The sequence below is a fragment of the Diospyros lotus genome, chromosome 4 (assembly GCF_014633365.1).
Source record: "Diospyros lotus cultivar Yz01 chromosome 4, ASM1463336v1, whole genome shotgun sequence".
Taxonomy (NCBI): Eukaryota; Viridiplantae; Streptophyta; class Magnoliopsida; order Ericales; family Ebenaceae; genus Diospyros; species Diospyros lotus.
In genome coordinates, this window is record NC_068341.1 from 7,766,165 (window position 1) to 7,876,464 (window position 110,300).

Sequence of the window (110,300 nt, forward strand, 5' to 3'; positions counted from 1 at the left end):
ATCTTTCTAAATGACAATAAAAAGATTTTATTCATACAATAAAAGAAAAAAAAGATCTTTTTTGAGTTACCAATACTTTTAAGATTTTTGTAACGGCCAATTTTTGTTTTTAAAGTAATGATTATGAATAATTTATCTAGATGGAAAGGTTACAAGTTTTGAGCCAACTAAAACAAAAAAGTTCAATTCATATTATTTGTAGCCAATATTGGGGTTAAGAAACAAAAGAGCTAAATCATTCTTGTTGGGTAGTTTTGCCCATCTCTTAATAATTTGCTCGATTTATATTTTGTTATTGGAGAACTGTTCTATATTATTAGTCCTTTTGAAGTGCAATTGTATAGTAGTTGGATTGGCTTTTGCTCTTCTTACTTGTGTTTCTTTTGTTTAAGATTTGTTCTTATTTATCTTTGTTGTAGGTATTTCATATTTTGATTCCATGGCATGCAACCTTTTAGATTCTTATTCTTGGCAGTATCACACACACAAACACACTATATATATATATATATTCTCATAGATAACTTTAACAAATATCCTACGTATATTTGTTGTATTAGTTTGTACAGTTAGTGTGGTTAGATTAGTAGTAATAGTTAGAGCAAGTGGTCGTTGTCTCATTGTATTTAAACTCACATGTTAGCATTTTTCATAAAATGAAAGAATTGAGGTATTTTTTTCACCTTCGTTCAATATGGTATTAGAGCAATCATGAAACCTTAGATTTCTTCGTCGATTACCGATGTCATGAGCCCTAGGTTTCATTTTTCGCTTGCTTTTCTTTCATCTATTTCGATGCCATGTTATGATTCTTTTCCAACAATGGTGAGTCTTGCAAGTCTCCTTTGTTTGGAGATTTGCATTTTTTTTTTTTTGCTTGCAAATCTCCTTTGTCTAGAGATTTGCAATCGATTATCTCATCTGGCGATTGCAAATCTTGCGATCTCCTTTGTTCTTTCTATCATTTTTATTTCTTTTGCACAAATCGTTCGTCAATATTTGTTCTATGATGATGGAAAATCGTGATATGTCCTATTCCTCGTGAAGGCTCAACTCTGCCATTGATAATGGATCTAGTTTGTATTATCTTCATTATTCCGATAGTCCTAGACTTCTTTTGATATCTCAACCATTGACGGGAGAAAATTATGCTTCATAGAGCCACGTGATAACGATAACTCTATGTGTGAGAACAAACTAGGGTTTGTAAATGGTTTTATTTCACGACCTCCAGGTGATGATCCTAACCTTCTTTATGCTTGGATTTAGAATAACAACATGGTTATGTCTTGGATTTAATTTGAATTCAATATCTAAGGAAATATCTGCAAGTTTAATTTTCTTTGAATCTGCCTATAGTATCTAAATTGATCTTAAGGAAAGATATCAACAAAGATACCTGTGTTATATAAGATATACTCCACTCGAGGATGATTGGCAGGGGTAGACTTCTTGAAGGTTTGTACATATTTGAAGCTGGTGAATCTGATAGTAGATAAAACATATACTTCTACCACTACGTTTCCTAGCAAAACAAATAGGAATAAATGGCATAAGAGACTTGGGCATTTGTCTTTTGGCAAGTTGAATAAATTGACTGATGTATTGAATTTTGTTCCTAATTATAAAGCCACATATTGTGTTCCCTGTTCAGTGTGCCCCTTAACTATAAACAGAGACAATTGTCTTTTGTTTCAAATAATCATTTATCTAAATGTGCTTTTGATCTACTTCATTATGATGTTTGGGGTCCCTATCATCTCCCTACTTATGTTGGTCATCGGTATTTCCTCACATTGGTTGATGATTGTACACGTTTCACTTGAATTTTTCTAATTATGAGACAAAAATTAGATGTTAGAAATATTATCCCCAAATTTTTTTCTCCAGTTGAGACACAATTTAATATGGTGGTCAAGAGGTTTCAATTTGATAATGCCCTTGAATTGTTGTTTAAGGATTACATTGCCTTTAAAGGAATGGTTCACCAATTTTCTTGTGTTGAAAGGCTTGAACAAAACTCAGTAATTGAGCGAAAACACCAACATCTTCTTAACGTGGCTAGGGTTTTGTTATTCCAATTTCGAGTTCCTCTAAAATTTTGAGGAGAATGCATTCTCACGACTGCATTTTTGATAAATAGGACTCCAACACCTATATTACAACATCAATCCCCTTATCATCTGTTATATTGTGCTTCTGTTGATTACAATTTCTTAAGAGTGTTTGGGAATTTATGTTTTACTTCAACTCTACACGCTCATAGAACAAAGTTCCAACTTAGAGCCACTACCTATGTGTTTATTGGATATCCTTCCGTCATGAAAGGGTACAATTCGTATGACATTACAAATAAAACCATTTTTGTTTCTCAGGATGTTGTATTTCTGTTTCCATTCCATTCTGTTACTGCCTCTAATGAAGTGATAGATCAATTCCCTGACTCAGTTTTGCCTAAGTCAGCTTCTGATATTTCTTGCCATCATTTTCCTTCCCTTGACCTACCTATTGAATCCTGTGATTTAACTCATGTACCTGCAGATTTGTCCAATCCTAACCTTTGTTCATTTGATATACCTTTGATTTTTGTCCATAGGTCTACTAGAGTCATCAGACCACCATTTTATCTTAGAGAGATTTTCATCGCAATCTTTTATTCAATTTGCCTTTTCCTGTTGATCAGACAAAGTATCCTTTACATGATTTCCTTACCTATGATCATCTTTCTTCTTGTCATAAGAATTTGCTTATGCAAGTATCTTCCATGTTTGAACCTCAATATTACCATCAAGTTGTCAAATATCCTTATTGGAAGGATGTTATGGGTGTTGAGTTAGATGCCATGCATCAAAACAATATCTGGTTTGTTACTTCCCTTCCTCATGACAAATATTCCATTGGGTATAAATGAGTTTACAAGGTGAAATATAAGTCTGATGGTACTATAGAGCGATACAAAGCTCATTTGGTGGCAAAAGGGTACACACAACAAGAAGGCCTGGATTTTCTTGATACTTTATCCCCAATTGCAAAATTGGTTACTATCAAGGTATTACTAGCCCTAGCTTCCGTTCATCCTTGGTCTCTTAATTGTCCAACTTGATGTCAATAACGCTTTTCTTAATAGTGATCTTTTGAAGAGGTGTATATGGATCTACTTGGTTATCAGCCCCAGAGTTGTGCTCTTGGATAGGGGGATATGTTAGTTTGTAAACTTCATAAATCAATTTATGGATTAAAACAAGCATCAAAGCAGTGGTTTTCTAAATTTTTTGTTGTTCTTATTCAGCGTAGTTTTCTTCAGTTAAAGTCAGATTACCCACTATTTACTAAAGGGACTGATAATAATTTTGTGGCACTAATTCTGGTCTATGTCGATGACATCATTATTATGGGACCTAATGTAGTTGTTATTGCTTCACTTAAGGCTTTTCTTCATAGTCAGTTTAAGTTTAAAGATCTTAGCTGATTAAGGTACTTTTTTGGTCTAGAGATATCACAATCTTCCAAAGGTATTTTTTTCTCCCAGAGGCACTATACTTTATAATTACTTGAAGATGCTGGGTTTTTGGCTTGTAAGCCTACTTTTGTGCCAATTAATGATACCTAATTCCATGTTAAGCTTCTCTGAGGAAGACTTACTTGAAGATTCATTTGTCTATAAGAGGTTGGTTTGTCGACTTCTTTACTTAACTATTTCTCGGCTTGACATCACCTTTGTCGTTCACAAGTTGAGTTAATTTGTTTATCAACCATGACAACCTCACCTTGATGCAACTCACCATCTTTTGTAATACCTCAAAGTTGCTCCTGGTCTATTTTTCTCATCCTCATATTCTCTTCATTTCACTACAAGAAAACAGTGTATTAGAGACGAATTTTGAGACGAATTTCCGGTTTGAGACGGATTTTGGTCCGTCGGCAAAATGCCCTCGGTAAATTTGAGACGGATTTTTTCCATCTCTAATTAAGACGGATTTTTAGACGGATTTTTTCCGTCTCTAATTGAGACGGATTTTCAGACGGAATTTTCCGTCTCTAATTGAGACGGATTTTTAGACGAAATTTTTCGTCTCTAATTGAGACGGATTTTTCTGTCTCAAAATTCAGACGGATTTAGAGATAGGTTTTAGACGAATATTAAGACGGATTTAGTGACGGAAAAATCCGTCTCAAATTTAAAAAAAAATTAAAAAAATAAAATAAAATTTTATCGCATTTTGAGACGAATTTTAGAAACAAAGAAAATCTGTCTCTAAATCAGCCTCAAATTTAAATATAATTAAAAAAATATTTTTTTTAAAAAAAAAATTTAAAATTCAACCTGATAACAATTACAAATAACATATCATACATAAAGATAACATGCATACAAATAATGTCCACAAATCCATAATCGTCTACAATTCCATATTACATATCCATACAAATAATGGATCATGCTAATGATCCGAAGGGTTCTGGGGCGACGAAGATGAAGAACGATGATGTAGTCTATCTTCAATAGCCGAGATTCGCTAGTTGAAGGGTTCTATTGCTACCCGAACAGCTTCTTCTATCTGATCTGATAGTGAGACGGACGACGATGGCTGTGGCGGTGGTTGTGGTGTCGGTACATAGTAAGAACCGAGGATTATATGTGCCTCTGACCCCATTCCATAAACACGACCCTTTTTCTTACCGCCCGCAACCTCCAACCATAAGGATCTATCGTCAATAGCTGGGTGCGAAGGCTGGCCAGCTTCACTATCTTCTGAATGGCCAACAACCGATGACTGTGATGATGCCTCGTGTTGTCGCGTTTGAAAGTTAGCCTACAAGCATCATGGATACATGTATGAAATACATTATACTATAAAAAGGCCAATTAAGCATAATAAAATAATATAAAGACACAAGTAATGTATACTTACATAAGTATCCTTGGACCTCCTATCAACGAATCCGGAATTGTCTTTCCTTCTATGTGTCGCGAAGAACAACTCAGCTTGTGTAGGTGGGCGACCAAATTGTCTTTACTACAAAGAAAAAAAGAAAGTGTTAATGTAAAAATTATTATATCTTAAAAATTCATAAAATAAAATATAATATTAAACATTAAATATTACCAATCTCTTTTTATGCTCAGACATGGGTATGGAACCACATGTATGCATACTATCTCCTACGTCTGAAACCCTATTTTTCTTTCCTTTTTCAGACTTATCCTTGAATTCTGCAGAATTCCAATACTCTTTTAGGGCTTCAAATACAGAAAGCGACATCCATGAGGGTTTTTTATTCAAATCCTTTCTGACACGAAATAAAATATCGGTCATACGATCGGAAGCCGTCTTTTCAAAATTAGCCCTAATTTGATGCTCCAAAGCACTATCCCAAGACTAATTTTTCTGTAATGTTAAGACAAAATAAAAGTTTAAAAAAATCAATTATATATCAAAATGCAAGGGTTTTTCATAGCAAACATGTATAACTCATATAATACACATGGTAAAAAATATTCTTTATATTTATATTTATTGACTATCTAATTATCTAATCAGCATTGAACATGTAATAGATGTGCATGTCATTAGGCACGTGAAAACAAAATAGCAAAATAAAGTAATAAAACATCACGCTTAACAGCTATTGAATTACAAACTCACCAATAAATAGGTTATGCATTGCTAGTTGGACCAAAGAGGATGAGAATGGCGGTTCGGTCGTGGTCGGTCAGAATAAAGAGGAAGATGAAATGTGGGTAGGTCGCAACTCATGGGTTATTGATCGGAGCAAAAAAGATGGAGAAATGTGGGTCAGTCGCGAGTTGTCAGTTGAAGTAAAGAGGAAGTGGAAGGATGGATTGGTTGCGGGTTGTCAATCAAAGAAGATGAATGATGGGTTGGTTGTAGAGATGGCCCGCGGGCCGGGCCAAATCGGCCAGCTTAAAAACGGGCTAGCAGATTGCTGGCCCTAGCCCGGCCCTACACGGGCCCACCCAATTTTTTTTTTGGATACCATTTTTGGCCCAGAGGCAGGCGACGTGAGCGAGAGAAGGCGAAGGGCAAGACTGAGAGCGAGGGGCACAGGCAACAGAGGGCAAGCGAGGGCGAGGGCGAGGGCGAGGGCGAGACAGAGGGCGAGAGAGGGTGACAGCGAGGGGCGAGGGGCGAGGGGCGTGGGCGAGGGCGAGGGCGAGGGCGAGGGTGAAGGCGAGGGTTGTTGGAATGTATGCCCTAAAGACACGTTTTGTTTAATTTATGGTAATGATGTTTCTTTTAGTCAGTTTATGGCACATATATTATTTGCATTTAATTGTTGGAAAAGTGTCCATGCTATTAAGTAAGTGATTCATGTGATGGGTCGTTCTTCACAGTTAGGCATGAATCATGGGTACTTAATAAGCAAGAAAATATTACTCTTGATCTTTTGATAGAACTGAGCATTCTATCATGATAAGATCATTGTGCAATAGATCCTAATAAAGGATGGCTTGCCTTAGCCAGTAAACAGTCCGTTTATTCTGATTGTACAAGCGCATTTGGAATGCGTAGAGTGGACCTGTGATAGAAGCTAATGACAAAGTACTAATTATCATGGAGCTGGTCTATCACTGCTACTACGTGGACGAGTACTCTAATACTTGAGTATTAGTTGGTGGTTTAGTGAACCTAGAGCTATATTCTTAGATTTACTGTAGGTGAGGTCTATCAAAGATCAATAACCTTTTTTGAGTTGGGAGTATGGTTTCTAATTAGCTAAGACAGACTAATACAAGATAGTTTCTGTGATTCACCCCCTTGTGATTGTCCAAGAATAATCAAATAATCCAGGGCCCTGGGAACATGACTTAAGAGTGTGTGCTTCTGGGTAGCTCCCAGTGATAAACAAGTACATTCGAGTAGTCACAGATTATTGGACTAGTGATCTAAGGATGGTAGAAATCATTTAGAGAGGTGTTAGTACATTATTCCTTTCTAAATGATGGGTGTTACGTAGAGGGGTATTTTCGTCATTACACTAGTAGGTCAAAGACATTGCATATGCAAAATTATTCGTGGGGTCAGTGTTACCATATGGTGATAGTTGGAACACTTAGAATGACAAAATATAGCTACTAGGTAGCAGGGATATTTTGGTCATTTTAGTAGCCGTGAATAATGTCTTTTGGTCCCCGGGGTAGCTCGATATAACTCATGTATTATTTAATACATTTGGCTTGTTGGGTGAATTACATTGAGAGAGAATTATTTTATTCAGAATGGTCCATAATTAATTGGGCTAGAATAAAATAATAGTTCATTAGTTTTTAATTAATTAATTGGGCTAACCCAATTAAAAAATTAATTAAATGAACTTGGCCCACTAGGGTTTGGCCCACTAGGGTTTTAACCCTAGGGTTCTCCCTATATATATTCTCTCCTTGGTTGTTTTTCATCAAAAAAAGGTTTTTTTTTAGTCTTCTTCACCAAAAGAGAGGCCACGAGTTTGAGTCATACCTTTGGAAGATCAAGAGAACGTTCAAGTTTTGATGCGAAGGAGCCGAAGGATTGCAGGACAACCGTCATCTCCACCACGAGAAGAAGCTCCCGCTCATCCTCCTCCTATCGCTTCATTCCATCCGGTAATCCGAAGGAAAAGTAAGTTTCCTAGATTCTAATCAATACGAGGAAAGTTTTTATTTAAAAACGCTTCCGTTGCATGCCATGTATCCTCGTGATGATCCTTCAAGGGTGAGGGCGGGGGCAAGGGCGAGACAGAGCGGCGCGGGCGAGGGCGAGGGCGAGAGCGAGGGGCGCGGGCGAGGTCGAGGCAGAGGGTGAGGGTGAGAGACGAGGCTGAGGGGGGCGAGGGGGGGTTTGTGGCCGATTAGTGGGCCAAGCGGGCCGGGCTAAATCCGCCCGGCCTTAAATGGGCTAGCAAAATGCTGGCCCTAGCTCGGTCCCGGGCCAGCCCGTCGGGCTGGGCCCATTTTGCCATCTCTAATTGGTTGCGACTCTAGGGTCTTCGGTTGGAGCAAAGATGAAGGGTTGGGATGGGTCTAGATTGCGACAGCTAAAGGGAGACATGGTTCTTTTGTTTGGGTAGACAAGAGACGGGAGACAGGAGTAAAAACAATGATCAAAAGTAAAGAGAAAAGTGGAATGGAGGATTGGTTTGGTCAATTTTCTTCCATTCTTCATTTTTTTTTCTTCTTCTTTTTAGCTCATATTGCTTGTAACTATCAATTGTTGACGGGAGACTTAGTTTTTCCATTTGGATCAACAAGAGACGGGACTAAAGACAATGGCCGAAGGTGGAGGGAAAGGTGGAATGAAGGATTGATTTGGTCTATTCTTAATTCTTTTGTTCTCCTTTTCTTTTGTTTTTTGTTTCTATCTCATCTTACATGTAACTTATGCATTATTTTAAATTAAATTTGATAATCAATAGATATAAATTATAAAGATTAAAGTATTCAAATATGTCATATTTGAAATTCAGAAAAGTGATAAGCTTTTCTTAAAAGTTCCAGGAAGAAAAATGAGTTTGGCCTATAATAAAACATATGTACATATATGTACGATATGTACATCATCGTTAATGTGTATATACATGCATGTATTTATATATGTATATATAAGTACATATAGATACACATATATATTACAATTATATATGCATGTATATATAACATGTGTGTATGTATATGTATATGCATACACATATACATACACATGAATGTATGAGTATATATATGTACTATACATATGCATCTGCATACAGGGTCGGCCCTGGGCATAGGCTGCCGCCTAGGGCCCATGCCCATTTTCAACCAGCGGGGGCCATGCCCATTTTAATTTTCAGATTTTAAATTAATTAACAAAATAAAATTAATTAAAAATAATAAATTTAAAAAGAAAAGATACGTTAGGGGCCATGCTTATTTTAAATCATTGTAAATTTTTAATTAATCTCAATCTCTCATCCTTTTTTATCAATAATTAATCTCATGGGTATCAATATAATTTTTAATTAATCTCAATTTTTCATCTTCCTTTATTAATAATCAATTACATTCCTATATTTCTGGTAGTAGCACCCATCCCCTCACAACTATTCTATGCATTTTTAATTAATCTCAATCTCCCCCTTATATGATTGTATTATAACTATTTTCATGCATTTGGTAGTGGTCGCGACTCCATCTTTCTCAATTTCACTCCTTCTCAATTTTTTATCCATCCATTATCACTGCATCTGCTATCAATTTGCATAGGTGTAGGTCTCAATCCAATTGATTTCATAATTATGCATTCACTTTAATAATTCTATTTTCATCCTCATCATCCCGTTGTGTGATTTATCAGTTATGTCTTTTGATTTTTTTTATTAGCCCTTAAATTACCAATTAATTTTGTGTATATATTTCAATATTTGTGATTTCTCTGTTATTAGTGAATATTGAGACGGATTTTGAGACAGATTTCCGATTTGAGACGGATTTTGAGACGGATTTTGGTCCGTCGGTAAAATGCCCTCGGTAAATTTGAGACGGATTTTTTCCGTCTCTAATTGAGACGGATTTTCAGACGGATTTTTTCCGTCTCTAATTGAGACAGATTTTTAGACAAATTTTTTCCGTGTCTAATTGAGACGGATTTTCAGACGATCTCTAATTGAGACGGAATTTTTCGTCTCTAATTGAGACGGATTTTTGAGAGGGATTTTTCCATCTCAAAATTCAGACAGATTTAGAGATGGGTTTCAGACGAATATTAAGACAGATTTAGAGACGAAAATATTCGTCTCAAAATCCTTCTCAAATTTTAAAAAAAATTAAAAAATTAAAATAAAATTTTATCGCATTTTGAGATGGATTTTAGAAACAAAGAAAATCTATCTCTAAATCCGTCTCAAATTTAGATATAATTAAAAAAAATAATTTTTTTTAAAAAAATTTAAAATTCAACCTGATAACAATTACAAATAACATATCATACATAAAAATAACATGCATACAAATAATGTCTACAAATCCATATTCGTCTACAATTCCATATTACATATCCATACAAATAATGGATATGCTAATGATCCGAAGGGTTCTGGGGCGACGAAGATGAAGAACGATGATGTAGTCTATCTTCAATAGCCGAGATTCGCTGGTTGAAGGGTTCTATTGCTACCCGAACAGCTTCTTGTATCTGATCTGATAGTGAGACGGATGATGGTGGTTGTGGTTGTGGTGTCGGTACATAGTAAGAACCGGGGATTATATGTGCCTCTGACCCTATTCCATAAACACGACCATTTTTCTTACCGCCCGCAACCTCCAACCATAAGGATCTATTGTCAATAGCTGGGTGCGAAGGTTAGCCAGCTTCACTATCTTCTGAATGGCCAACAGCTGATGACTGTGATGATGCCTCGTGTTGTTGCGTCTGAAAGTTAGCCTGCAAGCATCATGGATTCATGTATGAAATACATTATACTATAAAAAGGCCAATTAAGCATAATAAAATAATATAAAGACACAAGTAATGTATATTTACATAAGTATCCTCAGACCTCCTATCAACGAATCCAGAATTGTCTTTCCTTCTATGTGTCGCGAGGAATAACTCAGCTTGTGTAAGTGGGCGACCAAATTGTCTTGACTACAAAGAAAAAAGAAAGTGTTAATGCAAAAATTATTATATCTTAAAAATTTATAAAATAAAATATAATATTAAACATTAAATATTACCAATCTCTTTTTATGCTCAGACATGGGTACGGAACCACATGTATGCATACTACCTCCTACGTCTGAAGCCCTATTTTTCTTTCCTTTTTCAGACTTATCCTTGAATTCTGCAGAATTCCAATACTCTTTTAGGGCTTCAAATACAGAAAGTGGCATCCATGAGGGTTTTTTATTCAAATCCTTTCTGACACGAAATAAAATATTAGTCATACGATCGGAAGCCGTCTTTTCAAAATTAGCCCTAATTTGATGCTCCAAAGCACTATCCCAAGACCAATTTTTCTGTAATGTTAAGACAAAATAAAAGTTTAAAAAAATCAATTATATATCAAAATGCAAGGGTTTTTCATAGCAAACATGTATAACTCATATAATACACATGGTAAAAAATATTCTTGTCTGCACTTGTGGGACATTTATTTCTAAGCATTTTTATTCTCGAGACTTTAGGTTAAATACATATACTAAGAAAAACCTTTTCTAAGCAATAATAGCAGAGTTAGACATGCATAAATGGATACTATAATTAAAAAAATACAAGGATACAGATAATAAAAAAACATTTAAATAATCGACATGAGTATTGTTTTATTATGAATATGGATCAAATTTTACCAAACTATCTCCATACCATTCACTTGATTATAAGCCATAGGTAATTTAAATTTAGACATTACTAAAGCAAACCATCAACCATAGATATACTAAAGAAACACATTACCTTAAACTCGCCATACCACATCTCCCTAACAACAGGATATGTCTTCTTCCAACTCGGGTGTGGCCCCTCAAACTTACTTTGAATAATTCGAGAAATATCTCATTTGCACAAATTATTATCAAACCTGTTAAAACACACATTAATTTGTAAAGTAATGTGTTAAAATGAAAATTTCTTTGTTTAAGTTAAAATTGATTAGTAAGATAAGGGATACTTACGAAAAACCCAATGGACATATCATCAGACGATTATAAAGGGTGGCAGTGGGTGTGGATGAACCCCCGACTTCAGTAGGCGTGGAAGAAGGCCCATCATAGTTGGGGTGGGGTGTTTGTGGGTTAGGGGAATCAAATCTCATATCAGTGGACGGAGATGAATGTCCCCCCTGCAAAAACATATAATTGTGAAGGATTTAACATGCAAAGTAATGAATAAGTTAAAGATAGAGTGTACCAATGTGGTACTCCCCATCAGTGTCTTTGAACTGACGACAACGCATAGATTGACCATATGATGATCTATGTGCCATATTCTGCCATACAAGACAAAGAACAGTTAATAGACATGTGATGAAAACTTTTAAATACTTTCAAAATAAAATATGATTTATCATGTACAAGAATGGTTTATATTATATTTATGATCTCGTGTTTAAAATTGTGTTTCTGAACTAATAGAAATATTACAATTCAACATCTTATAAGAAAAAAACATCCCACAAAAATATTACAATTCAATATATGCAACATCATCAATTCTCAATGCATTAAATACTTCATAAAATCACAACAAAATTCATCTCATATATCTCAACAAGTCATTATATTATAATTTCATTGAACAAAAAATATCATTTTAGTGATATTATAACAAAAAATATATTAATAACAGATAAATGAAACTAGAACATGCAAATGAAGAAGTGACAGTAACATATTCTATGTAAACTATTCTCATATAATGTTTAGTCCTTCGATTTCAATAACTTTATAAATAGTCTTAGTGCGTCGCCCCTTCAACCAAAGCATTCCTTTTACATTTAACAAAAAGTATTTTTTGATTATTTGACTACATAATTTGTGCGTATGTTTACTGACAAGTTAAAAACTCCATTCAAAGTTGGAAAAAACACAAATGCTACTATACTAGTATTTGAACATTTAACAACCTCCCCCCCCCCCCCCAAAAAAAAAAAAAGATTAGAAAAGTTTCCAATGTTTGGAAATATATATAAAAAAAAAAAAACTAATTTCCAAGTGTTTGACTACAGCTACATAGTTGATTATGAGTTCCTTTTGCCTTAACCAAAAACCAAAAAAACAAAAAAGAAACCACCATTTTCATATGTAACTAAAACTCTTGATTATTCCAAACAAAGTTTTCAAAAAGCTACCCAACTCATGATACACACACACACACTAATTGCTGTTAAAATTTTATGAAGTAACAAATCAGAATGTTTGTTCAGGACCACCCAAACAAACCCAATTAATTACTTTAATAGATTTATATATTTAAAGAAAAATAGATTGAATTGATCAGTTCACCAATTTGATGAGCTAATCTTTATTTTATTTCATCACAATATTTTTCATACTATTTATTTTAATTTTAATCTATTTTATTTCATTACTAGATGTCTCCCAAACAATACATTGAGATTTACAATATAAATTATTTTAACTCTCTAATTAACTTACATTTGAAAATACATATTAAATTACCGAAACATCAACAACGAACAAAGATTGAGATCGATTACTAATTTATAGAAAGTTAGGTAACAAAGAATCCCTTTTCTAAAGATATAATTCAATAATTTCAAATTAATTCATAAAAACAACATAAAAATGAGTCACTTCAACCAAATTATCTAGATGAAAGAATGTTTGTACATATACATACATACATTAAATATACATACATACATACATTTTAAACCAAATTATACACACAAAAATTTAATTCCAGCAAACACACAAAATCAAAATATAAACAGTATTCCAGCAAACATTAATATACATACAACAATTTGTATACATATAGTATTCCAGCAAACATACATACAGGGTACATACATTTAATATACATAAATGAGCAGTGAACACCATCATTTCTGGCATAAATACATACATACACAGAAATATATGTATGTAAACACACACAAAATACATACACATATACCAGAAAGTGGCGTTGGCAGGGGCGACGGGGACGGTGAGGGCAGCGACGACGAGCAACAGAGGCCGAGGGAGAAGGTGAGGGCAGCGACGGTGAGTGGCGAGGCTGAGGGCGGCGACGGCAAGCACAGGTGAGCGACGAAGCTGAGGGCGACTAGGCTTTACGGCGATGAGCAACTGCGGCCAGCGAAGGAGCGGCGAGGGCGATGAAGGCGAGGGCGTCTATGGCGAGTGGTGAGGGACACAGAGAGGGGCTTGGCAGGGAAGATGGGTTTGCAGGAGGGAGGGAAGATGGAAATTTTTTTTTTGGGGGGGAGGGAGGGGATTTCGAGGGGTAAATCATACCAAAGGTCACAAAACTTTTGTGTCCTTTTCAATTTGGTCACTAAACTTTAATTCTTTGCAAAGTGATAACAAAACTTTAAAATGTTTTGCAATATGGTCACTAAAGTGATTTTTGGATAATTTTTCACCAAAATTGCTGACATGGCAATGGTCACATCATCGTCACGTCAGCGCCACATCATCGCCACGTCAGCAATTTCAGCTAGAAATCATCAAAAAATCACTTTAGTGACCACATTACAAAATATTTTAAATTTTTGTTATCACTTTGTATGAAATTGAAGTTTAGTGACCAAATTGAAAAGAACACCAAAATTTTGTGACATTTAGTGTGATTTATCCGAATTTCGAGATTGACAAGGGGAGGGAAGGGGTTTGCAGGTGCATGGGAAATAAGAGAGAAGAGGGGGAGAGAAGAGGTGATGGGTTTGTAGGTAGGCTTTTATATTTTATATTTTTTTGTTATTTTTTAATTAATTAATTATTAATTAAATTTGAATATTTTTTAAAGTGTTTTTTTATAAAAAAATTATAAGAAATATTATATTTTAAAATTTTAACAAAATATCAATACATATTTTATATTAAAAAAAAATTTATTATTTTGAGAGTACCAGTGAGGGTAATAGGCTTGCAGGGGAGGGGGATGTGCTTGCCTGGGAGAGAAAAAATTTTCGGGGGCGGGGGGTTTGGGTGTGGTTCATAATTTAATACATATTTTAAATTATGAAAATATTTTATTATTTTATTAATATTTTTTTATATATCTAAAATTTATTATAAAAATACTGTAATAAAATTAAAAAAAATATTCATATGCGCACATTTTGCCTTTCATGTTTTATAAGAAATAAAATTTGATGGTTTATTATTTGTATTTATAAAATATTTATAAATTAAATAAATATTTATAAATTATAAAAATTAAAATGACGTAATTTTATAATTTAAGTATAACATTATAAATACATTGATACTCATACATATATAACATTTCTAATTATGTGTGGATAATTTATAAACAATTACTCACATATTTGTAACATTTGAAAAGCGTATTTTTTAAGATAATAATAATAATAATATTAATAATTTTATATGTTAAAAGGTAACATATTTAAAATATTATATATTGATATGTTATCTATTTATAAACTTATAACTTATTTATAGGCTTATTTAAAAATTACAATTTTTTAAATTTATTTTTTAAGTACACTATTCATATTATTATGAATAATAATTAAATATATGTGTTTGTTCTACTAATTGGATATAAATAAAAAGAATAATAATAGTATCAAAATTAACTGTCTAACTTGTTTGTTGAATTAATAAAAAATTAAAATATCAAAATACATTATTACATAAATGTACAAGCTGATTATGTTTGATATATATAAAGTATACTATTAATTCAAAATCTTAATACAACATTCAAAGTATATTGATATAAGATCAAAATATAAACACATGCACCTGAGGAAAAAAATATTAGAATAATTTTAAATTATAAAAATATTATATTAGGATAATAATATACTTATAAAGTCAATCAATTAATTAAAATGCTATACTAAAAGAATAATATATACGTGCTATACTAGTATACAAATTGATATGAATAATTGAGAAATTTCATGAAATTAAGATCAATAATTTATATAATTAAATTAATGGCTCAAATAAATCTGTTAAGTAACTAATTATAATCTTGTTGTACGGAAAAAATATAGTTATCGTTCTATTTTCTAACGAATTATTTACTTTTTCTATTTCAATGACTAATAAGATTATTAAATAAATTATAATTAGATTTAAATCGTTCCAATAGAATAAATCAACGAGTAGAGTGCTAGCCTAGCCTAATTAAATTGTTATGTAATCCTTTAATTCTATAATGTATAATATTTAATGATATTAGTTAAATATATTCAATATGAATTAAGTATTTATAATTAAAAAATTATTTTATTATTTTAGATATTAATTAAAATAAACATATATTAGTAATGTACCTCGACCATATGAATTTCATTTACTTATTGTTTAAGATTACTTCGAAACCAAATTTTTCTGAAAGAATTTTTAAAAGAAAATTGATTAAACAAACAGAAATTAAAAATTATTATTAACTAATAAAAGGTCTTATTTTTAGTGTTAACTGTGTAATATGTCAAGATTTTAAATTTTGATGTATTTTTCTTGGTTTCATCCTTTTACTTTAAGAATACTATTTATATTTAATATATTAATGTCATTCTATCATATAATTGAGTAAGACAAGTATATAATCAATTGAAACATTCTATTAATGATATACTGATATTATTTAATAATATCAAGTTTGATTCTTTTATATTAAATAATATCTTTATAAAATTATGGATCATTTTATTAATGTATTTATAAACAAATATATTCAAACTTATGAATTGTTTTCTTAATGTGGTTATAAAAAAATATATTTAAAATTATGTATAATTTGATGAGTAATCAAGATCATGCATGTTCGATATATACTGCATAGATATTAATTTATAGGAAAATGTACAGTCTCATTATGTTTGTTTGATATATATGTATTGTTAATCTTACTTTAAAATGTTATTTCAAAATTCAAAGTAAATACTAAAAACATATGCATGTAGTTTAAAAATAGAAACATATGCATGTAATTTAAAAATAGAAACATATGTATGTGAAGTGCTACTAAACTATAGTGGACGAAAAAATAAAAAACTAGTATTTCATATTTTTAAGCAAATGATTAATTAATTATGCCAAAACTCAAAGTTATTGAGTGAAATGACAAATATTAATTAATATATGCTAAATAAATACTTATGTAAAATTTAAAAAAATTATCATTAACTACTAAATCTATGTTAGAAATAGTTTTAAGTTTAAATATTATTAACAATAGATTATTTATTTTATATGTAAAATATATACAAATTATCTTTCAAACAATTACTTTATTTATTGAGTTTTATAATATTAAAATATAATTTTTTTTTACATTTAATAAATATTACCGATAGTTAACTATTGCATAGTTAATATATTTTTTATTTTTTTATACACATAAATATAAATTAATATTTTGGGTTCATCTTAACTTAATATATTTATATCAATTATTTATTTTTTTGTTTATATTTAATTTTTTAACTTAATATATTTTTAATCTTAATATATATATTAAATTTGTTATATATTTTGGAGTTTTTTAGTTTTGTAGTTTCTTTTATTTTGTCACTTAACATATTTTTTATATATTTTTAATTAGAGATGGATTTAGAGAGGGGAAAAAATCCGTCTCTAATTTGAGACGGATTAATATTCGTTTCTAAGTCCGTTTCTAATTTGACACGGTTAAATCCGTCTCAAAATCCATCTCTAATTTGAGACTGATTTTGAGATGGAAAAAAATTCTTCTTTAATTAGAGACGGATTTTAATCTGTCTCTAAATATGTCTCAAATTTGAGACGAATTTTTTTCCGTCTCAAAATTCGTCTCAAATTAGAGACGGATTTTTCCCCATCTCAAAATCCATCTCAAAATAATCCGTCTCAGAAAAAATTCGTCTCAAAAATCTGTCTCTAAATTGTTGTTTTCTTGTAGTGTTTTCAAGCATTTTTTGATACTGATTGGGGATCTTGTTTAGAGTACCAAAAATCAACTACTGGTTTTTGTATTTTTCTTAGAGATTCTTTGGTATCATGGAAGGCTAAGAGGCAAAGTATAGTCTCACATTCTTCAGTTGAGGTTGAGTATAGAGCCTTTGCGTCTACTGTCGGTGAGTTAGTTTGGATTACTCAGTTACTATCAAATTTCAAGATTGTTTCTTCATCCCCTGCTTGATTATTTTGTGATAATTAAGTCGTTGTTCATATTGCTATTAACTCAATTTTTCATGAACGTACGAAGCACAGTGAGCTGAACTACCATTTTGTTCGGGACAAGATTTCTGATGATTTTATTAAACTTCTTCCCATATGAATGTAGCATTAGTTGACAAATACATTAACTAAGCTTCTACCGGTAGCGAAGGTTATCTCTTTTGTTATCTAAGATGGTAGTTCTTGATATCCACAGTCTATGTCTAGAGGGAGAGTAACAAATATCCTACGTGTATCTGTTGTATTGGTTTATTAATTTGTACGGTTAGTGTGGTTAGGTTAGTAGTAATATAATTAGAGCAGGTGTCATTGTCTATTTAAACACCACATGTTAGCCTTTTTGATAAAATGAAGGTATTCTTTTCACCTTCGTTCATTAATAACTTTAGAATGGAAGAAGCATAGAACATTTGACTGTATTTACGGAGGCACAACTAAGGGGTCTTGCTCCCTGCAAAGAATGCCAATGGTCCAACTATGGCGGCATTGACGTAGGTGGCTGGCTCAGAATGGCTATAGTCGGTGCGATCGTCGGAGTAGCCATCGCTCTCGTTTGGGCCGCCGACTATGGCTCCGACCAAAACGTTCGGGTTGGGGTTCAGAGAGTAGAAGAAGGGATGAAAACCACCCTCGCAACCGAAGGACTCCGAGTGGGCCCTCACCGAGGGCAATGAGGATCCCCTATGGTGAATTCTCTGCGGATAGTGTGTTCCAAATCCAACCATGTAGGACAGCTTCAAAGGGTTTACCCCTAAAATGTAGTCCACCTGACTCTTGGCTAGGGTCCTAAGGGTAGAGGAGGACACGGGCAAATTCCCACAGCTGAAGGTGTGCTTTGAGGATGCCATGTACTTGGCATAGGTTGTAAGCAAGAAGGTTATGGATGTCACATATTGCAGATTGCTTTCGCTTAGCTTGAACATTAATCCTCCTGCATGAGCAGCACACGTCCGTTACTAATAATAATATCGACACAAATTACATAAACTATATAAGTATATATATATATATATATATAGAACTTAATTAGCATTTATAACAAATAATAATAATAAGAATTAAGAATCACGTACGTACGTACCCTGTGTATATCGTGTACTTGAAGAAGGAGAGTTGGGAAGGATTCGGCACATGAAATCTTCTGCTTGATGGCTGAAGGGTTCAAAATTCTTGTCGTTGTCCACCAGATTTCTCTGTGTAAAGAATAATAATAAAAGATTTAAAATTATAATTAATGCAAGAAGCTTCCTATATGAAAAATCATCAGTGGCGTCGAGTCGATGATGCTCTGTTTAACTTACCCTTGCTAGGAGCACACTGGCACCTGCATACTTGTTGTCCCAACTAAATATATCTGGTGCATCGTTGGCTCCTAAAGATTTTATGAAATTGAAATAATAAACGTCGTTTGTTGCTCTGAAAAGCCACGCAGCTCCCCACACCAACTCATCCTGCAGATAGAGAGAGATGATTAAAAGTAAGAGACACGTGTAAATGCCTTCACCCTTAAACCCGACATGTCACATGCCCCCAAAAACAAAAAGAAAAGCTTCTCATCATCGAAGAAGACTCGGGCTTGAGACTTTTTCTTGACCTATAACCTACATGTGATGGATTGTGCATACCTTATACCCAGAATAGGAGCAATAAAATGGGCAAGCCGCAGGGCCGAGTGAGTCACTATAGGCGCCTCTATATTGAATGGCAAATTGCATGACATTTTTGGCAGTCCGCAATAAAGTTTTTGAGTACTTGGGATCAATCTTGCGGAAGACCATGGAGGCGGCGGCGAGGGCGGCGGCGGTCTCCCCGGCGACGTCGGAGCCCGGATTACTTGCAGAGACAAAGTAGACGGACCGGACGGTGTCCATGTCCTCCGGCCGTTCCCAACACTTGTGATCGTCATTCGGGTCGCCGACGCCGACGTAGAGCTTTCCGGGAGTGGCGGTGGCGCATTTCAGAAGGTAGTCGGTGGCCCATCGGATGGCGGCTCTTGCGTTTCCCAACTCGCTGCCCATCTTCTTTCCATACTCCAGTGCCCCCCATGACAGCATGGTAGTGGTGAAGGCCATCGGAAAGTTGAATTTTACATTGTCTCCGGCGTCGTAGTATCCTCCCGTTAGGTCCACCTGCCTCACATAATCCACATTTTAATCACATACATAAAACCAAAAGAAAATGATTTTGGGTTTTCGATTTTCATTTTTCGAATGCAGTTCTTCACTTTTCTTTTTATTGGATTAATTAACGAGTCAAATCAAACAGATTGATAATAAAATAGAACAAATTAAGACGTAAAAATTGACAAAACGATACGTACTTGGGCTAATCTGCCATCCGATAGGCCGGAACTGGACCTCCAAGTGATCTGCTGCTGCTGCTGGCCCCTGGGCACCGTCCCTGATCTCTGGCCCTGGAAGAACAAAATGGACTTCGCCAAGGCTTCTCTGTAGTTAATGGGGTTGGCTTGCCCATGAGTTGCCAGCATCACCAGGGCAAGGGCAAGGGCAAGGAAAGCTGCCCATCTCAAAGCCATTGATTTTATGCTTAACTAAAAGACTAGCTTGCTGCTTGTATCAATGGCCAGCTAGTATTTGGGAGGTGACTAATTTGCATTAGCGTATGAGCTTTATATAGGGCTCGTGGGATCCAATTCTCCGCGACGCTAAATTAGGCTTTTTGATCACCCAATTAGTTTCTTTGGTAATAATTAACTTAGCCACTTTGTTTACTCTAGTCTAATTATTTAAATCAGGGTTTATCTCCTAGGTTTGCATGTATGTATATTTTTTAAATTCATGTCTAGACATGCTTGATTTACACATTAAATTAAAGGGTTTCGCAATTTTAATTAATAATATATTGCTCTCTCTATATCGATCTATGGTGACCTCATATTTCTCTTAAATTTAGTTAATCTCATATTCTAATGCGACATTATTTATAAGATGTCATTAATTTTTCACTTAAATCTATTAATTTTATATAGCATATGAGCACCTAAATTTAAGTGGATCAAAAATCTAATTTATAACCGAAATTCACAAGATTCACCAACTATATATATATATATATATCCAAACCATCACTCAATAATAAATAAATTGTTGAGACAAAAGGGGAATGTAGAAAGAAATACATCGTTCATTCAATGAATAGACCAAGAAGAGTCCTGCCCCTATTTATATGTCCTGTCTAACATACTAACTGTACACACAAAATATAAACAAATGACATAAAAAATACACTCATTGCATTTAATATGAATACCTGCTATATTGAACAAAGAATATTAATTAATTAATTAATTATTGCCGTGCGCCTTGGTCCACTTTTATATAATGGATTGGGAGGAGCTCTATGATAATGTGTTTTTGTCTACCGGAGATTCTGCTGTAAAAAGGCGGCGACCAAACCAGAAGAATGAAAGCATGACGGAAAAACAGGAAAAGTAACGGCCATTTGTTCCGAAATCATGCTTTTGAGTAGAATGGGCGCGATTGGCGGGCGTCGAGGGCGCTGCAGCATGCCTCGGATTGAGCTGAGAAATCGGTGCCCATCAAAAGCTAAACATAAATTATTCAGAAGAATGATGGATTTGATGAATCGCATGTCGAAAGAGCGGGGGGAGTGGGGTTTGGGTTGGTTTGAATTCAGTTAATTGAGACTCCTTTTTAGGAGGGAGATATTATTAGTTGCTTAATTTAATTTATTTTTTATTCTATTCCCCTGCTTTAGGACCAAGACTTTGACTTCCACAAATACTCATTAATAATGCATGTATATTCCACACCCATTTTACTTCTTCCTGCATGCTATATATATTTTATTTTGGACACAGGTAGTGTGTTCTGTGTCTTTAAATAAAAAATAAAATATTTTAAATTAAAATTTATTAAGTATCAATGGGTAGTTGTAACTTAGTTTTTACATTATTTTAAGGTAAAATTTAAATGACACCTTCAGTAAAAACTCATTTTAAAGTGCATATGCATGCTGTTAGAAACCCAAAAAATGGGTTGAACTTTTCACTTGAAAAATTGATTATAACTTTGCAACCAAACATTTAGAATTTTTAACGGACTTTCAATATCAGAAGTCAAGTAAAAAGCTCATAAATCAAACAAGTCCTAAATGGCTTAAAGCATAGACTGTCTGAACACAATTTACCCTTTTATCTTTTATTTCTTTCATTTTTATTTTTAAATTAATTAATGAAAAAATTGTAAAACTAAGATTTTTCACTTAGAAGTACTAGTGATCAATATATATATATATATTTAAGATCTCTTATTAATATGAGCCCAACAATATATAATGGGTTTAGGTTAATTAATTAACTTTGTAACACTACTATAGTCTAATTTATGAGATGAACTAGCAAATATATCTAGCAAAATAATGGGTTTAGGTTAACTTTGTAACCTTGACATTAACAATACTATTTCTGGTACCATTCTCTGTTGCGTTTTGTATCCTACTTCAATACTGATCATGAGCCAGTATTACTATTGTTTGGTTGCTCTGAAAATCCAAGTTACCCATTAGAATTCAGACTAGATAAAATAGCCTAATGTTAGGTTGCATATATATATATATATATGTACGGGTCTCTCCAGTCAATGGCATGATTGTAGGCTTTAAATCAGGTCGAACGATTGGGTTGAAAGTTATTCCCTATCAAAAGTTTCATTGCAGATGGCTTATATATTAATTGTTTTCTTGACTTGAAGCCGCCAGCCTCAGTTACAAGATTCAATCCCGCCAAGTATAACCCTTAATTTTGTGTAACGCTAAAGTATAGGGGCTCACCAAAAGTCAAGAAAGTTAGGTGATTATATATATGAATTTTAATTCTTAGAAAAGATAAATGAAAAGTTGTGAGACAATATATCAAGATTATATTGGTGTTGAATATTTGAAAGATATGGCCACTAAAGGAAGGGTCTTTTTGATAGTTTGTAATTCAGTTGATCGACGGTTTATTTCCGTAACAATATCATTATTCAAAATAAAAAAAGAAAGAAAGAAAGAAAAAAAAATCTTGTCTTAGGGTATGCATGCAGTGGATGCATTTTAGGTTACGTACGAAAGCTTTCTGGTTCATGCGTACAGCTTCCAATTAATTAATTATGGTCAACTCGCTTAATTAATTAATCCGCCACATATATATACTTAATATGCATTTATAGCAAACGCATGTTGGCTTGAACATAATTATTTTTTCCATTAGGCCCCCCCGGGGGGTGGTTCAAATGCTCATTTTTCACTTCAAATGGTTTACAGCTTCCAATTAATTATGGTGATCAACTCGCTTAATTAATCCACCACATATATACTTAATATGCATTTATAGCAAACGCATGTTGGCTTGAACATAATTATTTTTTCCATTAGGCCCCCCCGGGGGGTGGTTCAAATGCTCATTTTTCACTTCAAATGGTTTACAGCTTCCAATTAATTATGGTGATCAACTCGCTTAATTAATCCACCACATATATACTTAATATGCATTTATAGCAAACGCATGTTGGCTTGAACATAATTATTTTTTCCATTAGGCCCCCCCGGGGGGTGGTTCAAATGCTCATTTTTCACTTCAAATGGTTTATTTGCTTAATTATAATATCATTGAATTTGTTTTTACACATAATTTCATGCATGCTTCTACGTACCCGGTCCCCTTTGCTCATTCATGTACTCTTATACCATGTCTGTTTCATTTTTCTTTCTTATTTGAACAATATTTTGACAAGTTATATATATATAATAATATCACAAACAATCACAGTTTCAATCTCATTTTTATATACAGTCTACCGAAAAGATTTTTGATATATTACTTGGCCATATGAATTCGTAACTCATTTTTCAACTAAAGCTGTGAGTGGTATTAATTAAGGTGAAAAGAATATAAACTATTTTTAACTTAACACTTTTAAGTAAAAGTTAATATATAGTGTTACATAATTATATCATACAACAATGAGTGACAACACAGGCAAGGCTTCAAACTTTAATTATTTTCCTCGCTAATGGGTTCTTTTTTCCCCTATATTATGCAAATTTGGTGGGGTGTTCTCTATTTTGATTTGTTAAAAGTATGTTGCATGTATCCAGTTTTCACAAATTTACTGCAGCTTTGAGCTATGTATCTATGGATGATATATATATATATATATATATATTGTTGTTAAGGATGGTTTAGGGTGCAGATAACTCATCCTTCATAACAAGTATGAAGTTATCATCTAATGAGAAGTTTTATTAGAAAACTTTGTGATATATCTTTCTTCTCATCTAATAAAAATTTTCACTTTCTTTAAAAAAAAAAAAAGAGCAAATTTTATTGTTATTTTTCTATCTCAAATTCTTTGAAGCATATTATCAAGATAAGGAATTGCCGGGTTGATCTTAACTCTTGATCATTTAGCACCCCTCTTGTTGATATATATGTAGGGGCGGATCCTTATTAGGTCTTTTAAAAGTTTGGATTTGATCTATATTTATAGAGGAAGGCATAAAAATACCCCTTTACTTTACTAAAAATGTGGTATTCCGAACTTTCAAAACATCTTATTAGACATTTCTACTCTAAAAAAGAGAAACTATTAAATACTCGTTAGATATTGATTAAGGATAATTTGAAAGCATGAAATGCACGTGAAGAAATCTCATGGACTTGATTAACGAGAGAGCACCATGTGTAACGTGGCAAAAGGCTATAAAAATTTAAGAGAAATTTAAATTCCATTAAATTTTTTTATGTCTTCTCAACTTCCTTTCTATCTCTCCGACATTTCCTTTCTCTTCGACATCTCCTCAACTCCATCTTTCTTTCTAGCGACATCTATATTTAGCTTCCTCTCTCTCTCCGACATCTTCCCAACTCCTCATTTCTCTCCAATTGTGTCTTCTCTTTCTTTTCGACATCTCTTTAGCTCCATCTTTCTCTTTGGTGGCGTCTTTTCAATTCTTCTCTCTCTCCGATTGTGTATTCCCTTTGTGAATTTGGAATTTAAAAGGTCACTACTCCATGCTTAATTAATGAATGGCCAAGCAAATGCAAAACTCAAATGGGAGAGTTACTTCAAACACCATAACCATTTCATTTCAACCATAATTCTATGTATAAGTATTTAAATTTGCAGAAGAAAAAAATAAAAAATCCTATAGTTTGTAGAAAAAAAAAAACTCAAGATCCAAACCCACTGAAAACAAAATCATCAATTAAGCAATTATTCAAGGCACAATCGCCGGACCCCTGCAAACCTCAACCTCTTTCCTCGATTCTTGTGTAGTCTCATTAATGGTTGCCATTAGTGGCTTTTGAATTGACTATCACTCGATACTCTTATCTAGTTTTGATGATTTTTTTTTTTTAATAATCCAAGTATCGGTGATTACGCTCCTCTAATCCTGGTCCTATAACCCCCCCCCCCCCAAGAACCACAGGCAGGTAAATCCGGGTCTAATCTCAATATCTGGTTTTGATTCTTAATTTGATGGATGTTAATTAATCGTGGCTAGGCTTCTGTTTTCATGTCTAGAACCTCGCTGCATTTGTCATTATTTGATTCCGAGGACGAGAGAGAAGATGATTCTTCACAAAAAACATTAGAGAGAGAAAGAAAGGAGATGTTAGAGAATACGCAACCGAAAAGAGAGGAGTTGAGAAGATGCCGTTTAGAGAGATGGGGGGTGTCCTTACTAAACACGTTCACTAGCGTGTGCTCTTACATAACTTGTTGATTGAGAAAAAATATATTTAATAGTTTCATTTTTTTAGATTAAAGATGTTTAATGGGATGTTTTGACAGTTCGGGATGCTATACGATGTTTTTGGTAAAGTACAGTAGTATTTTTATGTCTTCCCCCATTTTTTATAAGGTTTAGACTTTTAAGATTTCGTCCAGGTCCATTTAGATCTGATTCAAATTCATTAAAATTTAAATCTACCAAATTTATATATAAATGGATTTATGATGGAAATAAAAGGTATGTAACACTTTCCCTCTACTATCTTAAGCTTTTCAATTAGTTGGGTATTCAATAATTCAACAACCTAGTATCATGTCCAAACTGGTCTAGTTTTCATGTGTTTCTGCAGGTTGTAAAATTGGCAAATTTTTCTACTTAATTATCAGAAGAAAGAAAAGAGGGGGGGGGGGGGGGGGGGGTTGTTGTTGTTAATTTTTGCTTTGTATATATGCATTGTATGTATAAATGATTAACCAAAATGGACTTGCTACATCCACATTAATCGTTAAAACAAGTTTAATCAAATTTTCAAATTACAGACAGATTCAAGATGCATCAAACAAATTTCCAAGAGTTCCCAAAATATGTTTTAAGTTTGCTAATATGACAGACAAATTAGATATGACTCCTCTCTGAGAATATCAATGGACCATTCACTAGTAAGCTGGTCAATGACCCAGGAAAACCAATGCACTTCCCAGCCAAAAACCTTTTCTGGTCAGAAGTATTCTCTTACAAAGCAAGAGAACAGAGAAATCAGTATACAATCAGTTTATGCTTTATATGTCAATACTTTTGGTGCACATACATGAAAAGGAATGGTGTCTCCAGAGAGGAGGTAAGCCAACAAGAGCTTGGAAAGACTTAAATGTGGTAACTGTTCAAATAGTGATAAAGAGGAAATCAAGGCACAAACGCAATCACCAGAACATCAAGTTGCTTTGCAAGAGATCGAAACAGTTCTTTTCAGACCCTCCTCTTGCATGCGAGCATCATTATATATCATCATAAGCTCGAACAAATTAACAAGGGCAGGACATGCGAAACCAAGTGCTCCTGAGTAGCTAGCCTGCAACAATTGCAAAACATTTGATATCGTGGCCAAGTACAGAAGAGGATAAGTAATAACAGGACAAAACGATAACCTTTAAAAAAAAAAAAAAAAGCAAAGAAAAACCAAAGCGAAAGAAAGAAAATTATGGTAATGAGAACAGAAAAGAAGCTGAAAATACCCATGCAATCTTGACTACAATTAACAGAACCCTGAAGATTCCAGAACCTAGAATGAACACAAGCATCACATGCTATTACACAGCTTGCTGATTGAGCAAAAAACTACTTAATAGTTTTACTTTTTTGGAGTAGAGGTGGCTAATGGAATTAATGTTTTAAAAGTTTGGAGTGCCATACAATGTTTTTGGTAAAGTATAGGGATATTTTTATGCTTTCGCCCATATTTATAAGGTTTAGATTCTTAGGATTCAGTCTAGATCCATTTAGATCTGATTCCAATTCATTAAAATTTAAATATACCAAATTTATATATAAATGGATTTGGATCAATTACAAATGGATTAGATAAATATTTATTGTAAAATAAAAATATATTTTTTTAAATTTTAATATTTAATTACCACATTTTTAAAATTATTTTATTCTAACATATATTTGTTCAAATATTTATGCATATGTATATACATACAGTGCTTGCATACATGTACATAATACATATATATACATACAAATATATCTACACACATATATATATATGCATAGGTATATATAGATACATAAATATGTATGTATATAAAAATGGCAAACCCATATTTTCTCCTCTCAACTTTATGTGAAAAACCTATTATCTCCTTGAACTTTAAATTTAATTAATTAAATACTTAATTTTTATAATTTATATCTATTGACTATCTAATTATCTAATCAGTATTGAACATGTAATAAATGTGCATGTCATTAGGCACGTGAAAACAAAATAGCAAAATAAAGTAATAAAACATCACGCTTAACAGCTATTGAATTACAAACTCACCAATAAATAGGTTATGCATTGCTAGTTGGACCAAAGAGGACGAGAATGGTGGTTCGGTCGTGGTCGGTCAGAATAGAGAGGAAGATGAAAGGTGGGTAGGTCGCAACTCATGGGTTATTGATCGGAGCAAAAAAGATGGAGAAATGTAGGTTAGTCGCGAGTTGTTAGTTGAAACAAAGAGGAAATGGAAGGATGGATTGACTGCGGGTTGTCAATCAAAGAAGATGAATGATGGGTTGGTTGCGACTCTAGGGTCTTCGGTTGGAGCAAAGATAAAGGGTTGGGATGGGTCTAGATTGCGACAGCTAAAGGGAGACATGGTTCTTTCGTTTGGGTAGACAAGAGACGGGAGACCGGAGTAAAGACAATGATCGAAAGCAAAGAGAAAAGTGGAATGGATGATTGGTTTGGTCAATTTTCTTCCGTTCTTCATTTTTTTTTCTTGTTCTTTTTAGCTCATATTGCCTGTAACTATCGATTGCTAACGGGAGACTTAGTTTTTCCATTTGGGTCGACAAGAGACGGGACTAAAGACAATGGCCGAAGGTGAAAGGAAAGGCGGAATGAAGGATTGGTTTGGTCTGTTCTTAATTCTTCTGTTCTTTTCTTTTGTTTATTTTTTTTTTCTATCTCATCTTACATGTAACTTTATGTATTATTTTAAATTAAATTAGATAATCAATAGATCTAAATTATAAAGATTAAAGTATTCAAATATGTCATATTTGAAATTCAGAAAAGTGATAAGCTTTTCTTAAAAGTTCCAGGAAGAAAAATGAGTTTGGCCTATAATAAAACATATGTACATATATGTACAATATGTACATCATCGTTAATGTGTATATACATGCATGTATTTATATATGTATATATAAGTACATATAGATACACATATATTACATATGCACGTATATATAACATGTGTGTATGTATATATGTATATGCATACACATATACATATACATGAATGTATGTGCATGCATACATATGTGTATATATATGTACTATACATATGCATCTGCATACATACATACATATATATATGTATGCATGTATATATATATGTAAATACATATATGTTATATAGTAAGGTATATATGTATGTGCATGTTATTTACAGTGTTATGCAATTTAGATATTATTAATATACAAGTGTATGTACATGTATATACATGCAATTATGTATATACATATGCGCATTATTTATATGTACTTATGTTTATATATCTCTATATGTTTGTGTACATATATCTATTTATGTATATTCGTATTTATTTATTTATACTTGTGTATATATATGTGTGTGTGTTTCAAAGGTACAAATGTATTAAGACCAAATCCATGATCTCTAATCTAATTATAAATGAAATTGGATCGAACAGTTAGTTACTGGATCTGGATCTAATGAATCTGGACCATAGACAATCTACTTGTTGGTGTTGGACCGTGCCAATGCAGGCCCGCATAGTGATAACTGAGACCCATGTTTGATGAATTAATCTCTAATTATTTTTGTCTACCTATTATTAATTCAACCACAATATAACAAATTGAGTTAATATAAAGACATTATTATAAGGATTAATAATTGTAATTTTATTATTAGCTTTTCATGGGTTGGCTATGGCTATGGCTATGCTCAACGGATGTCCCTGTCCCTGTCCCTGTCAGCGCCCGTGTCCTCAGTTGCCGCCTTCATCACCAAATGAGACAACCCAGCCATCTGACTAGACTGCATGGAAATCACTTCATTAGTAGAGAGATTTTCCGATAGAATTATTTCATAACCATCGTGATACGGCTCCATCCCTGCTGCCATAAGCTGCCAAACCAGGCTTCCACCGATTGTTCCTCCGCTCTTGACTAATTTGTCAATCATCTCGTACACAGTCCTCATGAACGAGTCCCTTTTATTGGTGCTGTACTTTGGATCTTTACTGGATTTGCCAAATTCTGCTATTATCATGGGCTTTCTTAGCAGCCTTTTTGAGTCTGCCCAATGACTTTCCACCCATTTGTTCATGAATGCCATTTGCGAGTCGTCATCCTTCCCCGACAACCTGTGTGTACAAATTACAAGATTCACAATATGATGAGTTAGTGTTAATGGGGCTTGATAATGACTCACTAGTTTAATTACCATGTATCAGGATAGGCATGTATGGTAGTAAAATCAATTTCGCTGATAATATTGTTAGTAATGAAATCGGTGCCGACTTGGTAACCAGGATTAACTTGCTCCCTATCAGGCGTAGAGTCGCCATAGAAGCCTTCCATGCCTACTTCCAGCAAGTGTTTGTTGTCAAGAGATTTCACGTAAGCTGCCATCTCCTGAACCCAAGCCTGCAATTTTACACGTGTGTAATTAGCAAGGGAAAATGCATTATGAAAATTAATTAGACATGCATGGGTCATAACGTATATCTATATGATTATGACCCAACTATATAATAATCAATTTATTATTATAAGATCAAATTTGCTTCTCACATATATTGTCCTTCCAGAGTAATCGATTTGGCAACGAGGCTCATTTATAAGTTCCCATGCCATGATAGTTGGATCGTCTTTATAAAGTGTTCCTGTTATGGTGTTGCATCTAGTTATAACTCTCTGTAAAAGAAAACATCCACCCAAAATGATTAGAAGAATTGGTTTGGGACCCAAATTGACTATAAACAATTTGCTTGTTTTTATGATGTCTTGATTACCTTCACATGATTCTTGTAATATTTTTTTAGTATTGAATGTGTGTAAAAATCGTCATCACTGTTAATCTGGATTCCTGCATCTCGAGCCCACTTAACATATTGTGCTCGCCCTCCGAAGTCACTGTAATTGTTAACGAAACTCAGAATCAACCGAATCCCATATTTTCTTGCCTCATAAATCACAAAGTCAAGTGCCTACATATAAAAATAGACATTAATTAGTAATTGATGTTAACAAATTAATGATACACACACACATATATATATATTCTAGTTTACAATTGCTATATATGCTATATATATATATATGACAATCAACAAACCACGTGAGACTTGAATATTGAATCAGATAAAATTACAATGATAATGTTCAAAATGATTTATCAGTTGAACCTGGAAAACATATTCATTATAAACACCAGGTGAAATCTGCAATGCTTCATCACCACCATCGCTGAAAGCCCAAGTTCGACATACAGTGAGACCGGCGCCAGCAGCCTCGCGAAACACTTGTGTCACTTTGTCCCTCTCTGTGGGTTGAGCAGCTACGTGCATCATCCAATAAGAGTTGAACCCATTAAAGTAAAAAGGTGACCCATCGAGCAGAAAATGGGTTCCTTTAGTTGTAACAAGCCCTCCATAATTTGTTGGGACTTCCATAGCTTCACAAACTAGGGCAAGCAGAATTAGAAGGATGATCCCAACGGATCCCAAACCATAGCCCACTCCGCTAACTACTCTGGCCATTACGTCTATGGAATATATATGGACATTGAAGTCTGATGGCTCTCTATTTATAACGATTCTAATGTGAGAGAATTTACTTCAAATAGAAAGCCTTGCACCGTATATGGATGTACTTGTAAGGGCATTTTTAATTTGTAGACGTAATACTATATCTCAGTCATGTCAGGTTTACTAAATTTAGCGAAAGATTCCTGCACATTTGCCTTTATTTATGTATGACTATATATGCAAAGTTTATGAGCAAAGATTTATTTTATTTTTTGTTGGGTAACAAAGACTATGATTATCTAGTAACGTAACGTGTTACTTTTACTTGTGTTTAAGAATTAAGTAGCAGGGTGGATAGGGAAATGCACATTTGGGAAAGCTAGAAGAAGACAAAGGTGGGTGGTTGAAGCAGTTTCGGGAATATATTCTTTAATTTATCCGTATACTTCCTTTGGTATCCTCGCCCTCTCGTATGCATGGCACCATGGCATGCGTGCGCGGCTGCACAAGCATTTGCTTTTATGAAGGTGAGTGCTTTTTATTAGGATCCAAGGGTGAATTGCACTGAGACTTTATGCGGTTTGGGTGTGTTTTGTAAAGAGATATTTTTAAATAATTATGCTTTACAGATGTTTAATTTTTTTGCTTAGGAATGGCATCTACCTAGAGACATTTTTAAGTCAACAAAAGGGATGTCTAAGCAAAAAAAAGTAAGCTAGAAGGACCATTAATGAAGACATTTTTAAACTATAAAAGATCTTTATGCACATAACCACAAACCATAAGGGGTCTAATTGCAATTTATCCTAAAATCAATGTTTTAGGGTATGGAATAAGGGATCTCGAGGTTAGAATAAGATTTAAATTAGATTATATTAAATTTGTTTTCATTTTAGATATTTTTTAGAGTTCAAACTCTTGATTAGGTTAGCTAAATTTATCTTTGTCTTGCAATAATAGGAAATTTTAACTTCCAATTTTTCTCAAATTTCTTATTTTTTTTTTTTATTTCATAGGTTTTAGGTTTTGCTATAGTGCTCTAAAAAATTCTTTACACATGACAGCTTCCTATTCAAGTCCTCATAAGTCATAATACTAGTTAAGGGTCCACTCGATGCTCTTGCCCTTGTGGGATCGGTCTTGGACTTGGTGACGTACCATGTTTAGCAATAAATAAATACATAGATAGATAAATAATATTAGTTGAGATCAAAATGTAGAAGAAATATTAGTTTGATAAGATTCTTTAATTTGGTTAGGTATATTTTGTTTCATGTTTTACTTTAGTTAAGTCTGCAATTAACTATATATTTGGATATGTTGAAACAAATTTTGGATGAATGAAAGTATATATTTTTTGCATAGATTTTGTGCTTGTAACGATCACTTGACAAATTTAAAATCAACGGAAGGTATATAAATCAACAAAATCAATGACGTATTCGGGTAAAGAAAAAAAAAAAAAACTTTACCAATAGAAAAGGTTGTTGATATATGGAGGTTTATTCTAATGGCCAATTTGCTAGTATAAGATGGTGACTATATTATAAAGGAATTAATCCATTGAAATAGGCCTTTGTACAGATAGAATTATGGGCTCTCCCGTAGGCCTCGTCATGAGACGGACACAGGTTCATTAGATCCTTGTCTTAAATTGACACTCTATCTTGCTTATATAAACCTTGGGTTATACCAACAAATTAGCTATTCATCTCTATCCACACATACTTCGGCCTAGTTTTGTTCCATATATATATAATGGATTTCTCTATCCACTAAATTAATAACTCTTGAGCCCTTTTTCAACTAAACTAATTTGTTGGGCTTGGGCCTTTATCCACCACACATGTAGACGGGTGCCCAACTGTATTCACGCCTCCTTGTTGCTTACACGTATTGTTGTCATAATCATTGTTTTCAGTCATCGATTTAGTTGCACACTGAAATATCCTTGTAATAACCTTTCCCTCTAGATTAATTACAAGCACCTATTCCTGCAACCTTTCGGTGTTGAGTTTGCAACTTGATCTGTTGACATCCAAACTCACCTGTTGCTATTATATGTTTGAGCTTGATCATTTATTATCTTGCAATGTATTTGAGCTGCTTGTGGAATCTAATTTTTTTATTATTTTAGCCCAATTACATACAGGATCCTTGCTATCTTCGAAATTAGAGTAATTAAGTACCTTTGTTGCGCAAACATTGTATCCTTTTGACCCTCATTGTTAGACAACCATTAATGAAGTCTGATGGAAGGAGATGACACCAGCAATTTTAGGTTTAAACTCCCAAAATACCTTGTAGCATTTCTGTATCTTTTTCCTGCATTTTCTGCAGTGTTTGCATTTCAATTTCTGCATTTCTGTAGTTCCAATTTCTGCACTTCATTTTATGCATTTCTGCATTCTTTTTCTGCATTTTTATACTGGTAAAGGTCATGCTTTCTACAAATACAACGATCTGTTGGTCTAAGCCTCTATATTGAAGGAAAGGATTGTCTATTTGTGCCTCAAAGTCCATACATATTCCATAAATTTTTCTGGTTTATCTGAATTAATGACAGTTGTACGTACCGATAGTTTTGTTGGCAGTTGGCGCCTTTCAGAGACAAATTTGGGGAGTCAATAAATGCCGTCTTTCTAGTACATTCAAATGGTTTGGCAGTTTGAGAAATAGTTAATCTAAATACAATTTGGCATTGGCATCCTTGAAGAAAATTATTGAAGAAAAACATATGAGAAGAACACAAAGAAAGTATTAGTAATGTGGGTATTGGCAAGTAGTTTTGAGATATCACGGTAAATAATTAAATACTTCTTTAAAATTATTTATTTCATAAGAGAATAAGATATTAATAAATCAAGAGTTGTTTCCTAGCGAATGGAGGTACAAAACATGTCAAGCTTAAAAGTTAAGGAACTTAGTTCCTTCCTCATCTCCATTCTCATATGTTATGCATTCGTCATCACCATCATCAAACGCGACATCCCGGCCATTTGACTCGATTGCCTAGAAATGACTTCATCGGTGGATGGATTTTCCGATAGAATTATTTCATAGCCATCATGATATGGCTCCATTCCTGGTGCCATGAGCTGCCAAACCAGGCTCCCCCCGACTGTCCCTCCGTACTTGGCTAAGTAGTCGATAGTGCCGTACACAGCTTTCATGTACGAGTCCCTTGCATAGATACTGTACCCAGGATCTTTGCTAGACTTGCCGAACTCTGCTACGACCATTGGCTTTCTCAGCGTTTTTCTTGAGTCTGCCCAATGACTTTCCAACCATCTGCGCATGAACGCCATTTGCGTTCGATCATCCTTCCCTGACAACCTATTTACAGTTGACAACATTTGCAAAATGAGTTGAGTTAGATTGATACGGTGGGGGAGGCCTAGCTAGGGCAATAAGGTTGGTGCCATGCACATTCACATAATTCAATTACCATATGTCTGGATAGGCATGTATGGTAGAAAAATCTATATCCTTGATCAGATTATTAGTAATGAAATCGGTGCCGACTTGATAACCAGGATTAAATTGCTTCCTCGCTGGTACGGAGTCACCATAGAAGCCTTCCATACCTACTTCTAGCAAGTGTTTGTTGTCAATGGATTTCACATAACCCGCCATCTCCTGAACCCAAGCCTGCCATTTTACACGTGTAGACATATAAAATTAGTAAGACGAAAGCATGCATTACGAAAATTAATCAAAAGTAGGGGCAGATCATATATAGTTACATACGCACGTATATAAATAAATAAATACAATAATAAGTGAGTGCAATTAGTTGAGATAAGGTCAGAATTTGTTTATCACATTAACTGTCCTTCCAGAGTAATCGGCCTGGCAACGAGGCTCGTTCATGAGCTCCCATGCCATGATTGTTGAGTCATCCCTGTAAACGGTTCTTGTTATGGTGTTGAACCTGGTTATAACTCGCTGCAAAACAAAAGATTCACCCAAATTAATTTGTTAAAGCATTTAATATGATAAATTAACCAAACTTGTATTTACATGGCCATAAATAAATGTATTACTTGATATGGGCAACGCATGCATAATATGTTTTTCAACTTACCTTCACGTGATTCTTGTAATATTGCTTCAACGTCGGATGCGTGTAAAAGTCGTCGTCACTGTTAGTCTGGATACCTGCATTTCGACCCCATTGAGCATATTGTGCTCGTCCTCCAAAATCATTGTAATTGTTAACGAAACTCAAAATCAATCGAATCTCGTACTTTCGTGCCTCAGCAACCACAAAGTCAAGTGCCTACATATATATAAATTTTTTTTATTAATAATTAATGGTGTATGACTTGGAATATGGAATGTAACGCCTAGTATATGCATAAAATAGTGTTAAGAACTATACAAGTGGATATTAGCTAGTTAGACCTTAAAAAGACGCTCATCATAAACGCCAGGTGAAATCTGCAATGCTTCATCACCACCGTCGCTGAAAGCCCATGTCCGACATACAGTGAGGCCAGCTTTGGCAGCGTCATGAAACACTTGTGTTACTTTACTCCTCTCTGAGGGCTGAGCGGCAACATGCATCATCCAGTAGGCGTTGAAGCCATTGAAGTAAAATGGAGACCCATTGAGCACAAAATGGGTTCCCCTAGTTCTAACAAATCCTCCATAATTTGTTTGGTCGTCCGGCCTGGCTTCATAAACGGGGGCGAGCAGAAGGAGGACGATCGCAAAGGAAAAGGATCGCAAATTATTGTAGCCAACTCTGCTAACTTCTCTGGCCATTGATTGATGTTGGGCCAAAGGGAAAAGCTAGCTCGCTAATTTCTTCGATCCAAGAAGAAGAAATCAAGTTGTTGCATGAACATGTGTTTGGCTTTGGCGGGGGATCCATTTATAACATGAGAAAATTTTCTAAAAATAGGAAAACTTGCACTAGACAGATGTACTGATAAGTGGGTCTTTCAATCATCACACGAGATTTGCTAAATTTAGCATGCAGGAGATTCCCATTTATACGTTTTGTTTATTTAATGAATGATCTTGTGAAACGTGGTATATATCTTTATTTATTAAATGTATATATAACGTTAGTACGTTCTCTCGTTATATTTGAGAATTAATTAAATTAACGGGACGTTAGTCTTTCAATCATTGGAATAAGAAGAAGAGAAAGGTGGGTTGTTGAAGCAGTTGAGAGAATATATCATACACATGCAAAGCAACTTTTACAAAGGAACTCTCTAACGTATGACCATGAGCTTCACACAACTCTTTCCTTTATGGCCATCTTTGCCAATAAATCAGTTGAATGAATATATTAATTAGACCCAGTTGATTTGTTGCTCTTTTGTCAAAAAGAAAAAAAAAAAAAAAACAAAGACATAGAAAATTAGACTGAGGATAAATATGCCCGAATTTGACTGAATGTAGGATTATAATGTGTTGACTAATCTTAGCTAGAATATCTCATAAATCCTTTTAAGATTTATTTGAAGACTAGCTAGTATGTGGGCAAGATTAGAAGGCATTTACGTCCGATATATTTTTGAGTAAATTTCACTTGATGTTTGAAAAAAGAATATCAATCATCCCTATATTTTTAAAAATAACACACATCTCCCCTTAGTTTCATAATTAAGGATCACTTTACCTTCTCTAGTTAATACATGGTGTGGTTACTACTATTTTTTTAAAAATTTTGAAAATACCTCTCTTTTCTCTGCATTATAATTAAAAACCATGAGAAAAAAAAAATACAGGGGCGGTAGTCAGTGCCATCGCCTGGCGCCATCGTCGCAGAAATCCTAATTTTATGAGGGTGATGGTTAGTGCTATCGCCTGGTGCCACCATCGTAGGAACCCTAATTTATATGTTCTGGACGGATTGCAAATTTCTTCTAAGTTTTTGAGAGTAACTCAAAAAGTTGTTTTATATTGCATACAATTTGTATTTCTAAAAGATTTATGGGTTCCAAAAGTTATTCCTATCAATTTAGGCATGATTTCTCTTTCAGAACAAGTTCTAGGTTCCCAAAAAGTTGTTCCTATTTATGGGAACAATTTTTGGGGTTTGTTCAGCAACCCAAATGATCTAGAAGTCGTGAATTCTAGATTTCTAAGAATGTTCTTCTTATAGAGAGAAATAGAAAAGGAATGGGAGAGTCATTGATCAAGGAAGAGAGATAGAGGCTTAATTACTACTAACATTGCATTCACTGTTGTCGCTAGGAAGATTGAATTTCTCAAGTTAGGGAGAGGGGAAGAGATGGTGAAAGTAGAGAGGGGAAAGGAAAGGAGAAAAAGAGATTGACGGAGTCTATTAATTTATAGGGTTAAAATAATGGACAAAATCTATGTTCTATTAAGTGCAAGTGTAGTCAATAAAAATATTAGTCTTAACCTGATTAGAATCCCTTAACATGCCTATTTTTGATGCACCAAATAATCACTCTTCTTTTAGGATGAAATTTTTTGACAGAAAAGGTCATTATATTCTTTTTTACCAGTAAATCAACCTTGAGATTTGGAATTTATTATGGAGATGGTATGGGTTGAACTCCTTTTCTCTCCACCTATACCTACATGTTGAGACTATCGTTCTTACACGATTTCTCACTATTCGTATCTTCGATTTTAATAGAAGAGATAAATCATAAGAATATGATAAAATGTATTTTCAAAATATTTTATTTAACTTCTCATTCCAATACTCGTAAGATAACGCGTACATAATGACCGCCAACACACTCAACATATTTCATTACAATAAATTCATATATACTAATTTAATTACTTAATCAATTTGATAAAATGAATATGTACTTAATATAAGGAAAAAGGTGAAAAGTAATAACTCCAAAATTTTAGAAAGTAACAAAGGAATATGACATTAAGGAAAAAAAAAACTGATTTGAACCCTCAATTTTTCGTCTTTGTCAGTTTAGGCCTTGACCGAGAGAAAGTTGATTGGGGGGCCAAACTATTTTGTTTGTTTTTTTTTTTTTTTTCCCACTGTTTGTGGGGGTTTCAAACTCATACCAATTAAATTGAATCCATACAAAAATATACAGTTTCTCTAACTTCTAACTTCTTTCTCCATGTATATCACTAAAAGGTCAATTCATCTTCCATTTTGTTCTGGAGTCAAATAGTCATTAGTTGACAAATAGAAGACTTCAACTGTCTTTTTCCTTTGTCAATTTGAATTGATGAGTAATTGAAAACCCAAATAGAAGTGGTAATCAATAATCAAAAAGACTCAAAAACCAATAATAAAGCAGGAAGGTAAAATTTAAGGAACAGAAGAAAATAAATGATAATAATAATAATACCTATCTCGATAAACTAAATAATATTCTTTAGTTATTACATAGTTGTAGTTTTAGAGTTCGAGATTTGGATTTTGGAAGGATTAGAAACACCAACGAAAGCTAGTTTGGAAAGAACGAGAAAGAGAAAGATGAACCAAGATGAAGAAATAATATAAAGGAATTAGGAAAGATGAAAGAAGAATAGGGAATTAGTTAATAGCAACTTCTTATTTAGGTAAAAAAATTCTCATACTTTACTTTTCTCATCTTTCTAAACATTAAAATGGAGAAAATGATTGCCCGTCATACTTTTGGTTCTGCTCTCATTGTATCTTTAGATAGTATTTGTTAATTAAAATATAAATTAAAAAAAATAAAATATGAAAAGTATTTCAAAATTTTATTATTTTTAATGTGTTTGTTAAACTGATTTGATAATTTTTGAAAAAGAAATTACATGACTTTTTATCTGAATTTTTTTAAATATATTTATCTCTCTCCCTTTAAAATAAACATATCTTGATCCTTACATATAAGAAAAAATAATATTTGTTGTTTTTCAATGCATTTCAAAAAAATTTAACAAACAATTTGATAAAAATCTTGAAATATTTCTCAACTTTATCTTAACCATTCTATATTTTGGTTCGAAAAGTATTCTAATCTTATCTTGATACAACCTTATTTTACTTATTTTAATAAATATTACCTTAGTAGAAAAAACAGTAAAAAATAATAATATTTACACATCTAAGTTGACACTCGTATTAACATTCTATTAATTAATAAAATATCAACATAAATATAAGCTGGATGTACAAATAATATTAGTCATTGAATGTATGCCTACGCATGCCATGTATCCTGGAAATATGTTTGCTATTTTTATATTTAGCAAATTACTCCAAAATTAATAGGAACAATATTCATGAGCTCCGATGAGATACTGACGATATCTAACTATATTGTCTCAATTCCTTTACCAACCCACCTTTCTCTATTAAGCTCTCTCCACATGTTTTTTGCTATTCATTCCCTTCATTAATTGTAATTTTTATAAAATATTTTTATTAGTACAAGTAATTTTATTTAATTTTTATTTTAAAATAGATAAGAAATAACAATTTTTTAAAAAACAATTTGTTACGTTGGATAAAAATTGTGTGCTAGAGGATAAAAGCAATTTTATTATTTCCCAAATCATTTATTTGGCTGATGTGACAATTTAGTGTGGTATCACGTGAATAACTTACAAATTATAAGACAATGCTATTGATATCTTATGGGATACATCATATGTGTTATATAATGTATCATAAATGATAAAAATATTTTTTACACTTCATCGTCTCGTCTCATCACGTCTTATCGCCTTGAATAAGGGGCGAATAGGTAGTTGGTGCTTCATGCTTTGGTTTATTTCATTTAGAAGGAACACAACAACATGTGTTTCCATGATCAAGAGACATCATCTTGTCAGTTGGCTCACCAAATTCAGTACCCAGTGTGGGCTCGCTTGACTACTATCCTATTTAGGCAATTTCTCTAGAGTTATGCTCTTCGTCATGTATGACGACTTCTAAGAGATCAGATTGTTTCTCCCTATTGAAGGATCGCTTGTTTGCTTTGGAGGCTGCTTATTGTGATCTTAGAATCTTATATTTTATTTTAGTTTTTGTTTTCCTCTTACCATTGTATATATCTTTAGTTCTTTTCCTTTTTTTTCTTATTTCTTTTATTGTATTTATATTTTTATTTTATTTTCGGCCCAAATGGTGATTGTTGCTACATCTGTTGTTTTATTCTTGTGTTTAGTTTTGATGATGAAAAATAACAATTAGTTTTGATCCCTAAGTCATAAGTTAAGTTTATGGTTTTCAACAAAAATCAATTTCAAATACTTTATTAAAGTGAAAATCAAATATATAATATTCTTATACATAAATGGAGATTTGCTCAAACATGTATTATGATGAAATCTCCTAAATTATTTTAAAAAATTAGTTTTAAACCGTTGGTTAAATTGAAGTTAAATTTTTTCGAAGGCAAGAGACCATCTGTAATATCCCGAAAGTTGAGAAATAAATAATAAATATTTGGGAATTTAAGAGGAAGTATTTATTTATGTGGTTTGAGGAAAATAAGGAATTAAGGTTAATTAATTAAATTATTTGGTTGATAATTATTAATTAATGTATTTGTGGTAATTATTGAATAGGTGTGGGGTAAAAGGAAATATTAATTTATTTGGGTATTTGAAGAATTAAGGAAAAAAAATGTTTAATTATGTAATTTTGAGGAAAATAGGGATTAGGGTGTGTGTGTAATTAAAGGAACTTGTGGGTGTTAAAATGTAATTTCCGGAGCTGCCGTGGGATCACCTTAAATTTAATTTAGTGTGCATACAGGTTGAAGAGTGCAAGCAGCGCTGGCGGTCGCGCGCGCGTATGGCCAGGCAAGGGACACGGGATCGAGCTGGGCTGGGAGCATGCGCGCGCTGGAGGAATTTTGTTGGATTTTTATCAGCCTCATGCGCCCAAAACGGCGTCGTTTTGAGTCTGAGGCGGTGCTGCGCTGGGCTGCCACGCGACAGCGTCTGGAGCTCCATTTCCTTGCTTTTAATTGCTGATTTTCAGCGAATTCGAGGGTTCATTTCGAGCAATTCCAGAGAGCAAAAATAGGAGAAGAAACAGCGCGCAGCAAGGGAAAAAAATGGAGGAATTTGAGGGAAAACCAAGATTAAACTTGGTTTAAATGGATTTTAATTAATCAAGTAAGTAAAGAATTGTGTGTTAATTATCCTGTATGGTTAGAATTTAATTTTGGGTCCAATTTTATTAATTTAGAGAGTTTAATCTAATTTACAGCGTGTATTAATTTGGTGATGTTTAAGCGTGAAAACGCTATAATCAGCTGAACGAGGCAAGTTCTCCTCTACCCTTGCGATCTATTTCCATTTGGTGAACCCCTTGTCTTCCCTTAATTCTGTTTGGTTTTGCGTATTAATTATATTAATTAGGGATGTTTTGGGCATGATTTAATTTAAAAGAAATATGAGATTTATTGGGATTTTATTTACGGAGTGCCTATGTGAGATTTAGATGGCTAAATTTATTATATTATACGGTTAGATTTAATTAATGTGAGTCTCGGGTTTTATTAATCGTTATTAAACGTTTTACTTCGCAGCAGGAATGCAAGAAATAGAGAAAACGACCGTGTAAAGGCAAGTTTCTAACCCTCTCCTCGTGTTCTTTAATTCCCGTGAGAGACTTCGTAGTTTCTCGTATTTTATCATCTCCCTTACTTTAATTCGGTACCTGGCCTTATTTGTTGAATTATTATTCATTGGGTTTAATTTAAATTAAATCCAGGACTTTTAGAGTTTATTTGTTATGAGTCTACGGGGGTTTGTATCGCCCCCCATTCCTTTGGGAATGATGCTGAACCAGCTTGAGAACTAGGTTCCTAGACGTGCGAGTTTATTTACGATTTTATCGGGTTTATTTACAGTTTGGTTAGAGCTATCGAGCAGTAGGGCAGGGGTCGGTTGTTAGTGACGTTGGGGTAGACTATTGTACGGCATTGATGTGGACCGTCGGGTGGACACTCCTAGTCACTGGCCGTTGACCGATGCCGGGCACTGCTGACTAGCTCTGCCAGTATGTGATTTACTGCACGTTTAGATTTATTATATTGTTGTCCATGATTTGATATGCACATGGGTACAGGATGCATGTTGGGATATTCATTTATTGAGTATGCTTGGACACGGACATGCTAGTTTGGTTAGGTTGCATCCAGCACGGGCATATGCATCGCGTGTGGTTTACTACGTGGGCGGAGCATGGCCTGATGCCTGGATGTATGGGCGCCTTGTATCACGTTGATGCTCATTACGCCATTGCATTGTTATGTGCATTGCATGGTTACCGGTAGTATTTAGTTCTCGGACGGGAGTACCCTTTCGAGGGAGCCTATGGCTCGGCTGTCGGGAGTACCGGCAGGGATACAAGTGTCGGGAGTACCGACATGGACGGGTGACGAGAGTACCGACCCGGGATGGCGCACGATTGGCTGGAGGTATTTGTTACCGTCCAGGGCAGCGACAGGTTGGTATGGGACTTGGGTGCCAGGTGTCCTATGTGGGCCCCAAGGACCGGTATGTGCTTTTATTATGCTATGCTATTGTGTTGTAACGTCTCATGGCTTGTGTGTGCCTGAGGGTTTATTCTGGGGAGAGATTTCTCATTTTGTGTAGGCTTCAGCCTTTCTTTTCTTATGCTTGATGAGTCTCTCGACTCACTTTGTTTTTCCATCATTCCAGGTAGTGGCAGCGTGGGCCATGGCAAGGGAGTCATCTCTTAGCGGCAGAGTCAGTATGGTGTACAGGCAGTCCCGTCAGTCCCGGTCAACTCTGATGGTTGAGTAGAATTTACTCTGTTATTCTTACTATGCCAGGTTATTCCTCGAGTCTTGTGTATGTCGGCACAGGAGTCTGTATTCATTTAATTACCATGTGACCGTTGTGATAGCGGGGTACTCGTAGTGCATGCATGTGTTTAGCTTCGCTTCCGTTGCTCTCATTTTTAAGTATGCATGCCAGGGTGGTTCTTGTCTCGGTGTTTATTACTTTTCTCCTCCCATAAGCGCTCTTGTTCAGGTAGTCCTGGTGGTTGGGGATATCCGGGCGGGGGTGCTTACACCATCTGTCAACTGATTCTAGGAACTTGTCGACCATTTTAGCATTTTTGGACCAATTGTGGACAGTTCATAATAGCTTGTCAACCGATTGCCCTAGCGCTGTTGACCGACAAAATGCTTACTCTTATGAGTGGCCTTCATCTGTCAACAGATTTCTAATCATCTGTCGATTGATATTTTAAAATTGGTCCATCTGTGGACCGATGCTTATACATCTGTGGACCGATGGAATGTCTATCCATCTTGCTTCTAAAGATTGCAAACTATCTGTCGACCAATACTTATGCATCTGTCGACCAACATAATTTATGTTAATGATAGATTGATGTTTTGCCTTTGATAGGTTTTTGATAATGAAAATTAATTGCATTTTGATGATGAAATTATTTTTGTCAATAGTTATTATCTTGATGTTTTAAATTATTTTTATATGATCTATTAAGCACTGAAAATTAAAATTAATTTCATCATGCATTCCAATGTCAAGACTCTTGTGATAAATTTCTTTAAGACATTTGGAACATTATGTTTTTATTAAAAATTGTATCAAAAATACTTTTGATAATTTTGGAGTGGAGAAAAAGTTTTAAAATTAATTTTTGACGATTGTTATAGTAATTTTCAGTTGCTATAGTGTTTTCCAGTAGCTACAATATTTTGCTATAGTATTTTGCTATAACGTTACAGTAACGGTCAACCGATGCTTAGGCATCTGTCAACTAGCAGAATGTGATTTTACATCTGTCAACTGTTTTCTTCATCTGTCGATTGGCTTTTGAATTTTTACTCATCTGTCGACCGATGCCTTGCATTCGTCGACCATTTGTGTAAACACCCAACGACTAGTTTTTTTATTCACTTAAAGTGGCTTTTCCACTACCAAAGGCAAGATTCGTGAATAGTCTCTCAAGGCACTATAAATGTAAGCCAAATGGATAATTCAAATGAACCAAGATGATTGATTTCAAACTTTCAAGTGTTCATTCTTTCAAGAGCTTAATTGTTTTATTTATTCTTCATTTTTCTATCTAAATTAAGGCTTTGTTTATCATTTGTATTATATTATTTAAGTCTTATATTTATATTGAGAGTTCTTGTAACTAAGAGTGTCTACTTTTAAATTCTCTCATTTTTATTATTCTTGATTTTCCTAATAAGATTGATAGAGGGCCTACATTGATTGTAGGAGATTGTATTTCCTAACTTGTCGTTAGAGGGCTTGCTTGTTAAAGTAAGAGATTGTAAATTCCTAGTTTGTTGCTAGAGGGTCTATCTGGAGAGATATGAGATATTTAGTAGATTGGTTGAAAAATCTTTAGTGAAGAGCTAAAGTAGTGAAATAAACTTAGTATAAACTGAACCACTATATATCATTGTCTCTTCTTTGCTTGTGTTTTTCCTTTTATTTCTTGTTCCAAACATTTCAATAATTCTCATTTGCACTAAAATCTTATTTTTCATCAAAAGAATTTTCAAGTTTAATCAATTTTTGTAAAAATAACCCAATTCACCCCTCTTGGATCAATATTAGTGCTGTCGTTATACAAACCTAACATTAGTCCTTGGTTTTCTTTGGTGGTTCAAGGTTTTCCTTGGCCTTCGTTTGTACCCATTTTGGAGCAAACAACATATATAATAGGAAATGTGGCAAATTATTAGTATTCATACAAAAAATAGACTTTGAAACGAATAAAAATAGACTTTGAAACGAATATATGCAATAAATATATGATACGGAATTCTAACCTGCATTTTTTCTTTCAAATTTCTCTGATTGATTTTGTTTTTTAAATTTCATAGCTTTTAGATTTTGCTGGTGCTCTAGAAATTTTTTTAAATGTCACACCTTCATGTTGAAGTCCTCGTAACAATGGACGTAACACTAGATGAGGTTTCTCTCAATGCTTCTACCACAATAGGATCGGTTTTGGACTTTGGTGACGTGTTGTCTTGTACATCATATAGTAAAAAATAAATAAATAAACAAATTTTAATAAATAAAATTTGTTGAGATCAATTATTGAGAAAATTTTAGTTTAAAAATATTCTTTGTTTTTTTCCTGAGGTAAACTTCGTTTAACATTTTACTCCACTTAAAGTCTGCAATTAACTATGTATTCGGATGTTGAAACATTTCAGACGAGAGAAAACATATATTTTTTCACATAGATTTTGAGTTTATAATTAATGACCCCATGAAAAGTTTTAAGATATCAGTGGAAGGTTTATAAATGAGTGAAATCGATAAAGCATTCGAAGAAAGAAAAAAATTTCATCGATAAAAAATATGTGGCAAGCTCTATGGTAATGGCCAATTTCTCTAGTTTAAGAGGGTGACCCCATTTACAAGAGAATCAACCCATTGATATAGGCCTCTGCAGAGACAGAATTAATGGGCTCTCCCACAAGCCTTGTTTTAAACTAAAGGACAGGTTCATTTGTAGATGCCATTTCTTATGCTGTTAGATTGGTTCGGGCGTCACTTGACGCTGTATAGCTTGAGTTAGTCAATATAGATCTCAACTTTAATTGATGATCTAGTATGTTTATACAAATCTTATGTTATATTGACAAAAATATTAAGTGGACGTATCCTTCACCTTATACCTATTCATTTCTATATCGGTATAGGTCGTGCTTTCTACAAATACAACAATATGCTGGTCTAAGCCTCTACATTGAAGAAAAAGGATTGTCTAAATATGCCAAGTCCATAAAGATCCCCTAAATCTTGTTGGTTTATCTGAATTGAAGACAGTTGTACTGATGTTTTGTTAGGTGTTGGTGCAAAGTTATACTTGCCATTCAGTGACAAATTTGGGGAGTCAATAAATGCCGTCTTTCTAGTGCATCCAAATGGTTTGGCATTTTGAGAAATAGTTAATCTAAAAACAATTTGGCATTGGCGTCATTGAAGAAAATTATTGAAGAAAAACATATGAAAAGCACACAAAGAAAGTACTACTAATGTGGGTATCGGCAAGTCGTTTTGAGATGTCATGGTAATAAATAAATACTTCTTTTAATTTATTTATTTTATGAGAGAATAAGATATCAATAAATTAAGAGTTGTTTCCTCGTGAATGGAGGTACAAAATATGCCAAGCTTAAAACTTAAAGAACTTAAGTTCCTTCCTCATCTCCATTCTCATATGTTTATGCATTCGTCATCACCATCATCAAACGCGACATCCCGGCCATTTGACTCGATTGCCTAGAAATGACTTCATCGGTGGATGGATTTTCCGATAGAATTATTTCATAGCCATCATGATATGGCTCCATTCCTGGTGCCATGAGCTGCCAAACCAGGCTCCCCCCGACTGTCCCTCCGTACTTGGCTAAGTAGTCGATAGTGCCGTACACAGCTTTCATGTACGAGTCCCTTGCATAGATACTGTACCCAGGATCTTTGCTAGACTTGCCGAACTCTGCTACGACCATTGGCTTTCTCAGCGTTTTTCTTGAGTCTGCCCAATGACTTTCCAACCATCTGCGCATGAACGCCATTTGCGTTCGATCATCCTTCCCTGACAACCTATTTACAGTTGACAACATTTGCAAAATGAGTTGAGTTAGATTGATACGGTGGGGGAGGCCTAGCTAGGGCAATAAGGTTGGTGCCATGCACATTCACATAATTCAATTACCATATGTCTGGATAGGCATGTATGGTAGAAAAATCTATATCCTTGATCAGATTATTAGTAATGAAATCGGTGCCGACTTGATAACCAGGATTAAATTGCTTCCTCGCTGGTACGGAGTCACCATAGAAGCCTTCCATACCTACTTCTAGCAAGTGTTTGTTGTCAATGGATTTCACATAACCCGCCATCTCCTGAACCCAAGCCTGCCATTTTACACGTGTAGACATATAAAATTAGTAAGACGAAAAGCATGCGTTACCAAAATTAATCAAAAGTAGGGACAGATCATATATACATATTTACAGACGCACGTATATAAATAAATAAATACAATAATAAGTGAGGGCAATTAATTGAGATAAGGTCAGAATTTGTTTCTCACATTAACTGTCCTTCCAGAGTAATCGGCCTGGCAACGAGGCTCGTTCATGAGCTCCCACGCCATGATAGTTGAGTCATCCCTGTAAACGGTTCTTGTTATGGTGTTGAACCTGGTTATAACTCGCTGCAAAACAAAAGATTCACCCAAATTAATTTGTTAAAGCATTTAATATGATAAATTAACCAGACTTGTATTTACATGGCCATAAATAAATGTATTACTTGATATGGGCAACGCATGCATAATATGTTTTTCAACTTACCTTCACGTGATTCTTGTAATATTGCTTCAGCGTCGAATGCGTGTAAAAGTCGTCGTCACTATTAATCTGGATACCTGCATTTCGACCCCACTGAGCATATTGTGCTCGTCCTCCAAAATCATTGTAATTGTTAACGAAACTCAAAATTAATCGAATCCCGTACTTTCGTGCCTCAGCAACCACAAAGTCAAGTGCCTATATATATGTAAAAAGATTTATTAATAATTAATCTTGAATGACTTGGTCACTTGGAATATGGAATGTAACGCCTAGTATATGCATAAAATAGTGTTAAGAACTATACAAGTGGATATTAGCTAGTTAGACCTTAAAAAGACGCTCATCATAAACGCCAGGTGAAATCTGCAATGCTTCATCACCACCATCACTGAAAGCCCAAGTCCGACATACAGTGAGGCCAGCTTTGGCAGCATCATGCAACACTTGTGTTACTTTACTCCTCTCTGAGGGCTGAGCGGCAACATGCATCATCCAGTAGGCGTTGAAGCCATTGAAGTAAAATGGAGACCCATTGAGCACAAAATGGGTTCCCCTAGTTCTAACAAATCCTCCATAATTTGTTTGGTCGTCCGCCCTGGCTTCATAAACGGGGGCGAGCAGAAGGAGGACGATCGCAAAGGAAAAGGATCGCAAATTATTGTAGCCAACTCTGCTAACTTCTCTGGCCATTGATTGATATTTGGCCAAAGGGAAATGCTAGCTCTCTAATTTCTTCGATCCAAGAAGAAGAAATCAAGTTGTTGCATGAACATGTGTTTGGCTTTGAAAGAGGGATCCATTTATAACATGAGAAAATTTTCTATAAATAGGAAAACTTGCACTAGATAGATGTACTGATAAGTGGGTCTTTCAATCATCACGAAAGATTTGCTAAATTTAGCATGCAGGGGGATTCCCATTTATACGTTTTGTTTATTTAATGAATGATCTTGTGAAACGCGGTGTATATCTGTATTTATTATATGTATATATAATGTTAGTACGTACTCTTGCTATATTTTAGAATTAATTAAATTAACGGGACGTTGGTCTTTCAATCATTGGAAGAAGAAGAAGAAGAAGAAGAGAAAGGTGGGTTGTTGAAGCAGTTGGGAGAATATATCGTACACATGCAAAGCAACTTTTACGAAGGAACTCTCTCATTAACGTATAAGCATGAGCTTCACACAACTCTTTCCTTTATGGCCATCTTTGAGAATGAATCAGTTGAAGACTCAGTTTGAATGAATCAATCAGTTTTATGTTTTTCTTTTCTTTCAAATAAACCTTTAGCCATTAGCCTCTTCTGTCTTTGTATTTCCGTTTGGGCTTTCTAGATTTGCAGCTCTTAATTTTGTCAAAAAAAAAAAAACACAGAAAATTAGACTGAGGATAAATATGCCCGAATTTGACTGAAAGTAGGATTATAATGTGTTGACTAATCGTAGTTAGAATATCTCACAAACCCTTTTAAGATTTATTAGAAGACTAGCTAGTGTTGTGGGCAAGATTAGGAGGCATTTAGGTCCCATACATTTTTTAGTAAATTTCACACATTATTCTTGAGGTTTGGAAAAAGAAAAATCAATCATCCTTATATTTTTAAAAATAACATGCATCTCCCCTCAATTTCATAATTACGGATCACTTTAGCTTCTCTCGTTGATACATGATGGTTATTGTTATTTTTTTCAAAATTTTGAAAATACCTCTCTTTTCTTATCTCTATAATTAAAAACAATGAGAAAGCAAAAATAAACGGAGGTGGTGGTCAGTGCCATCACCTAGCGCCACCTTCGTAGGAACCCTAATTTTTAGATTCTGGACGCATCAAGTTTCTTCTAATTAAGTTTTGGGAGTAACCCAAAAAGTTGTTTTATGTTGCATATAATTTGTAGTTCTAAAAGATTTATGGGTTCCAAAAGTTACTCCTATCAATTTGGGCATGATTTCTCTTTTAGAATAGGTTCTAGGTTCCCAAAGGTCGTTTTATTTATGGGAACAATTTTTGGGGTTTGTTCAACAATCTAGACAATCTAGCGTTCGTGATTTTTAAATTTCTAAGAATGTTCTTCTTATAGAGAGAGACATAAGAGGAGGGGGAGAGTCACCGAAAATGATGTGGATCGTGCTGCATTAGCATATCTGGACAAGTATGATGGAAAGAATTCAAAGATGTGGTTGTAGTGATAGGTGTGCGATTTTATGGGCGTAGAGTTCGCATACAGTGTCTGTTTTTAACCCATAATATATGCTTTTGAGGTAGGTTGATGAGCCAGATTGAACTAGCTACTTTGCCGCAACTGCTATCATGGTTTTAGCCATTTTAAATTGCCTTTTATGATTATTTACGCTTTCTTTATTTTATGTTTGGGTTATATTTTTGTTTTGGGTTTATTCCTTAAGACTCAGTCTATTTAGAGTTTGCAGCCATTAGGGCACAGTATTTAAACACTTGTTTTTTATCATTCTAGGGCAACTGCTTTTGATAATTGTAACCCATTAGGGCGTTGTATTTTAAATTGTCAAGTTGATTATTTTGGAAGGACAATTAATGTGAGAAGCAAATAATTAAACCTTACGGTCATGGTTAGTTGATTGATGCATGCTTGGTCAATTTCCATAGTGCATTTTGTTTGGCTAAGTTTAGACAAAATCATATTTATGTCCCTGAACTTTTATATATATAAAATTTTAAATTTTTCGTGATTTTAAATGTATTTCTAAACTTTAGCCAAAAGTATATTTATCCTCCTAAACTATTAACTTTTTTTTTTGTAAAAGCCTATATAAACTTTTTATAGTTCTAAATGTACTCATGAACTTTACAAAATCACTCATTTAAACACTTGACAAGTGAACTAAGGACACATTTTAGGTATTTAAATGAATGATTTTGTATATATAGTTTAATTAGGGGTACATTTGGAAATACAAAAAATTTAGGATTCCACAATAAAAAAATATAAAAATTCAGGGATATAAATATGCTCTAGGCCAAAATTTAAGGGCACATTTAAAACGATGAAAAGTTTAAGATTCTACAAGAAAAAAAAATGTAAAAATCCAAGGACATAAATATGCGTTTAGCCGCTAAGTTTATATTGTTATGTGCACAAAATTGCAGCATTGGGTTAAGGTGATAGCAGCTTATGTGAAATTTATTAACAACAAACTCTTGTTAGAAGTAGGCATGGAAGGCTTCTATAGTGACTCTGTACCCAAAAGGAAACAGACTAATCCAGGTTACTAAGTGGGCAATGATTTCATTACTAGCAATTTTATCAAGAATATATATAGATTTAACTACTATACACGCCTATCCTGATATATAATAATTATTTTATGTTACCAAGGGTGCATGTGCAACTTAGTATTGTTAGCTCCCATCCAATTATAAGTTTAACAGCTCTAAGAAAGTTTTAATTTGAATACAGGTTGTCTGGGCAAGATGACAAATCCCAAATGGCATTTATGGGCAAATGGGTGAAAAGTCATTGGGCAGACTCAAGTAGAAGATTGCTAAAAAAATGGCAGAGTTTGCACTATTAAACACTGTATATAGGACCATTGACTACTTAGTAAAGGCTGGAGGGACAATTGGGGGGAGTCTAGTTTGGCAGCTCATGGCTCCAAGAATGGAGCCATGTCATGATGGCTACGAAATAATTCTATCGGAAAAAAATTCCACTTTATCGAAGTCATTTTCAGGCAGTCAATTAGTCGGATGAATAATTAATTGAATTTTAAAATTTATCCAATCAATTTTTACCATGGCATTTACATCTTCAACTTTGACCTTTTACGGAGATGTCATACCTAATTTTAAGTTCACGGAGTGATTAGATAAATTCTAAGAACTTTCAAAGCTTAGGAGGTTTCTATCGAACTTGCACTATTAATTTGTTTCTTTTTATCTTAACAAAGTGAAGAAGATGAAATTGCTGTCTCATTTTTAGACCATTGGGATCGCAACAAAAAAAAGATGGAAGTGCTATTTAATTAAGGGTTACTTCTATCTTTTTCTTAATTAGGGGTTATTTTTGTCTTTTTGTTCGGGTTAGGATTTGGAATTATTTAAACTATTTTCTTGTATTATTGAAACTTGATTGATTATTATAATTAAGAAAGAGTTTTTTTTCAAATTCTTATGTTGAATTCATACCTTTACACTTCGATCTAAGCTAAAAAGACACCAACTATAGGTTAAATAAACTCACAAAATTGAACTGCATGTGCATGCATGCAGCCGACAATGCATGTGATGTATTCATTTCTTTTTTTTTTTTGGCTTGATAATGCATGCATGTGATCATGCATTCATAGGAGCATATGATCAAAACATATGCACTAATTAAGGGATATGGATGCATAAGATAACAAACTACCCACATGGGATGGCCCAAAAAGAGGTTGCTACATTTAGCAATTAATCAATTCCAAGAAGTATGCATCCAATCATAAGCTCCCCGGAAGTTGATGCCTACACTCTCTCAACCGCTTCAACAGCCATCCCATATATTATTAATTCTAAAATATAATCTTGTAATATATAGTAAGAGTAAAGCTTATAAAGATATATAGCACTTTCCATACATTATTAAATAAAGAAAGTATTGCTCAGCAGAAAATAATAATTAAAGAAAGTAGTGAGCCAATGCTTCAGATCTCTTGCTAAATTTAGCAAACCCGCCATGATTGAAGGATATATCCCCACTCCAAATTAAAAACCCACTAACTAGTAGTACATCTATATATCTCTTAACCAATTTTTCTAATTTTAATTAGTAAATTTTCTCATGTTCAATTCCCATATGAATACTTAGCCATGAGAGTTCGAAACCCACTTTACCCAAACCACACTTTCCATCCTCTTCTTGCAAGCAATATTATTAGTTCTTCAATTCCTTCCAGTCCAATGGCAATTGTGTTGAATATGATTAATTTTTTATTATTTATTTTTTGCTGGTTTTTATTATTTAATATTAATTTACTTAATTTGTTACTGTCGATTTGGTTTACTAATTAATTCAACTAGCAAAACTCAGTCAACAAACCATTCACACAAACTACGGATAAAACTATGGAACCATAAGTAATGGTGGACCCCAAAAGTAAGATAACAAGAACTCCCGAAGAGATATAGTTGCATCTTGTGAAGAGAATTCTGCGTAATTCAATGTAGAACGAGCTGTTTTTGCTCTTAAAAGAGCGTGTTAGCGTGTTTTGATCTACATCAGACTATTTTTATCCTACTACTTTCATTTTCACTTTAAGTAATTAATTGTTTGAAGTCTTAATGAGTTAATAGAAAATTTGTTTGTATTTAGTTTTAGTTTTAATTAAACCTATTTTTAAACAATGGAAGAGCAAAAATGTAAAATTTCTATTAATCATTATATATATGGTTAAAAATAGCATTTGAAGATTATGCATCTTACAAGCTTGAAAAATATATTGGTGTGAATTTTAGGGCTTGTTAACAATAAGTATAATTCTGGTTGTCTACTTTAGGACTTTATTCTATCATTCATTCATAATGCACTTAAAAAAAGGAGAAAAATAGTCAATTGAAAAGAGTACTACTGATAATGTGGAAACTATAAAGGTAACAGAACCATCAAAAAGATTATTTATATATGTCATCTTAGAATTTTGAGTGCATTGTCAAAAGAAATTTACAATATTTTCTGTAATACTAAACTGCTATTGTGGAATGCACTTGAAAAAAGATACAGAATGAAGATGTGAGTTTAAACGGTATAGTGCAGAAAAATTTTTAGATTTTCAAATGGTTGATGATAAACCCATAATGAATCAAGTGCCTGAATTTGAAAATATTGTTTATGAACTTAGGCGAAAAGGAGTTGAAGTAAATGAAACTTTATTTGTTACCCTTTTTTTTTACCCAAAAAGTTGTCTTCTTCATGGATTGAATTTGCTTGAATGATAAAACAAAAACCTAAAGATTTTTCTTTTTCTAATCTTTTGGTTTCTTAAGGATTAAAGAAGGCCATCAAAATGCTAGAAAAACAACCCGTAAACCCTAATTTTTGTGAAAGGCAAATATGGTGAAAAATATTCACAAGCCTAAGTCAAATAATTTAAAGAAAATCTTATAAGAGTAATAATAACAGTAAAGTGAAAGGAAAAATAACCAATCAAAATAAAATAGTCACTTACTGGGTGTGTGGGAAGACAAATCACAAGGGAAGAAATTGCTACTATAGAAAGACTTAACCTCCCAAGGACCACATTCCTCAATTGCTCCAAAACCACAAGTTAACATGATATTCACCCCCCCCCCCCCCCCTCCCCTTCACGGAGCCCAATTATTAGGTACTTTGTTAATAGTTCTAAACTGAATTTCAATTCAATCTTTTGGATTGGTGGATAAATTCTACTGCAAATGTATGTATTTTTAAAGCAAAAAAAAAAATGTACTTTCTACCTATCAAGACTCAAAACATTAAAATTATAAAGTTGGGCACTTATAGTGAGCCACAGCATATTCTTGGGCTGGGCGAGGACCCATGAACCAATACATTTATGTGATGGATATCTATCAACTAATAATCTCAAAGAAAAACCATGGAGGCAGGAAATTTATGATAACATTCCTTCTTTTTTTTTTCATTTATCTTTTCTTCATAAAAAGATAGGGCAAATTTTAGAAGGCACCCGCGAGATTTGACAAAAAAGAATCTAAGTATCCCTGTGCCCTTTAAAATTTTTGTGACTATTCTTGCCTTTAAAATGAAGAAAAAGATAGAAAATGTCCATTTTACCTATAAACTCCCTCTATTTCTCTTTCCACTCTCCACTTTCTCAATCTCTTTTCTCCTTCCCAATTGCAGATAGTCAATGTAATACCCCATGTTTTCTTGAAACTAGCATGTAATTTATATGAGTTTAAAATATCAAAAAATAACTTGATAATAAAAATAAATCGTCGAATCGACTCCATGGAGTACCCTAGGGCTTAGATGCCTAAAGAAAATAGTACATCAGTAACGAGTGTCCCGAGATAAGATTTATGACATAAAAAGGAATCAGATCTGAAACGATTTTCGGTACAATTAGTATTGAGGCTGAGAAATCGAATGATGGTAAAGGATTCCCGAGAAATCAACGGAACCCCAAGTAGGGCTATATTAAATATAGGAAACATCCCTTAAGAAGTTTCGAGAAGAAACGTAAGGATTTTCGATCAACATATGATCTTACGTATAATTAGGCCTAAGTGTAATTTATTAATTTTGCCCTATGGAGGTCGAAATGATGGTTTTTCTGAGTCTTCGGGGGTGGAATGAAGGGTTTAGATCTTATGGGCTTAGTGGAATAGTTGGATAATTCAGGGGCTTGAGGATAAGGGCTAAAATGCAAAAGAAAATTTTAAGAAGGGCCAAAGTGTAATTTCTGAAAAATCTACACCATGGTCAATCTGGCCGCAAACGTGGCCTGAAAATCCAAAGAAATGGCAGCCAAATCTTGTCAGGACATGACCAAGGATGGTCTACGAGGAGTGTGGGAGAAGCTATGGCCGATGATTGGCCGCGAGAGGGTCGGATTTGGCCTATAATAAATAGTAAGGGTTTTTGGCCGATTTTAGAGCAACAAATTGCTCGAGCTTGAGGGTGAATCGAAGGAAATCAATAAAAAGGGATTTTGATCCTTGACTCAAGAGGAGAGTTTCTGAAAAATTTAAAGCATTTTGGAGTGCGTTTGAAGAGTGTTCGAGCATCGCTAGAAAGTCGCGCAACCCGTCGAAGCCGATCCTTTAAACGACCGATAGAGGCTTTTTTCAATGGTTTTTCAAGCTCCAAGGCGTGCCATCGTGGTCGGATCATTGAAAGGATCGTGGGAGAGAAGAAAAATCAAAGATCGGAGGTTGAACTAGTTGCCGACGGCGAGGTGGCTCGCCAGATAAGACACGTGAAGAGGTAAGGGAAAAGAAAAAAAAAGAAAATAATATAAAATGAAGAAAGAAAAAATAGAAGAAAATTTGAAAAAAAAAATCTAAAAATCTCCAAAAAAATCAAGGATTTTATTTTATGAATTTTTGTGGAAGAAAATTCTAAAAAATACTGAAGGAAATATTATTTTGTAATTTTTGAGGAAAATAAGGTTTATGGAAAATAGGAGAAAATCTGGAAAATTTTCTAAAAAATTTCAAGAAATTGAGAATATTGTTTTATGAATTATTGTGAAGAAAAATCTGGAAGAAACCTTGAGTAGGTATTTATTTTGAAATTTTTTAGGAAAAATAGGAAGAAAATTATGAAAAATTGAAAAAAAAAAAAGAAGTAGATATTGATATTATTTTGAATGAATATGATGTCTAGGGATTTTTGAGGCTCGAGGTTGAACATTAGTGCAATTACTTGAGATTGGACACGAAAATCGAAGTCGAACACGTTATTCGAGGCATTTTGAGATGAATTTGAGGTGAATAGTTCTATCAAAAAAACTAATTTTATTGCATGTGAATGGTTTACTATGAGCAGTCTTACCTTAAAAATTTGGTGTTTGTTCTACCTAATCGTGTTATGATTTCAAGGAAATGGTTTTGTTGCATATGAATAATTTAACCTGTGGAAGGTTGTTTTTATGTGAGAGGTTTGTCCCAAATTATTTTATGCATATACATTAAATTCCATGCGTTATAAATTCATGCTTTGAAATGTTGAGTTTATATGATGCATGCTTTGGCATTTTATATGTTGTCCATGTGGGATGTGGGTTGTCAACCTGTGTGTGGGACTTGAGTGATAACACTCGAGATGCGTGCTAAGAATTAATGTTATGTGACCTACTTGGGACGGGACTAAGATGGACTTCACCCTACAGTACTCAAATGGCGGGGCTGAGAATGGACACCACCTCGGTTGTTGGCTCAAGTAACAGGTGCCAAGAGTGGACACCACCCCAGGTGCCTTTGAGAAATAACATTATTGCCTAGGTGGACGTTGATTCTGGGGATAGTGTTGATCATCTTATAGCCAAGGTTGTGTTAAAATCAGAATACTTTTGAGTATGAGCGTAATGCTTAACTTGATATAGGGGTGATACTCGGATTCATGCGTTGAGGTTATCCCTCTTGAGCAGATTGTGTCGTACCAATATGTCGATGAAGTTATGTTGCCTTTAGAGAGATCGCATTTTCCCCCATTAAGGTTAAGTGCTGTGTGGGATTCTCTTAGACTGGGACAAGTTAGAATTTGTCGGTTTTATTCATGATTTTACGTATATTCGTGAAAATATTTTTTAACTCTCACTTAGATGATTCAGTATCTAATTTGGACTATATCCCTGAAATATTCAAACGTTCCAGGTGAAAGCAACGGCGCTAAAGGAAAAGACGTAATCGAGATGTAGCCGCTATGTTTAGTCTTCGTAGGTCTTTGTTTATGATTACGATGTTCAGAGGTTATGTTATATTTTGATATTTTCATGTGAAACATCGATTTGGTTATTTGATTGTAAAAGGAATTTATCGATTATATATTATTGAGGTTTCGATCTTGTTTTCGTTGATGTGATTGATATGTCTTAGTTTATTAATTATTAAATTTGATATGCTGAAAAGGTATAATTAGGATTGTCGAAAAATATTTATGATGAAGATATATATATATCGAGAGACTTATGTTATGTGTATGATGTTAAGAAATAAAAATCTTAAAATCTCGAATTAATGCACGCTTAAAAAAAATGGGGCTTTATAACTCAATCTTCCTAGCGACGGCAGCAGAGGCGATGTCTTGGCAGTAGTCTGTTAACTCCCTTCCCCAATCTCTTTCTAAGAGGAACATTTGCCAAAATCTAGAAATCACGAGTCCTAGATCAGTTGGATTGCAGAAGGACCCCAAAAATTGTTCCCATAAATAGAAATGACTTTTGGGAACCTTGAAGCTGTTCTGAAAGAGAAATCATGCCCAGAATGATAGGAATGACTTTTGGGAACCCATATATCTTTCAAAAATAGAAATTGTCTGCAATCCAAAGCAACTTTTGGGTTACATCTAAAAACTTACAAGAAGTTTGATATCCTTCCAAAACCTAGAAATTTGGGTTCCTCCGACGGTGGCCCTAACCACCATCTCCATTTTTTTTTTCTCATGGTTTTTAATTATAGTGGATATATAGAAAAGTGAGGAATTTTCAAAATTTTAAAAAATAATAATAAGCACCATGTATTAACTAGAGAGGGATAAGTGATCCGTAATTATGAAACTGAGGGCATGTTATTTTTTAAAATATAGGCATGATTAATATTTTCTTTTCGAATCTCAAAGATGATGTGTAAAGTTTACTCAAAAATATACAGGACTTAAATGCCTTCTAATTTTGCCCACGACACTAGCTAGTCTCTAATAAATATCAAAAGGATTTATGAGATATTCTAGGTAAGATTAGCCAACATATTATAATCCTACATTCATTCAAATTCCGGCATATTTATCCCGAGTCCAATACTCTGTTTGTTTGTTTGTTTTTTGTTTTTTTTTTTTTTTTGACAAAAGAGCTACAAGCTAGAGACTAGTGGCTAAGGCTTATTTAAAAAAAAAAAAACCATAAAACTGATTGATTCATTCAACTGAGTCTAATATATATTCATTCAACTGATTTATTGGCAAAGATGGCCATAAAGGAAAGAGTTGTGTGAAGCTCATGCTCATACGTTAATTAATGAGAGAGTTCCTTTGTAAAAGTTGCTTTGCATGTGTACGATATATTCTCTCAACTGCTTCAACAACCCACCTTTCTCTTGTTCTTCTTCCGATGATTGAAAGACTAACGTCCCGGTAATTTAATTAATTCTAAAAGATAGCAAGAGTACGTACTAACATTACATATACATATATAATAAATAAAGGTATACACCACGTTTCACAAGATCATTCATTAAATAAACAAAACGTATAAATGGGAATCTCCTGCATGCTAAATTTAGCAAATCTTGTGTGATGATTGAAAGACCCACTTATGAGTACATCTATCTAGTGCAAGTTTTCCTATTTTTAGAAAATTTTCTCATGTTATAAATGGATCCCACTGCCAAAACCAAACACATGTTCATTCAACAACTAGATTTCTTCTTCTTGGATCAAAGAAATTAGCAAGCTAGCATTTCCCTTTGGCCCGACATCAATCAATGGCCAGAGAAGTTAGCAGAGTTGGCTACAATAATTTGCGATCTTTTTCCTTTTCGATCGTCCTCCTTCTGCTTCTGCTCGCCCCCGTTTATGAAGCCAGGGCGGAAGACCAAACATATTATGGAGGATTTGTTAGAACTAGGGGATCCCATTTTGTGCTCAATGGGTCTCCATTTTACTTCAATGGCTTCAACGCCTACTGGATGATGCATGTTGCCGCTCAGCCCTCGGAGAGGAGTAAAGTAACACAAGTGTTTCATGATGCTGCCAAAGCTGGCCTCACTGTATGTCGGACTTGGGCTTTCAGTGATGGTGGTGATGAAGCATTGCAGATTTCACCTGGCGTTTATGATGAGCGTCTTTTTAAGGTCTAACTAATATCCACTTGTATAGTTCTTAACATTATTTTATGCATATACTAGGAGTTACATTCCATATTCCAAGTCAGTCAACATTAATTATTAATGTTTTTTTTACATATATGTAGGCACTTGACTTTGTGGTTGCTGAGGCACGAAAGTATGGGATTCGACTGATTTTGAGTTTTGTTAACAATTACAATGACTTTGGAGGACGAGCACAATATGCTCAGTGGGGTCGAAATGCAGGTATCCAGATTAATAGTGACGACGACTTTTACACGCATCCAACACTAAAGCAATATTACAAGAATCACGTGAAGGTAAGCTGAAAAACATATTATGCATGTGTTGCCCATATCAAGTAATACATTATGCGCACGTAAATGCAAGTCTGTCTAATTGAGCATATTATTAAATGCTTTCATAAATTAAATTGGGTGATTTTTTTCTTTTGCAGCGAGTTATAACTAGGTTCAACACCATAACAAGAACCGTTTACAGGGACGACCCAACTAGTCATGGCGTGGGAGCTCATGAATGAGCCTCGTTGCCAGGCCGATTACTCTGGAAGGACAGTTAATGTGAGAAACAAATTCTGACCTTATCTGAACTAATTGCACTCATTTATTATTGTATTTATTTATTTATATACATGCGTCTGTAAATATATATGATCTGCTCCTATTTTTGATTAGTTTTCGTAACGCATGCATTTCGTCTTGCTAATTTTATATGTCTACGCCTGTAAAATGGCAGGCTTGGGTTCAGGAGATGGCGGGTTATGTGAAATCCATTGACAACAAACACTTGCTAGAAGTAGGTATGGAAGGCTTCTATGGTGACTCCGTACCAGCGAGAAAGCAATTTAATCCTGGTTATCAAGTCGGCACCGATTTCATTACTAATAATCTTATCAAGGATATAGATTTTTCTACCATACATGCCTATCCAGACATATGGTAATTGAATTATGTGAATGTGCATGGCTGTAAGCTTATTGCCCTAGGCCTCCCCCACCGTATCAATCTAACTCAACTCATTTTGCAAATGTTGTCAACTGTAAATAGGTTGTCAGGGAAGGATGATCGAACGCAAATGGCGTTCATGCGCAGATGGTTGGAAAGTCATTGGGCAGACTCAAGAAAAACGCTGAGAATGCCAATGGTCGTAGCAGAGTTCGGCAAGTCTAGCAAAGATCCTGGGTACAGTATCTATGCAAGGGACTCGTACATGAAAGCTGTGTACGGCACTATCGACTACTTAGCCAAGTACGGAGGGACAGTCGGGGGGAGCCTGGTTTGGCAGCTCATGGCAGCAGGAATGGAGCCATATCATGATGGCTATGAAATAATTCTATCGGAAAATCCATCCACCGATGAAGTCATTTCTAGGCAATCGAGTCAAATGGCCGGGATGTCTCGTTTGATGATGGTGACGACGAAGGCGGAAACATTTGAGAATAGAGATAAGGAAGGAACTAATTAAGTTCCTCGACTCTTAAGTTTGGCATGTTTTGTACCTCCATTCAGGAGGGGAATAACTCTTGATTTATTGATATCTTATTCTCTTATGAAATAAAATTAAAAGAAAGTATTTATTTACCATGATATCTCAAAACAATTTGCCAATACACACATTACTAATACTTTCTTGGTGTGCTTCTCGTATGTTTTTCTTCCATGTTTCCAATGCCAAATTGTGTTTAGATTAACTATTTCTCAAAATGTCAAACCATTTGGATGTACTAGCTAGAAATATGACATTTATTGACTCCTTAAATTTGTCACTGAAAGACAGATATAACTTAATACCAACACCCAACAAAACTATCACTACAACTGTCACAAATTCAGATAAACTAACGAAATTTAGAGGATTTGTATGGATTTGGAGGCATATATAGACAATCCTTTCCTTCGAACATAGAGGCTTAGAATAGCAGATCGTTGCATTTGTAGAAAGCACGACCTATGTCGATATAGAAATGAATGGGTATAATGTGAAGAATACGTTGACTTAATGTTCTGTCAATATAACATAAGGTTTGAATAAATAAACTAGAGCATCAATTAAAGTCGAGATCTATATTGACAACTCAAGCTATACAGTGTCAAGTGAGGCTTGGACCGATTTAACAGCATAAGAAATGGCGTCTACAGATGATCCTGTCCATCAGTTTAAAACGAGGCTTGTGGGAGAGCCCATTAACTGTCTGTACAAAGGCCTATATCAATGAGTTAATTCCTCTATAAATAGGGTCACCCTCTTAAACTAGAAAAATTTGCCATTACTATAGACCTTGCCACATATCAACAACCTTTTTTATTGGTAAAAAAATTTTCTTTCCTCCATTGCTTCATCGATTTTGCTCATTTATAAACCTTCCATTTATATTGTAAACTTCACGGACATATGGTAATTAAATTATTTAACTATATAAATTATAAAATTATGCATGTGAACTTGTCAATTCAGCATTATCTAGGTTAATGGTAATTCATTCTACAAATTAATTATGTTCTAATTTACACAGGTTATCGGGACAAAATGATGAATCACAGATGAAATTCATGAATAAATGGATGGAAAGTCATTGGGCTGACTCAAGAAGAATACTAAAAAAGCCAATGGTCATGACAGAATTTGGCACATCTAGTAAAGATCCTGGGTACAGTACAATAAAAGACCATTGACTACTTAGCCAAGTATGGAGGCACAGTCGGTGGAACCCTAGTTGGCAGCTCATGGCACCAGGAATGGAACCGAATCACGATGGCTATGAAATAATTCTATCGGAAAATCACTCCACTGACGAAGGCATTTCTAAGCAGTCGAATCAAGTGACTGGCTTGTCTCATTGATGAAAAAGAAGATGAAGACAACAACACACGGGAAAATGGAACCCATGATCGATCTGAGTGACTTAATGTTTTAAGTTTGACTCAATGATATCTTAATTAATATTCTTTGTTTTTTCCTGAGTAATAATATCTTAATTAGTATTCATTTGGCGCTTTATGTAACCAGTTCGGATTTCATCTTATTAATGCACCGGATCAGGATCAATTCTTGCCTTCATTATCTTTTATTTAGGGTTTGATCAATGTGAGAATTTGTAAGGATTGAATGTTTGCCACTCTTGCTGATAACATCCATGGCAAATTTTCGTAATGCATGTGTGTATAAGATGAGTTTTCTGGAAATAATATAAAAAAAAAAATTGAAATCCACGAATAGAGAAGCAAGCAAGTCTTCAATCACAGTTACATAAACAACTCAAAAACCCATCAATTACTAGTTGTTTAAGACTTAAATTCTCATCATTAATATTAAAAACAAAAAATGCCTTTGACTAGGCTGTTTCTTTATATTCTCATCAGTTACTTAATAAATGGGGCTTTTTATTAAAAATAAAATTCAAAGACAGACAAAATTCCTATTGTCAAAACTCATCATTAATTTATTTATTATATATACTTTTTTTGCTAAGTACTTATGATAAAAATCTAAGTTTTGTTTTTTTTTTGGGGGGGGGGGCTAAATATGAAAGTAGGTTCTAGGTTCAACTCCCACCATATTTTTTGATCCAACTTATTATGGACTTATATTTGTATTTATATTTATTGTTTATAAGTTATAATATAATTATTATATGAATACTTTTAATGATTATAATTATATAACTGAAATTAAAATGTAATTGTATTAATAAAATAAAAACATAGCTATGCACACGAGCATATCAAAACATGCATTTTGATGTATAAATTAACTACCCACATGGATATAAGCCCTGAAAGGTGGTTGCTATATTTAGCGACAAATTTTACCCTTGGATAATCTGTGACAATAAAATAAAATAAATGATCGCCTCCCTATATGTGCCACAGATTTTCTGTGGCATATTTTATATTTTTCGTACAGAAACAGTTTGCACAGTTTACAATTTAAAGATGGATTTATCCATCACTAATTCAATGAATTTAATGATGAAAATGTGTTGCTACTTCAATAAATTTAGTTTTCTAAATTAAGAATATTGCAACCGTGTCTCTTATCGTCCCCAAAATCTGCTCCCAACCCTTAAGCAACGACTTTAAACAAATATTTTTCAACAATTTATCCCTATTTTGCAACGGAATTTCTATGGCCAATCACCCATGAATTTATTTTTCCCACATAATTATTTTTTCTTCACAAAATTATCCGCTACGATTTTTTTTTTTTTTTTTTCAGGAGTAAAATCTGGTTTTACTTGTGATGAAGCATAAGTTTTTTTTTTTTTTTTGGGGGGGGGGGGGGGGCGCTGGGTAATGACTCATAAGTTTACTGTTGTGAAATATTTTAAAAGGTTTTTAATATTTTTATACCGAAGCTATCTCCATGCTATGCTTGATTTTATAGGCAACATCTTTAACTAGGCCAATTAAAACTACTTTATCCATGCAACATCCCTTGAATTATTCAAAATGTCCCGGATTACTTGTTGATTCAAAGGATGGATTCTTATCCAAATTATCATAAGCCTGTTGAAGATATTCTTACCCCTTAAAACTGTTATTTGACTGCTTCAACTATTTATCCTCACACTGCTTATAAATAACTCTTGTGTTTCTCTTCCAGAAGAAGATCAAGACTCCCTTTTCCTCTCCACTTCCAATTTGTTGGGTTCAATTTAATTTGTTATTGTTGTTTCTGATATTATCAGAATCATTCTCATCAGGAGGACGAGAAACTAAGGAATTTCACACTTCATAGGAGTCCTAATGTTTAAAAAAAATAAAAGAATAGAACTAACACATTTAGAATCAATAATTGTAGTTCCATTATGTATGAAATGTCTATATACATGCATAGGATGAGTTATTTGGTAATGCATAAAAATTTGAAATCTATTAACAAATAGAATACAGAAAAGCAATGCATCAATCAAACCTCATATAACAACTCCAGCCGCTCGGCAACACCACAAATATCTAGCAAGCAGACCATCATAGTAAAAAGAATATATATACCTACTGTTAAAACTCATCAATTTATTTATTTTACTAATCTAACATAGATATTACTAATTAATTTCTTTTTTGTACACAGATATAAAACTTTAGTTTAAAATAAACTCACAAAATTGAGGGGGCAGAAACTTGCACTGCTTGTGCATGCAATTTCAGCCGACGGTGCATGCATATATTCATAAGAGTATACCAAAAGGTGCAATATGGGATGCTTATATAAGATAACTACTGATGTAGAACAAGGAACACAAAGGCCATTCCTACTCACCTTCCACCATTTCCACCATCATTATCATTCTCCACCATCATTCATAGTGGCCACTATGAATGATGGTGGAGAATGATAATGATGGTGGAAATGGTGGAAGGTGAGTAGGAATGCCCGTTGTGTTCCTTGTTCTACATCAACTACCCACATGGATATATTACCCCTAAAATGTGGTTGCTATATTTAGCAAATATACTCCTAAACGAATTCGGCCAATCATAAGCGTTTGATATATATATATATCTCAACTGCTTCAACAGCCATCGTTTCTCTTCTTCTAACTTTCCCCAACATGCCTTTTGCTGTCTACCCCATTACTTAATTCTAAAATATACACCAATTGTAAAATATATTAAGAGTAAAGCTATATATAACTTAAGATACCACTATTCATACATTAAATAAACAAAATATATAGTAACAAGTGCTTCAAATCACTTCCTAAATTTAGCAAACCCGCCAATAACTGAAAGGCAATATTTCACCCACTCCAAAAACTTACTACTACCTCAATACCTAGATTCGTTGCAAGTTTTTCTATATTTAGTAAATTTTCTCATGTTCCAGTCCCTTATAAATACTGAGCCATCCGAATTCAAACTCCATATTGCCTACCCCATTCCTTGGATGCTCTTCTAAGTCTTCTTGCAGAGCAGTATTCTTCCTCCCCAATAATCCAATGGCCAGTGTAATTTGCAAACTCGACCGTAGTTTGGGGTCTATTGCGATCGTCCTTCTTATTGGCCTAGTTTGTGAAGCTAGGTTGATTCCAACGAACAATGGAGGGTTCATTGGAACCAAGGGAACCGATTTTGTTCTCAATGGGTCACCTTTTTACTTTAATGGGTTCAATGCCTACTGGATGATGCATGTTGCCGCTCAATCCTCAGAGAGGAGCAAAGTCACACAAGTCTTCCATGACGCCGCAGCCGCCGGTCTTACTATATGCCGGACTTGGGCTTTCAGTGATGGTGGTGATCAAGCTCTGCAGATATCACCCGGTGTTTATGATGAACCTGTCTTTCAGGTTTAACAAATAATTAAATTACTTTGAACATGATTATATATATATATATAGTTATCCATCACATTTGATATTAGTGTAGTGTATGTGTATATATATATATTGTTTATTTATTGATGTAGATTGCTAATGGATTTTTTTTATAGGCACTTGATTTTGTTATTTCTGAAGCACAAAAGTATAGGATCCGATTGATTTTGAGTTTTATTAACAATTACAATGACTTTGGAGGGCGAGAACAATATGTTCAGTGGGCTCAAAATGCAGGAATCCAAATTAACAATGAAGATGATTTTTACACACATCCTATTTTAAAAGGATATTACAAGAATCATGTGAAGGTAATTATGACAAAAAAAAAAGATAATTGTTTCAATCTAGTCATGGTTTTATGCATATGTATAGAAGTTTGCTGCCAAATCACTTGTTCTAATGAATTTGGGTTGATTTCTTTCTCTTGCAGAGAGTTATAACTAGGTTAAATACTATAACAAAAACTATTTATCGAGATGATCCAACTATCATGGCATGGGAACTCATAAATGAGCCTCGTTCCAAGAGCGATTACTCAGGAAAGACAATTAATGTGAGAATCAATTTATACCTTATTTAATTATATAGTTTATGACCTTATATAATATACATACAATCCATGCACACTTGATTGTTTTCCCTAATTCATTTTATTTTGCTAATTTTATACCTGTACGCATGCTCAAAATGGCAGGATTGGGTTGGGGAGATGGCAGCATATGTAAAGTCTATTGACAACAAACACTTATTGGAAGTTGGAATGGAAGGCTTCTATGGTGACTCCATGCCTGATAGGAAGCAATTTAATCCTGGTTATCAAGTGGGCACCGATTTCATTACTAACAATCTTATCAGTGACATAGATTTCTCTACTATACATGCATATCCCGATATATGGTAATTAAATTATATATGTAACCTTACAATGTAAACTTGTTGGTCAATGTCAACATAATATAGGTTATATTGATTAATTCTACTACTATTCTAATTATTTGCACATAGGTTGTCGGGGCAAAATGATGAGTCGCAAATGGCATTCATGGACAAATGGGTGGAAAGTCATTGGACAGACTCTAGAACAATATTAAAAAAGCCAATGGTGATCGCAGAGTTTGGCAAGTCTAGTAAAGATCCTGGATATAGTATCCATGGAAGAGACTCATACATGAACACTGTGTATGGGACCATTGATAACTTAGCCAAGAAAGGCGGGACGATCAGCGGGACCCTAGTTTGGCAACTCATGGCATCGGGAATGGAACCATATCATGATGGGTATGAAATAATTCTATCAGAAAATCTCTCCACCGAAGAAGTCATTTCTAGACAGTCTAATCAGATGGCCGGCTTGTCTCATTAAATTTGATGGTGACGATGAAGAGGGCAACAAATTCTTGAGCCAAGCCAATGGTTTGAGTGATCCTGATTCACAAGGAAAAAGAAAGCCATGATCCGAGTGCCTTAACGTATAAGCTTGATTCAGTGATATCATAATTAATCATCCTTTGTCGCTTTATGTAACCAGTTCGGATTTTCATGTCCCTAATGCATTTAATCAGTATCTGTTTCTAGCCTTCATTGTCTTATAGATTCGTTAGTTTCCAATTACTTTATGTATGGATGTTTAGCCAAAAAGAAAAGAAAAATAAAATTATGTATGGATGCATATATATCATGAATGCTTCAATTTCTAAAGAATAATGAAAAGCTGGCCAGCAATCGGGCGAATAGCAAGATCCACTTGTAAAATGGTTTTGGCTCTGGAGTCTTTGTACGTCATATACCAAACAGATAGCATGAATTTGTGCCCCTATAAGATGCTTGCTTGGTTCATTGCCGTCAATGATCAATCCATCCATATATCGTCATCATTCAGCGGCTTCTTTTTTTTTTTCCTTCTTTCTCAGATCAGATGAAATGATGAAATTTATTTATCTGTACATCAATTTGTGCCGTGCACCAAACCATATATACAAACATATATCCAGCCGCCTTTAATTTGCTTTCCAAGAAAATCTGTTAAGTTTACTTCAAAAGGGAGATTTGCTTTTATATATAACCACTTAACATATCTATCCATTCGTTGAAAAATTATAATAATTTAAATTATATGTAACCTCCATTTATAGCAGAAAATCTGAACTGATATTTTTGTTTTCTGAACAGATAGTTTGAATCTATTTCTTGATCTATCAACCTTTATGTGTACTTTTGTGTGTGTTTTATACAAATGATAAGCTCTATCTATAGGCAAAAGCATTAGGAATCACAGCAATTTGAAGTCGACTTTTTTCTTTTTTGGGTTCGGGATAAGATTCATTAGCAACACAGCAACAGAAAACAGAGGAAAGAGTCTGATTTGATGTGATCTTCAGCAAACTGCTTGAACCCGGCCGAGTACGTCAATGGAGCACATGCCACATGAATGCTTTGCGGCCATCATGTGATCGACTATTTTCTTTTCTTTTCCAGGAAAATCTCTGTGCCTGTACTGCATCACCTATTCCATGTTAGCTCCCAGGAAATGCCGCAAACAGACCACTACCATCGTAATTTCTATCAACGACTTACATATATATATATATATATATTCTATTTCTCAGAATTCCAGTGAGAGCTGGCCTAAACACCTTAAAAAAATATTACCCATATATATTAATATATTACGAACAATTAATGTTCGTTATAATACAGGGTCCATTTCATGGATCCAAACAGGAGATCGAATAGGCGAAATGAAATTGGCCGATTAGCCAAGGATATTTGCAACGGATTTGTTGTCGCAACTGCGATTTTTGGATTTATTTTAATTTTGTGTCTTGAGAAAAAATAAAAATAAATAAATAAACACATTTAGCATTAATAATTGTAAATTTTATTCTTAAGATTGTATACATGCATATGATCTGTTCTCCACTAATTATCAAAAAGATTTGAAATTATGAACACATACAAGCAAGCAATGCATCAATCAAACCTACATATAATAGTAATTCAAAAAAGAAAAAACCAGTAATTCGTAATAATTATGAACTCTCCTCAATAGTTAGAAAAAAAAAATCAACTACACTAACACCACCATAAATAGAAATAACCTGGCCATTAAGAGTAAAACAAAATAAATATATCTACGCTTAAAATTCGTAAATTTATTACTTAGCCGAAAAGAACATCAATTTATTTAGTTTACTAATTTAGCATAGGTTCTAGCTAGCTATTATTGTTATTGTTATTAGTTATTTTATATATATGAATAACACATGAACAAATACAATTTAAATTAAACTCGCAAAATTGGAAGGAAAGAAAATTGCAGTGCTTGTGCATGCAGACAACAGTGGATGCATGTACTCATATGAGCATATCGAAGGATGCATATATATATATATATATATATATGGGATGCATAAGAAATATAACAACCCACATGGATAAGCCCTAAAGTGTGGTTGCTATATTTAGCAAAGTATTCCCAAATTAATGCATCCAATGATAAGCCTTGAGATATATATACATAGATTCTGTCAACTGCTTCAACAGCCACACTTTCTCTAAAGCTACTTCTAACTTCCCCACGTGCCTTTTGCTATCCACCCCATTAATTAATTTTAAGATATACTCTAATTGTAAAATATAATAAGAGTTATATACAAAGATACCAGTTTTCGTACATTAAATAAACTGATGTGTCATAAGTCAAAATCCATAAGAGTGAAGTCCCAAAAAAACTCAAAAAAGACAAAGCCTAGAGCCGACGAAGAGGGAAAACACCTCAAAAATTGAGAAACTGCTCAAACTATTAATGGTTTATGGGAAACTATCAATAGTTCTTAAAGATTTTTTGAGAGACTGTTATGTAAACTAACGACAATCTCCTAATATCTCGGAAATTATCAATAGTCTTTTGAAACTATCGACAATTTTGACAGACTAAATTCTCTTAAAAGGTTTATGACAATCTCAGGAAGAAGGTTAACAGGCAAGATTTCAAGAGACTAGAAGGTCTCCCGAAGACATCCCCCTTTCACTGGGAAATCCCAACTAATACACGAACATAATGTTAAAAGTCTATCTAGAAAACTCGTAACGAATAAGTCTTATCCATAAGAAATTCAAATTCTAGTCGATCTTGAAATACCATAGATACTTATCCTCAAATCTCAAGTTCATTTATAAATAAAAGAGTGTTCGTTCCAAAAAAGATGTACACCACTAATATTGATTCAAGAGCTCTATAACTTCTTTTTTTAATATTTTAAAAAATTTGACTTAAGTATTGAAGTGGTTATACAAGAACTACCCTACGCCCCCTAATAATGTTCTTCCATGTAGGAATTTATTGGCTCGAAGATGATTTCCTAACATACAAATTATATTAATATATTTGGACAACAATATAAACAAAGTGTTGGTTTTGTAAATAATTGAGCTAAGAACAGATAGCAGAACAAATAGCAAAGAAGAAGGAAAAGATAGAAGAATTTCAGCTGAAACTTAAAAGCATGGAACGGAAGAAGATTTCCTCACTTATTGAGTTCAAAAGATTGTTTAAATACACAAGTCATCCTTATCTAACAATCTATTCAAATAATTCCTCAACTATAGGAGATAATTATCAAAACAAACTACAGCTAAGACTAATCAAATAATTCAAAAACATAGGCTAAACTTTAGGAGTTTTAAATTAATCCTTATCTGCTAAATTTTCTCTAACAAACCAGCTAAGAGATAGCTTTGAAAGCTATATCTATTTGAACCTGTTTCAGCAGCTTATCAGCTGCCGAGGCATTCTTTCACAACACTCCTCCTTGCATCGGTTGCTGAACACACTCCCAATCTTGATCTTAGCTGTTCAAACTTAGCCTTAGGTAGAGCCTTGGTGAATAAATCAGCCAGCTGATCCTTTGTTTTGCAATATAATAGCTTGACTTCACCTTTCTGCTGCACTTCTCTGAGAAAAAATAATTTAATGTTGAAGTGCTTAGTTTTGTTGTGAAATACTGGGTTATTCGAGATAGCTATGGCTGCTTGATTGTCCACGAATAGATTTATACTTCCTTCTTGCTCCAGGTTTAAATCAGTTAGCAATTTCTTTAGCCACAATGCTTGATTCACTGCTGCTGTAGCAGCAATGAACTCTGCTTCTGCAGTGGATTGAGCCACGATTTCTTGCTTTTTAGAGCTCTGAAAGAGTACCCCCGAGCCAATTGTAAAACAATAGCCTGAAGTACTCTTCATATCATCCAATGATCCACCCCAATCACTGTCAAAAAAACCATAAAGCTTGCATTCCTCTGTCTTATAAAACAGAACACCATAATCAAGCGTTCCTTTAATATACCTCAGCACTCTTTTTGCAACCTTATAGTGTCCTGAAGAAGCACAATGTAGAAATCTTGAAAGCATACTTACAGCTTAAAGAATGTCAGGTCTTGTAGCTGTAAGGTACATTAGACAACCCACAAGACTCTTGTAAACGGCTTCATCAGCTCTTTCAGTCCCATCTTTTTTGCATAATCTAGCCTTTTGGTCCATAGGTGTACTCATAGGTTTGCAGTTCTCCATCTGAAATTTTTTGAGGATCTCCTTAGCATATTTCAGCTGATGAATGAAGATACCATGCTGGAATTGCTGGATTTCCATGCCAAGGAAATAAGACATCTCTCCTAAATCGGTCATCTCAAATACCCTCATCATCTCCAACTTGAACTGATCTATCTCATTGAGTTTGCTTCCAGTTACCAGGAGATCATCTACATAGAGTGAGACAATCAAGGAATTTGTAGTAAAGTGCTTAGTATAGAGAGTAGGTTCACTCAAACTTCTGTTAAATCCCAAACTTAGGAGATGCTCATCAATCCTTGCATTCCAGGCTCTTGGAGTCTGCTTCAATCCATATAAAGCTTTCTTAAGAAAGTACACCTTATTCTCATGTCCCTCAACAACAAATCCTTCCAGTTGCTCAATAAAAATCTCCTCCTTTAGATAGCCATTTAAGAAGGCTGATTTGACATCAAGCTGAAATATCTTCCATTTTTTTTGAGCTGCAATGGAAAACACCAACCTGATTGTATCTAAACGAGCCACTGGTGCATAAGTTTCGAAGTAGTCCATTCCAGCCACTTGTGCATAGCCTTTCACCACCAATCTAGCCTTGTGCTTGTTGATTGAGCCATCAGGATTCAACTTTGTTCTAAACACCCATCTAACTCCAATAATCTTCCTATCATTTGGTCTGTCAACTAACTCCCAAGTGTTGTTTTTCTCAATCATGCTAAGCTCCTCCTCCATTGCAATCATCCAGTGAGAATCTTTCTTGGCTTCATGAAAGCTTTCAGGCTCTAACAAGGTTAAATTGCAACGGTTATAAATATCTGACAACATTCTTGTACCTTTAACAGGAAAATCATCAATGTTTTCATCTTCCATTGATGGTTGTTCACTTGATAGAGGTGCTGTAAAATTCTTTCCTTCTTCTTCATTCCAGTTCCAGTGTTGATGCTCTTTAAATTGCACATCTCTCGTCACCTCAATTTTGTTTGTTTGAGGATGGTACACCCTATATGCTTTGGAAACATTGTTGTACCCAATGAGAATGCCTGGTTCAGCCTTCCTATCAAGCTTGTCCCTCTTAACCTGTTGAACATAAGAGAAACAAACACATCCAAACACTTTTAGGTTTTGCAAAAAAGGTTTATAACCATACCAGGCCTCAAAAGGTGTTCTCCCTTGCACAGCCTTAATAGGAAGCCTATTCAACAAAAACACTGAAGTGCTAGCTGCTTCAGCCCAAAATTTCTTTGGTAATCCTTTTTCATGCATCAAACACCGAGCCATGTTCATGATTGTTTTATTCTTCCTCTCACTGACACCATTCTGTTGTGGAGAATAAGGTGTAGTGAGCTGATGTTCAATGCCAGCTGCTTCACAAAAATTATTGAACTGGTCTGAGGTATACTCAATCCCATTATCAGATCTTAGCATCTGAATTTTACACCCACTTTGATTCTCTATCCATGTCTTAAATCTCCAGAAAATACCAGCTACCTCAGACTTGAATTTAATAAAATAAATCCAACTAAATCTAGTTAGATCATCTATGAAAACAATGTAATACCTGCTTCCATTTAGAGATACCTCTGGTTTTGGTCCACTAAGATCAGTATGGATGAGTTGCAATCTCTGTTTTGCTCTCCACGAGGCTGCCTTGAATGGAAGTCTTGTTTGCTTCCCATAGTGGCAAGCCTTACAAACTGTCAACTCTTTATCTAGCAGTGGCAGACCTTGCACTAAATTCTTTTTGCTCATTTGAAACACAGCTTCATGATGGTAGTGCCCCAACCTTTTATGCCACAATTCAGTAGCGCTGATTGTGGCTATTTGAGCCACTTGCACATCATTCACTGCATTTAAAGGAAAGCATTTACCTCTCATCTTTACTCTGAATAATTTCTGCCCCTTAGCATCAAGTATCAAGCACATCTTGTCTTTAAATAAAACCTTAAAGCCTTTTTCAAGTAGCTGACCAACACTTAGTCGATTATGGCTCACATCAGGTACATAAAGAACATTTGAGATCATTTTTGTACCTGCACTAGTGTCTATGGCTATAGTGCCTTCTCCCTTGATTGCCATATAATCACCATTCCCAATTTTGACTTTAGTAGACTCAGATTTGTCAAGCACTTTGAACAACTCACGGTTGCTTGTCATATGATTTGAACAAGCACTATCAACCAACCAACTTTCATCCGAACTTTTTGTTGCAAAACCTGCTGCAACAAATAGTTGCTCCTCTTGTTGTTGGTCTGCTACCTTTGCTTCTACAACTTGTTGAGACTTATTCTTGCAAAACTTTGCAATATGCCCCAATTGTTTACACTTGTGGCACTGCACATCCGGCCATTTCCAACATCTATATGGCGGATGACCCTTCTTTCCACAGTGTTGGCATGGAGGATACTCTTTCTTCCCACTACTACTTGCTTTCCCATTATCTGCTTCAACTTCTTTCTTCCAGTGCTTCTTTCCTTTGTCACTTTGCTTTTGTTGAGACTTTACATACAATGCTCCCTCTATAGTTCCTTCCTTCCTCATAGATCTTCTTTGCTCTTGTGCTTGAAAAGCACTCAAGAGTTCTGCTAAGGTTAACTTTGACAGATCCTTTGTATTTTCTAAGGCTGAAATTGTTGTCTCAAACCTTTCAGGGACTGAAACCAGTAACTTTTGGACAAGCCTTGTGTCTGCAAATTCTCCTCCCAGTAATCTCACTTTGTTTGCAATCTCTAGAAGTCTATCAGAATACTCTTGAATGGCCTCTGATTCCTTCATTCGTTGCAGCTCAAAGTCTCTGATTAAATTCAGCATCTGCATCCCTTTGATCTTCTCATCTCCTTCATACTCCTTCTTGAGAAAATCCCAGATTTCTTTTGCTGTCTTTAGAGTCATGATTCTTGTGAAGACTGCTGGGGAAACAGCAGAGAATAGGCATGACTTTGCCTTTGATTTCCTCTGCTTTTTCTCCTTGTGATTCCTAAGTTGTGCAACTGTAGGATTGTCCGGTAATGGAGGAACTTCGTAATCTTCCTCAACCACCTCCCAAAGATCATTTGCATCTAGAAAAGCCTCCATCCTAACAGCCCAAATCTGATAGTTTGTTCCTTGAAACACCGGCGATGCTATAGCAGTGAATGGTGCTTCGGATTGCATGATGATTAGACTGAACAGGAAAAACTAATGAAAAATAGCTTGATAGTATCAAACTCTCTTTCAATCTCACAGGCTCCTCAAGAATATTAGCTCTGATACCAATTTGTTGGTTTTGTAAATAATTGAGCTAAGAACAGATAGCAGAACAGATAGCAAAGAAGAAGGAAAAGATAGAGGAATTTCAGCTGAAACTTAAAAGCATGGAACGGAATAAGATTTCCTCACTTATTGAGTTCAAAAGATTGTTTAAATACACAAGTCATCCTTATCTAACAATCTATTCAAATACTTCCTCAACTATAGGAGATAATTATCAAAACAAACTGCAGCTAAGACTAATCAAATAATTCAAAAACATAGGCTAAACTTTAGGAGTTTTAAATTAATCCTTATCTGCTAAATTTTCTCTAACAAACCAGCTAAGAGATAGCTTTGAAAGCTATCTATTTGAACCTGTTTCAGCAGCTTATCAGCTGCCGAGGCATTCTTTCACAACACAAAGTAGTGTGAGACATTTCAAATCTCTTGCTAAATTTAGCAAACCCGCCAAGACCTGAATATCTTTCTTTCTTCCTTTTTTTTGCTTTTTTTGAGCTTATCATTCCTAATTAAGATTAACCTTACTACTGCATCTATATCACTTACAAGTTTTTTCTATTTATAGTGAATTTTCTCATGTTCCATCCCTTATAAATAGTGAGCCGTCCAAATTCAAAATCCATATTAATTACCTGAACCATTCCTTGGGTACTTTTCAAAGTCTTCTTCCAAAGCAGTATGGCCAGTGTACTTCGCAAACTCAACTGCAGTTTGGGGTCCATTGCGATCAATGTCCTCCTCCTTGCCCTAGTTTGTGAAGCTAGGTCAGTCCCGACGAATAATGGAGGGTTCATTGGAACCAACGGAACCAATTTTATGCTCAACGGGTCACCTTTTTACTTTAATGGGTTCAATGCCTACTGGATGATGCATGTTGCAGCTCAGCCCACGGAAAGGGGCAAAGTTACACAAGTGTTTCGTGAGGCTGCCGCTGCTGGTCTCACTGTATGTCGAACTTGGGCTTTCAGTGATGGTGGAGATCGAGCTCTGCAGATATCACCTGGTGTTTATGATGAACGTGTTTTTCAGGTTTAACAAATTATTTATTGCTTAATTTGACCATTATTTTATATATATATATATATATAATTATTTATGCATCACATTCAATATTCTAGTAGCACATGACTAGAGAATTTTAATGTATTAATTAGTTGCCTCTCGTGGATTACTAATTAAAGGATGTTCTTATAGGCACTTGACTTTGTGATATCTGAGGCCCAAAAGCATGGGATTCGATTGATCTTGAGTTTTGTCAATAATTTCAATGACTTTGGAGGGCGAAGACAATATGCTCAATGGGCTCAAAATGCAGGAATCCAAATAAATAACGAAGATGATTTTTACAAGCATCCAATTCTAAAAAGATATTACAAGAAACATGTGAAGGTACGTAATTCAGACAACAACAAAAATTGTCTGGGCCTAGTCATGCATTTATGTTTGTATAGAAGTTAATTTGCTGGCAAATTGCTTGTTCTAATGAATAATTGGGCTTTTTTTTTTTTTCTTTTGTGCAGAGCATCATAACTAGGTTCAACACCATAACAAGAATTGTTTATAAGGATGATCCAACCATTATGGCATGGGAACTCATAAATGAGCCGCGATGCAACAGTGATTACTCCGGAAGGACAGTTAATGTGAGAAGCAAAGTTAGACCTATAAAGTTATTTGATCTAGCTATGCATGCTTGAATATTGACTTCCATAGTGCAGGTTTGTCTTGCTAATTTTATATGTGTATTTGCATGCACAAAATGGCAGCGTTGGGTCAAGGGGATGGCAGCTCTCGTGAAATCTATTGACAGCAAACATTTGCTGGAAGTCGGCATGGAAGGCTTTTATGGGGACTCCACACCTAATAGGAAGCATATCAATCCTGGTTATCAAGTGGGCACTGATTTCATCACTAACAATCTTGTTAAGGGCATAGATTTTGCGACCATACACGCCTATCCAGATATATGGTAAGTAAATTATGTCAAGTGGGCATTGATTTCATTACCTAATAATCTTGTTAAGGGTATAGATTTTCCAACCATGCATGCCAATCCTGATATATGGTAAGTAAATTATGTAATAATGCATGTAAACTTGTCAGTCAATGTTACTACCAACTAGGTAATTGATTTATTTATTTTGTTGCACATAGGTTGTCGGGGCAAGATGATAAGTCGCAAATGGCTTTTATGAAAAAATGGATGATAAGTCATTGGGCAGACTCCAGAAGACTACTAAAAAAGCCAATGGTTTTAGCAGAATTTGGCAAATCCAGTAAAAATCCAGGATATAATATTAAGAAAAGGGACTCATACATGGACGCGACGTATAAGACCATTGACCACTTAACTAAGTACGGAGGAACAATCGGCGGGAGCCTAGTTTGGCAACTCATGGTACCAGGAATGGAACCATATCATGATGGCTACCAAATAATTCTATCAGAAGATGCCTCTACCAAAGGAGTCATTTCCAGACAGTCCAATCAGAGGGCCAGCTTGTCTCGCTGATTACGACCATGAAGAGGGAAACACATCCCTTGAGCCAAGCGGATGGTTAGACTGATCCTCATCCGCAATAAAGAATAAAGGAACCCATCTGATGGATGCGAGATCCTTAACGTATAAGCTTGATCCAGTGATGTCTAAATTTTCTTTCAGTTAAGCATGTTCATCTGTTTTTTGAGGCCCTGTAATATAGAGTGTTAGTTTGGCTTGTGATCTTTTGCCTTTTTAATCAATAAAACTTCGTCTTCTTTCCGAAAAAGTATTCATTTATTGAGTTATGTAACCAGTTCAGACTTTCATTAACCTAGCTAATTAATGCAAGGAAAATGATCAGAATCAGTTCCTTGCCAATGCCCCCACCATATTGTATTATATGTATATATATATATATATATATTCACTCATTTTCAGATGTATGAACATTGCTTCAATTTCAAAAGAGTTTTGGCTGTGGCTTAATTACGTACGTAATATACCCAACAACTTAACAATTTACGCAAGGAAGATGCTTTGCTTGGTTCATTGATGCCAATCCATCAATCCATATCCATCTATCGCCATCATTCAGTAGCTAGCTTCTTCTTCTTTTTCTTTATCTTCTCAATTAATTATCAATGAACTGATGAATCTGCAGATAATTTAATTTTTTACAGTTATCCAGCCGCCTTTGGCTTTCCCAGAAAATCTGTGGAAGTTACATCAAAAGGGTTACTTGCTTTTATAACCACTTTGCATACCTATCCATCCCCCCTTCAATGATAGGAAAATTATACAGGAAGTGTTACTTGAGCTAAGAGAAACACGAACCACACATATATTCACAAAGCTATTATATATATTTAAGTAATATATTACTGACAAGAGAACATTTTCGTAGCCACTTATATCTACATCTTGAGGTCTCTCTCCGGTCGCTTATAAAGAAAATTGGTACTGAACCTTAAAACAGCATAGAAAGATGTATGCATATATATAGCTTTGATTTAAAAAAAGCATATATACAAATTTGTGTAGAGAATGATTTTCTATGCATCAGACAGGCCAGTGGGAAAAAGGTCTCGCTCCCGGCAAGCTTGAGGGTGGAGAGGAAAAAGATATATATATGTAAATGATTTTCCATTTACGTATTACAATTTCTTCTATTAAAACTAATACTTCAAATTATTTTTATCATCTCAAAATGCTGACAAGTGACAAGTGATAATATATGTGTTAAATTATACCTCTATATATATACATATATATATTTATAATTATACATTTCAAAAAATAATTTTATTTATGATCCCACCAGCCATGCCTGTTAAGACTTACGGATCATGCATGCTGGGCATGGCCTATGGATGGGTTATGTTGTGCTAGTTGCAAGCCCCAACACCCTGGCCTACATTCTTGTGCGCAACAAGTGTGATTGTTTTAAAGGGAAAATTAGGCCCACTTTTGATGGGTTACATGTTCAAAAGTTATATAGAACATGGTTTTTGGATGAACATGAGAGAGCACATTCTTGCATTCAACAAATGTGACTTGCTTTAAAAATAAAATCAGGCACACTTTTGATGGTTCCATGTTCAAAAGTTAAATAGAACACGAGATAGTTTCTCTTTTTTGTTAGATAAACATGAGAAATGTGTTTTTATTTTTGTTGGATGAACATGAGATGAGATAGTTTCAATTCACAACTCATCAATCATATCTTTTAATTTTAACTTGACTCTTATTATATTTATATTAGTTGTGTTCTTTTAACAATTCTATAATATTATGACGTATGATGTATAAGAATCTATTTTAATATGTATCAAAATTAATAAATTAAATAAATGTATTTTTATTTTTACTCAATATTTAATATTTTGACCCTCAAATTTACTCATTCTAGTTTTCTACAAAACCCTTCTTAAAAAGCAATTACTTTATATTATTTTTTGACTGAAAATTACTTTAGATTTTTGTTTGAAATAATAACTCAATTTTATTATTTTTTTATTTTGGCTAGAAGTAATCAACAGAAGCAAGAAAATAACAAGTTTTTAAAGATTCACAGGGGCATAAACATTTTCTTTTTTTAAGTGTAGAGGCATATACACTACACCATAATCTTAATATTTGTAATCGACGACATAAAATTTGTCCAACAAGGACAAATTGAGAGAGGGTGGGTGTCAAAACCTTACAACCCCCAAGCTCGCAAGCAATATAATAGTCATATATTTATAATATTCAATAATTTTTTTTATAAAACTGCAAGCTTATAACTTAGCCCAAAAAAACAAAACAAAGTGCAAGCTTTACAAAAATTATCTGGAATGATTTACCATGCATAAACCTTTCATTATATCAATCATCATCCACACCAAACAATTTTAAACTTTAAAATTTTAAATCTCCAAAAATTGAGATTCATGGCCATGACTATATATTACATAATAGTATTAAAGTACTAGTAAACATGATTCTTAATATCAAACATACAATTGAAATATAAGAATGATTTTATCTATAAAAACAATTAAAAGCAGAAAAGTTATTGATGGATTACCTTTAAACTCCATACCACACCTCCATTCGAGTAGGCTGGCATATACGCACATAAAAGACACTTCAAACAACCTGATAATCTTTTTTCTTTTTACTAAATTACAATTTTATTTTTTTTCCCAATACAAAAGGCATAGAACAATCAAAGGAGAATCGTTGGCTCTCACATTCTAAGAAACCAATTTGTTGAATAATCAAGACGATTGCTTGCAGTCAACATCCAAAGAAATGTGAATCACTTGCATTTGAGAAAGGTTAAAACCAAACAAGTCTAGTTCCAACAAGTCCCTGCATAATGATGCAAATAACAATTTCCAGAATTTGGATCTTCAAGTGGTTTTAAGACTATTCCAATGTAAAAGATTTCTCTGCAAAAAAAAGGGGTTCTTCAAACTCAATCCACATAACATATGGATACCACACCACCATAAGACCAAACCAAATAATCTTGCATTTCAACTTAAAAATGTTCCATTATGCTCCTCTTCAAATTGGAGGATAATTTTACTTGTACAGATGTTTTGACCATGTTTTCACAGAGAAACAGTGGCACAAGAGAATAACAAAAAGTAAAAATAAATGTAAAATGAAAAACGGTTAACTACACAATTTAGTATGGTACTAGGGTTCAAACCATCAGTCCAAAGTGATCAGCTATGTGAGGGATCAAACTAAAGACTGAAGAATGCAAGCAGTTGTGTGGCACGTGTTGATTGTTTCTACATTATTCTCCATATCCTATAAGCAGGCAAACTGCTCTGAGATGGCTAACATATTGAGAGGTCCTGCCACTTCATCTCGAATTCTTATTTCTCACACCCGTTTGTGGGAGTGAACTGTTCTAAAGAATACAATGACTTCTGGTGATCTTTCTCATTTTCAAAAATAATAAAGAAAAAGTTTAAAAAAAAAAAAAAAAACCAAAAAACCAAGAACTTAAGCAAAGAACTTGTTGAGTATGGCATACTATAATACATGCAAAACATAACAAACCATATCCCCACAACAAATCTTACATACCAGAGACAGAGAGCCACAACCATCAATGACTCTTAGCACTGGCCATCTCCATCTCATTTTAGCTCAGGCAACTGTTTTTGGCCATGCGGTACAGCTAACCCAAAATCTCCACATTTATCATTTCGAGACTTCAATCAACAAATGACTGCAACTACAGCAAATCCAGAAGGGGTGGCTGCTCGGCAGCTGATTTGGCCTGGCCTGACCGCTTTGCTGAAGCAGCCCCAGGTTGTCCTTGTCCCCTCCCTCTTCCCCTGCCTCTACCCACAGCAGTTGGTGGGGGTGGAGCAAGTCTAGGGGCAGCCTGCTCATTCTTGTTAGAAGCAAATATGGATCCAAGATCCGTTGTCTTCTTAGCGGCGTTCATACTCATAGCTGAATTACCTTGATTTTGTTTCAAGAACCCAATGGAGTTCTGGATGACCGCTGTGCTGTCAGAATTGCCAGTACTCAATATTGGATTCGCTTGATTTTGCCTCAATGGCTCAATAGAATTTTGTGTATCGAAAGGCCAACTACTGCTACTGGCGGACTGGAAATTTAGACCATTTGGGATACTTGTATCCAAAATAGATCCATATTTGTTCGCAGATGATCCGACTGTTCCATTATTAGAGGATAAAGAACTTGAAGAGCCATTGCTCCGTGGCGGCCAGTTAGCAAAAGGATCTATATCATCAAAACTTGCAGAGGCTCCCGCATTTTCGTTTTGCTTCACATCTCCCAGTTGAGGTGCAACTCCAGAAGCTCGAGGAGGCCACTCGACATCAACTGGGGGACATGACGTCATTTGCTGGCTAGATACAGCAGACGATGAGGATTGCAAGTTTGTTGAAGCAACTTGATTTGGATGATTAGGCATGGCTGGCTGAGTTAATGAACTATTTGGTGTAAATGATTGGGTGCCCACAGGAGGTTCCTTTCTGGTGGTAACCCAATCTTCATCCCATGAAGGGTTCTTGCTTGAAGTAGATGTAGTAGTCATAATAGCTTTCTGCCTAGCTTCAGACTGATGCGCAACAACAGCAGGAGTTGGTCTTACCTCTGGAAATCCAGTGTCTGTCACTGTCACTCCTCGTTTTTCTTCTATTTTCCTGTATGGTGCACCAAAACGAAAGAACATATTTTACACATCATTTTATCATTACAAACAATAAAGGAGCAACTTCCCTTCAGGCAGATGAATAGAGTTCATGTATGTGTGTAAGGGAGGGGAGGGGAGATACCTAAGGACATCCTTAACAAATAGCATATACTTCGCAAACTGCTGAACATTCAATTGTTGAGCAATTAGAAGTGGCGTAAGCAATGGAAGGACATGCTCTGCAGTAAATTCTAGTCCGTACTGAGCAAAGGACATCAAAACAAAACAAACATAAGTATTTGTCCAACAGCAAAATTATTGAAAATATTACATAGTTATCATTCCACCAAAATTATTCAATGTATTAGGCAGTCAGGCGCAGAAGGCAAAGTTCATCTGTAGAATCTATTACCTGCTTGAAAATAGAGTTTGCAACACCAAGGGTGCACATAAGAGTTGGTGCAGAGTGATCAACAGCAGTGCAACGTTGTATTGTTTGCAAGATATCTAAAACAGAGTGCTTATCAAGCATTTGAATCATATCACTCAAACATAACAATGCATTAACTCTCACCTGCCAACAAAATAAACTTAAGTCACCAAACACTAAAGAAGAATTTTTGCAGAGAATGACAACCACAAGAATTTCACCAAAAACTTTAATTTATAGGGGTTGTGAGCTACATACGATATACTTTTGCAGCACAAGAAAATTATTAGAAAAAAAAAATGAAAAATGCAGGCAGACAGCACAAACACCAGTAAACTCCACAACCAACCCCCCCCCCCCCCCCCCCCAACCAGCACAAACATTATGGTATTAGTGAGACGTAGCTATATCCCATAAACTTCTCTCTAGACATAAGAGGCTACTTGACTGCTACTAAATAATAATAAGCTAAAGAACAAAATAGCAGGTTCACCCCTATAAAGGTCTAAAAGCTAAAACTGAAAGAAAGCATTCACTCCTAGAATCCCAGCCCTAATTTCGTGAAATAGAAAGATCACCATTAATGTCAACACAAACAAAGAACTTAAGTGATGCAGAACCCAAACCAAAAGAAACAAGAGTAATCCCAATTACTCAAAATCAATATCAATATTCAATATTATTCATCAAAATTTGTTCTTCAATACTTCCTTGGAAGCATTATTTATAGATAAGTAATAGATATAAACCTATTCTAACAAGAACTCCTTTCTAACTAGGATTCCTTCATATAAAGGTAATCCTAATCAAATTAGGACTCTAGGGCATAAAAGAATTTAAAGAAACTAGCCAAAAAAATTAAAATAAAGAAATTAAAAAAACAATATTAATTTCTACTTTTACGCCTAAAATATTGTTTCCCAAAATATTTATCTTTATGATCTTCATCATTTTGCCCGGGTAGAAAAGAATACGGGTCAAACTAGTTGGACTATAAATACCATTCTAAGAACTCAGGATCTAAGACTCAAAAATTCTCTTCAGCAATCCAAGTGTCATCGAAATCTAGTCGATCTTTCCATTTGACAAAAAAACAACGATAACCACCACCTCGAGAAGAAGCCACAATCTCATCGTCAAACACAACATCAATCACATCCCTTTGTTGCTATATACGTGGCATACAAGGTACCTGGTGATCTGCAGGAACACTAGTAGGCAAGAGAGAAGGCTCAAATATGCCTCGATAAGGAGTTAAATCTTCCACATTGAAAATAGGACTAATATTCATATTATTAGGTAAGTCGAGTAAATGGGCATTAAGTCCAAGTTTTCAAATGATAGGAAAGGGGCCACTAGCTCGAGCATGTAGTTTCTTGAAGGAATGTTTAGGGAAGCACTCAGGGTGAATACGAATCATGACATAGTCACCTTCGTTAAAATCCCGAGCCCTACAATATACATCAACAGCAAGTTTATAATTAACATTGCTCATTACAATTTTGCCTCTAATCTCAGCATATAATTCATGGATATGTTGTGCAAAATTTTCAGTAGGGTCAAAAATTTGGGCTTCTGGGGGTAAGGGTACAAGATCAATAAGGGTGCGAAGGGAGTAACCATGAACAATCTCAAAGGAATTTTTCCTAGGGGACTCCTTAGCTATGAGAGCTAACTCATATGCACTTTCTTGATAGTCTTTTTCAAATACCTTAGGATCTATCAAATGAATGTTCCTTGTTAGAGTTTTGCATAGAGTCGATTGCATCTAAAATAGAGGATGCATGCAGTCCCGTGAAGGAGTTTGCCCGAGAGACTAAGTAGTGTAGGATGTTTTTCCTATATACATTACAAGGGGCATTTTAGACTTTTGCATAGGTCTAAAATAATCCCTAATAACTAGCATCCCAAACCTCTATAAATAGAGGGGAGAGGTGCCAGTCTCGAGCATCCAATCATTCTAATCATTGAGAATTCCTTGAGCACTTGAGTGTAGTGTAAAAGAGAGAAAGATTGTGAGAATTGTTCTTAGAATGATCTTTTTGTAATCTCTTGGGAAGTTTGTATTTGGGAGCGCTAGAAAGAGGGATTGTTGGGACTGTGTACTACATTTGATTAGCCGATTTTTAGAGAATTGTTGTGTGCCTTGGGCGAATGGATGTAGGGCCAAATATTGGCCTGAACCAGTATAATTCCTGGTCTTCTTGTGCGGTGTGTTTGTTCCTTTACAGCTTTATATTTTGTGTTCTTCTGTCTGTTTTATTTCTAATTATATTTCTGTCCAATTGCATTGCAATCGGGTGTGCTGAGGGTGAGAATTGGCAAGAACCGATCCTATTGTGCTCCTAATCTCCAACATGCCTTTTACTAGAGACTGGTGGTATTTGCTTGGGCTTGGTCCTAGTGCCTCTCTCTACTAAAAGGATTAGTAGGGATGAATGTGAGTTTCTTACCCTTATACTTGAAGACATTGGTATTTTCTCACCCATAATGAACTACATTCATGTCATAAAGCTAAGGACAACCTAAAAGGATATGGCCAACATCCACAAGTAAAACATCACAAAAAATCTCATCCTTGTAATCACCCAATTGAATAGGTACAAGGCATCTCTTAGTGATTAGCAAGGTTGTGTTATTCACCCATGCAACTTTAAATGGTTTTGGATGTGGTTCCACTTTAAAGTTGAGTCGAGTAATTGCAGACTTAGAAACCACGTTCATAGTACCACCCCCATCAAAAACTAGTATGCAAGTTCTCACACCACCCCTAATGCATGTCTGAAAAATATTGGTACATTTCCATTCATCATCATGGACGCTCTCATTCAATACACATCTCACAATGTTAACTTGTTCAACCAAATCAAGATCCTCATCAGTAGGACATGCATGCCTATCTAATGTTTTATGTGAATGAGAAATCTTATTGGAAGCAATATGTATTCCCAAGGTGTTGAGTGCACCATGTATAGACCCGGTAGAATGGAGGGACTCTACAAAATCATCTCCTATCTTTCGCTTACCTAGTATTTCAAGGACTTGTGCCATCTACTCGATAAGGGTTCCTACTGTATTTGAAAGGCTTCCCACCATATTTGAAAGACTATCGAGATTAGTCGTTCGGGTTTCAATGGATTTTACTGAGTTTTGTAATGAATGAAGATCGGTCGATGTAGTAAAGGAAGGTTGTTCATGTTTGTTGGGGCCAAGGGAAAGGAAACGAATAGTACAACGAAGAAGGCCAATGAGGGATACAGTAAATTAAGCAAATACTGACAAGACTCAAATTGCAACTTAAATGTAGACTAGAAACCTACTACGATGCACAAATAGGACTAAGAAACTTAAATTAAATGACAATATCAATAACAAAAAAATAATGCTCGAGATGCAACAAATATGGTAAGGAATTTTTTTTCTCGAGTTTCATTCCTTTTTATTTTTTCATGATAAAAGAATATTAAATGGACCTAAAATAATTTACTAAAGATACCTAATAGATAAATATTAATCAGATTTTCAAAGGAAAGAATATACCTTTAACCAAAGCAAGACGAAGGTTTGGTTGACGGTGTAAAAGGAATGAAGCCTACAGGTATGTGTATTGGGTTTGGATAAGGTTCATGGGTTGATGGCTTTGGGAACAGGGTACAAGTTAGGAAACGGGTGAAGGCGTAATTGGGTTGTAGGTTTTTGGGATTTTGCTGTTGAACGGGTTGGTTCAAGTAGTGGATATTCAAATCGGGTTCAGGTTCGGTTGAGAAATTGGGTAGGTAAAGTTACAGTTCAGCAGCAAGAGGAAGCAGTGAAGATGCGGCAGTTTCCGACAAGATCCAGCTTGACTCATGTTGGTGCTGAGGCGCAGTGATAGTGGCGATCAGCGACTAGTGTGGGCATGCAGATCGGATGACAGATGATTCGGTGCCATTTACTGCTATCATGAGGCCAGTTCCAGCAAATCCTTCGCTGTCAACTCAATCCTGTCACGTTCGCTGACTTGCTGCGAACAGGTCGAAAGAGGGTTCCGATGTTGTCGCTTGAGGATTTCGACACCACTGGTTGAGGATCCCAACACTGACGCATTCGGTGATTGAAGCTTGCGACACTGCTAGGGTTTGCGGCAAGGGGAGGCTAGGGTTTCCAACTTCTCCAGCAAGGCTCTGCAAAGGATACCAATTGGTGATGGCTCCTGTGGCTAGGGTTTGCACTAAATCTTCAATGGTGGGTAAGGGCTTGGGAAGCTTGGTGAGTTTTCTAAAATTTTCCAGAAAAAATTTTAGAAAATCCCCAAAAACAATTCAGGAATAGTGGCTCCAATACCAATTGATGCAAAACCCAAACTAGAAGAAATAAGAGTAAACTCGATTACTCAAAATCAATATCAATGTCCAATATTATTCATCAAAATCTATCCTTCAATACTTCCTTGGAAGGATTATTTATAGACAAGTAATAGATATAAACCTATTCTAACAAGAATTCCTTTCTAACTAGGATTCCTTGATATAACGGTAATCCTAATCTAATTTGGATTCTAGGACATAAAAGAAACTAGGAAACAAATTAAAATAAAAAAAAATTAATAAAACAATATTAATTTCTACTTTTACACCTAAAATATTGTTTTCCGAAATATTTTTTATGATCTTCATCATTAAGGGCCTACTTACTTGTGGAAAACTAGAGTAGTTTCCCAGAAAATATCTCTATAGACAGAAAATTAAAAACTGTGTTCAAAACAGTTTTTTTTCTGAATTGGAGAGTAGAAAACAAATTTTCTGTTGTCTAAAATTGTACTAGACTTTAAAAAACATCTTAAAGACGTCCTCTAGGGAAAACACGCTTTTCTAATTCGAGCCTCACTTCGAATCCTGTCAATAACAATTTTTTCCCCTTTGCTTCTCTTTTTCCTAGTGTTTCATTCGCACCCACCCACTCACCACACCTTCCTCTCCTCTTCCCCACCACCCTCTGCCACTCCGATAGCAAGCACAACCAACCTTTTCTCTTGCCATCCTCATCCTTGCCACTGCAACAACGAGCACAACCGGCACACTCTTCCCCGCTGCCCTCTTCCTCTCCTTTTACCGTCCTCATCCCTCGACTAGCACCACCACACCTCCCTCTAGCACTGCGACAGTGACAACTCCTCTCTTCATCAGGCCGTCTTGACCATTCACCTCTCCCTTTGTCATTGATCTCTACATCTCTTCTTCTGCATGATTTTGAACACATTCTCTCATATCCTGAAGTTCAAAATTGATTTCATATTTAATAGAAATGAATGCTTTTTTTATTTTATGTGGAAATGGAAACATGGAAACAGAGATGAAAACTAGAGATGAAAAACAGAAAACATTCTCCACAAGTAAACAGGCCCTATATTTCTTCAATGTTGTCATCCAATTCCATGCGTACTAGGTCATAACCTATCAGGTAAAACCAAAAATCTCGTCCAGCAAGGACGGTGTGTTTTCAGCCAATGTAGATTTAAGGAAGTCCATGCCTACTTCTGGGGTGGTAATCAAGTTGGGAGATTCTGGTGGCTCTTCCAATCTGCCCTTTACTGAAGGTTTCTCTTTTCCCACTCTTTCTTCTGGCCAGAGCAGACCTTCCAGTCTCAGTAAGGAAGTTTTGGCAGGTGATTTACTTTTCATGGCTCTCCATTGTCAAGGTGGAATCTCATTCGCAGCAAGCATGTTTTATCAGAGGACATGCAGTCATAAGGTCCTTCATATCCTCTGGGCTTTTTGTGGCTGTTGCATAACTCACCTGTAATCTTTCTATATTTCTATAGTTTCAAATCACATTGATTTGGTGGGCAATGCCTTGTTTGACTATCTGGGGAGTTTGTTCCAAATTCAGAGGTGCATATACGGGGTATGACAACTTTGTGCGAATTGCAGAGCCCAGTTCATGAGGAGAGCTGGGTGCATTCTCTCTCTTTTTTTTTTTTTTTCCCCTTTTGTGTTGAGAGGTTATCAAGGGTGGTTATAAGTGGGCTACTGTTAGTTGAGAGGAAGTGACAGGTCATGAAGTATCATTGCACCACATGATGCCTTATGATCCTGCCATAGGGGTAGTACACATGCACCCACACTAAAAATATAAAGGGTCCCCTAACTCTCACATCTAATAGTGCTTTTGGAAGTGAATCTCAAATAAATTTCAAATGTTCTAGAAGATTAAAAAGAACAAACATTTTAAATTTCAGAAGGTTAAACACCTATCCTTGAGCAAGAAGAAAGAATAGAAAAAGGAAGGGTAAGCAAAGACACATACCGCTGCAACTGTTGTTTTAAGAGCCAAACCATGAACTCGAGGCAGAATTGCCTGTTTCACTAACTGCAAAATATTACAATGAACATGCATAACAAAGGTCAAAAAACATCAAATAGCACAAAACGGCAAAGTAAGCTGAAATTACATCAGCATTTTTGTGAAGTTTTATTTCTATGGTAAGTTCAAGAATTTTTCCTACACAATGGTATTTATGATTTAGTTTTGCATACAGAAATGTCGTCAACCAAGTTAATTCAACATTACGAAAGCAAGTATAACCAGTTGCTAACCCCGCAAACAAAAAAATAGAATAACTGAGATATCAGATCCATTTAATAATTAAGGTTATCAGCAATCATGTCAAAAGAAAATTAATTAGTGCAATTCCCAGCATAATATGTCAAAATTGACATAATTAATACATGAGCACTGATTTTTCACTTCTTTTTTTTTTCGAAATGTTTGACCACCAATACTAGCACTAAACTAGTTCACGACTCATTAGATTCAGTCATTCCTATCTTAATTTTATCCACCAAAAAGCACAAAATTGCCTTTCTGCGTGTTTATTAAATAACTGGCCAGTGAAAAGGTATCCCTACAGAAAGTGTTAGAAAACTCCTTGTCCGTTAGATCTTATCATGAGCTACTTCAGAGGAAAATTACCACCAAAAAAAAAAAAAGCACCAAACACATTTACCTTTTTAATCTTTCAGAACTGTCCATTTCCATTGAAATTAGGGAATTCTTATTAAGTCCAGCCCCAATAATTCACAATAAAGGGCAACAACTTCATAATTTATACTGTTTTGGTTGGCTCCAACCAATTTGACTGTGTCAAGAGTATAATAGATAAAACAAAAATTAAAGTTCACTCCTCTTAATGGGAGGTTTTATATGCGTTGGTGCTTAACAATTCAAGCTATTAGAGCAAAAAAAAATGCCACGTCCAAAATCTCATCATTAACCTGATATTAAAAAAATTGCACACATCGGGCCACCTTGTAGAAGAGCTGGGCCTCCAGTTAAGGAGCATGTTAAGAATAGAAATAATGATGAAAATAAAAGGTAACACTTTCCCTCTACTATTAGTTGGGTATTCAATAATTCAACAACCTAGTATCATGTCCAAACTGGTCTAGCTTTCATGTTTTCTGCAGGTTGTTAAAATGTGTCCATCAAGGTTAATCAATTTTTCAAATTACAGACAGATTCAAGATGCATCAAACAAATTTCCAAGAGTTCCCAAAATATGTTTTAAGTTTCCTAATATGACAGACAAATTAGATATGACTCCTCTCTGAGAATATCAATGGACCATTCACTAGTAAGCTGGTCAATGACCCAGGAAAACCAATGCACTTCCCAGTCAAAAACCTTTTCTGGTCAGAAGTATTCTCTTCAGTGTTCTAAAAATCGGCCTAGGCGGCCGCTGGCCGCCCCGAAATTGCCCTAGTCGGGCCTCCTAGGCGCCGGCCCGAGTAATCGGCCGGCTTGGGTGCCTAGGCGGCCCAGGCGGCGCCTAGTCGGCCTGCGCGCCTTGGCGCCCAACTCGTTGGCTCAGCCATTTTTAGGGGTTTTTTTGCTAAATCATTAAATCGAACCTCTCAACATCTCCCTATTTCTCTCTTCTCACCTGAACGCTGTCGCCGCCTCAACACTGTCACCTCAACACCGCCAAGCTTCATCGGCCCGCCAGTAGCTCACCGCTGTCGCTGCGTCTAGCTCGATCCTCGCCGCCAAGCTTCATCGTCACCGCCTCTTATCTGTCGCGTCCTCGTCGTCCTCAGCGTCATCGTCGCCGCCCCCGTCCTCGCCGTCGAGCTCCATCTCCGCTGCGGCAAGCTCCATCTGTCGTAACCTCTCTCTCTCTCTCTCTCCCGTCTCCCCGTCTCTCTGTGTGGTTATTGGGGCATTTGCTCTGTTTTTATTTTTTGTTTTTATTTTATTTTATTTTTTTTTCTATTTAATATTTATATATAATTATAGATTTATATTTAGTTTTATTATTAATTATATATATTCTATAATATTTCCAAAAAATCCACTTAGCTGTTTGCTTATAGTATTGATTGTATGACTAATTAAAATGTTATTTATTAATTACAATAATTTATTTCTCATGCTTAATTCTATATATTATTGGTTTATGTTGCATTATTAATATTTTTCAACTTTGATTTAGTTAAAAATAACATCAAATTATATCACAAAGTTTAAAAAATAAAAAAAATAGCAGTTTTCTTAAGCGCCGCCTAGGCCCCGCCTAGGCGCTAGGCCCCAGCCTGACGCCCGACTAGCGCCTAGCACCTTTTAGAACACTAATTCTCTTACAAAGCATGAACAGACAAATCAGAATACAATCAGTTTATGCTTTATATGTCAATACTTTTGGTGCACATACATGAAAAGGAATGGTGTCTCCAGAATATTCCTAAATAAAAGGAGGTAAGCCAACGAGAGCTTAGAAAGACTTAAATGTGGTAACTGTTCAAATAGTGATAAAGAGGAAATCAAGGCACAAACGCAATCACCTGAGCATCAAGTTGCTTTGCAAGAGAAACAGTTCTTTTCAGACCCTCCTCTTGCATGCGAGCATCATTATCATCGTAAGCTCGAACAAACAAGGGCAGGACATGTGAAACCAAGTGCTCCTGAGTAGCCTGCAACAATTGCAAAACATTTGATATCATGGCCAAGTACAGAAGAGGATAAGTAATAACAGGACAAAATGTTAAACTTTAAAAAAAAAAAAAAAGCACAGAAAACCAAAGCGAAAGAAAGAAAATTATGGTAATGAGAATAGAAAAGAAGCTGAAAATACCCATGCAATCTTGACTACAATTAACAGAACCCTGAAGATTCCAGAACCTAGAATGAACACAAGCATCACATGGTCACTAAACCAAGGATTTTTCAACTCTATAATTCATCAGATACCTCTTTTTGCCTTTCTTTTTGGGGTAAAATTTTAGATAAGTTGTATTTCCCATAGATAAGTACTTATAGTGCTCTTTCTCTTCAACTCCAGTAGTGGATTGAATAATCCATTCAACACTTCTAATATTGAACGTATTAGTCCTTATCATAGCTAGTTCCAAGTCCAGATCAAGGAAGGGTGCCTCAAGTAGCCAACAAGAAGCTAAAAATCATCAAATCTTTAGGAATCAATTCTTGACGAAATATTATTTTGTCATAGTATAATCCTCTTAGTGGTGCATTGGAATGCTCGAGGGAGTAGTTAAAAATGGGCTAGGTTTAACGCATCTATGCCCCAAATGTAGTGTTAAATTCACAATTGAAACTTATCGAGTTACTAAGGTCATGTTCGGTTGGATGGAACGGAGGCCGAGGGAATGGGAATCCCACAATATGCTGTTTGGTTACTATAGTAATTTCATTCCATACCCCTTCTCTCTCTCTCGTTCCATTCAAAACCATCCTGTCCAACCAAATGTGACCTAAGACATTTAATGCAAAGATGTACAAATAAATAGAAAATTTCACATATGGTGTTTGTGGATTTTTTTTTTTTTTTTGGTTGGGGGGGGGGGGGGGGGCACAATGACAAAGTCCCTAAAGAACTCTCATGGAGAGTTTTCGAGAAGAGGAGAATTTGAGTTGCTTGTATGCAAGTTATTACATATATGTATCATTGAGTAGATATATGTGTTATGACTTGTGGAAGAGATACTAAAAATTTTCAATTATTGGATTATATTAAGTCAACCCCACATAGTGGGATAAAGGGTGGATATATTGTTATTGTTGTTTTTGGATTATATTAAGTATTTGCATTGAAGATTTATCTCTTTTCCATCGTGATGGATGAAATTACACATTCAAGGAGAAGTAGTTAGGTGTATATTATTCATAAAAGATATTGTCTTCATAGACCAAACAAAAGAAGGTGTGAATGCTAAGCTTGAATTAGAATTCAATGGTCTAAGTTAAACAAGTGAAAAATCAAATTTATGAAATTGTTTAATAAAAATAGAAATGGGGATAATATTACAATGAGAGTTGAATATCAAGTTATTTGTAAAAAAGATCGATCTAAATATCTTAGATCAATTATTCAAAAAGAATATGGAATTATTGAGAATGTTACTTACATTATCAAAGGTAGAATAGTTAAAATGGATCAACATTTTATACTATTGAAAATATTGCATTAAAACTACAAAAATATAGCTATCAGCTATAAGACCAACTTTGTTGCATGACTCAAAATGTCATATCTAAATACTAACATGTTCAATTGTTTGATATGAGAAACAGCCTCTTTTCAAAACAAGGCAAGGTTGCGCACACAAATAACCTCCCCTGACCCTCACAAAGAGGAGAGAGTCATGTACTAGAGATGCCTTTTATATTAGCTAGCTTATCAAAGGAGAATGGTTGTAATCTTTGATTGAATTATAATTCTACAAGAAATGATTTATTACAACCATATGTATTGGATAGATATTTTATTAGCAAACAACCATGTAACAATATAAAAAACAACTAATTTAAACTCAAACTAGTAAAAGTAGATCCTGAAACCCTCAAAACAAGAAGATTGAACAGTAGCCCCCGTGGGCATAGCTCAGCGGTTGGGGGCGAGCACGTCTTGAAGATGGGTGGATTGTTGCCGTTATATAGCCTGTGTGAGGTCCCATGTTCGATCCTTAGCTATTAGGTTCTGTGATTAACCTCCTCTCCCTATCTGTGGGGCCGGCAGGGAGGGGCCCTTAAGGTGAGGGATTCACCTTTTGAAGAAGATTGAACAGTATTGCCTAATGCTAACATGAAGTTAATGAACTACATAAACATTCATGCCACCTAGTTTGTGCCACATCCTAGTGTCAAGAAGATCACAGTCCTGCCATGTGTCATGGGGTCATGTGGGAGGCTGTTAGGCTATATATGCGCCACAGCTGAGAATAGGGGATTATGTTATGTTTGATGAATGAATTCCCTCATTTTTTCCTCTCTTGAATTCTCTTGTATCTCTCTCTAAACTCCCTCTCACAATCCCTCTGATCTCCCTCTCTTTGCTGTTCTCTGTATTCCTCCCCCAATTCTAACTGCCTTATTCCTCCCTATCCATCTAATTCTTCCTCTGATTTCTCTCAATTTCCTATCAAAACCCTAGGAAAACCCTAGGTACATGACACCATGGCAAGAAAAAAGTAAGATAAAACAAAAGTTAAAAGAAACCCACAACAGGCACTAAGCTGATTCCCATACATAGTCATTCAGGTTCTCATCAATCTCCATTGGCTAAATATTTAATTCTGATTTCAATAGGAATAAAAAAAGAAGAGGAGGAAAAGGGGGGGGGGGGGGGCATGGAACAAAAAAAGGAAAACTAGACGTATAAAGGATATTTAACTGGACTAGCAACCACATTAACATGAAGAACAGCTAGAATAATCAATCAATAAAATAGATGAGGCGGCTAAGTAATTACCTTATTGATAATAAGATCAGCATGCTTTACAAGTAGCAATAATGTCTCACCTACAGCAGTACTCAAGACAGGAACAAGAGCCGGTAACGTTGATAGCTCAAAATCACTTTTATCCTGCAGCAAATTAAAGACGTCAAACCATGATTTTAACAAAGAAAGATGAAATGTCAAATATAGAACATATTAATTAGTAGACATAGAACCATCGGTGTTACACATGGACACCCTTCCATCGGTTAGACATAGTAGACATAATAATTAGTAGACATGGTTACACACGAACACTCTTCCATTGTTGTTACTCTAAAATCCAAGATAGACATGCATCCATACAAACAAACATCTTAACATACAGTCCTACATATATATATATATAAGAAGTTGTATGATAGAAAGAAAAATATGGAGGTCAAGGTAATCACTAAAGCAACAAATCCAGCAAACCACTTCTATCCTGCACTGGATTAAAGACATGAATCAATGATCTAAACAGATAAAATCACAGCCTATCAATCATGAAATGTCCAACAGAGAACACATCCATTATTTGGCAAAGCATCATGTATATGGTATAACATTAAGCAAAAGAATGGCTACACATGAACACTATGTGCCATTCATAGTTTAAGCTTCAAGATACATTTCCATCCATCCAGACAAACATGTTAACATACAGTTCTAAGTGTAGATGAATATTTGTGAACCAAAGAAGTATAAATGGAGGTTATAATAATCGGTACAGCAACACATCCACTATGGCAGAAAATATGATCATAATAAAGTGCTGTTCACTAGGTTTTGATCAGTAAGAATTAAGCCCCATAATTAAAAGAAAAAATGGGACAATAAATTCCAGCAAGAAAACATGCAGAGCACATTCAATTATTAAAGGTTCCCTTTTTTTTTGGTAACTAATAATAAATAAAAAGAGAACTCCCTAACAGGGGCAAACTCTATATATAAAGAACCTGTAAGACTACTTACAAAGATAGGTCATATACAAAGTGAAAGGGCCCTCTTTAACCCACAGAAATATGGTAATACAATGATTCCATTAAGATGAGTTTGCATGCCTTTCTGGATCTTTTGGCTAAGATCAAGTGTAGACAGGAGATTGTCTCTCTACACTCTCAAACACCCTACTATTCCTCTTCTACAGTACATCCCAACTAACTAAGAGTTACATTGATCATATTTCACTGTTCTGCTTTCTGAATCTTACAATTTTAATCTTGGCATATTTTGGACTCCAGTGTCCCCTTAGAGTTACCCCTAATGTGGATAGTATCAATATTCCTAATCGAGGCACTTACTAGGCTTCAAGCACATTTCCAACAATCTTACGAGTTTGTTTTTTATCATCATATCTTATTGTCAGACCTTGAAGGATCTGGCAATTGATCTCCTCTGATCGGACGGAAATCACAAGAGATTGAGAGAATTATCGAGAGAGGGGCATGGGAGAGAGAGGGAGGGAGAAATTCAGAAATGAATTTGATTGAACTTTCTCTAGATGCCTCCAATAGTTGGATCAGCGTTTTTTATACTGATCCTCTTATCACATGGGTCTTTCCTGCCCAAACAACCTAACCGCCTGTGTACAACTTCTTAAGGCATTCCCTAGGTACAACATATAATAGCAGTCTATAAGTACCTCCCATACACCTATATAACATAGCTACAATTTGCAGGCACATGACACTTATCAAATTTATATATTCACTATTATATCATTAGTTGCCTTTCCAGTGCTCTTAAGAGTTTTAGCTTATACAAAGGCATTCTAAGGCTCCATCACAATTAGTAGATTCATCAATAAGGTATCAGTTTTATTGTAGCGCAACACTATACCATAAGGGTTTCTAGTCTTATAATCAATGTGTTATTCAAGTTTTACAATGAGGACCTTTTTACTGTCAATGACATTAATATAAATATATGGGCTTAAAAAGAAGATAGTTTGATTTTAGGTTTTCTCTAATTAGCCACCTGAATTGCTCTATTTCTCGTGTTTCTTCCTTCGTCCATCTTTCTTCTATCCTTCCTTTATATTTGTTCTGCAGGGAATTTAAAGCAATCAAAGCATGCATCAATCGCAACAGACACTTAACCATTCCTCCACTTACTCCACCTTTATGTGTCATTAAGCCTAGTTGAAACTGTATCTTTTCATATATGTTAGCCTTCAATACTAAATATCCCTTCTTAGATACTTTTGTTTTCATTAAAGTTGAATTTCATATATTCAATTTTATTATCATATTTATCTTGAAACCTCGTACTTCAAGAAATCCCCTGGCTAGTGTTTACCATACTTTATTTTCATCTACTAAAACAATGCTGCCCATAGAAAGTATACAACACACTACCTCACTTCTACTTATTCAAGTCAATTCATCCACACATAATGCAAATGATTTTTTAAAATAGATCTTTGACATAACCTAGACATGTAAAGCATAAGAGCACAATGGTTCAGACCATTTTAGCAATTGAAAACAATGCATCTTATGTCCCTGCAATTCATAAAACGAAAAACATTTTAGATATCTAATCATGTGATGAAGTGAAGCGAGTTGCATTAGATTTCAAGTCTGCCTTGACAACTCTGTACAATTGTAAGATCTAGAGAACAAAAATTTCCACAACATTTACCAATAGGCACACAGGAAATACAAAGCTGAGATTCTAGAAGGATAAACTAACTACAGTACCTGAGACTCTGCAATGGTCAGAACCATGGGAAGAATCATTGGTTGCATCACCACATTTCGAAGCTCTGCACAGAGAGGTGGAAGGACCTGCATACAATATGGTATAAAAATCTGTGCTCAACCAACTGTTCATATTCCCCAAAAATGATAAAAGAAAGTCTAAGTAAAACACATTACCAAGCATACAACCTTCCACTGCCTTCCAACTAAAAACAATAAATAATAAACAATGAGCATGATAACAGATTAAATGACAACAAAAGACTTTCAGCCACTTGTATTAGCTTAAACCATCACAGCTTATAAGCACAAGGAGCTTAATTGCCAATAATTTGGACATTTACTTGGACAACACAAGCTTATTTTAAGATAGTGTATAAGCTACCAAAATACAAGCTATAGGTTACCAACTTTCTAAATAAGCTGTTGGAAGAGCTTGTAAGTTCGGTAGCTTATAATTCAAAATTTGCCAAACAGGTAGAAAAAAATTTTAAAGTTCTTGAAAAGCTTATAAGCTCTCTTTGAGCAAAATTTAAGCTAAGCCAATTAGCCAAACACCCTCCATGTTGGACAGCTTTACTAAATCTAGGCCAAAATTGCCTTCGAATAATTTTGTGCACCATGAAACACAAGGAGGGGTCCTGGCATTCCAAGAAAAATTTCCCAGCCCAATAAGAGAAGAATTCTTCAACAGTTCCCAGAGGAAAATGTGGATTTGGTTTATTTTTGTGTGGAGCAAAATTTAGGAACTAGTGGTCAGAATTCTCAGGAAAAAAAATGGTAGCTGAGAAATTGGAACTATTAAATTTTGGAATTTAGACTTTGATTTTTATTTTAGTATGATTTGCTTAGAGATTTGATTTATCTTTTTCTTTCTTTTTCTGGATTAAATTTCTGTTTACTAATCTAGTGTCAATTTATTTTGGTGTGCTATTTTCACTGTTTAGCCTATTTTCATAGACTTATTTTCACTCTCAACCATATTTACACAATTACATTTCATAACAAGTTAACAACAATTCATTGATCAAATAGACCCCCATAATACAATATCAATATTAATAAAAACTCACTCAAAGACTGCATTTTAAGAATCAGATATTCGTATGTTTCCAGATTTTCTTTGTTAAACATTTTTCAAGTCAAGATCTCATATCAAGTTTGACAATTCATCAAGGTTTGGCAACAATGTCAAGCACAAATACCAGTTAGAAGATAAGAGAGGATACCACATGCTATGCTGCTGAGTCTTTAAAATTTCATCAAAAAATGGGAGAAGAAATCATTCAAACCTTATACCGCAGTATGCGGGAGTCAAAATCCTTCCACATGTCCGATAATGCCTTCAAAAACTCAGACTTCTGCATGTTATCTCTCTCCTGCAAATATAAGCTTGAATCACTTGAAAATGCAGAATTTCAATAATCACTCTACTGTATTATTTCATGATTAATGCTTTTGGTAATCCCTCCTTGTATCATGCATTAACCGAACTAAAATTAAATTCATACAAGCATGTGGTCCAGGAACCGAAGAGCGCGTAACCTAGTATCATTCCGGAAAAAGGGAGAACCTGCACAGAAAGAACATAAAACTTGAGAAAATAATAAGATGCTAACGAGACATAAATTGAATATTTCACGTTTATGCACTAAGAGCTCATCAGCATCTATAGCAGACTCCATTTCCTTTCTCAGAACAAAGCATCAAAAGGGATCAAAGAATTGCAACAGAAATTTTTGGTTGAAATGCTTTACAAACAAGTTAAAAGCGCTGAAAGAGCTCCATAGAAAAAAATATTTGGAAATTGCTCCATGGCTGAACACTACTGACATGCAAGCAAGCAAGCAAACAAAATGACAGTAAGCAAGAAGACACTTGTTTTCCTTGGCCTTTACAAGCATTTCAGGCAGCAAGCTCCCTATGAGATTTTCAATACCAGTTACCCAATTTGGCTGCATTGGAAGAGCTTTTAAGCTACATAGCTTGAAATCCCTTCGAGCAGCATTTTGGAAAGCTATCTGGGTCCAACTTTTTTTTTATTTTGAAGCTTATAAGCTGCACGCAAAAAAGCCTAATTTGACCAAGGAAAAGACGAATAAACTCTCACATAAATCTAAAATTTCCATACCAACTAACCAAATCCCTAACCCCTCTTTACACTTCCATTCGACCGAAACACCATTTGTTAGCATTCCTGTTTCTCTTCGCCCACTCTCATTGTGCACCCTCACCATCACTCTCCTCTCGTTTCGCCACCATTGCTGCTCTGCTGAAGCTAGTCCCAATCACTGTTACTCCAGATCATTTAAAAATCCCTCCCTTCCATCTCGTTTTGCTTCTCCCCAATTGTTAATAAAGAAAAAAAATTATCAATTTAACATAAATTTATCAGATTTATTAATAAAATATCAAAATCTTCAGTTTCATTAATTAAATATAAATTTATGACATTAATTAGTAAATATCACATTTATGAATTAAATTTAAATTTAGCATAGTTATTAATTACATATCAAACTTATTATACTAAACGCTTGACCAAAAATATCTAATTTATTAATTAAGCAAATTTTTAAATTTTATTAATTAAATCACATTTATTATATAACTATTGGTAATATATGCTATAACAAAGTACAATTAATTAAATTATTTACCCAAAAAAAAAAATTTATGGATTTATTTGTAAAAGTAAGTAGTATGTACTTTTTGGTCATTTTATAACTTCTAACAACTTATAAGCTTTTCTTTTACCAAACACATAACTATATAGCTGACACCTTAAAACACATTTTATCCAAACAATTTAACAGTTTATTACAGCCATTGACTCTCACAACTTAAAAGCACTCGTAAAGCTTTTATGCACTAAGCTTAAAAGCTCATGTTAAAACTAGTAAGCCAAACAGGCTTGCCTCTTCCCAGCTGGTCTTCGCACCTGAAAAGGTTTGGAGCAAACTTCCAATCTAAGGCACGCAAAGTTGTGGCCCTGCTTCAAACCTCTTTCACAGATCAACCATAACACTTAACAGGTGTACCAGCGAAAAAACCAGCCAGAGATTGCATTTAGATCATCCAAATTGGTCCAGAAAGTCTCTTTCAAATCAAGCTAGCAGACTTTTGGGAGGCAATACAAGGTAAACTTCCCATCTGCATGTGCAGTATGCACATGCATACATATCTAGCATAAATTATTACCAATATAATTTTATTTTGAACTAGGTAAATAACACTTGGGCATGGATAGAGAGCAACAATTAAGGGTGATGGTGGTGGGTGGTCATGGTGGGTTGTGCAGAACAGATTATTGGACGGAATAATGCTTTGCCTCAAAATCAATCAGTCTATAATATTTACTCTGTTTGAAATTCAGGAGTATTGTGCAGAACAGATGATTGGATGGGAGAATGCTTTGCTTAATACTTTATTTAAAAATTTGAAAGTAAACTGATTTTACACCATCATCATCATCATCATTAACTACTCCTTGTCCTAACCAAGTTAAGGTAGGGTCGATGGCATGGCATTCATAATGTTAATTGCCCTCTAAAAATCACATTAACAATCAGTGTTCTAAAAGGCGCTAGGGACTAGTCGGGCGCCAGGCTGAGGCCTAGCGCCTAGGCGGGGCCTAGGAAAATTGCTGTTTTTTTTTATTTTTTAACTTTGTGGTGTAATTTGATGTTATTTTCAATTAAATTAAAGTTGAAAAGCATCAATAATGCAACATAAACCAATAATACAATAAAAAAACAAATAAGTGAATAACAAATAACATTAATAATAATAATAAGTGAATAACAAATAATCAAAGTTAAAACATTAATAATAATAATTAATAAATATTCAAATAAGTGAATAACAAATAATCAAATATTAACATAAATCCTAAATTAAATAACAAAAAAACAAAAAGAAAACAAAAGAGGCAACATGCATCAGCAAGCAGCAGCAACGGAGGCGACTCTGCAACTGGTGTGCGAGCACAAGAGAGAAGGGGAAATCGGTGGTGGTGCGCGAGCACGAGAGAGGCGACTCTACAACTGCAAGAACCGAAGGCGACTCTACAACTGCAAGAGACGGTGGCGGCGTGCGAGCACGAGAGAGGCAACGGTGGAGGTGATGGCGACTCTGCAACAGACTGTCGGTGGCGGTGCGCGCGAGAGAGATGGGGTAACGGGTAAGGGAAAACAAAAACCCTAATAAATTTATACTAAATCGATTCACGCGGCCCAGGCAGCCGATTAGGCCATAATCGGCCAGGCGATTCACGCAACTAGGTGTCTGCCTTGGCTGCCTAGGAGCCACCCAGTATCGATTAGCCAAGCCGGTGCCTAAGGTGGCTGATTTGACCATAATCGCAGCGGCCAACGGTCGCCTAGCGCCTTGGCACCTCCTAGGCGGCCACCTAGGCCGCATTTTAGTTCACTGTTAACAATACAAATCCATGCAAAAGAAGAATGTGGCAAAGTAAATAAATTATACAAATTATTTTTAACTTTTCAAAAAAAAATTATAAAAACCAACCTAAACAAATCAACAATCTAATTACTAACTAAAAGCAGGCTGACCAATGCTCTACCTATTTCTCTCTCAACCCTCTTTGGGGCTGGCTATAGTCAGTCTTGACCCCTTTCACCTTGAGATTTATGTCTACATCCAGGAGTAGCCTCAAAACCTCTCCACTCCAGTTAGAATCTCCAGATAGAGTATAATAAAAAATTGCATGGATGATGTCAGCACCATTTTCCACATCTTATATTCAAGCTAGACGGGATGTGTAAAACTCATTCTTGCTTTTGCAGTTGGCATGTTTGTTGTTTTGTGTGTGTGTTGGGAGGGGGGGGTTGTCTCTTTTCCTACTCTCGTTGAATTGGCATGGGACATGACACACTCAGCACTAAGCATTATCTTAAAACTGACGCAACAAGCTTTCTCAAATCTTATGTTCAGGTGTCACCCTACTGGAGACAACAGAACTCCTGAACTTATTGCTCTGTGATAGATAATATAAATCTAGGGATTTTTAGGAAAGCCTACTCTTAAAAATACTTGGTCCATATGTTCACTTTAAAAGTTGAAATTAATTTCTAATTATGTTACAGTAAGTATAATATGTATGTACAGATAAGACTATAGTTAAGAAAGAAAACAGTATTACAGGACTACAATTACAGGCTTCAAACAGTAAACATTCTTACCTGTGAAGTCCAAGGCTGTTGGTCTAAGAGCCTCATTTGCAGACAGCATTTTTTGTAGGTCAGGCACCAACTCTGGTGGTATGGATGAGAAAGCCTGACTGGATAAGTAAGTCAAACTATTCATGTACTGCAGGCAAGGATTACAAATAATAAGTAATTAATCAAACCTAGCACACTAAAAACAGAAGGAAACAAGAACTTGAAGAAAAAACAAACTGCCATACATAAACATTGCATTTTCATTGCAGATATACTAATAGGATTCTAAAGCTAATAGGATTCCAAAGAAAGAACAAGTATAATATTTCTTAACCTGATAACATTAGCTCTCCTCTTAATCCATACATTTTTACTAATGTACTCAAGGACAAACCTGAGGTTTATAGAAGCAAACAAAAGGAACAAGGGGGCTTATTCGCAGAAAAATGAAAATCAAAAATTAATTTCTTGACCACATAAATATTTCTGAACTCAAGGGATCTTGTCCTTTGCACCCTTTTACATAGCTACAGACCTAGCCACCCCTCCCCTCTATCTAAATAAACCAGGTAAATTCAGTCAAACAGAAGAAAGAACATTTGATATACTTTTTCTATGCTAAAACAAACTCAGATCCTGATTTATCAATTACTGCAGCTTTGGCCAGATTAGATTGTCACCATTCAATTAATCTCATCATTATTAATAAGTTTCAGGGGGAAATTAGTAAAGTCAACATACGCAACTCTAGCTAGCAAGCTAATATATGTGCTTACACCATTTTACAGTTTTCTCTTATTTCGGTTTGTTGATTCAAGTAAAAGCCAAGTGGATACTAGATTTTTTTGGGGGGGGAAGTGAAAGACTTCTTCCACCTATTACTATATCAGCAAACCAGAAAGGGCAGTACTAAAGATGAAAATCAAGAAAAGCAAGGAAGGCTAAATGTCTGTTTACTTGCGGAGAATGTTTTCTGTTTTCCATCTCCAATTTTCATCTCTGTTTCCATGTTTCCATTTCTACAAAAAAAAAATCAGAGACAAATGAAAAACGTGTTCATTTCTATTAAATATGAAACTAATTTTACACTTCAGAAAACGAGAGAATGTGTTCAAAATCATGCAAAACAAGAGATGTACAGATCGACGGCAAAGGGAGAGGTGAATGGTCAGGGCAGCCTGATAAAAAGAGTTGGCGCCATCGCTGTGGAAGAGGAAGGCACGGTGGTGCTGGTCGAGAGATGAAGGCAGCAAGAGGAGAGGAAGAGTGCAGCGGGGGAAGAGGGCGGTGATGGTGCTCGCCGTCACAATCGTAGGGATGAGGACGGCAAGAGAAGAGGTTGGTTGTGCTCGCTATTGCAATGGCAGAGGGCAGCAGGAAGAGGAGATGAAGGTGTGGTGAGTGGGTGGGTGGATGCGAGCGAATGAAATATTAGGAAAGAGACAAGCAAAACAGAAAAAAAAAAAAAAAAAATTGTGTTGATAGTATTCCAAGTGGGGCTCAAATTAGAAAAGTGTCTTTTCCAAAACATCTTTAAAATGTTTTCTAAAGTCTAATATAATTTTAGAAAGCAGAAAATTTATTTTCTATTCTCCAAATTAGAAAAAAAAAAATCGTTTTGAACATAGTTTCCTATTTTCTATCTCTACAGAGATATTTTCTGGAAAACTACACTAATTTTCCACAAGTAAACAGGCCCTAACCTTCTTGGATGCCATCTTGATGGCTGTCCAAGGAATTGAAAAGTGAGAGGTCATTTTTTGTTAAAACACCTGAAATTCATCCTGATGTCCTCTTTAATCTACACTATTCGTTACACTTTCTGACATTGATTCTTTTGCTATTCTACTTTCACAAATGAAAACTTTTCCCAGTTGTATTGATCTCAGTGATTAAAAGCATGAGCAGTTACTTTTAGTTAAGAAATCCTGAAATCCCTTCTAATGTTTTCTTTAATCTCACTTCTTTAATAGAATGAGTGGTCCTTGGTGGATAGACAAGAAGAAGAAAGACAAAAGTTCCTCTCTCATTTGTCAAGCCAGAGTCAAATTTAATTATAAACAACACAAAAGAGTAATTAGAGATCCACTGCCTTGTATCAAAACCATACCATCTTGACATTGTTGTGGCAGTCAAACAAGCACTTTCGAGCAATCAAGTGGTAGGCAAGGCACCCAAAACTAAATATATCAGAAGAACATCCAACTGACGATGTTTTACTCCGGACCAGTTCAGGAGCAGTGTAATCTAGAGATGGCTGAAGGGGCAGCAGAGAATCCTCAACATCATATTCCTGTTCAATCAGCAGCCAAATAAGATAACACAGTTGCTGTTGAAAAGCATCACCTTTGAAACAAAGTACACTGGTTTTGAAGAATTCAACTAAATTAGTTATATAACTTATATTCCAACATCACAGCAGTAAGAAAATGAAAAAAATAAAATAAAAACAAGTACAACAGTTCCAGCAGAGAAGTTCAATGCAGCACAAAGTATCACATCATAATCTTGGGTAAAATATCTGTGACATTGAGGAGTATCATCTACTCCAATCTTCGCTAGAGTATGCATATACATGGGATTACATAAAATTGAACAGGAAGAACAATCTAATATCAAATCCTCAGAAAGAAGGAAGCAGAACAAAAATAACTAACAATTTTTCCCCAGTCCTATAATCTGTTTACTCACAGCATAATGAAAGCCCTGCACGTTAGCAAGATCACCGGAGGATTGATCCGCTGCAACTGCAAAACCAAAGCCACCAAGCTTCCAAGCACCAGTGAAAGTAACGAGGACAGTCTGCATCAGTAAATGAGCAACTAGTTCGTTAATCTACACATTCCACGCACCCCAAAACTAGAAAAGTAGTAATGTAGGTTCATAACTGGGGCATGGACATCAGCCAGCTGACCACTGAGCCTGTCCATGTTTTCTTGGGCTGTGATGGCATATAGGCCCGATTGACAAGGCATGGATGAAATTTTGACACAATTGTAAAACCAGCTAAGCCTGGGGTCATTACGAGTGGCCTATAATTAACATTTTTTTCTATGCAGTAACTCTATAATTAACAAATTTTTAAAAGCCCAATCCAACCGCTATTTGTCAAGAAAAATTGTTGGGACTTATGAGTTGCATATTTAGTTGGAAAGCAGGTCAAATGGGCAAGTTTGGATTTATGGTATTCTTATACAGTCAAGCCTATGTGTGAAAGATAGTCTAGATGACTGAGCTGGTCTAGGCTTGGACAGTCATATTTTATCTTATTACATAGTGCAGCCCAGTCTAGCCAATGTACACCCATATTTATGCAGACCAAAAATAGCCACTGTTGTCGCTTTCAAAGCTGTTTAAAATTGCTTTGGACATGGATGGAACCAAAGTGTTAACAATATGACCATTGCAAATTATAGGAATTGAGCACAAAACTATAACCCACCAACCCACCCCATGTCCCTCAACGACAATAACAATCCCATGCCTTAATCCCACTATATGGGGTTGGCTGGGGGGGGGGGGGGGGGGGGGGTTGAACCATGCATGCAGCATGTTGAGGGAAAATTTATAGTTAATCAACATTAAATAGACACCACCAACTGGTGGTGAGTTCTTTATTATCTTAAAAGAAATAGGGGAATCAAAAGGGCATGCATATTTTTCACGACCACAAGAAGTAGGAAGATATTTTCTTATTTTTATTTTCAGTTATATATATTTATTTAGTGTTTATTTATAATTGAGTTCTAGGAATTACAGTTATAAAGTAGTGAGGAGATAATGGAGTGATTTAAGAGCAGTTATTGGTAGTGGAGGAAGATATGGTAACTGCCACAAATAACTGTTGGTTAGCTTTCTATGTAAACCTGTAACCCCACAATGTAGATCATGTTATGGGTTATCAAGAATTTATTGAATTCTCTCATTTTCCCCTATTGTTCTCTCTGATTTCCCTCTCAAGTAAGAAGATATTTTCTTATTTTTATTTTCAGTTGTTATATATATTTATTTAGTGTTTATTTATAATTGGGTTCTAGGAATTACAGTTATGGAGTAGTGAGGAGATAGTGGAGTGATTTAAGAGCAGTTATTGGTAGTGGAGGAAGATATGGTAACTGCCACAAATAACTGTTGGTTAGCTTTCTATGTAAACCCGTAACCCCACAATGTAGATCATGTTATGAGTTATCAAGAATTTATTGAATTCTCTCATTTTCCCCTATTGTTCTCTCTGATTTCCCCCTCAATTCTGCCAAATTTCTCCCCGATTTCTCATGGTTTTCCCCCTACTTTCTGTCAGTCTCCCTAATTTCATTCTGTTCCCCCCTCAATTCTTGTTATTTCTCTCTCAATTTCCAGTTCTACCTTCTAAGGAAACATCAATTAGGACTAGGGTCCTGCCAATATTATAAAACAGAAAACTGCCATTACACATACACACACAGCAAAATAGGTGTTAACCTCAGGACATAATGCCCGATGAACAAGATGTGCATTGTTATGAAGGAAGTTCAAGGTTTCTGCAATCTGAAGCAAACCATGCTTCACCTCCAATAATCCCATTTCCTGAAATAAAGGATCTCATCAGAAAACTATACAAAAGACATGATAAATTCTATGGCACAATGGATATTAGAGCCTAAAAGCATTATTCAGTCAGGAAAAAGGAACTGGCTTATAAAGGATACTATATTTTTTTATTCATTACCATATTATTTTTTCCTGTTCAAGAAAAAATATGAAAGCATAGCATTAAATTGCAAAGAAAGTCATTATTTCTTCACAAGTTTGGAAGCATTCTCTTGTAACAGGTTCTTTCCTTTGCTGGATACTTGGATAAGCAGCATACTCTCCTAATAGGTTATGTTTCCAAGCCCCAGGCATATCAAATAAGAGATTCAGGAGAGCATAACACATGTAGATCTGAAATTAACCAGGATAGTTTCAAAGCGCAAGAACAAAATGGAGCCAACCCAATATCCAATTTCACTGCTTTAGATCAAATTATGATGTCCTACACAAGAAATTCACTATCAATTAATAAATTTCAGACCACCACAATGATAACAAGAAAAATCAAGATCAAAACTCTAATTTATCCCTATTTAATTAAAAAGTTATTCTTATATACAAGAACAAATGAGATGTTCAAAATTGTGAAAATTATAGAGGAATTAAGTTAATGAGTCATACCATGAAACTCTAGGAGAGAGTAATAGAGCAGAGACTCAAAAAAGAAACAGACGTCTCGAAAAATCACTTTGGTTTCATGCCTAGTAGGTCAACAATAGAAACTATATACCTACTGAGGCGCTTAACGGAAAGGTATTGGGATCATCAGAAAGACCTGCATATGGTGTTTATAGATCTAAAAAAGGCCTATGATAGGGTCCCTAGAGAAGTATTATGGAGGGTTTTAGAGAAGAAAGGAGTTCGAATAGCCTATATACAAGCCTTTAAGAACATGTATCATAGTGCAGAGACAAGAATCAAAACATGTGAAAGGGATACTGAACCGTTTAAATTTACAATGAGACTACATCAAGGTTCTGCACTAAGTCTATACTTATTTACTTTAGTAATGAATGAACTCATTCAACACATTCAAACAGAGGTGTCATGGTGTATGTTATTTGCAGATGACATAGTGTTGGTGGATGAAACAAAAGAGGGAGTGAATACTAAACTTGAGTTGTAGAGAAACAATTTAGAATTTAAGGGATTTAAATTAAGTAGAAGGAAAACAGACCCTATGGAATGTAAATTTAGTAAGAATGCAAGAGTAGATGATGTTATAATAAAATTGGAAGATCAAATCATATAAAGAAAAGACAATTTTCGATATTTGAGATCAATGATTCAAAAAGATGGAGAAATTCACGAGGATGTCATGCATAGAATTAAGGCAGGTTGGCTAAAATGGAGAAATGCATCGGGGGTGTTATGTGATGATAAAATCCCATTAAAACTGAAAGGAAAATTCCATAGGACAACTATAAGACCAGTTTTGTTGTATGGCTCAGAATGTTGGGCAATCAAATACCAGCATGAGTAAAAAACGAGCGTAACGGATATAAGGATGCTAAGATGGATGTGCGGCTATACAAAAAAAGATAAAATTAGAAATGAGGTTATTCATAATAAGGTATGAATAGTGCCAATCGAGGAGAAGGTGATAGAGATTAGACTAAGATGATTTGGTCATGTGAGAAGAAGACCAAGAGACGCTCATGTGAGGAGAGTTGATAAAATGGAACAATTAGTCAAAAAAAGAGGTAGAGACAGACCCAAGAAGACTTTGGGAGAGACATTAAAGTTTGATATGAAATGTATGGGCCTGAATGAAGATATGACAAAAGACATAAATACATTTGTTCTTAAGGTGGAAATATTGAAATAGATTTTAATTCTCTTACTCATTGCTCTCCAAAGATTTGCTGATTTCAGCAATTCCAACCTGTAAAATTTTGACATGCTATGCCCAATCTTATAGTAATAATTATGATAAACTAATGATACCATCGAAACCACAAGTAGAGGAGACTAACTGTTATTTTTTTCTGAAAATAATTCATTTTTATCCCAAATTTCTAAGAATCAAAATTGTTTAAGGAATTTTAGATCTAGTACAAGTCTAAAGCTTGCTAGAAGAAATTAAGGACAAAAACCTAAAATTTAAATCAGCTAGAAAAAGCTGAAAGCCATTGGTCATAAGACACCAGAGTCTCGATTCTCCAAATCAACTAGATTGAAGAAAGGTCAGTGCCAAATTTATGGTACCATATATACAAAAGAAGCCACAAATGTAGTCCCTCAAGGATATTATATGAGGTCTTGAAAGACAGAGGGATTACCTGAAAACAAATCTTTTGCTTTAAAGAAAAAAAACAAACAAACAGCAGGAAAGTATAAAAATCCAGTTGAAATTAAATAAATTAAGGTCATGCAAACGTATAAAGGGTAGGTGAGTACAAATAACTCCATCCATTTTCTACCTACCATTTCGTATATACAAGAAAGCAAATATTACATGGGCATTCATAGAGTTCGTGAATGTTAAACCCGGACCTCCTCAGTAATAGGTCAGATAAGCATATGCTTGAGCACACAAACCATGAAAATTCAAATGGGTGGGAGTGAGTGACCAAAGAATATAAATTACCCAATTGCAGATTAGGATTCACTAAGCAAAATGCAACCAAGAGAAAGATTAGTAAAAATGCTGCAAATCCTGACAAGCAACCACAACGTACCATGCCCTTGAGCTCCTTGGGCACATCGGCAATATTATCAACGTTGCCCAGCGTATTGGCCACCGAGGCGAACAGCGGTTCAGTGACCATGGCCATGGCATTCTTACTCTCGTCCAACGCCTGGACCACGTGGACTACCCCGGGATGGCGCAACCTGACAAGTCTGGCCGCATCCGCCCGAATTATGTCGAGGAATGAGTCCTCAGCGGCCTTGGACAATCCAGCCCGAATCCGGGCTTCGGAGAGAGACTTCTTGTCAAGGACCCAAACACAGACGGTAGGGTACTGGTGGGAGATGCCGGATCCAGAGCGGGACTTGGCGGAGTAGAGCTTCCAGGCGAGGCCGGGGCCGGCGGAGCCGATCTGGTGGATAAGGTCGTAGTCCTGGAGGGGTTTGGGACCGGTGACTTCCTGAACGGTAGTCTGGACGGTTTTCTCGATCACAGCGGCGGTCTTGGCTAGGGCTTGGGTTAAGGTTCGCATGTTGAGAGACATGTTGATCTGGATTTGTAAATGTCGGATTTTCGCTAGGGTTTCTTATACCTCGAAGGGACGGCGTCTGTGGCGGTGGTGGAATTGAATTTGATTTTTGCCGGAATCGGATCTCCACCTCTGCCTCTCTCTCTCTCTCTCTCTCTCTCTCTAGTTCCTCTAGTCTTCCGCCACGCTCTCTCTCTCACTAAAACCAAAAGCACATCGCGGCGGGGGTGGTGGCGCAGGCGGAGGAGGACAAGCTGTCGGCAAATTTGTCATTTGATTCCCCGTTGGCTTCTACCATTCTTCTTTATATTTTTCCCCAAACGAACAGAGACGAAACGAAGAGAGTGAGAAGACCTTTGGGTGCAAACTAAAACTCTTTCCTATTACACCTTAATCATAAATCAATACATATGCTGTCATGTATTGGGGTAGATATATTATTATTAAAAATATTAACTTTTTAGCTTAATTTTTATTTTAAAACAAATTTTTAATTTTATTTCATACTCAACCTATTTTTGTAATTTCAAAGTGTAAGACCCACATTGACTTTCAATAGGTGAAATATTGACTCAGAGATGAGATGACAATTGGTGTTATTTCACCATCAAACCATCACATTTAGAAGACTTTAAAGTAATTAAAAATCCCTTATAATTTCTCTCTCTCATAAACAATGACCAATAAGAGTCTTCGTTAAACCTCGATAATAAAGTTTTTAGAAATAAAAAATTATGTGACATGCTTTGCTATTTTTTAATAAACCCCCAATTAAAAGGGGATTAGACTATCTTCAATGGCAATCTCTATCTCAATTTCCTTTATATTATAAATAATTAATTTTTTATTTTAATTTTTACCTCAAAAAGTGTAAGTGTTCTACCCAGACTCTCTATTCTCTTTTTTTTATTTCACTCTTCATTTTATTTATTTATTAATAAATTTTAATTATATTTATTTTATCTTATTTATAATTTTCACACATACACAAAATCAATAATCAAATATATAAATTAATACTTAAATACACAAAATAATTAAATATACACATAAACAAATTTAATAATTAAATACATAAAATAATCAAATACACACATACACAAAATCAATAATTAAATATACAAATCAATAACCAAATACACAATATCAATCATCTAATACAAAAATAAATAAATAAATTCTTTAAAATCACAAGAAAACACTGCTCGATCTGCTCCACGTTCTATTCAAAGAATATGCCAAAAAATTATCCAAAATC

The 110,300-nt window shown here is 35.0% G+C and overlaps 7 protein-coding genes across 8 annotated transcripts; 2 read left to right on the plus strand and 5 right to left on the minus strand.

The window, feature by feature from the left end:
- Positions 1-18,200: 18,200 nt before the first annotated feature.
- Positions 18,201-20,456, minus strand: LOC127799008 (endoglucanase 9-like). The gene is made up of 5 exons (XM_052332681.1): positions 20,184-20,456; positions 19,489-19,992; positions 19,165-19,314; positions 18,945-19,056; positions 18,201-18,794 (listed from the first exon to the last, which is right to left on the minus strand). Exons 1-5 carry the CDS (start codon positions 20,397-20,399, stop codon positions 18,298-18,300), a joined length of 1,479 nt encoding a protein of 492 aa, XP_052188641.1. The 5' UTR covers positions 20,400-20,456; the 3' UTR covers positions 18,201-18,297.
- An 8,538-nt stretch (positions 20,457-28,994) lies between these two features.
- On the minus strand, positions 28,995-31,202 carry LOC127800205 (mannan endo-1,4-beta-mannosidase 5-like). Its single transcript, XM_052334687.1, has 5 exons — positions 30,776-31,202; positions 30,383-30,577; positions 30,162-30,284; positions 29,812-30,014; positions 28,995-29,731 (listed from the first exon to the last, which is right to left on the minus strand). Exons 1-5 carry the CDS (start codon positions 31,127-31,129, stop codon positions 29,311-29,313), a joined length of 1,296 nt encoding a protein of 431 aa, XP_052190647.1. The 5' UTR covers positions 31,130-31,202; the 3' UTR covers positions 28,995-29,310.
- A 2,869-nt stretch (positions 31,203-34,071) lies between these two features.
- On the minus strand, positions 34,072-35,887 carry LOC127799218 (mannan endo-1,4-beta-mannosidase 5-like). The gene is made up of 5 exons (XM_052333038.1): positions 35,525-35,887; positions 35,205-35,399; positions 34,943-35,065; positions 34,566-34,768; positions 34,072-34,453 (listed from the first exon to the last, which is right to left on the minus strand). Exons 1-5 carry the CDS (start codon positions 35,885-35,887, stop codon positions 34,072-34,074), a joined length of 1,266 nt encoding a protein of 421 aa, XP_052188998.1.
- A 10,388-nt stretch (positions 35,888-46,275) lies between these two features.
- On the minus strand, positions 46,276-48,103 carry LOC127799219 (mannan endo-1,4-beta-mannosidase 5-like). Its single transcript, XM_052333039.1, has 5 exons — positions 47,741-48,103; positions 47,414-47,608; positions 47,152-47,274; positions 46,770-46,972; positions 46,276-46,657 (listed from the first exon to the last, which is right to left on the minus strand). Exons 1-5 carry the CDS (start codon positions 48,101-48,103, stop codon positions 46,276-46,278), a joined length of 1,266 nt encoding a protein of 421 aa, XP_052188999.1.
- Positions 48,104-64,722: 16,619 nt separating this feature from the next.
- On the plus strand, positions 64,723-66,851 carry LOC127798925 (mannan endo-1,4-beta-mannosidase 1-like). 2 transcript variants are annotated; one of them, XM_052332575.1, is made up of 5 exons: positions 64,735-65,244; positions 65,388-65,582; positions 65,705-65,827; positions 65,969-66,171; positions 66,280-66,851. In XM_052332575.1, exons 1-5 carry the CDS (start codon positions 64,897-64,899, stop codon positions 66,635-66,637), a joined length of 1,227 nt encoding a protein of 408 aa, XP_052188535.1. In that variant the 5' UTR covers positions 64,735-64,896; the 3' UTR covers positions 66,638-66,851. The 2 variants fall into 2 exon arrangements, with proteins under 2 accessions (XP_052188536.1, XP_052188535.1); XM_052332576.1 differs by lacking the exon at positions 65,388-65,582 and having other exon boundaries at positions 64,723-65,244.
- Positions 66,852-74,763: 7,912 nt separating this feature from the next.
- On the plus strand, positions 74,764-76,597 carry LOC127799222 (mannan endo-1,4-beta-mannosidase 5-like). The gene is made up of 5 exons (XM_052333042.1): positions 74,764-75,114; positions 75,280-75,474; positions 75,606-75,728; positions 75,852-76,054; positions 76,240-76,597. The coding sequence occupies exons 1-5, from the start codon at positions 74,764-74,766 to the stop codon at positions 76,595-76,597; spliced, it is 1,230 nt and encodes a 409-aa protein (XP_052189002.1).
- Positions 76,598-79,563: 2,966 nt separating this feature from the next.
- On the minus strand, positions 79,564-109,424 carry LOC127799315 (SCY1-like protein 2 A). Its single transcript, XM_052333235.1, has 14 exons — positions 108,563-109,424; positions 105,771-105,875; positions 104,001-104,111; positions 103,420-103,602; positions 101,331-101,457; positions 97,638-97,699; positions 97,419-97,505; positions 96,127-96,213; positions 93,413-93,526; positions 90,489-90,617; positions 87,955-88,017; positions 81,652-81,813; positions 81,382-81,500; positions 79,564-81,249 (listed from the first exon to the last, which is right to left on the minus strand). Exons 1-14 carry the CDS (start codon positions 109,055-109,057, stop codon positions 80,307-80,309), a joined length of 2,787 nt encoding a protein of 928 aa, XP_052189195.1. The 5' UTR covers positions 109,058-109,424; the 3' UTR covers positions 79,564-80,306.
- Positions 109,425-110,300: the final 876 nt, after the last annotated feature.

Bases quoted from the DNA above. Each gene is read 5' to 3' on its own strand.
- LOC127799008 (XM_052332681.1), bottom strand. From the start codon at position 20,399: ATGGCTTTGAGATGGGCAGCTTTCCTTGCCCTTGCCCTTGCCCTGGTG. The intron at 19,057-19,164 runs GTAAGTTAAACA...TTCTTTACACAG, and splicing joins CCAGTGTGCTCCTAGCAAGG to AGAAATCTGGTGGACAACGA. The intron at 18,795-18,944 runs GTACGTACGTAC...CTGCTCATGCAG, and splicing joins AAGTACACGATATACACAGG to GAGGATTAATGTTCAAGCTA.
- LOC127800205 (XM_052334687.1), bottom strand. From the start codon at position 31,129: ATGGCCAGAGTAGTTAGCGGAGTGGGCTATGGTTTGGGATCCGTTGGG. The intron at 30,578-30,775 runs GTTCAACTGATA...TTTTATATGTAG, and splicing joins ATAATGAATATGTTTTCCAG to GCACTTGACTTTGTGATTTA. The intron at 30,285-30,382 runs GTAATCAAGACA...TTTCTTTTACAG, and splicing joins ATTACAAGAATCATGTGAAG to AGAGTTATAACTAGATGCAA.
- LOC127799218 (XM_052333038.1), bottom strand. From the start codon at position 35,887: ATGGCCAGAGAAGTTAGCAGAGTTGGCTACAATAATTTGCGATCCTTT. The intron at 35,400-35,524 runs GTCTAACTAGCT...ATATATATGTAG, and splicing joins ATGATGAGCGTCTTTTTAAG to GCACTTGACTTTGTGGTTGC. The intron at 35,066-35,204 runs GTAAGTTGAAAA...TTTGTTTTGCAG, and splicing joins ATTACAAGAATCACGTGAAG to CGAGTTATAACCAGGTTCAA.
- LOC127799219 (XM_052333039.1), bottom strand. From the start codon at position 48,103: ATGGCCAGAGAAGTTAGCAGAGTTGGCTACAATAATTTGCGATCCTTT. The intron at 46,973-47,151 runs GTGAGAAACAAA...GTAAAATGGCAG, and splicing joins ACTCTGGAAGGACAGTTAAT to GCTTGGGTTCAGGAGATGGC. The intron at 46,658-46,769 runs GTAATTGAATTA...AACTGTAAATAG, and splicing joins CATGCCTATCCAGACATATG to GTTGTCAGGGAAGGATGATC.
- LOC127798925 (XM_052332575.1), top strand. From the start codon at position 64,897: ATGGCCAGTGTAATTTGCAAACTCGACCGTAGTTTGGGGTCTATTGCG. The intron at 65,583-65,704 runs GTAATTATGACA...TTTCTCTTGCAG, and splicing joins ATTACAAGAATCATGTGAAG to AGAGTTATAACTAGGTTAAA. The intron at 66,172-66,279 runs GTAATTAAATTA...ATTTGCACATAG, and splicing joins CATGCATATCCCGATATATG to GTTGTCGGGGCAAAATGATG.
- LOC127799222 (XM_052333042.1), top strand. From the start codon at position 74,764: ATGGCCAGTGTACTTCGCAAACTCAACTGCAGTTTGGGGTCCATTGCG. The intron at 75,475-75,605 runs GTACGTAATTCA...TCTTTTGTGCAG, and splicing joins ATTACAAGAAACATGTGAAG to AGCATCATAACTAGGTTCAA. The intron at 75,729-75,851 runs GTGAGAAGCAAA...ACAAAATGGCAG, and splicing joins ACTCCGGAAGGACAGTTAAT to CGTTGGGTCAAGGGGATGGC.
- LOC127799315 (XM_052333235.1), bottom strand. From the start codon at position 109,057: ATGTCTCTCAACATGCGAACCTTAACCCAAGCCCTAGCCAAGACCGCC. The intron at 81,814-87,954 runs GTATGTGTCTTT...TTTTGTTGGCAG, and splicing joins TTAAAACAACAGTTGCAGCG to GTGAGAGTTAATGCATTGTT. The intron at 81,250-81,381 runs GTATCTCCCCTC...TGCACCATACAG, and splicing joins TTTGTTAAGGATGTCCTTAG to GAAAATAGAAGAAAAACGAG.